Below are 137,419 nucleotides of genomic sequence, written 5' to 3'. Positions count from 1 at the left end.
TATTACCAGACATTTTTCATAAGGGAACTCTGGACTCAAGACCTGGTTAGCTCTGTTTTGGTTGTATGAAAATCTTCTCTTTGTGGTGGTATACTTTTATATGGGATTTCGACCCGCTGTGTAGGGTGTTATTAAAGAAATTTTCGATATGTTTATATCAATATCATTCGAATTAATTGTATTGTATATGTGTTAAGCCTAATAATATTTATGACTTTATGAGTAAGAATAAGTCAATTTTCAATTGTCTGAAATTATGTATCGTGTATGAATTTATATGTAATATGTGTCATAAACATATTATAGAATATATTATAGTAAGTATGTCTTTTGTGTAAGCACCAAATTGTCCGTTATATTTAACTGCAATAATTTATAAAAATCCATTCGGGTGCAAATCTTGAAAATAATTTAAATGTTGTTTATACTTTATCGTTTTATACAACATAATAACTACTATAGAGCATTATTTTTTGTTGTTACAACTATGAAATAATGCATTTGAACCGGAATTTTCAACTATTTTTGATATGCCTAGAACTGTCTTTGGTAAATTATGATCAGGGTTGAGATTTTATAGCACTTAAAATTGCATAAATATGCGCTATAATATTACCTTATATATTGCTAAAAATATGCAACAAAAACAACAAAATTTCCAAAAAAAATGGAAATTTATTAATTTATAATGTTTTAATCACTTACAAATTATTCATATCAATAATTTAGTCACTCTGATTAGAATCCTAAAGGGCTGTAAAAAAAATAAGACGAATGTGGATTGTATAAAATAAATTAACTATACAACGCATTTAACGCTCGTTCGTTGATAATCGGCGATTAATAATTGCAGTAGGTAATAATCGACAAAAAAACCCAACAAAATCAGCAGATAACAAAGATTAGAACCAAATACCTAATACGAAATTATCGTAATAATTTGATTGACGAAAATTTAAAAACACGTTTACTAAAATATAATTTCATAAAATATGACCGATTTTGATTCAAAAACATGTAAAAATGCAAAAAATTCTCAAAAAGTCCAAAAAAAGCACTAAAAACCAGAAAATATGCAAAAAAAAAGCAAAATAAAATTTTTAATTTGAGCTCTCTGTACCACGAAACACATTTTTAGCTTACTCTGCTATTTTCTAAGCATCTCATAAGAAATATGCAAATGCTATAAAATATCAACCCTGATTATGATTATATTAAAATATATTATAGGTACTATAGATACAGAAATCTGCTACATATCGGGGTAGACTGCAGTCTACATATTATATAGTTGGTGCTGATCCAAACCTCATTTTTTTCTACGTGCATTATACATTAGTATTTAGTACTAATATATACTATTCTTAAGTAGTTTGACAAATCGTCATCACATAATAACTAATAATTGAAACGTTTATCGATTTTCATTTTCTTGTAAATAACTTCATCTGTATCGACTGTATCCAAGCGTACAACAATCTTATATTAAATTGTTGTCTTGAAGTCGTATAATATATATAAATATATTAACAGTTGTTATCTTAAACCTTGAATTTATTTTGTCGATTATTACAATATTAAAATATTATAACATTACAATACTCTTATTATTTTACTAGTGTTATAAAAAATAATAAACGATGTTGTCAAACAATAATAATTCATAAAAAAATTTTTATTTATTAGCTTTTGTACAATAAATATAACATGCACGTAACACTTTATTACTTTAAGTACCTACCTACCTATTACATAATATAATAATACTGTAATACAGTTATTTACATTAAATTATCAAACATCAGTTTCAGGTTAATTCGAAATTGATGTCACCATTTACATATTTATTGGTACTATACATAATTAAGTATATTATTATCATTTGATAGTTTAAAAATAAAACTAAAAAAAAAAAAATTTTAATTAAATTAATTAACAAAAAATTGTCTGATGAAACACTAAAGGTCCTTAGTAAGACGTATCTTGGATACAATTTCATTGATATTCAAAAATGAAAGGTTACCTATGCGGCTAAATAAGATATATTTTAAGAACTGCGTTTAGATATTTCCTAACAATAGATAAGTAAATTATTGATAGTTGTGCAGCCTAAGAAGTCATAGTAAGTTATGTACGGTAAAGGAAGAAGGAAGTATAGGCTGATAGGCATATTTCAATAATGTGATTTGTATATTTATATTTTGTGCCTTGCCATATTCAAGTTTCTAGCCTACTGCAGAGATACGACATTTTTAATACATTCTTGCTAATAATACAACCTGTATAATATTATTATGTACCTACAGGACGATTGTTGCTTTTATTTTAAATACTCTGTTGATCTTTACTCTAAACATGCGCGTTAAATACACACATAAAAGCATAATTTAATTTGCAGTTTGCATTAATAACTGGAGATTTTTGTGTTTTAAATATAAAACTTACTGTTTACATCTATCGTTGTTGGCACTGTATTTTTGCATTGCATAACAATTAGTGGTATAGAACGACACAACGATACTATTTAGCATTTAGGTCAAATTTAATTATTAAAACTGAAAACTTGCGCGTACGTAGTCGAGTTTGTTTTGCCTTGTATCATAATTTAGGTCAATTGTTCTTAATAAAATATACGATTATGTTTGTTTTAATCGCACGCCAGTATAACAGGTACTTCTAAAATACAGTATGAACTTTACAATTTTCGTAAAAAAAATAATTATATTTCACACTCAACAGCCTCGTGGAAAAATAAACAACATAATTTACTTATGTACAAATTACATAGATTATTATTGATTAAAAATGTATTTTCTAAAGGTTTATACCTTTGGTATTCGCATTATTATATCAAATAGTATTTCCACCTAACCAAAACCATTTGTTGATTTTAGTTAATAAATAAAACACATTTTCGTTAGAACTTAACAATTAAATGGTATTGTAAAGACACAATAGATAATTTCATATTTTGTGTCCAGATCAGATTCTATATAGGATCGCGCACTGTTGTAACAAGATGAATTATCTCATCAGAGCAGTGCCGTTAAGATTTGGCGCACAGGACAAAATTAAAAATTCGAATTTTATTTATCATATATAATATATATTATAAAAAAAAAATTTGACGCCTTTTTATACTATGCGCCCATGGTGTATGCCCCCCAAGGCCCTCCAAGCACGGCTCTGTATCGCATCATTCCATATAATCGCATCTTGCATTTTTTTCACGTCCATGTATGAGTAGCGATGATTATAGTTAATTTTTTAGATTATTGCAGTACCTATACTATACTATACTATACATATATATATATATATATACTATTATTACTATTTATATATAGAGTAGTATGGGATTAAATACAGTTAGTTATTACAATACTTTATTGTTCTCTAAAGCAAAAGATATATATATATATATTATACTTAGATACTTAACATTATACGGTTATTAACTCGACCAAGCCGACTAGAAATAACCACACCGAGCAGAGTGATGAGTGCAGTACTTCGGGGTTTCAAGACCGCGGTCGCGCGTGTTGCGCGTATAATATGCCTATACCTACCTAATAACTGTGTAGGTACCTACATAATATACTACGTACGTATTGCGTCGTGAGAGTGGTATTACGAAACGTAATCACACGAGAAGCTCACTAGCGCACGTCAGACGAGTTGTGGTGTATCATGACTACACAACACTTCACTGGCTAAAAGCTGTAACTGTATATTGGCGTACGTACATATAATAATAATAATAATACCATACCGATATTCCATAGTTCCATAATAATAATAAAACTAAGATATATTGATACATATATACACAGCCACACGGGTACCATTGGCTGCAATGTATTATTATACTTGGGCCGTGCATGCGCGTGTACTGCGATACACAGTCCTCGTGTTTTCGCAAAGTGTGGCGTTCGTTTACAAAAAAGTCTTTTCAGAGTTTTCTTCCATTAACTCCGTATGCACACACGTGTAATAATATTATTGTGATATATAAAATATATAGGTGGGTACATCTATTGCACATCATCGGATGTATATATAAATATATTATAGAAAATAGTCACATAATACTATACATTATAATACAATGTTATTAAGAATGAATATAGAATGATACAACAAATTTAAATGCTTATATATTTTTATTTTTTACTCTTTTAGATTTAGAATACAATATGTTATGATACATTAAATAAATGAATAATATTTAAAATGTATTCAACGGTATCTTTTTATAAATGTTCTCTGTGGCTTCCCTTAATTTTTTTTTTTTTTTAATAGCTTTCAATATCTAAATGTATACAGTCCAGCAAGAGTCCAGTAAATTCGAAAATCCTTAATATATTAATAACGGGTATAGAAGAGGAATTCAAAACAAATTGAGAGTCCATTGAGATAATATTGTTTATAAGCAATAAAATATTAATAAACGGGAATTTTGAGAGCGATGGGCAGTTATAGCAAAAATGTGAGTGAAATCACAGATAGCTTCTTCAACATGGTGAGTACAAAGAGGAGAGTAATTTAAGGAAAGGTAACTAAAAGGCGTGAGAAGGAAGTAAATAATGTATTCTAATCTGAGTCTTGAAAAACGAACGATATGAGATACAGTATACAGTATCTACAGCACTACTACCAAGCATACTTATAGATAAACAATTGGTAAGTAATATTTTTTTTATTACAAACAACTAAAAGTTTAAAGATATTTATTATTTATCGATTTAGTTTTAGATTCTGAGCGGAGCGATGAATGAATTGATTTTACCATAATATGTTTAATTTTTCTCGTGTAATTCACCTACATTATAATATGTTGATAAAATGCTTCGATTTTTTAAAATAAGGATTGTTTTGAATATCAATTTGAATTTATTTCAGTAGTTTTACTTTAAAAAGGTCAAATTTAAAATTCCAATACTTATTTTTATGATTAGGAAAAATAATAACAAATTAGAAAAAACCGGAATTTTACGCAAATTCAAATTTTGACAAAATAGATTTTGCTCTTTTGATATTATAACTCTAAAATTAATACTGTAAGAATTTGAATTTTTTACCAAATGTTTATGTTATTGTTTTCTATTTACAATAAAATTTTCAAAACATTTATAGCCATAAGAAATTTTTTTTAGTGTAAAAATGATTGAAAATTTAATACAAAGTTCCCATATGTTGTTTATTTCCAAATTAAAAATATCGTAAATCTAAATTCACAATATTTTTTTGTAAACGTTTTAAGTTAGAATTTTGACAAATTTCATAAAAATTGTGAAAATTAGTAAATTATTTTGCAATTAGAAATTCATAAAAACTTTTTTTTTATAGGTACCTACAAATTATTTAAAAAATTAATATAAGGTTTTTTATTAGTTTTTTTCAACTTGTATATGAAAAAAATTATACTGGAAAGCCAAATCAATTTTTTATAAGCATATCAACTTTAAATGTTTACGACATTCAATATTCATCTGTAAAACAATAATTATTGTTTAAAAAAAAAATTACAAAAGATACTTGAAATTTCCACCAAATGTTTGTATTATCATTTTTATTCTACGATCAAATTTTAGACATTTTTAACTTTCTTTAAGTTATTTATATGAGGTATGAGAAATGTTCAAATTTTATTTCTTTATCAATATCGATAAAAACTAATCGCTGTGTCAAAAGTCTTGAAAATTTAATACAAAATCCTAAAAATGTTCTATAAAAAAATTATATTATCCTATTATAAAACTTAAAAAAAAAAATAATAAATTACTTTAATAACTAAATTAAAAAACATATTAAGTAATATACTAAGTGATATAGGCTGACAGATCGTCTCTGCTCAGAATCTTTTTCTTATACAATAATTATATTATCATTAAATTCAAATTGCAACGTTCTTGCTTTAATGACATTGTTTAGAAATATCCCTATTACTTTTGAGGAGGTAATAAACGAGTTAGTTAAAAAAAAAAGAAAATCTAATTTAATAATTTAATAATAGAATATAAAAATGTTAAAATAAGATGTATTATATATTATATCATATATTATATTCACTATTCAGGTTATAGGTAGTTGATAATTTTTAAACTTGATGAAAAAAAAACTTAACAATGTGTAGGTATTTTATGTAATTGCAAGACGTAGACATAAACAACCGTTAGGTAATTTGAATTTGGAGAAACGCATAGGAGTGAAATGCCTGGAGGAAGAAGAAATGCCCAAATTTAGTATCCTTTTTTTTATATATATAATAAGTGATAGATTAGGTTATTTTTTGGAACTAATCTAGTCTCCCCTTCTTTTCGTATAGAAGTGTATGTATACGTCACTATGTAGGTAACTAGTAACTACCTAGCTTATATATTCTACGTTGATGTAAATTTAACATTGTATTTATATTTTTTATTGGGTCGTCGTCGTGAAAAACCGTCATTCGAAATCGGGTCAAATGTGTTTACTTGATGGTACTTTTATTATTATTATTGTTGTTGTAGTTCCCGATTTACAGCTACAGTACCGTATAAACAAGTCGATGAAAATGAACGGTATATAACTGTTTTTGTGTTTTATAAGTAGATCGTGGCGTTATTTTTATTATTAGGTATTATTTTTTTTTTTTAATTGACCATAATATGCAGTTCAAAATCACGACCGCGACGCTACGTGAACATTCTCAGCAGTAGAGGGATGCGAGGGGAAGTACTAAAAAATAACGTTTTTTATCGGATATTTTATTTTACTTCGTTGGTTCAATCACTATCGTTGGACGAATTCGTATTACCGATAAACCGGAACACTTTGTTTCATTGTACTGGTGCTTTTCGCTGCCTTACTCATCGTTCTCATCATAGACCCCACAACAATATATTATAGTATTTTATTTGGTCGTAAACGCCATAATGTTATTAGATAAAAATATAATTATATAGATATCTATAATGTTCAGCTCTAGTTTTACTATGTGAGTACGCAACTTAGACTTATTAAAAATTTAAATAAACAAAATAATGGTGATAGCCACTGTTGTAAAATACACAATTTCTTTAAATTATTTACGTATTAAATTTTTTTTTGCGTTAAGAAAATTGAATTTTTATTACACGTATACACGAAAGTCTAGGTGTAATTGATGAAATTTAATTTTTAATCATATACATAGCAGAAAATCGATCAGTCGGAAACTAAACGTGTACCGAACATAATATTAAGTCCGTACACTTAATTTTATTTTATTTAATATAGTTAATACAGATTTAGACTGTATACCTATTTTTATTTATTAAACATTAAATATATAAACGTGTGATCCTAGATATATTTTTCTTAACATGTATACTTAGAACGTATGCGGTAGTGAAACCACTTAAATAATAAAATACGCATTACCTTGAAACCAAAACGAACTACCGTTATGGTGATTATACGGAGCGTTCGGTAAAAAGGGAACTCAAGAGAAAAAAAAATGAAAATAGTTTCGTTTGTATTTTTACTGTTTAGATATACATGTTATTACACGTTCGTTGTACATAGTACGGTATCGCATAAATTATACACGAAATTCCGTCATTGGTGTTTATGTTTATTTATTGATTTTATAATGATTTTTTAAAAGTATTTTATTAAAAGGCGTAGTACGTAGAAAAATATGCGTTGCCATATTATAATAATATAATGTTACCGACAGTGTACTAAAATATTTTGATAATTTAAAATTCAAATTTTTGATCATCAACGTAATAAGAGAGAATTTAGGCGTATATATAAATGTGTAATATTAATGTATTATTAAAATATAGACATATTACAAAAAGTATATTATTTTATATACATTATATTTGAATACCAATATTATTTAATCAGTTAATTGTTGCATAACAGGTATTACAATACAATATGAACGTTATATTATAAGTAGGTACACACTGTTAGTTAAATATTTTTAACCTAGCTTATATTTTTTTATTATGAACTGTCTAAATTCCTATTTCTTCGGTTTTATTGGGCCATGTCATATTGAATACATTTTTTAAATCTTTTTAATTATACTAATTACTGTAATTTGTTTAATCGAGAGTTGATTCAAATATTATACTAAATATTATATATTATATGTTATTATATGTTGTTTGAATTTAATCAAAAAAAAAATAATATTTAGTTTATAGTGTTTATTATATTAATAATATTAATAAACTCAGGTTTCGAAGTAAAAATCAATATTTTACGATAGATACGAGATAATTTGTGTGTATATTATTTTTAATAATTTAATAAAATAGTTTGTTTTGTACGCATTATAAAGAAACAACTTGAAACTAAATTATTCATGTATTATGTATATTTTAAAAGCTTCGCAGAATTTTTTTTGACAGCATAAGGACTCCACAAACAAAAATTGTTGAGAACCGTTGATATTATAATAATTATATTATAAATACATTAGTTTAAAATTTAAAATTTAGTAATACAAAAATAAGTAGATACATCTAGAAATATATTATAATATTTAATAATTTTAAAATAATAACAACGCCATTAAACTTTCATAGATTAGTTAAATTTAAAGAATTTATAATAGAATCAATATAAATGGATGTATATAAACTAAAACGTAATAATATGATAGATATACTACGCAAAAAGAAAATTTGAACTCTTTCCAACTGCATAGGTGTGAACTTGCACTCTTTTATATAAAACTGATCTAACCTCTAGAATTAACCTAATCAATGATCAAAAAGGAGTTTTTGAGTTTTTAGACACTGTATAATATTAAAGTAAAATCTGAACAATTTTTTCACATCAAATATAATATTCATATAGCTTTATAGATTACATTTAAATAGTATGTAATTATGTAAAGGAAAAATCTTTAGTTGAAATTATACCTAGAGCCCTAGATCCCAAAAAAATTTAACTGATCATAGATATTGAATTTTAATTGAATAGATAACTAAAAATTAAAGGAGTGTGAGTGTGTGTTTCTGTAATTAAATTCAATCTTTAGATTAATTAATTTATATGCATTATTTTTAATCGACTTCAAACCATGAATACTGTCAATTTTGAAAATCTTTATGAACACTACAGCAAGTTATTTAAATTTCCATAGGTATTTAGTACTATTTATCAACAAAAAATAAACTATATAGTATTTAAATAATCTATATAAAATATAAAAGATAAAAATAAATACATTTATTTTTATTTCGTCATAATTATACGAAAAGCGTAGACATTCTGATTAATATAATATTTCATTATTTTGTGTGCTTTACATATAGTGGAATTAGCGGAGCAAGTATTTTAAACATACAACAATTTTAATTTAATTTCTATTATAATCAAACCTGTTTGTACATCGCCCTAATCATGTGATTCTTAAATATTAACATTTATCATATTAAATTGAGGATCAATAATAAACGTATAATTTTATATTGTATAAAATATTTTATTTAATATACAATTGTCCTAAATTTGTTTTCATTTTACTGAATAATTCAAATAATTTTACAAATATAATGTATCAACGATCAAAATAAATATATTTTGTATACTCACAACTTGTTTATTATATTTTTATATATAGGTATGTAATATTATAATTTTTCAATTAATACTTATTTGTATACTCGTATGCCCACCGTGTAAGACATTGTTTATATAAAATAAAATAGATACTTTAATATGATGATTTTAACGTCAGTGATTTATTTATCTACAATGTGACTATATAATAATGATTTATTAATAGTTAACTTATTGTGTATCATTTGTATTATGTTTTCATTATTTATATAATCATATATTTACATATTTAAATAAATGATTAAAGGAACAAACTATATATAGTATATAAACGTGGCGTTACTTTTGAATACATTTTATGTAACGCAATTATATATTATATATATATTGTGTATAATAAAATAAATAAATAATCCTAAAATATATATATATATTAACAACACATATAAATACATAATTCATTTTATATGAAACACAAACCATAAAGCATTAATAAAATAAAGGTCCCAAAGTTTCTAGATTTTGAATAAAAATTCTATTTTTATTTGACATGAAATTACTATATTTTTTTTGTATCTAATTTAAATATGCGTATACTTATTTTATTTTAGTGTTTGAGCATTATTACTGTATTAGTCATAGCCCATTAGGTATATTGTTTAGGTTGCGGTGGTGATTGAGTTGACATCTTTGAGTGCTAAACTATTATGTTATATATTCATCATGTGTTCCACGAAGGTTAGAGTGGTTAGATAATAATGAAAATATATGGCCTAAGATTGACCCTCATAGAAGTCCTTGTATTATAAGACCTCACATAACAATCGAATAACTGTTTTCGGGTATCCTTCACTCTTCGGTATATAATGCTTTCACATTTTTGAAGATTTACTTGTGAGAAAAAGAAACTGTATATGTTGGTTTAAATACATATTACGCACTATATTTTCTTTTAATACATTCTTTTAAATATTTAATAACATTTAAACCAAACATCAGAATAATTTCTGTATATATTTTCTATAGGTTTAATACATTATTTTGTTGAACAATTTATTAGCGCAAGACGCGTATTTATTGCGTTTATACTGCCATACTGTTATACAATATAACCATATACCTACTTATTTTATAAGTTTATTCTTAAATAATTTGAATAAAAATAAATTTTAAAATAATTTAAGAGGTACCAATAATAGTATACATTATATAACATTATATAATTACAAGTTAGATTGATAAATAAAATAAAAATTTTATTCATTCGCATTCCTATGCGAGCTTTATTTTTGAGATAAATGTATACTACTGTAGTTCGAAAAAGAACAATGCTTTTTGTTTGAACTGACTTAAAAATTAAAAAGAAGGTAAATATATTTTTTTAATTTATAGTAATAAGTTAAATTTATATATGATGAATTCTCGTTGCCATTCGAACCACAATTCGGATCATAATATTATAAGCATGCATTGTACACATAAGTATTATACTTATTATATGCATAAACAAAATATTCGCCATGAAAATCGTTATTCATTGATTTGTATACAAGTGTGATACTTTTCAGACTTAAAAAAATAAATCACTAGCTATCATACACGTTACACCTACATTATTACGATGCATGCTGTATTTGGATATAATGTTACGTATTACGTATAATATGTTATCTCATAATTTGTAATAATAATATACAGACATTATAGTGACACCGATAGTACAAAAAAAACTCACCGAGTTTGTCTCGTAAATTCACATGTCACATGAGATGAATTTTAAATGGAGTTAATTCCATAAAAGATATTTATACTTTTAACATTTTTCTCAATCGACGATATTATTACATCTGCGGATCTGTGAAAACAACGGTTCCTGCACGTAACTCGAATATTTTTAACGTCATAACGTAAACGATATCATAACGCACGTTAGCTACTATGTGTATCGCGTATGTGTTATTTGTTAAGCTCGTTGTTATATCACTTAGATTATTTTACCATTTATTTTAGTATTTTCTGCTAAATAAATTACAGTAGAAAGAAGATGAGGGATTCTCATTTGAATAATGAGAGTCGGTGTCTCCAAATAGCACTTCTTATACGGCAGAAAAAATTACAAGAATTTGAATAAAGTTTTTTTTTTTTTAAGAAAGTACCTGTCTATATTTAAAAGTTACTAAAACCAGATTTACAATACTTGCAATATTGAAAGAAAAAGGAGGAAGCATGCTTTTTGAATAACTCTGTACTCTGTATATACTATATATATCTACGGAGTATGAAACAAATCACTGCTCATGGTGGCAGCCATATTGCAATAACCCCAGCATATTAAATAATTTAATAATACGACATAAATACAATCTAGGGTATATATTATTAAAATTGCGCTCAAAACCATTCATAGCCCCCGTGACATAATGTAATAATTAATACACGATTGATGCGTGGCGGGAGTCCGTGCTTAAAATTTATAATAATTCGCAGTGCACACTAACGTCGGGCGTAATGCGAAATGTACGATTAATTTAAAATACAATTTTGATTTTACGGTTTGTTCCAGTAAACACGTTGCAGCTGTTGTCGAATAGGTGCTCTAATTTATTCGGTAAATACTAAGTAAAATGCCCCTGCCGGGAATGGCGATCAAAGGGTATATGTGCTTCAATCGTGTTTAGACATGAATGGGTACCAACCCCTTTCCTGTATATATACCCATCATCACGTCGAAGTATTCGGACATTTCGAATTACGGTTTGTTACCGCGACCAAACATATATTTTTGCGGGGTTGTGGTACAACAACGACGACTTGAACGTCGAACGAAATACTATCATAATAATATTCGAACGAAAGTCTTCTTCGTCGTCAGCGCTATGTTAATAATACTATTTTAATAATATATTATATTATAGACTCGTAGGCGGCGCGGCCATCTCTGCAGCGCCGCTGCAGTTTACCGTTCTTGTCCACCGCTGCCGCCGACTATAATGTATCAACTATATAATATAATAATACTCTCCTCTTCACTAACGGGCCGCGGGCTAGAATCTAACGGGAACTGTCGTCGTCGTCGTCGTCGTCGTCGTGATCGTGGCCGCCCGCCGCCCGCCACCCACCGACGCAGCCGCCGCAGCCGCTGCCACATAATAACGGTAATCCGGTCCGACCCACTCTCATAACGGGGCTTCTCGGCGGCCGCGGCGTACGGTAAATCTGGAACTGCCGCTCAATCCTTCCCGCCGCCGTCACCGGTTGCACTTGACCCGCTAAATAATATTATTATCTTCATTATTATTATTATTATAAGTATTGTGAGTGCGTGCGCGCGTTATCCCCCAAATGCGCAGCACATCATGGCGTTGCTGCCTAGAGGCGGCGTATACGCCTCTCACTCGGCGGCGGAGGGCGCGTTCACTCTCCCACGACGCGCTCGCCTTCTCCCGAAAATAAAAATAAAAACGGTGTACTACGCACTACTATAATAAGACCGATATGAAGGTGTGCGAGTTCGCGCGCGCGCACGCGCAGTGAACCGCGGCCTGCGCCGTTATAGCTGTATTTTCGTGTAAACACTTTTTTTTCGTATGGTACAACTATTATGGTATATATTGAAATGTGTACGGCGCGTAGGCACAGCATCTGCGTAAGTATATTCATCCCGTCGAATCGGATGGTTTTTGTTTACAGCCGATTTCGACGTACGGTTTTTTCCGCGTGTCGCGCGCGGAACGAGATTTTTTCGCCAAAAAGTGGTCCACTCCGCCGCGAAATCGGCACAGGTGTTCCGCGTCGATGTATATAGAATATATATAAAGCCGCGCTCGGAGGCTATACGCGCATCGCTATTGTTGTCATTATAATATGCGTCCTACTATGCGAAGTTGTACGCGTACCTACTATTACGATATATTGTTGTTGTTGTTGTTGTTGTTGTAGTTGTTGTCGTGAGGAGGCGTTTTATCTCGCGCCGACTACCGTTACACGACCGTGTGAATAACGAAAACGCGACGGTCCGCGACAGGCGATACGCTGACGCTGTTTGAACGGTTTTCACGTGTATGACACATGCATAGAACCACCGCTCGTGTACCGATGAACTTTCGGCAGTTAATTAAATCTGAGTTAGATTATCTATAGCATTATCGCAATTAATATAACTATAAATTCCAAAACTTGCAGACTGCAGTCATCGAGCCGTTGGCAAAAATATTTTATAAATAAAACACAATTTTTGAACTTGAATTTTAAAACTTGAAAAGATCCTATAATGAGTTACAAGTTAAATAGTATTTTATTACACGATGCAAGATACTTGTAAATTATGTATATATTAGAATAAGAGTAGATGTATGATGGTACTTAAAATACTGCCTATAGCTCTGATTTCATACATAGTATAATATTGGAACAAACGTACTACAGGTGGTGTTTCGTTTTTTATCGATTTAAACGGGCTTTTTCTACTTTTTCTGGGTCATATCTACTGCGGGTAATTTTAAAAACATTTTACGATTTATTATATTTTTGGCTTTTCTGGTAAACAACTTATACTTAGTCACTAATATTTTTTTTCTTACAGACCTTGAAAGCCTTTAAACACTTTGACCAGATCTCTCTCACTTTCCCGATCATTTACATTTTCAATTTTCGTAGTTCCCAAGCTTTCCAAATATTTTTTTTCACTCTATACCAAGCTATATCACTGACGAAACCTGTTTGAAAATCAATCCCCCTGGGTTGCTTGGGTTTATCAATTAATGTCTTGTGTGTATTAGTTTATTCTTTGCACACCTTATGTGGCCACCCCTCTCTAGTTTTAGTTTTTAGATATTTTTGTATATTTAGTCTAATAAAACTTCTTTCAACGTCTTAACTTTTCATAATTTTCTGACCTGGAGATAAGTGTGTATGTTCATTTATATTTCTTAAGATTTTTCCCTTAAAACCTCAACTATTGAGAGTTTACGTGCTTCGTCTTTTGTTGTTGACCATTTTTCACAGGCATACATAACAATAATAACAATATGGCGTATATTATAGACATTAGGGAATTTATAGGCTATATAATATAAAGCTTCGTTTTAGTTTCTTTTTATATTAATTTTGATGACAGTATATGCTATATATAGTATATATACAATATACTTCTCAATACGTGATATCCTTTATTTTCCGAAACAAGTCACAGCCTCAATTCATTATGTATATTATTTCTTTTGTTTACCAATACATTATTATCAAATTATATACCTTAAGTACGAGGGTTTTATATAATAAAGAATTGGTAACTATGATTAGTATTTATATTTATATACTGTGTAAGTGTGGCGCAAGCTACGAACGTCAATTGGTATACGTAAACTAGTTGAACTTAAATGACTTAGTTTATATTCGAAAATCAATACGGTTTAATGATAAAAACAATAATATTTAATGTGGGTGCAGTAATATACGTCAATGGACGAACGAAAAACCTATTCAATTCAATCAGTTAATTTGATCACAAAACGTATTTTGTAATGGAAAAGCACAATCGGTGGTATAAGAAAAAATGGTTATTCTGAAGATATTGAAAAATAAATATCGAACATTTAATATTAAATATTATATTAACATTAGATGTTAAGCTGCGTGTATATGGTTATTGCTTATTAGTTATGACTTATAACCTTATAACTAGTAGTACTTAGCTTTTGAAAAACATGGCAGTACCAAAAGTTTTTTTTTAGTGGAAAAATTACTTTTGTAACTTTGCCTAAATCTTTAAAAATGGAAAATACCTATATGTCAAATAAAATATTATAAAACTATAAAAGGTTACAGCATTTAATAAGTGCCTAATAAAATATTAAATATGTATAAAAATATAATTATCAAAATTAAGAAACATGCACTTTTCTTTGAAATTCACGAGATATGCAAAAATATGCATTTTAAATTGTTGTTATTAATCTCGTCATTATTTGGAATGAACTTCTAGCTTGGTTTGCTGTAAATCAAGTGCATATAGAAAATATGCAAATTCCTACGATATCCCCGAGCACTGCTTGTTATAAATTATATGCTATATGCATGTTATGATATGACGGTGATTTTTACCGAAAACTGTTGGCGAAATATTATGTAAAAGTTCAGTGGCTTATATATGATAATAGTTTAATGGTATAATAAATAATAATGCTATTATGTTGTACAACAATATGCGATATAGCGCGTGCGTTCGTTCTTATTAGTCCACCTACGTCGTCGTTCGAATGATTCCTTAAAACTGACACCCACTTCATAAGACATTTACTAGGAATAGTTTGAATTGAAAATATTATATTTCTAAATGCATTATTATTAACAACGATTCTAGAAAATAAAAAAATAGTTCATTATTTACAAAAAAAAAATAAATAATACTTTTCGCGTCATCATACATGATATTATATATATATATTATGTTGTTTGGACATTTAATCATGTCTGTTTGTGATGGTTACCTGGGTCACCGTGGTATTGTAATATTGTTGATTCCGTAAAAATAAAAATATATTTGAAGTATTATTATCGAAAAGTTTGTTAGGTATATGTATTATTATTTTCCGTGTAGTATAATATATTTTATATCTACCATTTTGACATATAATCAAATAAATTAATATTTCTAATATCGTTTTTGATTTATTGTATACGATATATATGTTGCGTCACGCAATGACCTTATGCTGTTGCCAAATTCGGAGACTCGATTGTTTCTTTGAGACCAAACCTACACGATTATGCCATATTATTTTGTTATTTAACGAGAAGCGGATTAATAAAACATATTGTATCATATTATACATATTACAGCTATATTTATTACTACATCGGACTGCATTTTTGCAAGGGAAATGAAAATGTATTCATTGCACCTACGCCTATGGAAAGAATTGGGAGAGTAAAACGTACAGGTTTTTTATGTTTCCGATATATAATATTTACAACAATTCCGTTATGTAAAGAGATTTTATTCATTGGATGGGTGGTGTCAGGAAATAGAGGTTTAAGTATTGCGATGTATACAATATTTATTTACTAATAAACAAGTAACAGACATTGATAATTCCAATTTAAGGCACATAACGGGAAATAAGATCAAGGGAGGATATCAAATCTCATAAACCACCTGCTCTTCATCCATCATATAAAGCTTACACCACTAGTTACGGCACAGATTGAATATAAGTACGTTTATGTTTACAATTATACAGAGTGATTATTTCGTTCGACACTCAACGTTAATAGTTTTTGAAAACTTGAAAGGAGTGAAGGAGCAACAAATAAAATTTACCCAGTGAAATTTGTGTTTCTGCAACAGATATTCTACACGCTGGCGACCAGGAATCTTATACCTTTCTGGTAAAACGGAAAATAACATGAAAAAATTTAAAATAGAATTTTTAGAATTAAGTGTATCTATTATCTATCTTCTAAACAGAAAATGTATAAAAAGTAGCAAATATTTTCCAAAAACATGAATGTTTATTGTAAAAAGAATCACTCTATATACCAGACTAGCTGCAGCAACCTAGCGCGTGTTGTATTTATACGTATACTAACTATAATGTTTATAACCATTTTATTCATGGAATGTTAACATATTGAATTTTATTAGGCTAAATATTATATAAAAATTATAACATGATTAATTTTTATTGGTTTTATTTCATTTACGTAACGTATAGTAATTAGGATAAGTTTGTAGCACGTTCGCAGTGTGTGCTTTTCCTTGATTATGATTGTTCTATACTTAAATAATTGGCTTTCTAGTGATATTATGATTTCTTGGATTGAAATTATTTATGGTCTCCAATTATTAATGCGTATCGTACGTTTAGATTAATCTAGAATTATATTATGCCATTATTATATAAAATGTATAATACAATTGATTGCGAACTTCGTGTAATACAAATGTTTTGAAATATACGCAAATTTTAAAATGGGAAATTGATTAAATTTAAAGTTAAAAATAAAAATATTATTTCTTGGTTAAATTATAATTGTTACGATTCAAATTATTAATTAAACACATATAATACTTAATTTAATATTAATATATTATTTATATATTATGCTGCATTGATATATAATATATAAGGAATTCCTAATAGCTTTTCAAATTTGACATATTCATCATATACTCATAGAAATATTTTTAGACCTTCTAAAAGGAATTTAGTGACGCGATTTATTTCTTAAATAAAAATTTAACTTTCCACTGCCCGATATTGTATCAACAGATTGGTCTCTATAACAAGTCAATCCCATTTCACTTCATTTATATTCATTGTAAATTGAATACAGATTGAGTAATAAAGAAGAAAATATATAATAAGAAGATAGGTATCTACTATATTTTAATTTATTACTACCTCATAATAAATTATACATAGTAAAATACTGTATAAATATGAACAGATAATATCGACAGAATAGTCAATAGCCTTATTAGATAATAAGCCTAAACATTCACATAAATTCTATTCCGGCAACATTCGGAAAGAGTCCTAACGACGGGCATTTTTTAATCACTATTCACTATCCTTTCATATATCAAGCTCAGATAATATGAATTTAGTACTTACATAAGATAATCACTGCAATCTGTAATATTTTACATAAAAAAATAACCTTTAATACTATTTAAAAATGTACAATTATGAATAATGATATTACAAATATAAAAGTAGTTACTGTAATATAATATTATAATATTGTGTATTTTTAAGCTACTATAACAAGGATAAATGGTAAATTGAAAATTATTCAAGATTTATTATGATTTATAATTGGTGTATGTTTTCCAAATCAAATGTTAACGGTTATAATCTAGTATACTATATAACATCATAACTCATATAACTCTTTTATATAATTATACGCTTAATAATTATTATAATCGTGTAAATTAAAAACAAAAAGTTCACAGAATAATCAACAGCTAACCCTAGTCTTTGACTATCTCGTGTGCACACTTATGGTTATAATAAGACGCATGTACTGTAGTTTCTAGATTGTATTATACATTAGTACGCACACATTGTTATGACTTATTTATGATTTAATTTTGTTTGGCTATACAACTATTTCATATTAATAATATTATTAACATAATGAAATACAGATATTATTTACTTTGCAGAGTGCAGTGCACATATATTTTATATCTTTATTAATGAGATATAAAATTTACATTTTTAGATGAGATCTAATGGCTTTTAAATAAAACTAACATTATAAAAATATGTTGAATGACTTAAATTTAAACTTCAGGAATAAAATTAAAAAAACAAATTATATTCTTTTGTAATCAAAATATATGCCACAATTTGAGGTATTAATCTATTCTTAATTGCAGACTAACATCTATAAAATGTATAGTTAACAATACGTTGTTGTGTTATTTAGTAATTATAAAAATAATCAATTTTAGTTTATTTACCGCATAATTATAATACAGTTATAAAAAAATAATAGATTTTAGGTATTAGGTATACTATTTAATTGATATTTGTATAAGATGACGTAAGACGCACACGTATAACCTTATAATTTTATTTTAATCATACGCGATACATGCACGACTACATAATTTATTATTTGATAGTTTATTATATTATAACAGATTATATAACACGGCTTTATGAATGTTTATTTTGTTTGTATATATTTATTTAAAACTGAACGTTTTGATTATATTTATTTTTATTATACATTTTTCGATTGAAAGGTTATTATATTATTATTATTATTACTATAGTATAGATATTTGTAATATTAATAATGGTACTTGTGTTAGGTCAAAAAACGCTGAAAAATAATAAATCTCTATAGTTGATATTTCGATATTGGCCGGCAGCGTTTATATTTTATTAGAGTCGTTCAACGTTCTATACATATATTGGTGTTTTTTTATCTTTCATTTTTCATTCTTTCCAATATTTTGTTTTAGATATTTTCATGTTTTTATATTATACATATATTAATTTAACAATTTGATAATATTGTTCATTCAGTTTTGTTTTTTGTGATAATGGTTTCTACTAGTTTAGATTTTTTTACTTTGTGGGTAATTGAATTGTTCGCTTCTTTGTATATATTCTTAGATTCTGTAATCTGTATACACGATATGTATAGACATATTATAGTAGAATAAATACTTCAATCTTTAACTTTGAAGGTGGTTTCTATTTTATCTAGTGGGTACTTTTTAAAAATAAAATAAATGAGAAAAAAAACTCTAAGGAAAAACGGGTGTTTGATTTTGTTTTTTTGCTGTAACTCAAAAACGAATGACCATAGATATACCTACCTGGCATTGTCAAAAAATGTTTATATTAGTATTTCCAAATATTTTAATGATTTTTGAGTGAGTGACATATTTTTTTTTTCTTCAACAGTTCTTAATTAAATGTTATTGTTTGATCAAAGATCTTAAAAATTTAATTGATTGTTCCTCGTAAGTTATTAGTCGTCCTTGTGAGTATTTAAAAATACTTAAAATACCTACACAGGCACAATTTTTTTCCTGTAAGCATTTAAAATTCAATTTTCGAAAAAATTTGTTAAAATCAAGACATTTTGTAAATTATTTCGTAATTAAAAACGTATTAAATGTTTAATTTTTATATCTAAATACCTAAGGTTTGGAAATTCATCATAAAGCCATAAGTAATCCTTATTTTAATCAAAAAAACTAAAAATACTTATATTTTTTTTTTATAAACATTTGAAGTTCAAATTCGGATGAAATTAAATATTCAAACGAAGTATAACAATTTTAGTTATTTTGTTGTAATTTAAAAATATTACTAGTGAGTAGTGGGACATGAAACTATTAACATATATTATTATTATATTTTACACATATACACGTAAATACCATGCATTGTTTTGCCAAAAATTAATTCAACATTTTAACCTATCATATTATTAATAGTAAAATAAATTACTTTAATATAAATATAAATATGTATATCATAAAATATAATTAGTAAAATAAGCTGACAGACCGTACTCGATCAAAATCGTTTATTATATACAATGATTTATCATCGAATTCAAACTGAACACATTTATTATAGCGTCTTGCTCACTTACAACTGACGAGGTACACTTGACACACGTACTGAACAGTAAAGCAATTACCTAATTTCCTTCTTTTTATTAATGAAAAGCATAAATAAAATTTATTTTGTATTAAATTTATATTTAATCAGAGCTTTATAACTTCACAATCGAGATACTAAATTAAACTATTTTCTCGCTAATTTAGAATGAGTTGATGTGAATGAGTAATTCGTAAGTAACTTGTATAAATATTATGCATACCTATTACACATTTATTACTTATTACTGTATAATACAGTCTGTATTAGATATGTTGTTAAAACAAATTATTTTAATTAACTTTATTACTTTGGGTACTTAAACTACTATTTCAATAAAATTATCTGCAGTTGATGAAATTGTATGAAAAGCAACGAGTGTTGTTTATTGTTTTAAAATGTTGTAATACTATATTTATATAGGTACTGTAATAACAATTATTAAAAATTATTTTCTATGTTTTAATAATAATTAAAAAAATAAATGAAATATACATACTATATAACAATAAAACTATATTCCTATATTTCTTCTGTTTCTTCCGTGCACATTGCACTTTGTTGTACAATGTTTATCTTTATAGTAACTTTTATTATAACTTTTTTTTTATTTAAAACTTAACAACGCAACATTGAAATTTAAAAAAAAAATGATTTTAATAAGGAAGAATATTCAAGGATTTAGGCAATAATTTATAATAAATTATAAATATGTATAATATTGAAACATCAATAATAATGATGTAAGTAAACAGAATTATCATATGACAAAAAAAAAGAAACAGTTGTTTAAAAATAGCTTTATTTTATTTAAATAAATCATAGATATACTGTATAAAACTATATTATCTTCAGATAACTCAAAAAATGAATTGCAAATGGGTACACTGTTCATCAATGATTAAGAAAATTACAATTATCTATATGTTTAAAAAATAAAAAATAATTATAAGTACGCAAATCTTCAGAATAACAACAGAATATTTTGTTTCGTCAATATATTATGTATAAGTGAATCAAGTTCATAAATTATATGATAGATTATACCATATATATATACAATATGTTTATACTTACTACTTAGGTATAAATTAAAATACAGTCATCTTTCAATAATTCGAAGTTCAAGGATAAAAAAAAGTTTTATCGGCACTAGGAATGATAATAGAACATTTTTCATTTTACTATTTCAATATATACATATAATTTTAATCATCGCATATTGACCTTATTTATAGCATTATAACGTATAACTATTTTATTATTGCTATTATTATATAATAAGTAATAGTACCTACTAGTATGTTATCAAATTATAAACCATTTTATGAATATTTCACAATGATGTTTTGGATCATGGCCAGATTTCCAATGAAAGGATAAGGGTCAGATAAATAATTTCCTTAAACTTGAATTATATTATATTTTTATTAAAAATTAATCATATTATTTTACATGAGGTTTATTAATACATATAACTTATAAAATGTATTATAACGGAACTAAGATATAATTATACAATTATAATACCTAATATATATATACCTAATACATATATTGATATATTGTATACATTTATAGATCTTAATGTATTTTAATTTTTAATTCTAATAGTGATAAAGTAATTTGCGTGTTTAAAATAAAATAATAAATTATACAAACGAGTTTAATCAATGGAATAAATCGTGAATTTTATTTTGCATATAATAGTTTAGGTTAAAATTAAATCGGTTTATTTTTATAGGTTTTGAGTGTTTTGACCATTAACTTTTTTTTAAATGTATTATGTTCGTACTTTATATTTTAGTCTACGATCACGTTTCCGTGTAGGAGTACTTCAAAAGTTTTATATAGCTATTGTATTGATTATAATTTAAAACACAAAATAAATTCTTTTTTTAGATTAGGTATAATGTTTTTATACTTGTCTCATACCAAAATATCTTTGTGTAAATAGTAAAGTTATAAATTCATAGTGACATTAGTTTTAAAAAATATTGTTTTTATATGATATAAAATAATCATAATCATTTCAATTTTAAAACATCAAAATTTAAAATATGATATTGATTGCGGGTGAGATAAAACAATACAATAAGAAGATATTTATTATTTATACAACTTGAGAATGTCTTAGTGACTTGCTTGGTTGTTACTTTGTTAGTATTTAGTAGTTAAGACAGTAGTTTTATATTATGCAGTAATTTTTATTCATCGTTGTTCAATAAACCTAAAAATACTTTTATCATAATTCATTACATAATTAGAACTAAAAAGTAAGAACATTGCCTGTACCATTCTATCGTATACCGAGTACAAAAAAATCATCACGGTTGTTGTATTTTTTTTTAAATAAATTAAATCTATTATAACCAAAAAATCTGTTCTTGATTTTTTTAAGAAAACGTTATACCTGCATGAGTTGTCTCTGTCTTACTATAATGTAGATCATAGGAAATTTACGTTCAGCAGAACACATTTTGTGATGTTAGTTTTAATATTAGAATAAATTTACCTATTATAAAATTTAAAGGTAAGAATATTATCTAGAAAATGTCATATGCTTTTATTGATATTATCATTTTAAAGTGAGTTATGGATATTTTAAAGTTGTAATATTTTACATGGCTATAACTCACTTTAAATTGATAATATCAATAAAAGCATATGACATTTTCTAGATAATATTCTTACCTTTAAATTTTATAATAGGTAAATTTATTCTAATATTAAAACTAACATCACAAAATGTGTTCTGCTGAACGTAAATTTACTATGATCTACATTAGTAAGACAGAAACAATTCACGCGGGTATAACGTCATCTTAAATGTTCATTGTATACATATTTATACAAATAAATTGTAATTATTTATTGTTATTTATTATTCCGCTAACAAGTAATATTTTGCGAACAACTTCAACAACTATGAATATATTTTAAATTAAACTGCTATATAATTATTTATGAAGAATGACGAAATAATATAAAGTAATATAATATGCTGAGTAAACAATACGATTTATAAAAGTTAAAATGATTATGTGATGAAATCTAATATTATAATATTGACATTTATAACGTAAAAACTTATAATAGTTCTATCTATTTAAGATCATAAATTATAATCATAACAAATATTATACATGTTTTCAATTATCCACGATGTATTTACTATTTATATTATTATTATTATTATTTATAATCCAATCTCTAACAAATAACTATATTGAATAATATATTACATGTTATTTATTATTCAGTCAAATAACTTTACTAATACAGAGTTTTTAGAAAATTCAACACTTTTTTATATTTTATAAATATATAAAAGCGCGGCCGACGAACTGTTATAAAGTGGAGCAAAGTACGACGTTCCTACATATTTTGTAGCTACACATACTATAATAATAATTTATACATTGTTTGATAGTGTAATAATAGTATTTTAATAAAATATAAATATTAAAGATTTCTAAAAAATAAATTTTAATTTAAAACACAGCAAATACTGTAGGTATAAAAGATGCACTTAGGTGTTATAAGGTATTAATTTCGAATGTTTAATGGTGAAGCCTCCAAAACATAGTCGATGCAAACTCTCAATTAATTATTATAAAATACAATCCAACCGTTTTGTAATACTATTATTATTTATGATTTAATTTTGAATAAATAAAATAGGAATTTGATTGGGTAGGTATTTATGTTGGTATATTGTAGTAATACTGAAGACGAATGACTTGACAACAAATAAATATTATATCTGATACGATTTATGATCCTTTTAGTTAATAGTGTTACATCCTGCTGTTTTTTGCGGTATTTTTATTTTTTGTTAAATTGATTTTTGAAAAAAGTGAACAAATTTATAGGTACCTTTTTGTTGTGTAATAATCATAGTTAATAACAATAATAACAATTTATTATTTAAGGGGCTCAACCTATAATAGAGAATATATCTTTTTTGTTAACCTAAATACACACACACACACATGGCTTGCAGCACTACAGTTAATATAATAACATCAATAATATTGATATTATATATATTTTTATAAATATTTATATAGAAATTATTGAATATATTTAATTTATTTATTTTAATTTTTCACTCTCTCTACGGTAAATTATATTTTTATTAGGTTAATAAATATACATGAAATAAAACATAATATTTTAAATTCTAATATATAGTTTAAAATTGCATTTTCCAGATTGAACTTAAAAAATTGTACATATCTAGAATTAACAATTATAAAATATTTTGTAATAAAATATAAACTTTTATAAATAATTAATTTATAATAGTTTATACATTATTAATATTTAAATATTATATAATATTATATTATAATTTTATATACTATTATAAGCAAGCTATATTGCGTCGTTTTTCTTGATGCATTATGAACCTATAAATTATATTATTTTTGTTTCAAACCTTTATGAGTGAAGCAAATATTACATATAATATTTTTGATTTATAAACTTATCGAATTATGTTGAGTTACATTATCATTATTTTATGATTCTAGTTCCATAGATAGTATTATAATAGATTTTGACTGTTATAGGATAAATAAAATAGAGATACGTATCTATCTTGACAGTAGATATACGTCATAAGCAAGTATTATTGTTTCCCTTTTAAGTTGTATTTTATATGACGGAACTAGGAAGTTAAGATTTAATGAATCTAAAAAATTGTAGTTCATTTGCTAAAATAATGTTTTATAAACGACGGAGTATCAAGTTTGGTAATTTATTTAGCACAGTCAGAATAAATACGATTAACCCAAAACTAAAAATGGTAACTTTCCTGTTTAGGAATTACTTTGATAATAAATAAAATGTATTCGTATGACAAGTACTAGTTATATTATATCTGAAAATATACAGCTTTCAATTAGTTTGGATAAATGTAAATTCATTTTTTTTCAAACTAAGGAAAGTTAAAATTGTCTAATAAACATGTTTAGGTCATTGACCAACACACTAATGCAAAATACAGATCATACAACATAAGCAGACTTCAAATAGTATGCAATATACGCTAAATATAAATATCTTATTGATTTTGACCAAAACCAGTTTATTAAGTAACGTCGAGCTATGTCGTACAACCGGTTGTGGACAATTTTTAAATTGATATGATCGCTAAAACAAATTTTTATATTATTATAGGATTTTCTTGGGATAAATAAAAAAAAATATTTCGTACAATAAGGTAAAAATATTTTATAATTTTTCTTTTGTTCGTCGAAACAACTAAAAATATTTTATAATTTAAAATAAATGATTTATCTGCATCCATAATATCTGCGTAATGGACTCTATTCACACTCACTAGTCTGCAGCATAATATTAGGAATACAATATACACATTTAAAATGTTGTCACTGAATCGTTTAAAATCGGTTATGCGCGTACCTATGGTATACAATAGATTATTAAAAAAAAAATGATACAAATCACTAAATCTTCCGGTATGTTCACATTGCACACACTATAAATGTTGTAATAATACTATATCGCATTGGATACTTTAAGAGGAAGTAAAATCACAATCAGACGGCGACCTCCATAAATATTAGATTCATATTGTTACCATGTCTGCGTGGTGCGAACAATACGTTTCACGTGTACCAATGCCTATCTACATAATATAATATATACCTACGTAGTGTACCATCTATATACGTATAGGTACTATATTGTACGCACCGTGTTCAAGAGATATATCGTGCTAGAGGCAAGAAGCCGCCTCATCCTGTGTACCCATCACACCGTTGCGGCGTGTTTAAGGAAATGCACGCGTACACTATACGAGTTGGAGATTCCAACGAAACGATATATTTTAATCCGTTTTCGCCCCCACGTTGCACAATAAATTTAGACTCGAGTTTAAATTCCTATACAATACAGGTACGTCCCAATATTATTATAATATAATATATAATATATAATAGGTAATAAAATACGTGTGTGTCGTGTGTGTGTGTATTAGGTGAGTGTTGATGTGTATACCTGTTGTACCTACCGTTCCACGACACAATCATGACCTATCTTAAAAGGGTATACGTGCATATAATAGTACAGTATTATTTTATATTTATGTACCTATATACCACCGAACCGATCGATGAGCAGGAAGGAGCAAGCACCCTCGACGGACGATCGATCCCGTTACTGCGCGAGTCTCAAGATCCCGCTCATCCAGCACATGTGCACGACGATTGCACGGACCACCTGCACCTGACTATATACACATTTTAAGTATGATATTGTACATATAATACCCGTTACGCGCAGCAGCCAACCCGGTATAGGCCTACCTGCGTGCAGTCATTGTGTTGGCTTCAACTCGGGTTATTTTTTCTTCTTCTTTCACCGTTCCTATTATGGAAATGCGAGCCCACCGCGCGCCGCTCCTCTACTCGTAATATTTTTGTTGTTTACTAACCGCGCGCAGATGTTATGGATATGATGCGTGTGTATTTGTGTGGTGTTTAGGTACGATAGTATTACGTTGTACCGTTATTTGGGTTGAAAATAATATATTATATTGTATATATATATATATAATATAGAGTGTATGTGTAAGTATAATGTAATCACTTCATTTCGTTTCAATAAAAATCAGAAGACATCCGGCCACCGTATATAATATATATATATATTATTTATATTTAAACGCCGTGGTTTACAGTTATTCATTTTTCTATCAAATATCTCGTTCGGAAAATCTGTACAGTTTAATAAGCATAATAGAGACATGTTAACTGTGATGATGTGGATAACTAGGAAGATGTAGGCAGGTAGGTCGTTTTCCGTTTTTCCGACTACCAATCCTTATATACATAATTATTAACTTATCCTTTTAATATATTATAGTATTTTATCATACCATTTTTACGTATTACACCTATAATATACTTTTCTTGATGTATAAGATTCTAATAATTAATTATTTTAATTTTATTGAAATTATTTATTTTATTATATACCAAAACATAATAAACATAACGGTTACGCTTATTAATGATGCGTATTGCATATTATATGTTAATAAAGGTGTTGGCACTATAATAGTAGTTTTCTTTTTATAATTTTAGAGTTATTATTAGTTTATAGATTTATATAAATAATTACAATTATTTTTTAAACCAGGAAGTATATTAACAAATGTAATAAATATAATTAATAAATTAGAATATTAACCTATTAAATGTAATTTAATAAGAACTAAAGAACATGTAAAACTTATACAAATTAAAATGTGACATAAATATGAGTACTATAGGATATTAAAAATTATAATTTGAAAGAGTAATCTTTTACTATATAATTTCAAAAATTTACTAATACATTTAAAATCAAGTTTTAATACTTTCACATGATACTTAAACAATATTATAAATGTTGAAAATGAATAAAATAAATATGCTTTTATGATTTATGGATAATAAATTAATAGGTAACTAATAAGTAATAATACTAATAACTTACTAACAACTAATTAACTACGGACATTTATCTACTATTATAATATATAGGTACTTATTTTATATTTAACATTTCTATTGAACACAGATACTTATATTTGTACAAATGATTTAGGTTGATATAAGTGAGATTAAATTTAAATAATTTATAGAATTTTAGTTTTTGTATCTTGTAAAAATAATAAGATTTTGTCATTTTTGTTTAGTATTATAATAATATTGTACTTATGTACTTACATATTTACTGTAATATAAATGAAACATATATATATATATATATATATATATATATAATATATATGTAATTCCGGCAATGACAGTAATAACTAGTTGATGTCGGTATTGCCGGTGCAAACCAGTCATTGTGGATAATTGGTGTATATTTCCGTAATTGTCTGATATGTTTTGTCAGTGTCATTTATCGATATTTTATTAGTTGGTTATCAATTGGTAATCTCGATTTATCATATTACCTCTTCTCTCACAAAATAATTGTACACACTTTTCAGTCGTGTGGCAGTATCGTTGTGAAGAGTGTGACCTTTATAATTTTCGATAATGGAGTTAGTCGATATGCGCGAAGAATTTAATAAACCAATTGATTTATTATTACTTAAAAACGTGTTAATAAATCATTTTTATGTGCCGAGCAGCTAAAAAATTATGTAACTGAGAGTGGCATAGTAGTTTTTCATATGAAAATAAATAAAATACATAATATATTTTATGATAATAATACATGATTTTGTTAAAATTAACAAATTATACTAAATAATAAAAAAAAAAATAATAATAACAATAATAAAATAATAATATTATCGACATTGTCTATTAATTATAGGTGTCTTATATATTTTCTAGCCATTATTAGCATTGCCTTATTTACTGTTAATATTGAATATACATTACTAATAAAATGGCTAATTCCGGACATAGACGGTAATATTATACACGGGTAGGTATATATAACATAAATGTTTCGTTCCATTCGCCGACAAAAAAAACAGTTGTACCTATATATGGATTGATAAAATTCCCATTTTGCCAAAAAACCCAAGTTTTCATTCATCAGAGCTTGGTTGGGTAGGCACTACAAAGAATATTAACAAAATTGATATATTTGGAATAGAAGGATTTTTAAGAATACTGTGTAGAAGTGAAATTTTTTTTATGGATGGCACATTAAATCAGCACCTCAGTCATTTACTCAAATGTATACATTGCACAGCCTTGTCGTAGGAATAATGATGCCATTAATAATTATTATTATAAAAATAATTTATCATGAATTTTTAATTCATGATTATTAGTTATATTAATTCTAATTTTAAAGCTTATTGTGCATTGCTACCGAAAAAAATACAACAACTTATTCAAGAATGTTTAAAATAATAAAAGTTGCTGTTGTAAAAATTATTTAATATTTAGCCCAAATCCATTTCAAATTGACTTTGAAATTAATATGTTTGTTTCTATTAGAAAAACTTTTGGCTATGAAACATCTATAAAAGGGGTATTCAATGTTCATTTTTACCTAAAATATATTTTTTAATTTAGATTTGGAAATGGACAAAAAAAACCATGGAATATCTAGACGTAATTATATCTACCATTTCCATTTCGATTAAAACTAACTATGTTTGACAAATGTTTATATAATTTTACTAAATTTTTAAAATTACGATAATAATTTTTAACCTGTTAATACAAATAAAATTAATATTTTTTTTTAACAAAAATGAACACAATGATATTTTATTATGATTTGGCAAAATGATTTATTTCGGCGAGATGGGCCTAATAAATCAATATAAATAGGTGTTATAATAAATAAAATAATACGATAGCTCTCCATCATAGTATAATGTTTCTGAGATTTATAACTATTTTAATCTTTAATGTTATGCTTTTAATGCAATAAGTTATGAACAATAAAAATAAAGAATCGCCTTTCTTTAGCACCTCCTTAAGTAAAACGCTTCTCTCAAAATTAAAAAGCCCACAAGGCACAAAGGGGTAGTATCACTTACTTTGGGAATAACTGTTTTAGATAATTTCATGATCACAGTTTTTCATCCACAGTTAGATTATAATATATCATTTAGAAAAAAAAGATCAAAAACCATTGTATGACCATAGCTAGTCCATAGGTACTATAATTTTTCAGTTTTTTACCATGTTTGTTCATTGAATTATATAGGTATATCTTTTAAGTATATTAGTATAACACAGTTTTTTCTTGAATCACACTGTATATGTTTAAACAATGCTTCGAGTTAATTGATAATATTCCAGGCACGTTATAGTTGAAGTAGAAGCGACTGCAAGCAAAAGCGACAATAATTGATTTAGTCTTCGAAATGATATTGCACAGGAATCTAACACACTGACATACATTTAAAAAATATTTGTATAATGCATCCAAGCTCATTATTATTTTCTGTGCATTTGGCTGTCATTTCCTCTTTGCATAAGGCATATAGCCGTATGCCCTTATAATTAAAAACGTCACTATAATCATTGAAAATTACCAGATAAATCTAATAATTTAGTATAATATTATGATTAACTTAAAAAAAACTGTGTAATTGGATCAGATTAGTCTTCGCAAAGGTATATTTACACCTATTTATCCTAATTTTTATATTTGATCAATTCATTATTTAAAAACTAAATGTATTCTTGTAGAAACATTCAATAAGTATTTTTTTTTTAAAACTTGCAAAACGCATTTTATAATATTGATGAATGATAAATATTTTAAAATATTAGGTTACTAAAATACTTCTTGTAAAAAATCGAAATGAATTTTAAATAATACAGTATGACTATAAAAATCCTCTGGTATAAAGTACTTTAAAAATGAACTGATTTTTAGACTGACGAGTTTTCTTTTTAGTTTTACTGTGTCAACCAATAAAAATATTTTTCTTAATTATTAAACAATGAGTAATTCTTGAAAAATGTATGTTGCATTTTAATACACATTTTTCAAAAATTACCCATTTTTTATTTATTTGTCATAAACTATTATTAACGACAGTTATAAATTAAGCAGTATAATATATTTAATAGAAATTAAAAGTGATAATAAGAATGGAATTTGTGTATTTTTTTAAATCCTCAAGTTATTATATTATATATAATAATATATTTTAACTATTGTAAAAATAAATAATTATGATGCATATATTATAATTAATATATTATTAAGTAATTTTAGATGATGTATATAATATGTATTGTGAGTTAATGTAATATAAAAAATAATATTATTTAAAAGATGTTGTTATAGGTACCTCTATTGAAATATATAATTTATAAATGACAGTTTTGAGAATACATTGAACTCTGTGATTATTATCTTTTTTCTTAGGTTTAACAATTGTTATAACAACAATAGGGAATTTTAAATAACCGTCTTGAATATTTTGGCATGCAATAAATCTTATATAAATATATCACACATTTCTTGAACGAGGATATTATTATGTGTATTATACGTATACTGACTTTAATTTATATCAAAAATGTAGGTAGAAGTTTTATAAAAAAATCTTTTAACCCTCACTAGAAACATTTTAAAATTTAACTATTTATATATTTTTAACTTTTTATAGTTAAGATAAATATAAATCCTAGTTATAGATATTTTCTATGAATTAATTATTGATAATCATAATAATTATATTATTAGAATTTTAAATTTAAACTTAATCAATAGTCATATTGATTTTTGTTTAATTAACTATACTACAATAATAATTTAAATAATATTATAAGTTATAATAATACAAATAAATTAACCTTCTAGGTTATACTTAAATTTACGTTTTTATCGTGCATCATTAAATCTTAATATATAAGTTTAAAAAAATTATGCTATAAATATTTTGTGTTTCTTTTAGTTAAAAAATGTTGGACGACCATTGCAAAATATCTCGAAACAATTTACGCATATAAGGATATAACAATAAAAAACAAAAGTACGAGTAGATACATTGAGCAACGGTATGTACGTATATTTTATTTTTACGAGTGTATCGGGTCCCCGTACGCACGTGTTGGATATATATTTAATGTTAAAATTTCATTTTCGACGGCGCGCGTTTAAAAGAAAACCGAACTTTTTACAGTTGCTGCAGTGCGCGCATGACTCTTCCTTTCCGTCCTCCGCGCCTGCCGCTATACACCGAATATAATAAAATGAAAATAATTATAACAAATAACGTCTGCATTAACGTGTATTCGTTGGTACATCAATACGCAAACCATAACGAATGATGATGATTATCACTACGACGAAAAAAAAAAACCGTATACTATAAAAGATTCCCGTACAGAACGTTCGAGAACGAGAGCTGAGGCGGCGGCGTACACGACCAGATAGAGTGGAATGCCGGAATCCGTTATTTCGTCCGTGTCAACGACCGTGGTTCAACTTTATGTTCCTAACCACGGCCACAGCCGCGACCGCCGCCGCAGTCTTCATTACACGTACATACGCGTATCATATATGTGATGATTTTTTTTGTACTGAACTCACTGTCGCCGTATACCGCAATAGTTTTGCTGAGGTTACAATATTATTATAATTGCGTATATGTAATATAATAATAATATAAACGCATTATTGTTTAAAACCACTTAGTAGTTAAAATAGGTAGTGCGAGTAATAATTGTACGTCTCGCGAGACATTTTCTACGAAAACGAAAAATTACGATTTATGTGAATTTAAGTATAATGTCTTTATATATATATATACGTATATTATACATTTTAGTACAGACTTGCAGCAGCAGTTGTATTCAATGACTCACGCATCGGTGCTTTTATTTGCAAAAAATATACCGTAGTTATAAATTTGCAAAATGTATATAGATGAATAATATAGGTATTCTATATGTGGCGTTTATAGATCCTAAAAATAAACAAACCTCTGGTAAAATAGTCCGCGAAAACAAAAGTTTATGAGAGTACCACGTGCATTTATATTACACAACTATTGATAAAATATTTAACATTTTGACTGGTTTGAGTAAAGCATAGTGTACTTAATTTTATTGTTGTTTAGTGGTTAACCATATCCCCTTGGATCTAAACCATTAAATACGAATAAAAAAACGAAATAGTCGTATATAATACTTCTATAATTAGAATTTTGAAGCAAATATGTAGAATGAATGTAGATTTATTGTTATATAATATTATGCTATAATTTATACATTTTTTTCGGTGGTTTTTTTCATTGGGGTTTTTACCGTGAGTATTTTTTGCAGGATTCGTGCCATATATCAGTTTCACACAATCACACTCAATAACATTAAACAAAATCAGTAATGATCAGTATTTACGTGCCGAGATACGGTTTTTTTTTTAATTTTCTGACGGTCATTCAACCACCACAATATCGGTGCTAAACTTAAGGAATTATTTTCCTTAATGGGGGCCCAGTCGTGAGTCAGACCACCAATACGGCGATTAATAATTGTATTACGTTTAATATTTTGTATCAACGAACCCGAAATATAGACACCAAGTCTCCAACGCCTCGTCATATTATAATACTATAAACAAGTACGATGACGTTATGGGTTCGGAGAACGGAATGGCTGAACTCGCTATATCTGCGGCGATGACGAATTTCGTCTCAAACGTCGAATCATCGACCGCGCGTGACAGTGCAAACTTCCGATGCTTCAATGTATCACGCGTAAACGAACGCATCCGCGTACATAATAACATATACCTAATCGAGTTTATTTACTACCAGCAATATTGCAGACGCTTCGACACCTGCAGCAGCGGTATTATATATAGCCGTATATAGGTACGCGGACACCCCTTGGGTGGTACTAACTCGTTTTCGCTTTATAATCTCGCTGAAATTAGATATAGGTACGCGCGATAAAAATGAATACGCGATTACAATATTTCTGATAAATGCAGTGTAAATCTGCACACCTGTCGATCGACACCTATATTATATTGTTATATCGACCCGGTGCAAACACGGTTCTCACGACTGTCCGCGGCCGATATATATATATCTATATATATATACTATTCATACCTTATCTTCAGCCTTCACTCCTTCAGAGTTCAGGTAGCTACATATTATTATATTTGCGTATGTCAGCAGGAGACTATTTATAATATTATTTATATGATATATTTTTACGGCTTTATTACTTTATATAATAAATTTATATATATAATGTATGTACGCAGGAAAGACTTTTTCGATTTTATTTCACAGTTTCAATGCCATACTATATATTTTCGGTCTCGTTTTTATATTTTGGCGATTTTCTGCGGGAAAACACAACGAGTTATTTGCGGACCATCCCCACAACGCATACTCGCGGATGATTTATTTACGTGTACATCTCTTATACCTATAAAGTACCTATAGGTATATTAATACTGTACGCGCGTTTCCCGTGACGTCAGAGTTGACTCTTTGATCCACTTTCTGATCCGCCGCCGGTGATGTGAGTTGCGCATGCGCGTCACGGCTAGGTCAACGGCCGCCAATGACCAAGTTCATCCTCTCACTAATCGCGCGACGTGTGTGTGTGTTACGGTACATACTGTTTTCTTTTAACTTTTACCTGGACATTGCAAAACCGTCGCTCGCCTGAATACTATATACACATACGTCGGACACACATATATGTTTACGTCTGTCTGGATTGAATAGTCGTACCTATCATATCATTATATTACAATATCAAACTGCACGATAGCGTCGATAGCGATGATAATAATATCGTTTCGACTTTTTCAAACACTGTGCGGCCTCGAACCTGTGTCTCGTCTAATACATACATAATATCGTATACATGTACAGAACACAAATTTACGACTAATTGACTTTGTTCAAAGATTTTCATCGGAAGTCCTGTATATAGTATAATATGTAGCTGACCACCGTTAAAGTCACCGAAATCGAAACACGCACGTCATCCGATTTCGATGGTATTCAATACAGGCATAAAATATACTTAGGCGACGGAATACAGTTATAGTTCATTATTATTTATCTCAATTAATAATATGTAGGCCGAGGGGAAAATTACATAAACAGTGTAACAGTGTAAAAGAATAACAGTTTTCATGACCCATTTATAAATCAATTCGATTTATCATGGTGGGGTGGGGGAATCGTGGTTGAGAAAAAGACGCGTTTCCTGAAATTGAAGACCCGTTGTATAATAGACTAGAGAAAAAAAACCCGATCATACGTTTTGCTGCGTGGTCACTGGAACGGTCAATGGCTCGTCGACCGCGAATATAGTTTACTGGAGCGATGGCCGAGCAAACCGGTAACAGGTTGTTGAACTCTCGCTGAGAATAAGTCTATATTGCAATTAAAAGAAGACGCTATATAGAAAACCGCTGATAATATATAATAAGAGTAAATATAGGATAGTATTGTATGATTTGTCGACGATGCATGTTTTCGACTCGACTTGACAAAAATCTGGAAAACTGAACGCAAAGGACGACTTCGGTATAGTTATTTTTGACAATTTTGCATTAGAAGCCATTGACCTTGTAATGGGTTTTTCGAACCGTATAATTCATGCGTATAGTATATACAGCATACGTGTATATACTATAATATATCGTTGGACATATAATAAAAATAAAATTTTTTGGTGTGAGATTTTGAGAATAAAAAAAAACTTGATTCCCCTTTGGGCAAATATTTTTTATTGGTTTGTTCCACTCGAGAGGAAGAGTATAATTTCATCTTTAAACCAGTTTGTATCTCGTTTTGGCGGACGACGAAAAACTAATGTATGGTGGTGAATAGATCGCACACTTTTAATTATCAGTTTATCACTATATATAAGTATTTTAAAGTACACATATAAATGAATTTACGTACATTGTCCACTGACTGCATGTCCAAAACGTATTCAAGTAAATACCATTAAGTTTGTATGTCCGTATATTATATGGCGACTATGCACCTTTAGTTATGTGACGTTTCATTGGGGGTACTGTGTACCTACCTACTAATGTAGATAATATAATAGATTATATGTGTTTACACCAACTGACAACTGTTGCTACAGATTGGACGTGGAATAAAAATTTGCGTTTTATCCCACGGTTTCACACGATCGAACTCTCTCACCCGCTACCCATAACATCACAACCACCTACCCCCGAGTACAAAGATCCCGTCAAAGAAATTTAGCGGTACCGTCACCACATTGTGGTCGATGAGGGTTGCGATGCGCTTGTACTGCAGTTCCAGAAACCGGTGCAGTACCGTTAAATACAACGAAAAAAAAACACAATGTGTATATAAATATAATAATATGAAAAAGAAAAAAAACAAAGAATATCGAAAGAGGAAGGCTCTGGATGGAAACACACACACACAAATACACGACACATGCACACACATTTACGTTACAGTGTACATATAATACATTGTAACCCCACCACCGCAAACCACGGCGGCACCGACTACCTGTGGCGTTTACTTTCAGAGTTCATCGACCGTTCGTGCGCCGCGACGCCGTATGTGCGCCCGCGAGAACCGGTCGCGTTCGGTTGGAAGGAGATACCGTTTCTTCCACCAGAGGTCGGTCCGTTTTGAAGGTTAAGTTTAAGGAAGTGCTTTGATCCGCAGTGTCAGCGCAGACAGGTGACCGTGCGAGTCTTGTCGCCGATCGGTTACGTTTTTTGCTCCGCACTTATCACATTATTATTACGATTATAATATAATATAATACGCAAATTTACTAACTAACATACTATTGAATATTGTCATAATATATTTTATTATAATTTCATTAATAGTATTTTTTACATTTTTAAATTGTATTTATGTATATACACATTATACATATATAAATAATATTTTATGGTGTACGAAAATTTTATTAATTTTACCAAGTTGTGAACTATTTGGTTGTGTGTTTATTTCTCGTTGGATACCTATATATATTTCGAGATGATTTTATAACCGACGTACAACGCATTTATAGGATATAATAATCAAAACAACCAATAATTTCGAGTAAGTACAATTTTTTATTTTCATAATAATATTAATACTTTCAATATTCAATCGTATAAAAAAATATGTACATTTCACATAAATACACGCATGTGTAATCTTATTACAATATAATGTAACATATTAAATATACATTATTTTTGTGAACTACGATAAGTTCATAAATACTATTTATTCAATGGCAATTTAATTAGTATCTTACTATTTTAAAAAAATATGACTAATATCTCATATCTCTAATTATAATTGGGCAATTGGCAAACAATATACTGTGTGAACTAAATACATAAGTATAATATCTATATTCTACATCGATAATGATTATTGTTAATAATTATGATTTACATTTAACTGTTTTGGGATTGATTTCATTAAAAGCATAATTTTCTAATAGGCGTATGAAAAATATATAGTACATTTTTTGTTTCTGAGAAAAACCTATCGTTTATAAAACATTCTATAATGATTAATATTATATAACTGAGTTGTCTCCGGCGTGGGAATTATAGTTGGAGACATTAATTATCATTAACGTAATTTATTTTCATAACCGGACGTAAAGGGATTTACAAGGCCGATGATGGGTGTGTAGACGTGCAGTAGTTGTAGAACTTAATGTATTGCGTTGCAATCGAAGTGACTACCGTAAAATATATTTTAAGGGCTGGTGGGGAATAGAGGACAACTTGTAACCGTCACTGCGTCAATATTCGCAATGTCAGAAAACCAGTATTCACTGCAACCGCTGTGTATATAATATTATGATATTATTTTCCTTATATATTTAATAACGCAACAATATTATAATACGCGTGTATACTAATTAATGGTTAGAGTTTGTGATCGTCATCGGCTCATCTATGACAATATACTATTATGAAGTGCGTAACTGGATAATGTATAAGGTCGCAAAAGATCACTGCCGCTGTTTATCCCGCCATCGCGGTATACTATGTACTCGGCCATAAACGGCCCGCTTCAATCAACAGGTCTTGTCCCGAACAATTCCATTCACTGTATACTATAATACGAGTTTCACACGTACATAACAATATAGTATATATACGTATTATTATTATAAATGTATTTTACGCGCCCGTGATTTTTGCCGTATCCAAGATGTACCGTCCGCGTGATGATAATGACGGGGGCCCGCGAAAGCCATTGACCGGTGCAATGTCCTCGGGGCGGGCGATCGGGGGTGGATGGGTATTTGCGGGCGGGCGGGCGGGGACCGCTACCCCTCCGGGCGACTCGCAAATCGACCTTGCCGGGCCGTGAGCCCGCCCGCCCGCCCGTCCGCCCCTCCGCGCGCATATTAGCACCGGCGGCGCGCGTTCGGTCGCCCGGGCAGGTCGGTGAACTCGGTGCGACGTACAACCAGACCGTCACCGCGCCGCCTTCCCCGCCCGATGTAACCGTGGCCTTTCGCCCGTGAAAAAAAAATCGCATGTAATACGCGCGTACGTGCGAACGGAGGACGGCAAAAACATAAAATACGAAGAAAAATAATATACATCCATTTCGCGGCCGCTAATGTTATACCGCGGTATACACAATACCGCGTACGTCTCGGCGTTTCTGCTGATTTCAACCCGTCGGGCCGCCATTTGCAGAGCAAAACACGCGGTGCCGTCGCTCTCGTACTGTTGTACAAAGTGCCCGCGACACCAGATATCGTGATTTAAGTCGGGTCCCCAGCTAGGTGGTCTGTCAGCGTTTCGTGCGACTTTTTAACGTACTCGGACCGGGCTCGACTTTTGGACACGACGTATCCGTGAATTACCTGACTTTACCATTTTAAAGTCGTAGGTTTTTGGAACCGACCAATAGTATATTTACACCACTGTCGTTGACACCAGCGCGATGACGACATACGCAAACACACAAACAAACACACATATACATATAGGTGCGACGTACGTGCCGGCGGCGTGACCTCGTCGTTTTTCATATTATCATCGTCCCACGTATATAATATAATGTTATATTGTAATATAATATATACGTATATATATATATATATCATCTGGTCCGCGCGAGTTTGTTTACATCGTCGGACGTGCGTGTTGCCTCAAGATGGAACACGTTGTTGATGGCTCGCGTGCATATTATAATATATTATAATTTTCTAATCCAACAACGTATACGCGAGCCATCCGATGAACGAGATGACGGTATTCTAATACCGGTCAGATGAACGCATCTCGGCTATGCTCGCGATACATATTTTCTTTAAAATTATTTAAAGGTTTTGGTGAACTAGTCTCAGCCATTACTATTGTACATACCGACCTTTACGTATTGCGTAAATACCATACGATTATAGTATTAATATGACTTTTAAGCGACAACCATAACATTCGGTTTTATCGAAGTTTCTGGTGTTCGTTACGCGTTAATGGGAGACGGATAAATCATCCAGTCGTTGTCAAGGTAATAATATACAACCAATGATGATTGTATTGAATAATATATTAACGACGATACAGCAGCTATAGCTAACCGAAAAGAGATTTCTGAAATACCAACGCGTGATAAATTCGCGGGATAAACGATAATTGTTTTGCGTATACTCGTAAGGATATAGTTTTTACCACGATCGATGTAAGCGCATATAATATGACGCATATAGATCATAACCACAATACGCGTCATTTGTTGAGTTACGAAATAATCGTTCATTTGACTGTAAATCCTGGAAAACCCTGCGAAGTTTTTCCAATGACGACGTTTTAATTTTATCGAATTGAATATACTCATAATAGCTTTATGTTATTACGGTGTTTTCAAAAATAAATTTAAGCTGAACGACGCCGACGACGATGAGGTGGAGAGGCACCGGCCGTAAATATTGTATAATATTTAGGCGCGCCACGTTCGTGGGTATACACATCATTGTTGTTCTCCGCGTAATATATATTATATCTATTTTCACGAGTTAAACGCCTCCGTCGCGGGTGCGTTGCACTCGGAACGTGTAAACGTAAAGCATTTATATTTACTATACGCGTATATATATATATAATAATAATGTGATGTTATTTACACGTCGGGGCGGCGTCGGTGGTGGAGGAATCGTCGCCGTGTGCGCGTATTGGGCGTGTTTGGAATCGCGAGGATTCGGCGGGGTCGTTGATCGCGGGCCCGCGCGGAATGCTGAAAATGAGAGGAGAACGAAAAAAGATTGGACACGCGTTTGATGCTGCGCGCCGTATAGTGTCGCCGTTTATACCCGCGTTCGCGAGTGACGAGATGACGTCGTCGTCCGCCGGCTGAATGTGCGCCAAGTTCATTGGCCTGTTCGCGGCGGCGCGGAGGCCGTCGATGACTCTTGCGTCGCTCCATTATACGCGCGAGTTCGCGCGCGCGTGTTTGTGTGTCTGTGTGCATGTTATATACGAATAATATATAAATTATACGCGCGCGTGTGTGCGTGTGCGATTATCTGCGGTTTTGGGCGCGGGCAAGGTTGTTGTGTGGAACGACGAACAATATAAAATATTATATTATAATTTGCTCGACGCGTTCCCGGAATCGCGAACTACGTTATTATTGTAAAAGAACGTTCCAGCCCCCCCTCCCCCCAAACCCACTCGAACACTGCCCCTCGGACTACGACCTCCGCGATACTCTACTGCACCCAGAGATCGAGATTAATCATTATAACTACATATAATGCGTAACGCCTCCCCCCTCACCGACACCACCTTATTTCGAGGCCGAAATCCTCGCGGATGAACGTCCGAAATCGAAAGACTCGTCGGTGATGGTCGCGCGGCTTCTCGCGTTTTTGTTAAAAATCTATGTATTAGCAATGAACGCACACAATAAGACGTTCTCTGCCACCACCACCGCGCCGGTCAACGACCTTTAGAGGACGTGCGGTTTCATGCGATTTTCGATGGCTTATTTTTTTTTCGTTTTGTCCTGTTTGCTCCTCCTCCCGCACGCCGATTCGAGATTTGCGCGTAACCGCATCACAAGCGCTCATTTACACATATTATTATTATAGCATAATACGCAATAGTTCGGGATGTCAAACAATTTTTTAAATTTCAAAAATCTTTGTTTTTTTTTGGAAATCGTATCCACTGTGATCACTGCAGCTAATGTTAGTGCATCATAGACATGAGTTATTGTTCCATATATGACGACACAATTTACCTCGATCATTTAATAATATATAATATAATATCATCGTGTCATAAATAAGTAATGTCATCACTTATCGATTTTTAGTAACAGGCGTCAGTTATTATGTATATAATACAATAATTAATAGTAAATCATTGCCGCCACAAGTCCGCATCAAGTACCGGACAAATAATATTCATTTGAAATCTCTAGCGTGTGCAGCTCTACAGCGGCATATTTCGACGTGACCTGTCCTAAACATAATATATAAACATACAAGTGCTTCCCGGTGCCGATGAACGGTTAGGTTATCGTCGGTGCACTACCGCCCAAGTTATGTGTGTGTGTACAATGTTATTTCTTAGGTATTTCTTGATCCTGGGAATAATCGGTCCATACATCCTTTGTGTGATTGTGTCTTTGTGGAATGATCTAACGAAAAGCCGCCAACATTTTTTGGAATTACGCAATGTATAGTGTTGACGTCGGTCCGAAAAGAGCAGAAATGATTTGACCACACTATATATACGTAACTTTCTATTACGCCTCGCTACATCTTCGTCTTGTCGAAACAATATTTTTGTTGTTGTTCTAGCAGGTAGTCGTTTTCGGTTTTCATTTTAAACATATAGCACCGTAATATTATTTTATGAATATACCATTGTCGTCATATTATGTAGGTACAGGCGTATGCCAGAAGAAGACTATACGTATAATACGTTGTTTATATCATCTTTTATTGCGGAAAAAAAATATACATTTTTTTACCAATCAATGTGTGTAATATTAATTATTACGATACATTACATTATAATTATTACAATCTGCCTACAGCAATACGTATGGGTGGATAGATAACAGCCGCATTGGAGGAAGTGTAAACAAATTTTTATGAATTCATAGGTATTTCGTTACGATTAGATAACACACCGGTTTCAGCTGCAAGGTCGTGCATAACTTTTTTATTCGCATATCGGAAAAAAAAATATGAAGTACACGCACAATGTGCATTAGTATTGGTATGCATATAATGTGCCAATATTGCATATTATCTTGTCGCATTATTTTATAATAATTTCATTGTGGGAATCGAATATCAATAACAAACGTGACCTTCTACATTATATATGCGCGTTTCTTCCTCCTTTATACTAATTAATATTACGGCATGTATATTGTATACCTATATGAAAAAAATAATTAAACCTTTTCCAATATATACCGATAACGATGACGGTTGTCGTTCGATACGCACTGTCGTTGTCGTCTTTCCACTTTTATGGGCCGGTTTGCACCCCGTGGTGTAACCCACTGGCCTTCGAACAAGTCATATTATATCCTTGTCCTTGGAAGTACCGTTTCCGAGAGAAGATCACGGCGAGGGTGGTTTTAACGGTATTGAAGGTCACCAAACATAATACATTTATTATCATTATTATCGAGTATAATATAATAACGCGTATCTGTGACATTTTGTTGAGGTCGTTGCGTGCGCGAGTTACATATTATACATATTATTCTTACACAATTATTGTCGTGATTTTATGGTCAGTCGTCGTCGTTGGGTATCGAATAACACACAAAAAGACGCCGTCAATAACGGTCATATTATAATAACATCCCTGCAGGAGGTTTACGCACATATGCGTGCATGGTCTTGTACTTTTGTATTTATATTACTATATTATATATATTACACATGTGTGACGGTGTTAACTGTGGGAAAAGAAAATTTGTTATCGAGTCTATTGTGTATATATATATATACGTATTATCATTTCTTCTGCAACAGCAGCGCGGTGTAGGCACGACGGACTATGGGTTTTGGGAAGTGAAAAAACTATGCGCTCAAAGCTTCAGTTCGTCGAAAAGAAGAGTGTCTGTCGCGTCCGGTTTGTTCCACTTACAAGGAGGTCATTAGTCCAGGCGTCGAATTCCCGTCGCGCGCGCGAGCGCATCGCTTTTTCTTTCGTTCGCCGTACGCCTGTCTCGCCTCAATTTTTTTTTTTTTTTGGCAATTTTACAAATTATCCCTCTCCCCTGTCCTAGGCATCTGCAAAGTTTTTCACGTTTCATCCGAGAGTACCGGCTACGGCGGCGGTGGAGTGTTTATTGCAAATTCAGAAAACTGATCCACCGCTGTCGCGGTTACTGTACCTATCTACATGTATATAATATATATATATATATATATAATAAACGTCGTTTATATGTACCTATATATAATATACATTGTTATGTACGGCTGCCGCGCACGAGAGTTCAACGACCGGTCACCGCCATGGCTCTGGTGTGTGTAGTTGCCCGTAAAAGTCGTCCGCGTCGGGAAGGGAAGAACGCTGCACGACGGCGGGGAGTGCAGAACGATAAGAAATTGTTACTTATACTATTTTTTTTCCACCTGAGTTTTTTTTTGCAATTATTAATGCCCACTCGAATTAATTAAAGCGCATACATCGTTAAATATATGTACCTATACGCTTGGTGTAGATATTTGTTTTGTTTTTAATTTGAAACTACAAATCGGTCGGCCGTGGTCCCGTGGATGTTCCTATATATATATATACATATTATAAATATACCAGATATCTATTATACTGCTGCAGGCAGCAATCCTTCAATTACAAATGTCACAGCGTATAGGTATATAGTGCGCGTAGAGTATAAATAATTAACCAATGCCGTGTTAGATAATGACACTTTTTTCACGTTTAATTTATTATCTGATGCTCATATCTATATTATATATCTGTCGTAAAAAAAACGTGTTCAGGAAATTTACTCATTTTAAATTTTTGTCATAAAATTCGCAACTGTATTGAAAATTATACATTACGGGCGGTCACATTACATATCATAATATCAAATCTCATCTTAATTTATTTTTCATAATAATAATTTTTTTTTTCCATAATTAGTGCTTGTTTAAAAATCATCGAATAGTGTATCGCCTACAATCTGAATGATAAACATGTAACAAAATGTCATCTATAGGTATAACTATAATAGCATGTATGTTATACTGCAGTTGAGTCTCAACGCATGTTAAAAAGTGTGACGGATGGTGTTAACAATAACCAAACAAAAAAAAAAACTAAAAATGACACTTGTATTGTAACTGCTGAACCCTTATGTGATATATTGTTGTACGACTAAATACGACTATAATAATTACTTTTTCGATCTATGTCCATCAATCGCGCTTACACCATGACCCTGTCAGTCGATTCGACATCCAGTATTTAATAACAAATGATAACATTTTAAAATATTAAGTGGTTGCGTTGTCTGCGACACTTGATTCGGAGATTGCGCGCAAATAAATTGTAATTATTATCCGTTTAGGTATAGTGTATTATTATTATTATTATGATGATGTACGAACTTCCGTGGTAAGGTCAATGAGCCAATAAATAAATTATGGAAGAGAATCGACAAAAGAAACGAAAAATAAAGTGCGTTAAAATTGAGGTTAGGTTACCGTTACCGGCGAGTAAGCGAACGAGCGCGCGCGCGCGAGTGTGCGCAAGTTGGTCATTGACCCGAGGCGAGCCGGCGGCGGCGGCCGTCGGGTTTTTTCGTCATTTTGCGTCGCGAAAATCGTTTTCTGTCTGGACGGCGTAAAACCGTAATAATATATATACTGCAGCGTATACATCTTTACAGCTATACAGCTAATGATTGTGCGAGAAAGGGGTAACGAAAAAATAAAAATATACAGCCCGGAAATCATAACAAACCCTCGAAAAGTCGCATCACTCGGCTGATTGACGGTTGCGGGGGCGGAAGTAAGTTATGTCGCGGCGGCGCCGGCGCACAAACCAAAGCGAAGTAGCAGTGAAGTAGATACCTCTATATACGTCTTCTAGACAGACGCGCGATGTTTAATAATAATAATAACGCGCCGTTACGTCAAAATGAGCGGGAGCGAATTGAAGAGAAAGGAAGCAAGCGAAACCCCTGCGGCCGTCTGACCGACTATTTCGCGGTCGGGGAAGGAGTGTTGCTTGCTACTGCTGCTGGCCCAATGCCGCTTCTGCAGTTCTGCTGCGTCGCCACCGCCGTGCACATTATATTTATTATATTATTATATTATATATACTTCCGATTTTCTTTCACGTATAGGTATACCGTGGCCTCCGACGGGACACGCCCACTGACCGAACGTCCTCAATATTACGCGCTGTGGTTCGGCACCACCACTGCCGCCGCCGCCATCACGGTGACCTGATGAACTTTTGTCCGCTATATTCCGGGCCGGGAGGGTTCCCACTATACACTATTATAATACCGCCACCGCTACCGTTATGCTTTCCTGGTCGATTTCCGTTTTTCTCCCGTTATAATATACGCGTCCGCGTATTATTTTCCATTCGTTTGTTATTGTTGTTGTTTTCCTCGAGATTTCCCCGCAAAACTCCCGCCCGTCATGCCATTTAAACCCTCTTCACCGGCCTGCCATAAACCAACCTCCAACCACCCTACAATTACGACCCGTCTCATCGGCGGATTCGCGCGAGCGGCGTTTAGCTCCGTTGCGGCTCGCAACACCCGCGCAGCGGGCGCCACCGACGCAGCTGCTATGCACGTATCGAGGAACTCGACGGAAACGTTTATTCGTTTATTATTAATTTCGCGATATATTTACACGCGGCGATAGCGATTGACCCAGATTTCGTGTGCAATGTGCGCGCGCGCACCATCAACAAGCGCATTACGTGATGACCTTGATGCACATTCAGATACATCGCATACACCGCGCGACACTATTGAAAACCCACGCACATTGCGATTACACGGCTTTTCGTTGTGTTAATAATAATAATAACAATAATAAAGTACTCCCACTCTGAGTGCATACATTATTGTTATGATGTATAAACGTATCGTTTACGCGCATATTGCACTTAATATTGCATCTATTGCAACGACAAAACAATATAAAATTGATTGTGATAAATTTGTACCATTGACAGCCATGTTGGATATGTCGAGTTAAATTTTATTTAAATAATAATTTTGTTGATACTATACAATACAATGTATACAATATCACGGAAGACGGTATTGATTTATTTTTACTTCTGCAGTATAATATACTGCTGACGGACGCGCGCACGTCATCCATGCACATTGCATTACTACGTTTTTATCCGCAATGTTAGACAACCTAAATAGAACCGCAACGTTGTAATGCGTTTCGAAACCGTATTCTATTCTAATACGTATGCACCTACCTACTGTCTATAATCATCATTGTCTTTGTTTTACAATGATATACCGTATACTCGTACTGTATATACACTGTTGGTCGACATTTTTTTTTTAAAACGCAGACGGCACATTAATAATAATCGAAAATTCATTTTGATTCCGTACAAAATATATATATAGGACACGGGTTAGGTACGACTTGAAGCGTGATTGTCGGAACTATATTGGAAAAAACGTCGTGTATATAATATATATATATATGCACTGCTCTTGCATAATGTAAGTAGAACGCCAAATTGCCGTCGACCGTTGACCGAGTTTTTCCGCATGTGTGTACGTATACGTGAGCGTGTGTGAGTGTCGTCGCCGTCGGTGTATATAATATGCGCTGGTGAAAAAGCGAGAGTGTCCCGCCGACGCCGCCGCCGCTATAGTGCTGCTGCTCCGCGACGGTGCGCGCTTGCGTTGTCGACTTGATGCACCAAGGCGCATGCGGAAATGCACTCGACGCCCGTCCGCGTTTCGTTCGGTGGAGAGGGAGTGATGTGCAGCGGGTGTACGCAGTGAGCGAACGAGCGAACGCGCGCGCGCCAGGGACCAGACGTCGGCGTCGACGACGACGGGATAATAGCCTGGTAGGGTGGTGTATGGCAGTGGGGGAGCATAGCGCATCCTCGTCGTGCAGGCTAAAATTCGGTGCACACAGACCGTTGTGTTGCCTTAGGTCAGTACAACGCCTGATAGCTTAGAACATACTTTTTGTTTATCAAGCTCCACACTTTTCATTTTCATTTTCAACTATAAACAGTCCAGGCTCGCCAGCCGTCTGGGTAAGCATGTTTTAAGCATATTATTATTATTATTATACAAGTTTAATTAATGTTTTCAAAATGTTATTCTTCTATTATGTGTAATACGACGACTCGCACATGCATTATATTGATATAGAATATATTTGTATCCAAAAACTAGAGTTGAAATATTTCTCAGCGTTTCGGGATACTATTATGATTTAATTACCAATATTAATTGCAATTTTACATTATACGATATATTAATTGTCATGTACTGTATAAGGTGTAGAATAGTCTTTCGAAATTATAAATTGCACGTTTTCGTTTAGCGTAGTAGGTATCAGACTATCACAGTATCATTATAAAACGTATTCTCGCGAAATGTTTCCTTGTCGTTTTTACAATTTACACATTTATCTATGACACTAATATGCCATCATTATTATTATGACGTTAGGACACACACGGAGATCGCATTTTGATTGTTGTAAAGTGCATGTGCAACGGGCAAAACGCGAGTCCCAAGGCTGTGGCCGTGAACATCAATAATCTAGTAATTGTGTATGCCCCGCGAGACCTTTTTATGTATTTACCACAAAACATGGCTCTCGATATTTTTTTCCGGTTGATCGTTGATAGTTAAATTTCATAATTCAAATTGAGTAATAGTGGTAAGATGCACCGGCACAAAAAACTATTATTAAAAAAAATTTAACTATTCAGTTATTATTCATTGTATTAATCGAAAATCAAAACTATTAAATATATGCCTATTAATTATTTGTGTCTAGTATAATAATGAAAATTGTATACTAACTAATGATAATATCATTAAATCAAGAGCATATGTTATAATACAATGATCTAAAAATATGTTTATATATTGTTCTAAAGAAAAATTATGTTGTTGGCGATGGCGAAACAGATATATTATATTATGTAATAGAATATACTTAATTTTAATTATTGAGATATGCTGAATATTTATATTATTACAAGTGTGACTTAAAGTATTGAAAAAAAAATTATATCACCCTGTTTCAGATATAAATAAAGGAATCGCGAGACTATTTACACTCACTTTTTTTATGATATCATAACACAATTTTATTTTATTTTACAGTGTTAATCAATGTTAGGGATTATAGGTTAACTATTAAAAAAAAACCTTGTTGTATAAATACAAACAATGTCATTCATAAATCATAATAATCACAACGTATTAAGTTCCCGTAAAAAAATCATTAGAATCTTTCAAGATAACCTAATTTTTCTGTAAATATAATCATATTTTCTTCATAACATTTTAACTTCTAAAAATTCGTTTCTTGTCATATAAAAATATTTGAATGTATTTTTAACACATGTTAAATTTAGTTATTCCAGCATCAATAACATACGTAAAGGGATTTTAGATCTGTATACAAACACAAATGTTTAAAAAGGAATTTCGATAAAAATTAAATTAATTTCATTCTGATCACTCTTTTTTCAGGTGTGATAAATGCATATAATATAAGGTTTAAAATCTGTATTCTATATTATATATCAAACTTTGTCCACCCTCTATGTCACTATTTAAAAAAAAAAAACATGATGAAAGTGTTAACAATTTCTAGTTTCAACCGATGCTTTATGAATACTTAAAACATCGAATATGTATTTATTCTATTCTTTTCCCTGACATTATTATTATAAAAATTATACATTATTTTTCGAATAAAATTAATTTACAATACGTGCACATCATTAGTTTGTGTTTTGTACACTCAAGTGTCAGATAGCTGCATGCGTTATATATACATATATATATATATATATTTGTGCAAATACTAGGATACACCAGGCCAGCTGTTTCAATACAAATTTACAATTTTTTTTTGTTCAGCATTAAATATCTGTGCAATGCATACGTTGCAGAAGGGAGGGGGGTTAAAACACAAAGAGCGCTTATGTGTTTATATACAGTGACCTGGCGGTATACCCGAAACCTGCTGCAGTGTAAAAAATAATATAAAATACGCATTGCCTAAACTACCTATACTCATTTATACTCGTATTATAAATAGGCCACTTATATTGTAAAAAAATCTAAATTGAATGTTCATTAGTCCCACACTGACACGAGATCTTAAAATGATTAACTGATCAATAAGTTTCGAAACGAATATACATTGCCACACTGCCACAGTATTCCAATGGCCAAGTCTCCAATAGAATGCGCGAATGTAATATTATACCTGATAATGCGAGTTAACAAGTGTATTTTTTTAAATATTTTATTAAAAATTCTTATTACGACCTTGACTCTGATAACAGGATGAAGGACATTTAGCTATTAAAGTTGTGCAAATCTTTCGTATATTCGTGTTCGTACGACAACAACAATAAAATTGAGTTATTGAAAACTGAAAGAACCAATAAAACCAGATTACTTTATATCTATATTATATACTGACGTGGTGCACGGAGTGGAGTGATGTATAATGTAGAAGAGGCTTGTATGCATTTGTTCGATAATCGCCAATACGTCCTTGACCAAAATGCACAATGCACTTTTTATCAGTTAGGTGCATTTGATAAACATAATAATACATATATTCGCGTAAGGCCGAAACAAATTATTATGATGCAATTAAATTTTAACTATATATAGGTTTTATGGTATTTGACAGCAATAACAGTAATTACTTATATATGAACATTTTGAATGCACATTAATTATTGACTTACTTTTGTTTTGATAAACGAATAATAAATGTTCGATTCTAATACGTTACATCAATCAAATTTTCGCTATTATTAGACCAGTATAATAATTTTAACAAAAATTTAATATGTAATGTAATTGAATTTAATTATATGAGTATAATATAAACATATTAAAATGCATTAGATAAAAAGATTCATTGACAAAATTGCAGTATGTACACTATAGTGTACTTCAATATATAGTTAAATGAAATGTGTTCAATTTAAATTAAAATGTTATTGAGAGAAATCAAATATTAATTAAGCTATTGATACACTTATTTACTGTACCTACAAATAATTTATACTTCGTTATTATATGCGCGTGTTAATTGAGTTGATGTAACGAAATAACATCATCTTGACTATTTTCATACATTATAATAAAGCTTTAACATATCTGGCATATCCCTAATTTTGGATGTATGTGCTTCTGCATCAGGTTTACAATTTATAAAAAATATATACGAGCTTCAATTTCTTTTTTTTTTTTCAAAAAACTGTGTCATTTGATCGTGAGATAAGTCATTATAATTTTTTTTTATACAATTAAAATTACATAAGTATTGAAATATCGTAAGATTTTAATAATACATTTTTATTATATCAAAATATATATTTTAACCATTTTTAAAGAATCATGCGCTAAAAGATTGTACGTATACGACAAAAATTCTTAGACAAAGCTATTGTAAATGGATAAATGTTGAGTGACTATATATAGTTTACGTTCGTTAGAAAAAACCAACGTATTATCATTTGAGTTATTTTTTTTTGTCTAACTACAAGTCTTGTTAATTTATTTTAAGAATAATTAGACAAAGGCATATGTAACTAATATAATATATCTACAAGTTTAGGTATAATACAATGTTTTGAAAGCAAATAATGTTTTAATTGAATTTAGCGGTATTTATTAAAATTTATTTCAATATTATTATACATTGTAGAAACCATCACAATAAAATTAGTGATTTCAAATTCTAATTTATATTGTAGTTTCATTTAATCAATATTTCGCATTTTTTATAAAGATTTAATTTATTTTCTTATAATTTTTTAAATGCATTAAATATAATACTTACTATGCACTCAATGCACAAGCATCGACAATAATTTTCATAGTAAGAAAAATTAATATTTATTTTGTTGAATAATTATTGTCAAATAAAAGTACAACAAGGGTTTTTGTGCTGACGATCTTACATTTTAACAAAATAATATTGAAATTTGGCATTTCTATAAATAATTACCTAGTATATTGTGCAATAAAATTTAAAATTGTTTTTAAATTTGATTAAAAAACAAAAGATTGTAATATAATATTTATAGTGTCATTTAATAATGAAGTTTGATTTAAAGACATACCTAATTAATTTTTGTTATTATTTATAATAATAAAAATAAAACAAATAATAATTTAATTAAAAATATTAAATATGGTTATTTGTTGTTTTTATTTTTGTTACTGTACCTACCTATACCGGTAAATATTTTTCTTTATTGCCTACAAAATATTATATGCGATATTATTATTTCCAAGAACGCATTAATTACGAGATAACGTTGATTATAATTTAAAAAACAAATGTTCAAAACGATCTATGGAATAAATTCTACTATTTTACCACGAGGATATGTCATCGAAAAAATAGCATAACCTAATAAGCGGTAAATTAACATAGCTAGTTGTCTTTTTCTTATTGGTGTTATTAATTGATTAATTATATACCTTCCTCGTTGACTGTTCAAACCACCGACTAGTCGTTTTACTGTTCTATCGAGCACAGATAACAATAATATTGGTTATTTTTTACTCAATATTATAATGCGTTTACTGCAGTATTATATACAACATAATCTGTTTTAATTATTGCCATTAATAAATGTGTATTATGTATATGCTATTATATTTTGTGGTCATTAGTATTAGCATTTGTTCGGGAGGTACAAACACTTATTATAATTCATGCATTACTAAGTGTCAATGTTTGATTTGAATGATCGAAAACAGTATGTGTGAAGATTTTTAGAATTTTATATGTGTGTATAAATAATTTGAATGGAGAAAAGCGACAAACTGAACTTCGGTCGCCGGCCGTCTTAAAATAAGCCCAGACATGTGTTATACGAATACTCATGTATATTGAACGAATTTGATAGCTATTTTATTTGAATACTAAACAATTCTATGTATTGTAAATTTTAATTTATATTTATTTTCTGTTTACAGGTTATACAATTGTAGAAGATTTATGGAGGACTAATAAATCATCGAGTATTACAATGAGACAGGTAAATTTAAATTCTGTTTAATAGTATAATTGTATACAATTTATTTAGCATGCAATTTATTTCACATATTAAATTATTAAGCATAAATATACTAACAATAACTCATTGAGTAACCGATGAAAATATAACATACAAATATAATTTAATAATAAGATATTAATTAAAGATCGGTGGAAATTTACAAATTTTTTGGTTTTATTCTTTTTATTTATCGAATGTATGAACATATTTTTAGTAAAACTATAAAAAAAATTTAATGAATTGCATTCTTTTTTGATTTTATACCAGTTTAGCATAAAAAATAAACTGTATTCATAATATACTTAAATAATATTGTTTACTTAAATTACATTCTCAAATTACTAATATGAATTAAATTGTATACGATTTATAATTTCTGTTGAAAGTTTAAACCGAGTTCAAACACCAGACGAAAATTTTTTTCACCCTATCATTCTCCAGACATTGCGCCGTATATTTTCCGGTACAGTGATATTGATTCTGTCTGGTCTGTTGGCGGTCACCACGGACCTTTGACAATTATTTGGTTATTCAGTTTTATCGAGTCGTTAATTTTTTTTTTTACTATTATATTTGTCTGCATAAACATTGGCACGGTAATTTCTTTGGTTAGCTACCCCTCCTTTACTGCGAAGCCGCCGCCAATCGATTTCTTTCGCAGCCGTCTAGAACGGCGTTATCGAACTTTCCGGTCCGCCATTTTGTCGAGACGGATTTACACTAGACAGCCGCCGTAATCGGATACTGCTCCGGGGCAAAAGTTCAACAACCTTTTTTTGAGATGTTTTAAACATTTTTTTTTATCTCCAGTAATTTACTTCATTGCTTGAGGACTATAATAGTATAATTATCCATATATGTTCGTTAAAACTCGAAAGAAAAAAATATAAAATTTTTTTACTTTCAATTTAATTTTAATTAATTTCGAAAAACCAAAATATTATGTGTATTTACTAGTTTTAAAATTATTTAAAGTAATACAATATTCAAAAATTCACTTTTTATTCCTGTACTCATATTATATGCGTTATTACAATTTATTTGATATCATCTAATCAATGAAATTTTAATTTAAAATGACAATCGTATAAAAATTATTTTGGACTGAGTTGGGTAGATATATTATTGTATTTCCATCACTGTACATTGGTATTTGGCAAACACCATATGATTCGGTTTCATTATTGCCATTTTCTTGTGTCTAGTAATTCATTATATTGACCTTCCAGTAGTTCTAATAATATAACCTTTAAGGTCACAACTCGCGAGCTATATTTATTTTTATTTCGATATAAAAATAAAACTGTAATCAAAGTGGCGTACGATTTTTTCCATTTCTTTTTCTTTGTCTAAAATTACATGTTTAATAAGTAAATGAGATCAGAAATGACTCTTTATGATAAACATAGTAAATTTCTGCTGACTACATAAACTGCATCTTTATTTTGGCTAACGCGTCATAATGAAATACTGGCACTGAGAGTATTTTATATATATATATATGAATGCATCGGTACGATCGATAATGCAGTTTGTAGGGCTTTCAGTTGGCACTAGTGACCCATATTCTAACTCCTCCTTGCCCCTACCCTCGACCTCGATGAGCATCGCGACGTATGCGTTTAAACCACTGTAGTTATCTTTTTGGCCATGTGATACGAACGAAATGCGCACATCCAGCTAAAAATATATCCGCCTCGGAAGGTGAAATCAATAGACCAACATGACCCTGAACAATCATAAACATTTGATTCTGTTTGTGAATGTATTAATTTTAAACCATGATATTTTTGTCCGTTCAGGAAACGCCTCCGATGGAATCCGATTTGCCTTTTGATTTCAACTCAATCAAAGAAGAAGAATTCGACAAATTTGTTGACTATATTGTATTGGATCAACCAGCAGATCCAAATAACCCAAATCGAGCAGAGAGTTCATTACCCAGGAATCTCAAATTGAAAAAAATTGGAAAAAAAGTGAGCTTTTAAAATTAAAAAAAAATTAAACATTTAGTTATCGTTTATTAACTGATTTTTTTTCGTAGATTACTGGCGTAAAAAGTGCCATATACATTCCATTAGGCACAAGGTTTGGTCCATTAGTAGGTGAAGTGTGCGTCAAAGAACACGCGCCAAACGGAAAACGGAAATACTTCTGGAGGGTAAGTTTTGTTAAAAATCAATATAGCTCTTTTATAATGCTTTTAAACTAATAAACTATTGGGTTTAATGATGCTCTCTTATCTACAAATCTGTCCATACTTTTTATTAGGTCCAACTCATGCTAGCCCAAGATAATTTCTGGCGGAAAATGCGCCAACAGGTAAATTTGCTTTTGGCTACTTAGATAATACTTTTCTTTTAGTAACTATCACTTAATATAAATATTAAGGAAAATATATTTCTTCCGTTTTTTCGTTTACTTAATATTCTGAATTATTACAGATTTATAAAGAGAACAAACCGTTCTATTACATAAACACGTACGATGAAACGAAATCCAATTGGATGCGATACGTGAGTGCCCCATATTCACCACAATCTCAGAATTTGATTGCTTGTCAATGCGGAGTAAGTAAAAATTATGAATTTAAAACAAATGTTTGATAAATTCATATTATAAATTTATTATGTGAACTTAAAAGTCAAAAATATTATTTATTTATTTAATATTTTATTTTTATAGACTGATATATTTTTTTACACAATTCGACCGATTTTTCCAAATGAAGAACTTCTTGTTTGGTATTGTCGTGAATTTGCTGAGAGGTTAAATTACCCATCAAGCGTTGAACAAATGATACAACGAATGCAAGGAAGTAAGTGAAACTAACATTTAATGATTAATGAATATTAGATATATTTTAATATTAACATATGATTAGGTATTTGATTTTAATTTTGTTATACACGCAGATGTATAAGTTTTGCCTATCTAATACGCCGCATTATTACAATGATATAATATTATGTTGTTTATTGTAAAAAATAATGGTTATATATTTTGATAACTAACAAATATATACTAAATCTACGGATATTTGCGTTGAAGTAAAATCCGTTGAAAATATTTAAAATTTTGTTGAATAAATTAATATAAATTTATATAATTTAATAAAGTTTGAAATTTGATTCTCTAGTTAAAAATAAAAATGTAAAAGGCACAATAATAAATTAATTTGAAATAAGTGTTTTCCGTTTTGTTTTTTCAATTTTAATTTAGCTACATAATATATTAATTATTAATTTAATTTTACAGAAATACAAACTTCTACGTCTCCTACATTACCTATGCTAGCTGACGGCGCAGATACAGTGTCATCATCATCAACTCCTTCAACACCTCCACCATTGCCAACAGATAGTAGTGATGTTACACTCAAGACCGGTAATCGGGTTCACTGGCAGGACGATGATATACGCAACGAGTTTGATAAAGCAATGACCAACAATGCGACGTCAATGCGTCGTGTAGTAATTAGTCCAGTCAAAGAATACATAGACAATGGAAATGCTGACGTTTTGCGGTTAGATGGGTTACGACTGAGACCTGTAGATGACGAAGGAAAAGCTCAAGGGTACGCTCAGTCTCATTCAGTACGGTCTGACGAAGGATATCACAGCCATACATACCACGACGATGCACCCACACCACCCGAACATTTATCTGATTCTGACGATAGTTCCAACTGCATTTTGGATTACAGGTACATTATTTTTAAATAATTTTTATTTGATTCAAATTATTTGTATAACAACTCATTTTACGTTTAAACTTTTAGTAGAATATTGTTTTAATTAAAAAAAAAAAAAATGATTTATTTTTAGTAAAAAATCGAAATTGCCAAAACCTGACGAGGAAGCAGTAGAAGTGGAAACTAACGAGTTTCTCAAAGTGAAAATTAAATTACGCAAAGCATCCCAGTACAGAAAGGATTCAGATCAACCGCAAAAAGATCAAACACCACCTCTAGTCGTGGTAGCATCCGAGCCAGTGATTGTCGTCCGTTCTCAGTCACCAAAAAGATACGCTGAACCATCATCGTCCAGTGCGCCGTGCAGTGATACGGTCGAATCGCTACCCAAAAAACTTAAGCTCGATGCACCCGTTGTGCCGCCTCCGCCATCGGTCATCTATCAGTATCCCAGGGATCAAAAGTCACTGTTGGAGAACCTTTTGCTGCAAAACAAAGATTCGAGCCCCCCGGCAGCATCCGCCCCGATCGCACCGTCGATTACGCCTCCACCGCAAATGCCGGTTGCCGACCAAACTTACATACAACGCGGCTACGTCAACGCGTCGGTCAGTCCAGATTCATCTACAAAAGTACTGTCGCCCTTACACCAGATGCACCGTAGTCCACCACCACCGGCAATTCTCGTCTACCCTACGCCTCCTGGTCAACAAATGCAATACATGCCGTACCACCACCAAACGCATTTATTCCCACCGCAGAACGGTGGTGGCTACCAGTGCCACTATCCTGTCAATCACACGGTGGAATCCAGTGCCAGCAGTCCTCCGGCGGGCTCCATGTCGCCAGACGATGTGTCACCGTGCGGAAGTCCCGGCAGCACCAGTAACTCGCGTGGGTACAGGTCTCTGCCCTATCCGATTAGCAAGAAAAACGGAAAAATGCATTACGAGTGCAACGTATGCCGCAAGACGTTCGGCCAGTTGTCCAACTTGAAAGTACATTTGAGAACGCATTCCGGCGAGAGGCCGTTTAAATGCAAGACGTGTGGCAAGAGTTTTACACAGTTGGCCCATCTGCAGAAACACAACTACGTACATACCGGTAAGCAAATTAACCGCGAGCGTTATGTATACTTATTACTTATACATATTACAATTTAATGATAATAATTTTTATATGAGCTATAGCTAATTTTATTTTTATTTAATCATTACAGGAGAACGTCCGCATGAATGTGATGTGTGTCAAAAACGGTTTAGCTCCACTTCTAACCTTAAAACGCATTCGAGGCTACATACCGGTGACAAACCGTTTGTTTGCGAGATATGTTCGTCGACGTTCACTCAATTGGTGCATTTAAAATTGCACAAGCGCATCCATACCAACGAGCGACCGTTCACCTGTCACTGTTGCCAAAAATCGTACATTAGCGCCAGCGGATTGAGGTCAGTACTCATTTATAATGCCAATTATTTCTGTGGCGGTGTTTTAACGTGGAAATAGTTACTAACGGTGTATTTATTTTTGTACTGACTTTAGAACCCACTGGAAGACCACTTCCTGTAGGCCGCCATACACGAGCGGCAAGGACGATGCCACTGAACAGCAAATTTCCAGTCCTGATTACCAGGCGTTTCATCAAAATAATTATTCGAACGGTATAATGGAACACGCTGACGACACAAATCAAAATATCTACGGCGGACCACACGTTGGTGACAAACATGATGATGACGATGATATGTACGCTCATCTGCGTCCACATCATCAACCAGCAATGACGCCTGTCCAACCGGAAGAGATTCAACGACCATCGGTTATCGAACAGAGGCACTTTATCGAGTGCACATAAAGAGACATGATTGCATTCTAAGGCTATGGATATTAACTGTGTAACATAATTGCAATGGCCGTAACAAGTGAATTCGACTACCATTACCATTAGTGGCCCCTCCCCCTCCTACAAACGTAAAAGGCTAATTATTAAAGACGTATATTTTTTCTGATGAAAATCGATAAGCTCAAAGAAGCCAAATATTTATTAATATGAAAATTTGTCAAAATAAAAGAAGAATTTTTTTCTTAGAGCAGAAAAACAAAACTGCATTTGAATTTTTTTTTTTTTTATTTTAGCGGTCAATTTATAGACTTAGCGAAATGTACTGATTGTTAATTTTGTATAGATGTTTAGTTTTGTACTTCTAAAACAGATATAATTAAAATGTTCCTAATTTTGTTTCGAGTTTTTTCTATTTATGTAGACTGTAAAATGTAAAAATATAAATACATATATATATATATATATATACATAAATTATATATTATATAATAATTAATTAAATTAATATTATTTAGCTATATTATTGTATGGTATGAATGATGTTTTGTTGATCTCAGTTATGTTTTGTAGATAACGATTGTGTTGAATATTGGGAAGGAATTTTGGTTGTAATATTTTTTTTTGTGATTTGATAGTGAGGGCACTAGTTTTTTAAGGTTATATTTTTTTCGTTTTAGTTATGCAAAAATAAAAAATAAATCACAGTTAAAAATAATATTATCATTATGCCTACATTATAAAAACGTAATTTTGTAATATTATTATGTGAACTGTTATTTTACCTTTTAATATTATAAATACAATATAATATAATATAAATTATTATGTTGAATAAAATACTTAATGTGTTTTATTTTGATGTGTTTTGTTTATTATTTGATGCTTAATAGAAGTTCCTGAAATTCTGATACAGTCAAACATAAGTTTTATTGTTCATATTACATTTAAATGCAATAATTAATAATTGTATTTGAACACAATATTCAAAGTAGATATAATATCGCTAAAAGTTACAATATTTTATATATAAAAAAATATATGTTTGCGGTTACATTTAATTTATTACAATTAATAAAATTATGCACAATAATATATAATTATACATATTAAATTTACAATTTTTAAAATAAGTATTTTGGATTAAACCAAATATTAAATACAATTAATATGGCCGACTATATCCACTTAAAATTTATAAATTGAACGTTCTCAAAAACTATGTACTGAACAGTAATACCACCAATTTAAAAATATTTTACTCAATTTGATACCAAACTTTATTATGTAATGGGTAATAATAATAATAATATAATATTAAACATGCATTTGCGTTACCTATAAATCTTATAAATTAAACACTAATTATTATACTAATTAATTAAAATAAATGAAATTTAAAAATTAAAATATTTTATTAAAAAATATTAATTAGATATTTGATTAATATGAATGTAGATAATAATTTTAAAAGTACCGATTAATATAATTGTATACATAATTATTATAATATGAACGTAATAATTTCGATTTTCAATTCTTTTATATATATATATATTATATACAGACATTTAGTATAAGGTAGACGTTATGTAATGCATTATAACGATAAACAATACTTTCATTTCAAGTTTCAACAGCTAATTTTGTCGATCGAATTGAAATTAAATTCAAAAATGCATTATTTTACTTCTACTATAATATAATACTATATAGTTTATTTATTTTTAATATTATATTTCTTATGTAATACATAATATTCATTTATAGTAAAGAAATTTATTTTATATAATTATTATCAATGATCGTAGTACAAAGTTAACGTAAGCTGATAAAAATCAATAAAGTTAAATATCTAATAATTAAATGTTTTACAGAATTTCCAATAGATTATGTAATTATAGCTCTAATAAAATATGTAGCAATGGTATTTTATTACATAAAATGTGAACTTGTACTTATATTTTTCATATAACTGAATGATGTTAAAAATTATTAGCCATCAACTATCTTCACCCAAAATAGTATCATTATATTAATATATATTACTATTATGGCTCATATTGTTTAGTGAAGTAGTTAATGCAATACGTATAATCAAAATAAAACCTTTTAAAATTATGGTATGAATAAAATATGTATGTAACAATGTAACATAGGTTAATTATATGAGGTATTGAGGCTTATAATATCGAACATTTAAATTAATATTTTAGACGATTAAAAATGTCCGATTGTGTCACAAGAACGGGTTAGTTATTAATTATAATATAATAAACAAAATAAAAATATTATCTGAAACCCAGTCATTAAAAATAAAAAAATAATAATGTAGCAGTTTTAATTTAAACAACAACACATAACACAATTGTTTTCTTTCTTTTTAAGCACGAGGTATTTGTACATGCCTATTTGAGGGTGGATAGGGTCTTGACACAATAACGGTCGATTATTTTGTAACGTAATTGTGAAAATTACGTAGCGACCTATCCTCGGGGGCGTTTTGTTCCTTCTCATATTTTCAGGTCCACCCGAACATCATTGTTGAAACGGCGGACCACTTTCTAATCCGTGTTCGGTTCAACTTCGCGGGGACGCCCGACTGCAGACGGCGGAAAGTGGGAATGCAAAGTCGTGAACGCACTATCGACGGGCCGCGCACGCCGCCGCGAGTCGCGACCACGTACCTATATAAATCGAAGGATCCGTCAACGGTGGACCATTCACTTATTGCCATCGCAGCTCCTCGCGGTGTGACGATATTATTGTTATTTGTGCGAACTCGTCCACCAATATAATTGTTTTATTGGTTTTCTTCGATTTTTCATTCGTATTCATCCCGTTTGCACATTTTCTGAGTGCATTCAAAATGATGATCGCACAGGTAAGTCATATTTATTTTACTCTGTAATATCAGGTGTATGTGTTGACTATTGCAAAATTTTTGCATTTGCCGTTTGCTATCTAATAACCCAACGACAATCTATTGCACTCGATTGCATTTTGTCTGCAGGTATCATCGATGCGATCTTTTGCGATTTCTACATTTTCTCTTTTGTCTCCTTTGAGCTTGTCCTCCAATTCGCCGTTGTGCAATGAATACTTTAATTAATTGATTTATTGTATCATTCATTTTGCAGTGTCTTCTGGTAGCCGGAATCGTGGCAGTAACGGTATCTATGCCAGTCACTCAGGAAGAGTACGCCAGGTACATAGCTCAGCAACAGACTGAAAAGGGCCAACCGATCCGCAGACCTGTACTACTGCAGGTGGTCCCGGCCGGCGGCGCAGCTTACCAACAACCGGCAGCAGCGTCACCTCGACCAGCTTACCAACAGCCAGCTTCTTACCAGCCACAGCCCGCTGCTTACCAGCCCCAACCAGTGGCATACCAACCCCAACCCGCTGCGTACCAACCACAGCCCGCCGCGTACTCGTCACCCCAGACCTACCAGCAACAAGAAGAGTACCAACAACCCGAACAACCATACCAGCCATCTGCCCGACCACAAGCACCACGCCCAAAAGCCCCATCCAAGCCTAAATATCAGAACAGGCCAGAAAAACCAGAGGACGAGGAAAACGACAATAACGTAAGTGGCTTTATTTTCCGATATAATAATATTTATTAATACATAAATGTATGTATTACATTAGTAGTAATATGATAGTATAATATAAAAATAATAACTAAAAGCGACATCTCATTAATATAATAAAGTAAACGATATGAATATGGGAATGTAAAAATATTTTTACACATAATTTATATATATTCAATATATTTATATAATAATACATACCATCACTTTAATATAATTTTAAACTACAATCGTCAATCACACAATATAATATTATTGAGTATATTAAATTTAATATACTCAATCAAATAATCTTACAAAAAAGAACATTTTTCAACTATTTTTATTTTCAATCAGTTAAATTAGTTATAGTTCGAACAATTGTTTTTATTAGATGTCTTAGAAATTCTAATATAACTGTCTAAACACTCATATAAACGTATTAAAAATAAATATAAATTATTTATTATTTATTTTTATTTGTTTAATTTTATAAATAATATTTAAAAACTGAAATTATTATTTGTTTAGTAAATATATTGTTATGTTAATTGCATGACATTGTAACGACGGTATCTTTCAGTGATAAAAATTTGAAAATTTTTTTTTCATATTCCTGTGTAGTGTGTATCATATATGCTTCTAATAGGTTGTAGGCAATAAGGATATTAAAATAATGATTATTGTTTTACTATACCATACAATTATTATTTTTATATAATAAATAAAATATTAATGTAGCCGGACAAAAATATATAATAAAAAAATAATATATAATACTACTCGTATATACACTTTCGCGTAGTATTGTAAACATAATAATTGTAGAATATACTCGTATATGAATAATTTAAACTTTTTTACCAGTCATATAAGTCTAAGAAAGTTATGTCGATGTGATTTTTTTAAATTGAATCACCATAATCATATTGATTATTCAATCGACTATTCTATGGTCACTTATATAACTTTCTTTCGTTATTATGCAGGATAAAATATATTATAATATTATATTATATCGCACAGGAAAGCAAAATACTGTTTATAATACATTTCTCGAATGTGTAACTCGCGGGGGCGACTGGGTCGAAAAACTTGATCCAGTTACGATGCAACATAAATAAAAAACAAATAAATAAATAACGTATCGCTATTAGAAAGTAGTTATAGGATATCATAATATTGCAGCGGACTTATTATATAGATTACTAAAAGTGTTACGAAATATTTTCTAGGGTTTATAATAACTCCGATGTGTATTATTGTCGATATAGCTATAGGTGCATGTGAAAATATATACAAAGATATATTGGAATAATAAAATTTAAATTATTACCGGACATGTGCACGGGAGTACAGTTGTCACGACTTAACCCGACCGTATCGGTTGCGTAACATCAAAGCTAAGCAGTGGCTCTGGATCTAGACGATCATTAAATCCGTACCATGCGTGCAGAAAATGAGAAGACGTTCACTTTTGTTTCACAACAGACAAATTGTAACAACCAATGTGTAGGCAATGAAGAAACTTTAGAAACGCTTACGTGTATAATTGTGACCCAACAGATAATGTTACTACTATTATCGGCATGAGCTGATAGTAATTTAAAATTTTCCTTAGTCCGTTAATTCAAAGACTTTAAATAATGGTTAGTAATAAACCAATAACTGCTGCGTTCATATTATTATATTAAGTTAAACAAAATAGAAATAGCAATTACTATTAATATAATCATTAGATAAATAAAAATAATTAATCAGTATTCATGGCATATTATTTTAATCGTAAAACATTTTTGAAATATTAAAACTTATATACTTTTAATTTTTAAATGAAATTTAAAAACATGTTATAAAGATTATGGGCTTTTAGATAATAGGATTTTTACTTACACGATGAACTAGTAAAATATATTTAAGCAAAAGAAAATTAGATTATACAATGAAATGATTACCAATCACTTATTAGACTTCAGTATGTACAAAAATTATCTTTAGTTTTATTTTAAGGACATCATAGACCAAGTTCAAAATTCATCTATGTACGTCGTCATTCGCCACATTGATATTATTGGACTAAATTATTTAATCTATAATTATAATATTATGTTTATCGATTTATTGTATTATTTCTTATTATAGTACTTATTTTATTAATGATACTAATATTTTTATACGTATAACATTTATATATACATAAACACAATTAGTATAAGCTAAAAATAATAATATGTTTCAATTTCACTTTTTAAAATTATTATGAATAATTATGCATTATTTATTTTATCTTTTTATAATAGCCTAATGCTCAATACCAGTTTTCGTTCGACATCAGTGACGACGAGTCAACAAACTACCACAACCGCAAAGAGCAGAGAGATGGTGAAAAGATTTCTGGAAGTTACAGCGTCGTAGATTCAGATGGATTTATCCGTACAGTCACATATACTGCCGATCCTGAAGAGGTATGTTTGATAGAAAAAAAACGTATTTATTACCTATATGTCCTACATATATTTCAGTTTATTGAAAATTCAACATAATTATATTCAAATGAGCTTAATTTAAATAATGATTATCTATAAGAAATTAGCGTTCGGTTTTTAATGAATACCGTCTTTCAAAACGTAATTGCAGTGATATAATACGAGCCCATAGTCCATTTATTAAATATTCATGTTTTATTAATGATTTAAAAATGCTTACTTTAATTTTGTTGTTAAAATTGTCAATGTTAAGCGCTTATCCCTTTTATCGTATCGATTTCATTCGTATTTATTAAATATTCAGCAGCATTTTGCTTAACACAACAAATAATTAATTAAATGACGTAAATATATCATAATACGTAGAACTAATTTTGATTTGTCGATAAAAAGAAAGTAACAACAATTGTTTTTATAAATTTAAAGTTATTTTAAGAAATAGGACTTTCTGTAAACGCTCATTTATATACATATTAATTGAGTTTTTAAGTTTAAAATGTAATATATCGTATATCAGCTAGTCATTAAAATGTTTTAATTAAAACACAAAATGTTTCGTAAAAAAAATTAAATAAACAGTATCGATTACAATCATTATACATCATATACCTATTATACAATAATGCAATTGTGTAATGAGCACCATCAATTGTCAAGGAAACATACGCACTATACAACACGTACCTGTACCTATATATTATATATGATATCAATCACGCCGGTAGTATAATTTATTCAATTAATAAATATAGGGATTCAAAGCTGAAGTGAGCCGAGAACCGACCAACATCCAAGTTAAGATTCCCACTCCAGCACCACAAACAGCGTCGCCAGCACCTCAATACAGATTGCCCGAGAGGAAGCCACAGCAGCCGCAATACATATCAGTCCAGGTGTGTAATATAAAAATAATTTCAAACACACGCGATTAGGGAACGAATTCAGTGGCGTAACTCGATCATTCGTGAACGGGTGCGATTAAAATAGTTCAATACATTTTTTTTTTTTGTACAGACACCCTTTACGCCACACATCAAACGACTTCTTGAATTATTATTTTTTTTTTCAACAATAATATTCGATTTTTATTTTATACAATTATCTAATGTTTCACAGCTTTATAAATACGTGTAATTATAAATGAACAATAACATAAGGTGATAAGATCCTCGTAGGAGTGATTCACACCCTCTCGTCAAACGCGCCACTGCGTACAATAACAATATTCAATTAATAAAAAAAAAAAAAAAAATATATAACAAACCTCAGAATAAAAACGATGCCTATAACTATAGAATATTATAATGATAAATGATCGTATGAACGATAATAACAATACTGTAGGTAATACGTATGTCATATATATATATATAACAATCAACGGTTATCAGCCGAGACACGAACCGGTGTCCAATAATAATAATAATAATAATTAATAATATAAACGTTGACGATTTTTTTTTTTTTTTTGATTTCCCGCACAGGCTAGCGAACCCGAGTCCGCGGCGCAACCGGCCGACCCGATCTCCGGTTACTACCGCAGTCCGCCGCAACAGGTCAAGCAGGCGCCGGCCGCGCACCGTTTCGCCGCGCCCAGGCCACAGGCCGGCCACAAGGCCAGCGCGCTGGGCTACGCAACGGCGCCGACCAACTCTCCGCCAATCATCTACCAGGCGTACGACCAGTAAAACTAGTGCACGATAATAACAACACGTATTATCGTGCGTGGCAGTGGACGGACGGTGGCGCGGTCGTCGTAGTCGTCGTCGTCGTCGTCGTCGTCGTCCCTGCCACTGCAACTCAGACCCGGAACACACGCGCCTCCGCGTCCCAACCGCAGTCGGCCATCAATCCGTCCTGGTCTGCACTCATGTCCAGGCCGTACACGTAGTCGGAATGGTTTTGGTGGCTCTGCCGCGGTTCCGACGACACACCGTAATCCCATATCCTATAAATATATACGTCATTATAATAATAATAATTGATATAATATTATATAGATAATACGCGCACCACATTATATTTTTTATAATGATATTATTATTATTATTATTATTATTAGTGTTATAGTATTAATTAATTGTATAATAATAATATTGTACTGTATCGTGGCTGCGTTCACATTTCATTATTTTTGTTTCATAAATTTACAATATATTAGATAATATTATTATAATTATTATTATTGTCTTAAAAAAATAAAATATATTTTTGTGTACTTTGTCGTGCAATCATATGACGCCGAAACCAACGTGGACCAGTGGTGAGGCGAACACTGCACTCGCTTAACGGCGTCCTGGCAACCCTGTAATCGGTGAAAACAAAAAAAAAACAAACATTTTCAAAATTCTGTTGTTTATAAGTGACAAATTCGCGATATTTTCGCGACTTATATCATCATGTGTGTGCGTGCGTGTGTATGTGTACCGACCTCGAGCTGAAATATCGGCGTTAACAATTTCCGTATGTCCCATATTCTAATCAATCCTTCGGCTCCGCCGGTGGCCAATACGAAAGGATAAAACTGGTTCCACGAACAGCTCAATATCTCTGCTTGATGTGCATTTATCTTGACGCTCGGCCGCAGCGGTGATGAACAGTCCCAGATGTCCAACATCCCGTCGCCTTTAAAATATATTCGCAATTTTACCAAATTAACAGATTTCATAATCTTATACATATGATTTTCCGCCAAAGTGACATACGTCGATTAACGCTATGACTATTTTCCGTCCAAATTTTTATTTTGATTTCAGCCAAAAAAAGTTAATTTATTATTTTAGATATTTTTTTTAAAACTCTTGAATCTAAATTAACCAAATTGTAATGATTACGATGTACTTGCTTCACCTCATCTCACTTCATTAATCTCTACACATCATACAAAACATATTATATATATTTTTTTTTTAGCGTCGAAATACATTAATAAATTAGAAAATTAGAAGTAGAAAAATTCAACATATTGTTAATTAAAAATTTCACTCTACGAAAGTATGACTTTTTTCATAATGCCTCCACCGCGTAATGGAATGTTGAGAAGTATACGCTTGGATAAATTCAAAATGTTTATAATTTACTAATGAGAAATATCCACGGTAACTCGTTATATCGTTATTACTTCAATATTTTCAGACATTATACAAAAAAATACTATTAACACAGTTAAGTAATTAATTAAAAAATCAATAAGTAACTTTTCGCTAACGTTGACCGATTAAATAGCATTCGTCAGCGTTCATGGTAACACCGTTCTTACACCGTTTATGACCACGGCATATTAATCATAACTTTTTTTTATTCTTTTTTTAAAGTTTATAAAGTTTTCCTGACTAATAATCATAATAATAATTTTTTTTCTTTGGTGGGAGGATTGAAAATACTTAGTATTTGGCGAAAAACGGACATGGAGTTAACGGACGAGGGTCATTTTGTAGGTGGAAAATGAAAACATTCATTTGTATGCATATATATAGGCACATCGAAGTAGCATATTATTTTATTCTACCTGAAACCGACGCAAAACACGAAGACAAGAATGGAGACCATTTGGCTTCGTAAACCAGTCTGTCGTGTCCCTTGTACGTCGTGAGTGAACAATACTTGTTAGGATCCCACTGTAAAAAAAACGTATAAATGTATAATTAAAATATTAAAAAGATAAGAAACAACGCCATCGTTGTACCGGAAACGATTAGGTATGTTATGCATTTTATTTTATTCACGTACAAGTTTTACTGAACAGTCCCATGACGCGGACAACAAAAAATCGTCTATGGAGTTTTGACACCAGTCTACACCGCACACTTCTTTCTTATGTTCATTAAACGTTCTTACAGGTTTCTGTCGGATAACCGATACGATATTAGCATTGCGTTATGTAACACTTAAAATTATTATCGTTGATTATATTATGTTCATGATAAATTATATGTTACTTGTGGATATTTATAATTCCACATCTGCACGGTTCCATCTCCGCTGCCCGTCACCAGTAAACTGTAGACTGATCTGCTCCACACCACATCGAATAATCCATCGTCCCAATGCATTTCATACTTTTTGCTTATCATACATCTGTCATCATCATACTTCACCAAAAACAATGTTCCGCCGCCTTTAAACCCGTAATATTGTGACGTGGCTATGGCTAGGAGGTTTGATCGATTCGGTGAAAATTTTACCGAATACCCATGTCGGTTTTCAGTTTTAAAAGTAGTCATCGGAAACTTAAATCTGAAAAAATTATAATATTTTCTTAAATATGAACAATCAGTATTAATTAAATACTATAAATTAAACTAGATACGATTTTTGTTGTTTTATTTGAATTTAACTAAATTACACTATACATTATTCAATATAGTTTCAATTAATTTGTATAATGTACTTAAATATTAAATTTAATTTAAAGATTATAAGAATCACATGATTGCGTTCAAATTAACTAAAAGCTTATGATAAGATGAATAGGTAATTAATACTCTAAAATAGCTCTACCAGCACTGCAGCAGTAAATAATCAAATATTTGTAATAATTGTAATATTAATATAATATAATATAATTAATAGGCAATAGTCTATCTCTATAATCATTAGTGAATAAAAACAACAGTAAAATAAAATATCTATCCCATAGCGTAGCCATAGTTATGTATGAAATATAACATTGAATTGAATAGTAAAATCGGTTAAAAACCCAACTAGCTTAAACTTCTTTATAATTAATGAAATTATGCTAAAAACAATAAATAAAAAAAAACATTATTTTGTTATTCGTTTTTTCTATGTATACCTTTGTATATTTATAATCAATTTCAAAATTCAATTTAAGCCTATCGAAAATAAGTTAATGACATTTTATATTTCATTTACAATTTTAATATGTGGGCTTTTAGTAAGCTTTAAAGTAAGACAAAGGTGCGGTTTGTACATTTTATATTATATTATTTATACTGCTGTTTGTGATGGAATTATTAACACATAAGTCATGCATCGTAGATTACATAGTTTAAATAATTGAATTACTATTTAAAGTTATTTCGTAGGTAATGTCTAACTGTAAACATACATTTTATATTTACTATTTATACTTCATACACAAAAGTTACAAGCGAAGTATAAATATACAAATTATTTAAAACACAAGCCATGTACTTGTATTGTGAGAGAAGCCACCAATTGGCGACACTTGGAGGTACTTTGGCACGCCAGGCAATTATTTTTGCAAAGGTCACAACACGTAGATACCATTCCCTTTTAAATATCTGATGGGGCTTTCCCGGTAGAATTAATGTAAATAAGTAGGTAATATAATGATGGATATTCATTATAAATTATAATTTGTAGTTATCGAGTTAAATATATATGAACATCGAACACGCAATAATTATGGTTAAAAATAAATTGAATTAGCAATATATTATTATAACAAACATTTAAATACATACAGTTTTAATTATGGCAAAATTTATACTTAGATCAAAGAAAATCGGTCTTATAATAATATATTTTTTTATAAAATTCTTTTTTGTAAGTACATTTTTTTGGTGGTGTGCTCAAAAAAATTCATGTGATCCTATCAATTAAACATATTTTAAGAGGGGCCATTTATATTTTCAATTAATACTTTTTTTGAAATTGAAATTGAGATAAAAAAAACATTGAACAAGTCTATTGCGGATCATATATAGGTACTGGTTTAAAGGTTTAATATTCATCAGAGGTACTTTCAATGTATTCTTTTTCAATCAAATTTAGATTATTTTCAAGCTATAGAGTGCTGTTAATAATCTCTTTGAATTTGTAATAATTTAATAATGAAATAATTGCTAATTGATTTATAACGCATAATAATAACTAAAACACAAAAAGGCTTGTACCGAGATGAGCTAAGAAAAATACAATTAAAATAATGATTTCTTGTTTTCTCGGTAGTCTGTACCGTATTGGAGCTGTTATCACTTATAATCTTAGGCCTAAGTTTAGTTTGTTAAATACGTTGGTATACGTTTTGGTACCTTGGTACCTAATGCATTTATAAAAACTGATCTATGGCTTCGTAAACTTAAGTATGATTTTATTTAGAATAATTTATTATTATTGATTATCAAATTAATTATTACAAAATCAATATGTATAGTATATTACTTAAATGTTTTCTTAAAAATATGTATTAAAAGTAATGAAAAATATTTAAATAATTTTATACTTATTTTATCGGCTTGTTTCAATAAAACAAAACAAATACTCAATTACTGGAATTTATCTTATCATTCTTATCCTTAGTTCAAAAAACTTATGTAGGCTATAAATTATAATAAATACTTAATATACCAATATTTTGAAAATTATGATCTACAAAAATCAGGTCAACAGTTTTATGTAAAGTAGTTTAAAAGGGCTTCTTGAATAGGATAAGAAATCGATGGTTTTTAGAAAAACTTTACGTGTTTGGAATTTTAACGAAGACATTTTTTGCAGTGACAAAATATCAAAGAACTTCCGGGTCTTCATTTAATCCAATTACCTTATGACGATATAAATGTAAAAAAGAAACCCTACGAGGGAGCTTGAGTAACATCGATCAACTGTTTAGTCCAACATTAGACGGGTCACATTCAACCGTGCCCTCGACTCAAGTGTTTTGTATTTTTATTTCATCATAAATTATGATACCTTTATTATTTCTTTATTTTATAGCAACGCTAAAAGTTTTTAAAAAAACTACGCCAAATGGTAATACAATGTCAACAAAATGTAATAAATTAATTTTTATTCGAACACTTAATTATTATTTTTAGGAAAAGTCACAATATACGTCAGTAAACGAGATTTCATTGATCACTTAGACAGTGTTGATCCAATTGATGGTGTTATCGTAGTCGAAAATGACTATTTACAAGGACGAAAAGTTTTTGGAATGGTAATGAATATTACGATTTCATAAGTATTATTGTAATCTACATAATACTTTTTTAGGTTTCCACGACTTATAGATACGGTCGAGATGAAGATGAAGTAATGGGTGTAAAATTTAGTAAAGAAATGGTTTTGGCGTGTAATCAAGTTGTTCCGCCGATAAAAGAACTCACAGAATTAACTCCTATTCAAAAAAAATTGGTGAAAAAATTTGGTAGCTCTAATGCATTTCCATTCTTGTTCAACTTCCCCCCAAATTCCCCATCTTCGGTGACCTTACAGCCAGGTGATGATGATAGTGGAAAACCACTTGGAGTTGAATATAGTATCCGAACTTATGTATCAGACAGAGAAGACGACAGAGGAAATCAAAGATCATCTATCGTGCTAGCTATTAAAAAGGTATGTATTTTTCAAAAGTAATCAATTTAACATATAAATGTGTAAATACTCAGTTACAATACGCTCCATCAACAAGAGGTCAAAGACTACCAAGTTCATTAATAAGCAAAGGATTCACGTTTTCTCACGGAAAAATTAGTTTGGAAGTCACATTGGACAGGGAAATATATTATCATGGAGAAAAAGTAATTGCCACGCTTGTTATAAGTAACAGCTCGAGGAAGTCCGTCAAAAATATTAAGGTAAGACAAATATATCTCAATATGATTACGGTAAATAGTTATTAATTTATTATCAGTTATCATAAAAGTAATTAATCATAATTTATTATAATAATTTTTTTTAATTTTACAAAAAAATAATAATATTAAATACGCGTATTATTATTATACCTAGGTATATGTTGTTCAACATACCGAAATTACAATGGTCAACGCGCAGTTTTCTAAGTTTGTCGCTAGTTTGGAAACCCGAGAAGGCTGTCCCATAACACCGGGAGCTGCTTTTACTAAACAATTCTATTTAGTCCCACTGGCGTCCAGCAATAAAGACAGAAGAGGCATTGCATTAGACGGGCATCTTAAGGTACAAACTATTTTCAACACGTTGGCGTACATTGAATTAAATGCATACAATATACACTACAGGAGGACGATGTTAATTTGGCATCGTCTACATTGATATCGGAAGGTAAAGGTCCTAGTGACCAAACTGGTATTGTCATTTCATATTCAGTCAGAGTAAAGTTGAACTGTGGTACTCTGGGAGGCGAACTTGTAACCGACGTACCATTCAAACTGATGCACCCAAATCCAAGTAAATAACTTGTTAAACATTTTTTTTTTTTTGTATGAATTTATTAAACAAAAAAAAATAATTTTAAACTTCAGCATCCGAAGACTGGACTGCGCCTAAGCAACCACAAAAAGGAGTATTGAAAAAGACCAAGAGCTCAGACAGAATGAAATATCAAAAGAGCTTTGGTGATGACGACGAGGACAATATTGTGTTTGAAGATTTTGCAAGACTTAGGTTGGCTGACGAATAAATAAAAACCATTTGAAAATTGTAAAATGTCTAAAAATTGTTTTGAATTGTGTTTTCTTCGCTTAACTCGCATTGGTAGGAAAACCGCGATATGTTTTAACTCAAAATTATTATTATTATTATTGCAAGATTATAATAAATCAGTTCATTGCCGTCTTCTATACAATTTATGATACGTACTCGATATTTAAACTACATTCCGATACGTCTTATTATAACCTGAAATACAGGATTCGATTCCCAGCCGAATATCCCTCATAACAATGACGCCCAACAATTTTAGGGAGAATATGTCATCGGCAATAACCATTACGACGATCCTGAACCGGAATATTCAGTACTGGTTCGTGGTTCGATTTCCGTTTTTCACACCTTTGACCCCTCATAACTAATATTCACATACATTTCCTGTTTGACCGATACCCCACACAAAGGATTCAATATCGCATGCATGTAAGTTTGGTATTATAGATGTTTTTAATTCAGACTATAGAATAGGTACTCAATATTATTTCCGATTTAAAAAAAATACTCGTCAAACATGTTTATGTAACTTATACACTACGAATTAATAACTGCTATTGACGGGTAACATAATAAAATCAAAGTAAATATCGCTACCACATATAATAAAAAATCGTACTTATTTGCCAAAAAATAATATATTAGTTTGTATTAGTATAATGTTATTTAAACAAGTGACGTATTTTTTAAATCTCATAGTCTATATTTAATTTATATTAATATTTATAATGTACATACAAATATATAAAACAACATTAATATATACTTATTACTTATGCAAAATATTAAAATAAATAAAATATTAGTAAAAAAATATATTAATCTAGGTAGAGCTATAACTATAAGTATATTAAAATATACAAGATATCCACTAACAAAGATTAATCACAAATCATTAATAAAATATTATGTTTTATACTAATTATTTAAATACATACATCAACTAAACAAACTTTTAAATATTATTTATATACCTAAATATCTTGAATAGATTTAATTATTTTAATCAATATTTTAAATAATTTAAATTACTAATACAGTATAAAATACACATAATCATGCATCTTAAAAAAAATAAAATTTTAACAAAGAAATGTAAGTGCATTTTAATACCTAATAATACTAGTATTAATTAATAATTATTATAATTAATACATTTAAAATACAGACCCGATCAATCTTTAAACATTTAATTATTTATATAAAAATGTATAACTTTTTTTTTTATTAAATAAACTATAAAAATATGACTAAAATTAGTTTGAAAAATAATATTAAAATCATGTATGGAGATGATACTTTTAAAATTTAATATTGTTATAATTAAAAATATAATTTATAAATTTATACCTAGGTATCTAAGTTAATTAATACATTTATATTCTTATTGTTCATAGATTTAATTAGGAGGTATTTAATATTTATCTATAACCAATGAAAAATCTATACTACTGTATAAAAAATATTTATTTTAAAACAATGTAGTCATAGGCCCATAACTAATGCTAATAATAATAATTATTAATATTATTATTATTTACTATGGTAGTTATGATATTTCCTACAAGGCGTAATTTTAATAAATCCTTCGCGTATTGTTTAGGTACAGATTACACATAAGTCCTTTAAAATATTTGAACAACTTTAATATTAATATATCAATGTGTTAAAACTTAAAAGTGGGTTGTTTGTTGTTAATAATCATATGTATAACCATCTTGTAAATATAAAAAAAATAAATGATACAATAACATTTTAAATACTGATTAATCCTAAGATTTGCCAATAATAATAATTCCTATTATAATGCCTAAATTTAAGTACATTTTATATATCCTATAGTTATTTACCTACCAAGATAAATATTTGACATTCGGATAGTTATTATCAATTCGTCTAAAGAATAAAGACCTACCGCGGTAGAACTAAAAGTATTAAAATAATTTACTAATAGGTTATACCTACCATAATATTATATATTTTATATATGTATTTCAGTATACAAATTATAAGTTAATCCATTTAAGTGTCTACACTCAAATATATATATATATATATATTAAATATTTTATTTACATAGTTTAATGTCATTATAAAATACTTAAATGTATTTATAATTAAGATAAACGAAATAGAAAAGAAGTACCGTTTCAAAATATCGGTTGACTATTCCACTTATCAAAATATCGAAAACGTACAACTACTAATTATCTAAAAATACTCATTTGGAATTTTATTTTTTTATTTATTAAAGTACTCTAAAAAAATGTTCGCTTTAAAATATAAAATTAAAAATATATGCCGTTATTCAAAAAAAGTATAAGTTTAATAAATAATAACGTTAAACATTATTTAAAATATAATTTTTCTCTAAAAATGTACTTTCTGGTATATTATAATATTTTACATATATTATATGCTATATATTTAAAAAAATAAAAATCTTATTAAAACATTCCTAATGAGTGATAGGTAATTAAATTAAATTAAATATTTTTTTGTTATAACATTGTTAAAATAAATTTAAGACTAATTATTTCCTTGGTAAAAACCACAATAATTCTTACTTACTTCAAAAAAGAACTCCAAGTGTACTCCTAGGCCTGTTGTTGAAAACTGTTGATTTCTTTAAAGGTGTGGTCTCAAAAGTACTGTAAAATACATCCCTACCTAAAAAGGGTTAGCGTAGTGTTGACCCAATGACCAAAGGATGCCGGCTTTTCAGTTAGGGTTGGGCTCCCTCCAATATATCTGCGCCCCGTAATTTTAAATTTATGCTTGTGGGCATTTTTATAATTATGATTTACTGTTGCGCAAACCCATCAATCACCGAAAAAAAACGGTCGGTGATTTTAGTGTTTATACAGCCGGACATATCTTTCTTTCACTATTATATTTTTTTTTAACCATCGTGTGATAAGACCATTTTTATTGAGAATAATTCTCACAGAACACATAACACATATTATATAGGTAGACATATAGTATGTGAAGTGGTAATAATTTCTTTAAAATTATACATCTAAAATGATCAAATACCTCTAAGCCATTGTAAATACTTTTATTCTAAATTGATAAATCTTAAAGTAAACAAATATAGCCTATATGATAATATATTAAGATTAGATAATTAATTTACAGAGCGATATTAATAACTTATAACTTAACTTACTTACTTATATTAATAACTTAATAGTCTTATGGTCTGAAAATAATTGCCTCGCATTAAATATTGAAAAATTCAAATTCATGCGTTACACCTTAACAAAAAAACCAGATTAATTTTAATTACTCTATTATTCAGGAATAACACTCGAACCTGTATATACTCGTACAATTAAAATAAAATTATATATTTTAAAAATCTTGATAGGCTAATGTTCAACTCCAAATTGATTTTTTCAAATCACACCGAAAGATTAAAAATAAAGCGATACGTAATCTTGGATTTATCAAAAGGACATATCGACCGTTTAATGACCCAACAGCACTGAAAGCACTTTACTGTTCGATTGTCCACTCTAATCTCGAGTACTATCCTCTAATTTGGATCGATAATACAGAAAAACAGAACAAATCTATCGAGTCAGTTCAAAACAATTTTTTACGGTTTATTGCTTTCAAATTTAATATTCCTAGACCGATCCATATAGGTCACATCAAAATGTTCTTAATTTTTCTAAGTTACCCTCAACCCTTAATGATAGGCGTTCACTTTTACTATCCAAATTCTTATGCAACTTAATATTGGGTTCTAATGATTACTCCGAACTCCTTGCCCTAATCAAATTCAAAATAAATTCATTTAATACCCGAGATCCAAAACCATTTTACCAAACTCATTCCAGTAGAAACTATATCCTGAACAGCCCTGCCAACTTTTTAATGAACACGGCTAATAAATTTGTTTTCAACTATAATTAGCAGTCCTTAAGCTCTATTTAAATTGTTAAATCAAGATCAAAATTTTTTTTTAGTACCTACTAAATATGTTATAAATTATTTTGTTATTGCACTACCCATTACCATATTGTAATAGGCCATATTGTTCGTATATTTAAAAAAAATAAAAAATAAAAATATATACATAACTTAAAAAAAAATATTTTCAGTATAATATATTAATTCATTTGATAATAACTAATTATTAATATAGTTATCTTTAGTTCAAAATGTCCTACTTAAGATATTACAATATATACAAATATGGTTTTTACTTTTATTTTTCAAATCACTTTTCAATAATTTCCAACATGTCTGTAAAATAAAGGGACATGAATAATTTATTGACCGTCTATTAATATTGTTTTTTTCTAGTTAAAGTAAGTTAATATTAAAAAAAATGACAATATAATATATAGATTGTAACTAACTAACTTTATTATTTGTGTGGAACACAATCATATTTACTTCTTATATAAAGAGGACTATAAAAATAAGAATAACAAAAGATAGGAGACTTAGAAGAGGCTCAAAGGCATAATAAAGAATGATAATGAACAAGAAAGTTATTATCGGGTAAAATATTTCACAGAAAAGTAATATACAAGAATATAATTCACAGAAATTATAAATACAGGCAATAATAAATATGACAATACAGCGTACATGCAATAATTCTACCAAATCTTTCCTCGATTGGCTTGATTTACATAAATTTAGCACTTCATAAAATTTTCAAGTCTTCTCCGACCCACCACAACCATCTCCCCCCAAAAAACAACAACTTAACTAATATTTTTTTTTTTAAATTTACTAGTATTTCGTACAAATAATATCAAAAATATTCGTTAGGTAATACTTGAAAATTATTTAAAAATTGGATTCTATTTTTTGGTTAAATATATTGTAATGTCTTATGCGTTATGAGTTTTAACCAACCACCAACCCGGCTCATCTCAGAAATAAAAATATTTTATAACCTATAGGCTATATTCGGTGTAAATCAATACGATTAACACATTTTTTATGTTTCGCCGTTCTAAAAATGACATATTTGATTATTATTAACAGTTATTTATTATAATATGTTTAATACTTGTATGTATTGTTGTTTTAATATCACATTGGCACATTGCCCGTGGCCACATGGGTTGAATTTTTGATAAAGGCAACTAAAATATTAAATTTATTGATAGGGTGATATGTGGTTACTAAATTTTGTTTTCCTGCTTAAAAGTTACCTCTTATTAAAAAAAAATTATAATCTTTCCATCTATGTGACATCTACGTTGTTGTTAATTGCCGCGTCTGATTTCAGTTTTTCGCATTGTTTATGACACCGACACCCTATCAATAATCTGCCTACTTCGCTCTTGGCGACTAAATGTTTTATTTTTGTCAATCTCATACGTTAAATACATGTATTTTATTGTAATAACACCAGCTGAAATACTACCTATATATATAAACCTTATACTGCGTTATATCTATTACTACTTTTTATATAAATACGTAACACAGTTGCGCGTGTTCGCGGTTTTAGAAAATAAGGTGTAAACAAAAATCACGACGATAATATTATAGTATGTTGACGGTGTACATACAATATTATTATATTATTATTATTATTATTATTATCCGATAGCCACATATCGTCGTCGTGCTGCAGTGTGCAGTGTCTGATAACACTCGATTAGGTACCGCACGTCCTGCAAGTCGGAATCGGACACCCCATGGACGGACACACACACACACACGCCAACCCTTTTCTATTCTAATTATGCAAAGTCGAAATAAAGCGCAAAAAGGGGAGCCGCCGCAAGTATAATGGTGTTACGGTTCCGGTGCCGGCCGTTGTTTGGTGATTTATTACAGTGGCCGTAAACATTGAGGCTTCACGCGTTTCTCTGCATACACGGAAACCGGTTTCCGGTGTTTTACGCGACTATCGGCCGGTGCCGTCCGCGGAAGGAAACGCTGCTCACCGTGTTTTGTCGTTGAACCAGTACCGTGTGCAGTGTGCACGCAACAATGTAATAGTACCCTCCTCGCGGACTCGCGTGTGACCAACGGTCGCGCAAAACAAGGGCCGTAAGTGCATTGTAATCTACGAGGGAATTACCTAAGCTAGCGTAAACATTGAAAGGATTTACAAAACGTTTTTTTTTCTCCTTTCTTCTCCTGTTGCATTCCTATACTCTCTGTCTGTTCTGCGTATAGATATACGACGGTCTTACTGCGACCGCGGCGGGAATAATAATAATAATAATAATAATAATAATAATGATAATAATAGTCGCGTTCGAAAATATAGCGACCGGCCGGATCAAGGACTTTATTCGGGGATTAAAATGAAACGAAAAGAAATATTACGGGTACGTGATGTTTTACGGCCGCGCTGGATATGCTTCGAAAAATCAACACGTGTTCGCATCACAATGGTATACCGGGTAGTGGTGGCGTCGAGAGCATGATCGTCACCGCGGAATCCGTTCCATTAGATTTTCCAAAACGAAAACAATTTCACCGTATAGTGTTGTTGATTTTAAATTTCTAGCGATATATTATTGTAATGCGATGCAGGTAAACATCGTGACGATGCTGGAATTGTTTTCCGTAGAGATGTGGTTGTAACGTATACCTAAATGAATTGTCGCTCTATTGGTGTTCAAAGTAAAACAAATTTGATTACTAATTTTGTCGTAATTATAATACCGTACATACGTAAAGAGATAATTTATCAAGCATATTACTCGTATAGTACAGACTTCATACGTAATGATCTAATCAATTCTAATGCATGACAAAATATGTTTGTTTAAGTTTAATAACAGCAACAGTAAATATTAAATAATATAATATTTTATATATTGTTGAATAAAATCTATGTATATTGTATTTATTTATATATAATACAGTTAACAATATATAGTATTATATAGTTTCAGTAATTATTTTAATTTAAAAAATATTTGTAACTACTAACTACTAAGTATATAATTTAATTTATCATTTTAGTCATTAGCTTATATATAGTTCATTACACTTAAAAAAACACTATATATTTATACTTCTATTTTGTATTAAATAAAATTTCAGAATATTGGGAAAGTAACGATAATAATCGTTTATAATAATTACAAAATATTCTCGATTTCTTGACGTATCAATATTGTCTTATTATTATCGAAAACCAAAAAGATTGCTCTTTATAATGAGGAGAATTCCTCAAAGTGAAACTTATATTTTCTTAAATGAAATATAAAGTAAATAGTTTCTAGTAATAAGTCATATGTAAGTTATAAGCAAGAATAACAGTTGATTTCCATCATTAATAATTATTATTGTGGAATTAAAAATGATTTTATTTTGTCAATTATAGTATATGTTATACATTATGCGATATAATAATTGATATTAGTAAAAATAATTTGATTGGTATCAATTATTAATACAGTTTTTATTTGAAAATTATTCGTACATATATATATATTTTTGTTATAGCATTATTAGAGTAAGTTGACATATTATAATAATGCATACTGCATAGTGTTGATATTTTATGGCCTAATTAAAGACCGGAGCCTTAATTAATGATCGTGTTACCGGCAATGGTCAACATGAAGGGGATTATTATATCACCCTACTTCGTTCCCATCAAAACCAGTTCTGGACACTGAGTATCTTTCTCCCTCGTCGAGTATTTAATTAAGAGTGCTAAACTGGTTAATTGTCTTTTGTTCGCTATGTATAGGCATATACCGATGTTTGTTTAGCGGCTAAGGGAATAAGGGATAGATATCTATCCAACCCCAACTATGTTTATGTTAATTAGCTTATAGCCTTTACTGTATATGTATGAAACTTGATCTCATTGCAACAATATAAGATGAATAGGTACAATAATAGGTATACTTCTTTTCCTTATTATAAATTGTAAGATATTACAGTGTTCAAGTGTGACTGTGAAACAAAATAATCAATGTTATAAAAAATAAAATTTCACTGCTGTTGGACTTATAATAATATAATTTATTGCTCTGAAATATTTCAAAACACTTAAAAATCAATTCAAAGAATAATTGTGGAGTAAAAAATGTATTTTACATACAAAATGTGACCCCATCTTATATATTAAATTCGCCGTCAAATATTCCATAATATTAGCTAGTTATGTGGATAATATTGATTTTTTTTAATAAGTACATCATAACCAAAGTTAAAAATTCAAGTCTTAAATACTATCAAAAATATATTAGGGTAGTTAGAGTAAATTTATATTTTAATAAAAGAAAAAATATAAATAGTAAAAATTGTTGCACTTTTGTATTTTTTAATTTATTTAAATTTTAAATTGTATAAATCATTGTATAAAGTTATGAATATTTTCAATTTTTTATTATAAAACATTAATAAAAACAATATATAATTAAAATGTATTTCCGTGAATAAAGATTCACGGTAGAAAAATTAAATTAAATTATTTAAGATAATTTTACATTATAGAAACAAAAATATTATTTTTGTTTAAATCATGTTGTAGGATGCTATTTAATAATATATAAATTTGTGTCTATTTGGGTGTTATTTTAATTATATGTTTAATTAACATATTTTATTAATATTTAATCGTTTTATTTTTAAGTAATACACATATAGGTATAAGGTAAATAAAGATTTATTATAGAACACAATTTACTTGTTATTTTTATTGTTATTGAAATAACCAATACAAATAATTATATATTAGAATGACGATATTGTCTTAACTCTAAATAAATAAACTTTCTTCGGATTATGTACGGTGTACCTACATGTCCAGCGCCCTGAATACCTACAATTTACTTTTATATTTATCACTCAAAATATTTGTACACTGTACAGTTATTGTACCTACAGCTATAGTGTACAGTCTACACTGTGCAACATATGTTTACAAATTCGAATTTTTTTATTTTTTTTATTAAACCATTAAGTTCTGTTGCGTTTTTAAGAGACTTACAGCGTAATACATATTACATACCTTCGTCATATTTATTATCCCATTGTAACACATTTTTATAGTATATACATGTAGATAAAATGTAACTGTACAATTATTTTCGGCGTTTCAGTGTACGTTCTCATTGTAGATGTGACAAACGACAATTTGACATTGCACTCGTATATTATAACGCAATCGTGTATAATAACTAATCGTTTAAAATGTTCACCCGTTCATAATTTATTATATTCACACAATATTACCTCGCTGATACACACACACACACACATATATAAATATTTATATGTATTTACCGCATTGATCTGGTCTGGATCAATCGAATCAGACAACAATTATAATGGCATCATTGACATGACTCAACGAAAATCTGGTACATTTATAGGACGTATAATTTCGTATGTCATAATTTAAAATGCTGGTGTCGTTCACATAATATTTTAGTAGGTGTATATACTGCAATATGTGCAGTTGTCTATTCCATAGGGCAAATTGAGCGGCGTCTCGGATTTTACCTAATAATAACCTAATAATAACTAAACATAATTCACGTGGACTGCATTGCACTATACTGCAGTACAATGTGTATATGTTTATTGTTTATTACGTGTTGCAACTTGTAAGTAGATATCTTACCACAATGTACATATAGCACTTTATAATATTATTGTATATACTATATATTTATACAATTATACTACAGCTACACTGCTACTGTTCTACGCGCAGACCGCACGACCACAATGACTGCAGTTTTCGCAAACCGCTATAACGGCAATAATCGCGGCTGCTGCACGCGGAAAAAGGCGCGGGCTCACACTCGGTGGGTCCCCATCGGAAAACTGCCGTGTTACATGAAACAATGCGTTTCGGTTTTACGACGACGGCGGTGGCAATATTATATATTGTGCACAGCGCTTACAGTATAATAATAGTAATAATAATAATATAATAGTATATAGTGTGCGGGCCGCTATAGACACGCGGAAATCCGACACGACGCTGATAATCGGAACGGATTTCGCTACGATCGATTTCGGCGATTTCTCGTACCTACCTCTTCAGTGCAGTACGCGAAAACTCGAATACCAATACCAATACGATATTTATATACATATACATATATATATATATATATATATATATATATATATATATATATATATATATATAACTATACGCAATAATAACCATATCAGACTCGCCGAACGCAAGTGGATAACACAGCGAATAAGACCGTCGTGAAAACATGACGTCCCCTGTCGGGCCGATTTGCAGTCCACGCTATTTTTGTCTGTTATTGGTGTCGGTGAGTGTTTAATAATAATCGTAAAATATATTAGTATTTTTTTATAGAGATATATTTTTAAGTATTATAATTATCTATGTAGAGTCAATGGCGGTGACTATGCCAGCGGGATATCGAGACTTTTCCTGGTGTGAGCCACGGCTATAGTAGTGGGCAGCAGGCTATTCTTATAAATAATAATTAGACATTCCTACTTACGGCTGTAGAGAAAAATATATTAAATAACATTAATATCGATAAAAAATTAAACTGATTTGTTAAATAAAAAATTATATTCAATTTTTTTTTTTTGTAATTTAACATTATATCAGATTCTGTTTTTATTAAATACGAAAAACGAGTTTTTTGTTTGTTAATTATACTTATTTTGAAAACAATATATTATTGTTAAGACTTCAAAATAAATATGCATTTAAAATTCACTAAATATGTCCTCCACGAAACAAATTTAAGGGCCGGTCAAAACATTTTCCTAGGCTGAATTTTTTTTCATAGTCCACTATACTGTGATTAATTTATATGGTTTTATTGCAGACGTGCTATTATTATGGCTTAACTACGGCCATTACAGTGGTCGATCACGTGTCCAAGGATCGATATGCAGCCGGAGGTAAACGCTGCAGCGACCAACGACAATTTAATATACAAATCAATATTAGTATAATAACTGTGCATAACACGGCCAAATATTATTGTTAACAGGCAGCGATGGGGACACCGTTGACGACACGCACTTGCGAGAGAAAGCGGAAGATGAGGATGCGGAAAACAAGCATTTCATGTAAGCAACCGAACCGATTCATATAAATATATACATACCTGCGTATATATACCTTATTTATTTCGAATTAACGTGTCGGAAGTCCCGTGATACGAAATGGTGTACTGCAGATGTGGTTATTACTATAAAATAAAAGTGAAACGGTAGCTGAGGAAATACAAACCCCCTTTAGCTTACATAAGACAACTATACGTAACGATCTACAAACGCCAAAATAATAATAAATACATTATTTTCATGTGAGCATCGCGGATATGTATTTCCATGGCTTCACTAATCTTCTTAAGTAAATTTTTTTGTGTTATAGAAAACAAATATAAATGATTTAAAAAATTTATAATTGGTTTCAATTATTTGAAGTAGAATATTTTTCTAAAAATGTTTATTAATATAGAATAATTTATTCTATTAGTAGATGCCTATTTAGTAATAGCATTTAAAATTTGGTGGACGTGGAACAGTGCTCCACAAGTTTATTAGAATACCCTCGCTATTTTTTTTAACCATTATACCATTCAATTTTGAATTATAATTAATTAATAAAAAAGAGTATTCAATATTACACATAAATTTGTTTAGAAAAGTATCTCGAAAAAATAATGTATTTTATTGTAAAAAAAAAAATTGTATCAATAAGCATTATAATAACATTATTATACTTTAAAGTATCAATACAATTTTTTTTTCCAAAAACACAAAAATGAATATAAAAATCAGTAAAATCTTTGACTACACGTATTAATAGATACCATGCGACTATGGTGAACTATATGGAAATATCAATTTTAATAAGCTGTTTAATCGAGTACCTATATATTTTTTGTTATAGGGACGTTTATTCGTTGCAAAGCGGACCCCAACAATTAGAATTTGGACACGTGTTCGAGGATCCAAATGTCTGGGAACAGAGGTACGAGAAAAAGGATTTCGACGCTCAACGGTACCAGGGAAAAGTGAGTTTGGTGTTCTTAAAAAAAGTGATAATATATTTATACTATTCGTAGAATGTTCAATATATGTTGTGATTTAACAGGTGAAATGGGGTGACAAAGACGGCAGTTACGGTGAACAGTACTGGGATTTAAATCACGGTGGCGCTGATGAATTATCCAACGAAAATGTGAGATTATGAGATAATTACTTGTTTCTTTAACTATTATTATAAATATTGTTGAAAACAATTTAATACCAATAGACGTATAATCTATTATTTTGTTTAGGAAAAAAACGATCAATACGAAGAACCTGCCCCAATCGAATACGGACAGGTAAAATCGATACTTATTATTACTAACAATTTAATAATATAAATTTACATGCATTTACTTTGACGTAACACAATAACATACTATCGGGCTTATCTATTTATTTAATTTTTCAGTAAAAAAATTAAAGGCTTCGCTATATTTTTCTTACTTTACTAAAATCTTTTCATAAGAGGTCGCTAAATAGTGACCAGTAGTCGGACTCGCATGTAGGCAAAATAATAATACGCACTTTTTAATTTATTATTTTTGTTGGTTAATTAAATTAACTTTTTATTTTCATTTTTTATTTTGCCTTTACTGTTTTGTTTTTGGATAAACATTAAACATATTATATTATATTATATTAAACGGTACATTTTGAAGGCACCAGAGGATTTCTAGAATTCTTAAAATAGCAACCAAAAATATAAATTGACTATTACTGTACCTATATAAATACAACATAATAAAATACATTTTTAAATTTAGGAGAGCCGTCAGAGACCCGTAATTTATAAGCCAATGACGATTAAACTTCTTAAGAATAAATCCAAGAAACCCGTTAAAAGTGTACGGAACTATCCAAAACGATTAGTAGAACCATCAGCTGCACCGACAACTATAGGAAGCTCTACTAAAAAAACAGCTCCTGTTTTAGTTTTTGACATGAAGACTGGAGTGGTTATGGACGAAGCCACGGGAAATAAATTCATTTTGAAACCAATTAAAAATTAATAATTTATCTACAATATTGTTTTATTTTATAAATTTTACAATAAAAACCAGAGATAACTACATGGGTTATTAAACTTTGTTTTTATATACACAACTAACTAAACATTTTTTTTTTTTAAATACCTATTCTTTATAAATTTGTTTTATTAAACTCTAAAACTTATGTTATTTTAATTAATTAATTTTATAAAATATTTATGCTTCAGAACACATAAAAAAATAAAACGTAACAAGTTTAAGGAAAACAAATATATAAGATAAGTAAAACAAGTAGGAATAATTGTCTGGCCTACCTAAGTAAAATGTAATTAATAAACCAAAAATAATTTGTTTAAGTTTTCTCTTTTTTAATAATCACTTAAATTTTGAATAATGCAATAACTTTTTCAAATAACTTTGTATCATTAATAATTTACATAACATAAAAATGGTGAAAGGTATTTTTTAATTATGAGAAAACCTAATCATCATATAATTGGTATTGATTTCTAAGTCAAGAACTAAGACAATTAGAACTAAATTATACATTTTCTAAAGAATCAATAATGTTTCTTAGGTTTGCTTAAGATTTAAGAATTATATCATATAATATAGGTTAAGCGAATAATTATTATTTTTTCATACAATTTAGAGTAGATATCGCTGTGTTGAAATACGTGATTCGGTGTATATACTGTTTATTCTATTATATTATAATCGTTTCTTCACATTTTATCGATATTAAAATTGAGTGAATACCTGAATACCTCCCATAGTCAGTTCGATTATTGGCTATTATACAAAATGTGAAAATTTACAAGAATGAAAAATAGGTAAATAGATTTTGTTAATTATATTCATAATTTTAAACGAAAAATTACTTTTTATGTCAACTTGTATTTTTATAACGCTTTATTACGAATATATAATTGGTCGTTTGAAAATTTTGACAGCCAGTAGAAAAATAACTCGTTGAGTTATAATATGTTTTATACTTTGTATAGGTAAGTAAATTATGATAATAACAATGATGGAAGTGTTCAGTGCGACATATTATATTAAAAAATATAATGTAATATTTAAAACCTGCAGAAGACTTAGTCCATTACATAAACTTCTGTCAAAAACTGAGTATTGATTGGTATTTTGTAACGACTGTTATGTTATTATTATTATACCGGTCGTCTATAGTTATGTTATAAGCGACATTGTTCATTCGTTCATAATTTAGTTGCACATAATAAGAGCAATACAGATAATGATGGGCCCTGGTCATTTATTTTGTATAACTCTATTTGATATGGTTGGCACTTAGAAAAAAAATATAGGAACCTAATTAATGTTGTAACGGGTAGTCCATGTTCACCGTTTAGTTTGACTCTCTTTTCCCACGATGAAAAAAAAGTTACTTTCACTGAAAATTTTGAATTTGTTTTGTATTAATGTGATTATAATTTGGATCCGATAATTCGTATCCAAGGAGAGTACGTTATATTATTATATTATACTATTATATGGTTCAAAAATCAATCACGCTATACGTCATGAAGTAAATACTTACGTACCTATACATAATTTAAAATAAAAATATATAGTTATAACTAATATATAAGTAATAAGTATACATATAATATAAACATTATAGTCATACGCTTATACATTCAAATTAATGAACATATAAATGGAAAATAATATGCATATAAGAGGATAAATACAATTTTTTTTAAATATTTATGTGCCTGCTACGATTTCAACGTGAAATTATAATTTTAACAATTGTTATGTGTAGTGGTTTAATAGTTAGAAAATAAATTAGAACGAAAATATTTAATTTGCGTTATGAACGTGAACAATACATTGATACTTATATATATAGTATTAAAATGCATAAAAGGTAACAAATATAATTTCGTAAGAAACGAAGGCTTGTATTTTTATATACACAATAATAATATTAGTGTTATACACTATTCATAATTTTAATAATTAGACCAGAAAAATAACAATAACCATTTGACACTAGTAAATATTATTTCATCAATATTTATGTAAGTATAGTACTATAAGCGTTTACAACCAAAGAAACTATAACGTGACAGATAGTTTATCAAAATAATTGGAAACGTTACCTATATACGTAATATCTATTTATATATATATATAATTAGTAGCATAATTATTTAAATATATAATATAATATATATATATAATACATTTATTATTTAATCAATGGTAGTAGGTACCTTTCATATTATCGATGCGTAACTACGTGTCTTATTGTAACTTAATATCTTTTTATTCTAATATGCTTTTAAGTAAAACATGGCAAAAAAATTTAGTCATGTATATGGGCACAATATATTTAAATCAATTAAGTCTTTTTTAGGTAATATAACTAAAAGTTATTTAATTTAAAACATTCATAAATAATTAAGAGTTATTTGAGAATATATTATATTTATGTAACTTAAATCTGAGCTGAAAATACATCATATATTAATATTATTAATTAATAACTTAATAATAAAAGCAATAGGCAGATAGATAAGTACTCACAAATATTTAAAATTGTATACTTACTATATTTATAAATGTTTAATTATAAGCTATTGCGTTCATAAAATGATTCCAGGTGGAGCTAAATTTACCGAAAAATATTCAACGTTTATTAAATATATGCAAAACTTTTCTGTTATTTTTAGAGAAGTTTGAATGACATTTTTAAAAAATCTGCATAGGATACATTCAGTAATGCAGATATCTGGTGTGAAATTATCATCTCAACTTGGTCATCCAGAATCCTAGTTTCAGAATAATGGTGTATTATCATTATAGGCATTTTAATTAAATTATCAGTCTTCACGTACAATACAATTATTATTAATGGAAATAAGTTTAATATAGTGCTTATTTACAGAACAAAACACGACTATTATTTAAAATAAAATAATTATTACGTAATTTAACATTTTAAACATATTTTTTTAATATGATAATGATTATAAAGTATTTTAGTAACTCTATCTTAAAATGTCAAATTTTAATACCTAAAAGCTATAATTTTGAAATTAAATTAAAATAAATTTAAAAAGTCGTTATTACATATTAATTAATATTTTGCTGGATCCTAAGATCGATAATTAATAACACATGTCACAGACAGTTTATTAATTGAAGTTATTTCGCTATAGGTTTAGGTAATATACTTTCGTTATTTAATAAAATATTGAATTGTCATTATTATCATTTATCGTCTATCTATGACGTAATTATGTATTTGAAACTAACCTAGATGTAATAGGTTTATTTTAAAATCAAATTAAATGAACTTTATCGATTAACTTTGTGTTAACAACATACACGTAATCATCATAACTAAATAAATCGTATAGATCAGAGTCTTTGTGCTAACAATCTAACAATAAGTACGATTTGACATTTGAATTGATTGTTTTCATAAGAGGTGGGAACATTATAATTGTAAAATAATATCATTTCTTTCATGATAAAATACAATAACAAATAAATATATTTCTTATGAAACGTAACGTGGAGGGGAACAGGAGAAACCAGCCTAGACGGTTCTAATGTCAACCACAGTAAAAAGTCAATCTGTACGTTGTAGACACACGTCGAAGCAACTGAATAATAGTGATCTACTCCAACAACAATAATTTATACCTCCTACATCATTTTAATAATAACATATATTAATATTGTTTATACAGTTATTATATTTTCTTTTAACTTAGTTTTTAAATAGTTTTAATCACTTTTAATAATGCAGTTTTTCTATTATTGTTTGGTAAGTAAATAAAGTATTTTTCCAAAATTGAATGAAAATATAATATATTGTACAAATATTGACAATACTATTGTATATATTTGAAGTTTGAGTATGCCATGTAAAATGTTTATTGTTAGAATGCAAATATGTGTATTTATAATATACATACAAAAAAGTTTATGATATTCGTGTTCTTAATACAATAAAAATAAATAAACTATATAAAAATACATTGTTTATATTATATTATATTTTCTATAGACTAACATCAATTGTGTAGTTCTAGTAAGTCGATTGTTTAAATTTTTTAGCGCTTAGTATTTCTAATAAGCATATTATGTATTCTATACCCATGTATTAAATATTACTTTAATGCAGTTTATATACGTTATGCAGCTAATATTACACTCACACTATTTAAAAAGTATTAGATAATTTTGATTTCTAGACAGTTTGAATTTGATATTTTATAATTTGTATACTATTGTAATGCTAACAGATAATATTTTTAACGTACCTACTATAAAAATTAACTACTTTTTTATTATTTTAGTAGATTTAATAAAAACCATTATTCTTGACAGTTCTTTAAAATAACCTACTTTAACATATTTTTGGTATAAAAAAAATAAAAATGATTGCTCGATTGATTAAACTATGACAGAAAATACATTTATTTTCTATGGGTATTAAGATTCTTTGAGAAATCTCTTTTTGTTATTTTTGTAAAGCCTAATTTATTTTATTTTAAATCTGTTATTTAAATAAAACGTAAAAATTAGTTAATGGCCATGTCGTAAATAACTGATGGTTGTTAAAAACTTATATCAATGTAATTTGTCAATTTAAATTCTATGTAGATGAAAATATTGTTATTTAAATCTCAGAAAAGAGTAAAAAATATGTACTTTTGTTTAATATATATTATTGCGGTGTGTAAGAAATATCATCAAACTTAATATCAATCCCTGTTCTTAACATTTTTTTTTCGTTAATTACTTTAAATTTTATCCTCTGCTTTTTATAAGTATTGCAAATTCGTGTAGAATCAACTAAATTACACGTGTAGTTTTATATTTCTATATTTTACTGATGTTTAAAATTAACATAAAACAATAAAATCAAACCTAATGTTTAGATTTACCAAGGCATGTGAAATGTAAAGTTCACAAATTTGGCGATAATTTTTAACTTACTCGTCTAAAACTATTGTCCTTCCCCATTCTATACACATACATATTATTATTATATGTTATATATTTATTCACATCAGCTATAATATATATATATATATAAATATGATGTTTTTTGTCACATTGATGGCACTTTCCCTTGCGTATCAGCCCAATATTAGTGACGGTTTTCAGATGAAAAGAATACGGCGGGGACATGTAGGGAAAAAACGCACCAGGTAATCAACGGACAATAAAGAAAAGTAACATGTTATATGTTTTCTTGGCCTCCTTTTCTTTTTGATCCGCTTGAGCATGTGGATATTGTTACGTAATCAAAAACAAAACGAAAACATATATAATATCATAAAATCACAAAAAATACATTAACAATAACGCGACCATGTTGATCTCATAAGGTACCCGCCGTTGTTCAGATGTCACGTTTAATGAAAATCAAATGCATGTATATTTTTACAGGTGTTCCTCTCGACCGTATCCGTCGCGGTATTATTCGAAGTCAAAAAGATATACGTCATCGAACGCGATTTCAAGACAGGTATAGCTAAACACATTATTATTTTTATAACTATTTTTTTACTATATCCACATAACCATTATTGCTATATGTCATAATACATTATATATTATAATTTAATATTGCATCCGTTGCAGGGTATAAAAAATAATATATTTTATTTTATTGCAATATATGTAATATCAATATTGGCGTTATACTAAAATATATACCCACGTGTCACTGCTAACATAAACGTTGGATTTTTTAATTGTATTATTATAACGACCATAACTTGCGTTAATATGTTATTCGTTGAAAAGTATACGCATTTACGTTACATTCTAAATGTTTGGTAAAAAAAACAACGAAGTGACGTACCTATATATACTCTAACTGCACTCTGCGCCGATTAACTTTAAATAAAATCATAAAATGTTTCAAAAAATCTCATATCAATTTTACGTTAACGCAGCAATCACGTCGTAAACCAGAAGCCCCAGAAGGTATAAAACTCGAACGAATATACAATGACCAGCTGCATATAGCTGTGCGAGGACACGTAATAAAATCTGGCGGTTCACATTTATGGGGTAGTCAAAAAATTTCGTGTAATAAAATGTCTCGTTATTGTTGCGTACGAGATTTGATTTTATATAACGGCCGTCGCTGTTTTCGCAACGTAAAATAGCGTATTCATGTATAATATTATGTATGTAGTACCTATATTAACATGTTGGTACAAGTACAAATTCGCGAGGTTTATATTGTCCACCATCACTGCCACTATGGTATATTGGCATAGCGCACGTTATTCCATAAGTCATTTATATTGCAAGCCATGTTATGATAATCGTTTTTTGATGGTAATAAGGGTATATATTTTATAGGTGCCTGTAAAATATAATATCTGGATAGGCATGTTCGATTATTTTGCAATGTTTCCTAGTTGCGCCGGTCAAAGTAAAAAATTGTGTTTTGAAAGACATACCTAGCTATGGGTATATCGCGAATATGACGACCGAGGTATAGCAAAGTAAATGTCTGAAACGACATTTTATTATTCCTTCCCACATAAGTACCCACGTAAGTGTGATAAAGTTTTAATTTTGGTAGCGAAAATAGTACACAAATGAATAAAACAAACGTGCGTTCAAATAAATTTACATTAGAAATAAAAATAACATTAATAAATATTAACAAAATTCTACAGGGGCAAACCTATAGCAGCGGGTCTGCACTCCTTTTTCACATTATTTATCCTAATTTATATTTAATGTTATGTTAATAAATTAGGTACCGATATTCGTTGTTTATTTTCACACATGTGTATATACTAAAAATCATCCTATTTAAGTCCGATATAGTGAAACGATATAAATATTATGAAAACAGATTTGTACTCAACGCGAGGAGTTTACGCGTGTTATCGACCATTTAAAATATTTTCAATCAGACAAAGCTTCGCGCTGGATTAAAAATATGTCTGTTATTATATGATAATATTAACTATCCGGTGGCCTTAACGTTTTCTATACGTTCACTAGAAAGAAATACACATATTATACACTCATATAATACTACACTTGACGCATCACGTTAACAGGTCTGCTGAGAGCTCGCCGGCAAAACGTACCGGTACAGTCGCACACCGTGGCCCGGATCGGAGGCCTGCAAGACCATCACCATCACCAGCAAAGTATGTTCACGGTGGCCGTGTCACCGCCGCCACTGCAATCGATGCAGGCCGGTGGCCAGATGCAGCAACCCGCGGACCTGGCGTCCACGGTAGATCTGACGGCCGACAGCCGGGCGCCTATCGATTATCTGACTCCACCGCCGAACGCCGACTTTCAGCTGCTGCAGAGCTTTCAGCCACCAGCCGGCGGTGAATCGACACCACTGAACCGGCCAGAGTCGCACGTCCAAAACGTACAGGCGCCGCAGCCGCCACCGCTCGTACCGCTAACCGCACCGTCGGCGCCCGTGCCGGTGCACACGTCGCCGTTCACGCCCAGCGTAGGCATCGGCGGCGGCGGCGGTGGGGGCGGTTTTCCCTCGACACAGGCTCAACCGCCGCCGCCGCCGACGCCACTCGGTTCGATCGCGGTGCAGACGTCGTCTCCCAGCAATCAGGTGCACAGCCTGACGTTCGCCAACCCGCCACTGGAACAGTTCACTCCGTACACGCCGACGCTGCAAGCGAACGACCCCGCGGCCAACCACCAGCAACAGCAACAAAACGGCGGTCGCTGGGAATTGGGTTTCGACGCGAGCGATATACTCACGCCCCCGTTCGCCGGCGTCCCGGAACAGCCATCCGGCGCCAGTAGCCAAACGTTCTTCCAGCAAGATTTTGGCCCGGAGGCCGCGGGCTCGGTGCGCAACAACAAACAGTACCCACCGAATCCAAGTGGCGGATCTCTGTTCTTCGGCGGAGGAGGGTTTGACGGCTCCGCCGCAGCGACCAACACCAAGTTCACGCCGCTAGACGCCGTCATACGGCCGTCGGCGTCCAACAAAAACGTGTATTGGGGCACGCCGAAGACCGCTCAACAACAGCCGCTCCGGCCGCCGCCTTCGTTTGCCGAACCAAACGCGTTCCGGTTTAACAGCAACAACAACAACCATTTGCACCAACTACAGCACCATAACAGTCATAACCACCATTACCAATACGTGGACCCGTTCCAAATGCCGTTCACTGGCCAGTTTGACGGGCCGCTGTCGCAGGGCACGGTCGCCGACCACGTGGTGCACAGTTCGTTCAGGATCAAGCGGCAGGTCGGCGACGCGGGACCGGAACCGGCCGACAGTTCAGACGCGACCGACCGCAGCGACGGCGACCGTTTCGGCGACCGAAAACCCGTTTACAGTTTCGTTAAGACGGACAGAAGCGGAAATTTCAAATGGAGCGTCAGGCACGGGTACTAATACCCATGATGATTGACTACCGCCACACCCGCTCAATCGTTACGATGGTATTATGCACGGGATGATCAATTTATCATGACGTAAGGCGCGCTCATTGTTACAGAGAAACTAACGTTTTTGAAAATGTTTTAAACGACAACGAAAATATTTGTTTTATGAAATTTTAAATTACTACACAAAAACAAATTACGTTTTTTTTAATGTTATCAATTTTTTTCTTTTTAACGACAGTGTGTACATTTTGATATTCCTAAACACAATATTACTTGAAGCATTTTTCTATAAAAATTAAATTTCGGACGAGTATTTAGTTAAAAGTATATTTTTAATGTTTAGATGAACGGAGTAATGGACCTTCATTTTGTGAGGGACCTACAACGGTAAAATCACTCTACTCATCAATATTTTAAATAGACATTTATCTGATAAATTTCTCTCCGAAATTTTGATTTTTTTATAATATTAAAGAACTCCAAAAAATATTCTGTTTTAGAATAAAGTATTAAAAATATATTAAATGTTTAGTATTTTAGTTATAAAAAAATATAACGCTAAAATATAATAAAAATCTATTTGTATAGAGAAACGTTGTTTTTAACGACTTAGAATTATGTAAAAAAATATTTACGTTAATAGTTTTTGAAATAATAATTAATATATGTGCTACGTTAAATGGATCATCCAGTATATTAATATTACAATGGTATTATATATTTTATATTATAATGTCATATATTATACACAACGTTCCATGTAATTAATTTGTATTAAATTAAATTTGTAAAATCTGTATGAAAACAAAAGAGATTTTCATATTGAAATAATAAAAAAAAATTCTTACACTTGTGATTCGCATCGCATATACTTCTGATCTCCGTAGTCTATCTAATAATTATAACAATAATAGAGTAAGCGAGTACTTCCGTGCTTATTTATACTAAAGATATCGCGTATAGGAACATAATATAACGATGATTATTTTTTGTCAACTAGGTCTGTTGTAGATACGCTTGAAATGATGAGATTGAGGCTGTTGTCTAATAAGAACTTAAATTAACAAAAAATTACAAATTTAAATCTTGTATGCTAGCCCGGGTATTTTCAGATAATAAAATTATTTCTTATGAGATAAGATAGTTAAATACAAAATAATGTGACAAACAATTTTTTGTTGTTATTGGGAATTTCTGAATGCCGAGTGGGTAATTTTCAGATGTTTTTCAAAAGTAAAAGAAAATTATGTTTAATGGGAATTTTATAATTTCTTCATATTATTTCATTTATTTGCTTTTATTCCCCTTAAATTTTGAAATTAAAATTATTATTTTGAATCGAATATTTTTACGCGTTATTATTGCCGTGTAAATTTTTTAGGAAGCACCAAGGACGCTAGAACGATTTTTTTGCCGTGGGGCAAAAACTTTTCAAGTTTTTTTCTAGAGGGCATAGAAGCAAAAATAGGGGTGTTTATTTTTTTGGTGCTTCATTTCCACCCCCTCCCCAATTTTTACAGCACCTGTGCCGAGGAAATGCGTACATAGGTTTAATTACATTTTTTTCTTATAAATATTTATTAAACAAATCAAAATCATATAGGTATAAAAATTGTAGGCAAAACAAAATTTATTTTTCCGGAATGAAAAATAATAAATAATTATTAAAGTTCATATTATGTATTTTTCTGCCAATTAATATGATATTCAGTGTTTTAAATTACTGACAGATATAATGCATTACTTGCTGAACAAAATTATAGAATACTGTTTAGGTATTGTGGACTAAATGTAAATATAAATAGGCCATGAAGTCGTGGGGGCTCTGCCGCTACAGTATTTATTTTGTAGGGGAAATTTCTCCCATTTCCCCCATTGTTCCTGGGAAGTACTATCTTACATATAAAAATCTCATGTCACAGCTAGTGTTTGTCCGGGATGAACTCTGAAACTACTGAACCGATTTTGATGAAATTGTTTACACCGTTATAGGATAGTTTTTATCTCGATTAAGACCCTCAATATTTTTGCAATACGCGGGCAACGCCGTGTCGGGACAGCTAGTATTTTATATTTAGAATAGGTTTTGAGAACGACCCATATTATACCAGCTATATTTCATTGTTTAACACAGTAAATTATAGTTTATTGAAATTGGAAAAAAAATAGAGTTAAGCACCGACCAGAACCATTTGTTATAAGTTATTATACATTCTATAAAGAGCTTTTCATTGGTGTATGAGGTGTTTACGATAGGTATGTATCTAAGTGATTTATTGACTCTTGTGTATGTGTGTATACTTCGTGAAAGTAGGTACGGTGGATCACGAGAAGGTGTCGGTAGTCTTTACTCGCATGATATTATATAGACTTAAAAAAAATGTGTGATAATTTCAAAAGTAATTGTAGACCGAGATTAATAGGTAGGTGTATGAATATAAGATATTATATATGCCTATTTAAATTACCCGCGTAAATGAAAATAAATGACATTAACTTAATATCGCGAGTTTTTTTAAGATGATTCTGCCGATTTAAAACCATTGGATTTGTCGGTAAGGAGTGCTTTGACGTCGCGTCATGTCAAATCAAAAAAACCATACAAATTGTTTTGCGAGGTTTGCGCAAAGGGTTTTGATCGGCCGTCGCTTTTAAAAAGGCACGTAAGAACCCATACAGGTGAGATGACAATATAATATGTATGATTTTGTTTTTTACAGAAAAAAACTATTAGATTCACTAATTATAAACATAGTATCAAACTTATAAACAAGATCTCATTTAATTTTTATTCTTGTATTTTACGGGGGATTATTAAATGTTGTTAAACATTATAAGCTATAAACATTTTTAATACATTCTGAGACACAACTCTTTAAATATACTTATTGGTTATTGTACTTACACAAAAAATAATTATTATGTATAATGATAACGTTACTTGTTTTTTTATTTTGTTAAAAATTAAAAATGTATGTACCTACCAACTTATCTGAGAAAGATTTTCTGTAAGTTTATAAAACTAAAATTATACGTTTTTAATACGAACCATTGTCGGATTTACCCACTATTATTTTTTACATATTACGATTATATATTATTCACACTAACAATCTACAAGGTAATAAACTGTTTGATTTAATGTAAATTATAATATATAATTATTATTAATTACAATATTAACACCTACGCGGCTACACCCGCCTATTTTAATTGTTTTTAATTTAACGGCCACTTCTGCCAATTGGCTGATTTCTTGGTCTGTAAAATGAAATCCAAATAATATATCAAAGTGATTCAAATAAATTATCGACCCTCAGATACCTAAGTACATATAATATTGATAATTTACTGTACTTACAAATAATAACTTGAAAACATTTCCGGGTATCTGTGAAAAACAATTTAGAAAAAACGACGATTGTAACAACTGACAATATTAGCAACAGTGGCGGATCTCTTGTGCACCGTGCACGGGGGCACGTGCCCCCTTCCACCCTGACAATGAACTACTACATTTTAAATATTCATGTTTTTATTATATATTTTTTTCTTATAATAATTTAAAATGTAATTTATAATTGATTTACTGAATATATAAATAATATAACCCCCTTAAAAAAATGTCTAAATGTACCGCTGATTAGCTACCTCCTAATAATACCTATAAAGCTATAAAAATATTACTAACCTGGGAATAATTCATAATTATTACCTATTCAATTAAATTGTCGATAAATTTAAATGACTTATCGTCGCACGTCTGTTCACAGGAGAACGTCCTCACGCTTGCGCCCAGTGCGACAAAGCGTTTTCCACGTCCAGCGCATTGAACACACATAAACGCATCCATAGCGGCGAGCGACCACACGCATGTCCAATTTGCGGCAAAACGTTTACAGCCAGTTCGAACCTGTACTACCATAGAATGACACATTCCAAAGTAAACGGATGTTCACTTAGGTCAAAATATTTCGAAAAATTTAGAACTTTGAGTAGATATTGTCGTATAACATATAACACAAGTCTGGAGTGTTCGGATTGTGATGTAACTCCGGACATAATATGTTTTTTATAATAGTTTTGATCATAACACATTAAAAAAACTTCTTTCTTTTTTTGAGGTCTTTATATGAGTTAAAATACACTGTATTGAGGTTAATAAATTGAAAATAAAATATGTTAGGTATTTAATGTTTTCTTAAAAAATTCTATATAGGACCCTACAATCTACATGTTTACCTATATTTCTAAATTCACTTTATCACCATAAGAGTAACACTTCTGAATGTATTTCCCTGGTGATTATATTGTATTGATGTATACGGTATACCTATAATCTATATATCTATAGACACCTTACGAAATGTTGATTTACTATACTCCGCTAAGATAATTCATAAACTACTCTTCCGGATTTCGATTTTTACGTATTGAAATACTCCAAAAAATATTCTACTCCTGAATATGAAATTAAAAATGTATATCGTCGTTCTCAAAAGTAAAAAAACTTAAAAAATGTTGTTTTATTTCAACTAGAAATTATGTAAAAAAAATATTTTCAAAAACGTTAATAAGTTTTGAAATAATGAGTGTTGTTTGATAAAAAAAACAACCTAATATTTACATACATTGTTAAAAGTTGCACGTTTCAATTTTTTTTTCGTAGTGATGTATAACTATATAAGTATAGTAAATAGGTACTAAAAGAAGTATTTTTACCTAAAATTTTACACCGGAAAAATTTAAGTTAAACCATAATTTAATATATAATAATGGTTAATGCATAAAAGTCGTCTTAACTTATGAATTATGACATATCATGATGTGACGGAAGACGGTACATTAATTTGTAATAATACCTGCGATGACGTTTACAATGCGCATTATAAGACCTGTACATTGTTGCAATTCTAGGTTTTCAGTAATCCGACAAAACATACACTTTTCATTTACAACAGAAAGACAAAATTAAACATATAAACGAGACGAAATATTAGTTTAATACAACATATATGTAAGTACTCGTATAATATATTAAACACAAAACAGATGCATACCGATACCTATACTAGTAATACAATTTATCGGATGTTGTGTCAACACTCGCTTATACCTTTATACTAGACACCAGTAAGACGAATGCTGTCGAAAACAGGAACAAAACAGAAACCGTTTGAACTTTTAGTGTTTACCTCTTTTGAAGGGAATCAAAATATCTCCAGAAACACGAAAATTATTACCTACACCAGTTCGGATAATGTCCCAAAAATGTTTGCATTTTGTCTCCTATTTTTCGGAAAATATAGAATATTGCTGTTTTGTTGACTTTGTGTAAACCTTGAATAACTGTAGTATAGGTATATGTCACTAAACAAAAATTTCTCAACAAAACAATATCCTAATATATTTAAATATAAATAAATTGTGTTTTAAATAATATAGATAAATCATACATACTTTGTAGTTTGTACTAAAAATTTGAATAGGTAGTAGGTACATTTTACCTATTCATAAATCTCATTGGGTTTGGGTTTTGGATAGATAAAATAACACGTTATTAATAGCACCGAAACAACGGCAATAAAATTTGAGTTGACCAACTAAATTTCGGAATAAACCAATCAAAATTCTTTCGTAGTTCAGTATTGTGTAGATATTTATGTACCTACTCGTATGTATAAAGAATATTCTAAATATTGTTAATTATACAAATACAATACCTATACAGTTGAATTTGGTTAACTTTAAATCGTAAATACCTCTAAGTTTTGGTCTAATCATTAAAGTTTCATATTTATATAAGGGAAAATCGCAACATAAAAAAAGTGTTTACCTTAAATATATCGTGGATAATTCAAAATTCCAATATTATTAAAATCTGTGATATATGTACTATTCCCTTATTTTAGTGCATTTGCTATTGAAAATGATAAGGACATTAATTTACTTTTGAAAGTTCTAAATAAAATTGAATGGTTCATCACACGTTATACTTACCACGATCAATAACAAAAAATAATACTTTTTTTTAATAATAAAATATAATGGTTAAATAAGGAAGTAATAATAAGTATAAAATATAAATAAATAATGATTTAAAAATAATAAACAATTAATTAATTTAAAAAGATATTGTAATAATAATAAAATATTAAAAATCGAGGGTTTATATTGTTTATATATTATATTCATTATTCTGTGGTTTGACCATAGGGTTAAAAATGACAACTGCTATCAAAATAATGTAATAATCCTGGCATAATTTGCTGTTATTGGAAATTAACCTTAAAATTAAAATTAATTACAATTTTGGTTCTTGTATACCTTAAGAATAATAATTTTGTCGTTTTTTAACAATTACCATTTTCTCAGCTAAAGCTAAAGTATTATTCTGGTGAGACTATTATAACATTAAATTATAATAGACACCTATGTTTTAAATTTTTTTTATTTTGATTATATAAAATTTTAGAAATATTTTGACCAGTCATTGAATCCACAAATACATAATAATCAATTATACTTAAAAATATAATACACCAAAGTGACAATATGGTTTCAGGTAAAACCACATAAATGTAATGCATGCGACAAGTCCTACCCAACTCCGGGGAACTTGCGTGCCCACATGTCATCACATTCTGGTGAATGGACGTACAACTGCAAAACTTGTGGCCGAGGTTTTGGAAAAAAAATCAACGTGGAAAGGCATGCCAAGACATGCCACAGATAAACCAAAACGTAACGGCAATAATCAACTTTTTAGATATTATTATATTATTTAGTAAATATAACAAAATATTATGTCTTAATTTAGTCTTCTGTGGGTACATCAAGTCTTATTTTTTTACTGGTGTTATCCTCTTCTTCTGTAGATATAAAGTCTCGTTTATTATTGTTTGAAATTTTGCACAATGAAGCTTGTGTGTGAGACGAAGTGTCCTGTTTGGTTATTTGTCTTACAACCATGGTAGCATAATTGGAAGGGCGCAGAGAGAATTCGATTGACAATGATTTGAAAGAACCATCTATAATAAAAGAATAACATTTATTTATTAGTTATACTATACAATTTCAATATTTATATTATTTTATTAATCACCTGGTACAGAAATAAATGGTTGTTTATTTTCTATTACTTCAATATCAGACAATAACAAATCATCATTTAAATCATTATGATTAATGGTAGTCCAGACTATATCTTCGGCTTTAGATACAATAGACCTATAAGTGCCTTTCAGTGAAAACAGTCTACAAAGTAAACATATTAATTAAATAGTTGTAATGTCACAACTTCATAAGGAATAAAAAACTTACTTGTTTTTCTTTGAAAGTTTTTCAGAAGTTAAGTCATCTTTTGCTAAAAGATCAATATACCATTTTCCTATTTCATTTGTTGGATAACTTACATCACAACCTGGTAATGGATACACAACATCAAAAATAGTATACTTGGATAAATTTTCTTCTGATATTGTTTCAACTTCTGGAAATTTTACATTATTTACATCAGTTTCTTCTTCTTCGTCTTCTTCTTTGATTTCTTCTCCATCAATAACTTCATCAAGTATTTCTTTTGATTCATTGTCTTTGAACACCAAGTCACCTACAATTGGCTTCAAACCAAACTTTTGAATACGTTGTGATACAATCTTGTTCCACATTAAACTTTGGTAAGAATGAAGATATAATAACACCAGGTTTCTTGGAATCTACCACATTCATAATAATGAAATTAAAAAATATTGATAAACAAAGTAATTATTAGTTTTCTTACAATTTGAAAAGCATTAACATAAGCTTTAGGACCATTAAAAGCTAATGATCGTATTATTTTTGCTTCAACTGAATAATTTTTTTTTGATAATTCTTTTAAAGCCAATTTTGGGTCTCTAGTTTTCCACCATACTGATCTAGCACGATCAGTGTCATTCTCAAAGGCACTCTCCAGAGGTCTAGGTTTTAAAATATGCTCAATAGCCTTAACAAGAAAATAAAATACATTAAATATACATAATATTTATGATATAGTAAGCAATGCTAATGATATACATGATATTTATACCTCTTCACAGTTACCACAAGCCAAGGACTTTCCAACAACATAGGTGGGAGATACAACTGAGCTACCAAATCTTTGTAAACCATAATAATTAATGAACCCGTGCAATTTTAACATTTCAACAGCATTAGATACTTCTTCATCATTTCCTTTAATATTTCTAAAATAATAAACAATCATATAAACAACTATCTGTAATAAAAAAAAATAAAAAAACTGTATGTAATTTAAAGCCATAAATACAATTATTTATGCATCATAAACAAAGTATATAAGTATAAAAAAATAATAAATTTTAAATTGTTTGACAGTTATTTAGAAACATTTATCATTTTTCTTTTTTTATAAATAAAATTAATTTTAAAATAAAAGTATAAAAATTACCTTAAAACAATGCGAAACCTATTTCCTTTTAAGGAACCTAATTTAAGAGTAGAATCTTTGTATACATAGTTACCAGTCCATATATTTCTGGCATTAACTTTTGCTACACTATTAGCATTTAATTTTCGAACTGATAACATTTGAGTTGTATTTCCACGTTTATCTTTTGTGCCCGCATGTTTAATTGTATTAACTTTCACTCTACAACAAATACAAATGTTGATAAATGTTTATTTATATATTAGAACATAAAAATTATATTTTGATAAAATGATAACACAATAATAACATTTCAATTTTTTTAAATAAATAATGTACAATTTTAACCTAATTAAAATAATTAAATTATTTAATTAATTTTAAATTGAAATATTTAACAATATTACCTAATAACATCTGAGCTTTAGTAGTAGTAGATACAATTTAAAAGACATTAAATCTGCATTTTGAAGAATTGATTTGTGTTAGTTTCAATATTATAGTAAATTGGTTTATCAAATTAAAAGGAAAAAATATTATCTAGAGCATCTTGTATATTTATTTTTTAATTTTAAAATTAGTTATTAATTAAGCATTAATATTTATGACTATTTAAAATACTTATATTTACTCTAAAATTCAAATATCAATAAGTCTAAAAATTACCCTAGATAATATTCTTACCTAATTTGTATCACTATAATATTGAAAATAATAATACAAAATAGATTCTGCTGAATACATATTTGGTTTAATTTTAAGATTTCAAGATAGAGACAACTTGATATGTGAATGTATTGTTTTCTTAATTCAAATTTGTAATTTTCAGCCTTTATGAGTTCTTAAATGTTTATAGTAACAGCTCACGAGAAAAATATAAGGCAGTGCACACTAAGCAGATGTAAGTGCTATAAAGCAAATTTGCGTTTAGAGAACCAACTGTTTATTGCTAGCTTTAGAATGAGAGTAAATTGACCTATTATACAACTGTGAGCGAGATAATGAAAATAAATAGTGTGCTGAAATCCTCTTAATAAGCACTATAAATATAAAATAAAGAATAGTAAGTTTTTGTAAAAAAAAAAAATAATATTGAAATTTGTAATTTAAAAATCATTGTGAAGCAAAAATAATGATTAATGGGACACAATTGTTTCCATCCAACAGATGCATAACAAATTCTTGAACCGAAACAAAATATTTATGAATGACTTCAGTAACATGGATAAAATATCTAAACATCTATGCATCAACATTTCATACGTTAAATTTGCACCATTTTACATTCCTAATTCAGTCAGTTCTTATCAAGTTCATGAAGATTGAAATAATGAAAGTTGAACAAGTCTCAAATGCTGTAATATAACAATAACTGTACACATCACTTTGTAAAAGTTAACAATTTTACTTTTATACTTGCCTATAAAATTTTATATAAACTATAGAAATAATAGAATAGTATGATTAATATCATAAAACAGTATGGTTTTTGTATAAACATCAGGCACCTATTCATAAACTTTCACTGGATTTAATTATACAATTTATACATAATAATGTTAAATCAAATAATGCATAATATTTATACAAAATAAATCTTAAAAATTCAAATATTACCTCAGTTGTTTTGAAAGAATACTCACAACATTTGTTGTGTCCATGTTACATTTATGTAATGCAAAATGGAGATATTCAGGTCTAGATTTAGGCCATGTTTGTCTATCTGAAAAAAAATGTATATAATATTAAGTGACACGTAATAACACTAAAGTATTAAAATTAATCTAAGTAATCCAACTTTTTCAACTTTTCATTTTTTTCAAAGTACAATAAAATAATCATATCATCTTATATTATAACTAACCATTTTTAACAAGTGTAGATAATCTTATGACTATAAACTGTTTGTTCTGATCATCTTTTTTAGTGTTAGTGCTAACTTTACTACCATACTTGAATTTTAAAAAATTATGAATTGATTTGCGTTGTTCTTTAGTTAATCCATCTACCTAAATAACGATTAATAAATCAATATAAAAATATAATATTCATCATTATGATTATTATAAGCATTACATTGATTTCAATGCTTTTGGTACTCTGTAATTCTACCAATTCATCAATATCCTTTGAATATTTCTCACATAAACCAGTTTCATCAACAGCATCTAAAACACAGTCAATAAGTTAAGATTTTGAAAGTAAATATACATTAATGTTTTTATGAATTACCTTCCAAATTAGGATCTTCGGCTTCCTTTTCTGGAACAGTGCGACTTGTAAGTCGCACAACTGTTCCATCTAACGCAATTTCATTCACTTGAAAATCAGACAACCTAAAAGGTGTATTGTTATATGATTAACACTGAATAAAAAAAAAAAATTGGGCTTTAATTCACCTGTGTTTTAATATACCAGAAATCCCAGGAATAGATGTTGTAAATTCTGTAATTCCTACATCCTTTTCTTGAAGTCCTTCATACAATATTGTCTTTACAGGACCTTAGAAAGCATATAAACATTTAAAATTATTTTTTAAAAGTATTTAATTTATTGAGTTGTAAATTTATACGAGAAATTTTCTGGAATGAATCATCCTTAGCTTCATTAATTACTATGTTACTTTTGTTAAATTCTTCATCTACAGTAGTACTCATTTTAAAATTAAAATTAAAACTTTGTCAAATAGAAAAATCAACTGTTAAACAAAAACAAAATTAAGTAATTAAAAATATTTCAAAAAATCGTAACACTGTTTGGCAACAATAAAAAAGTTTGAAAAATGAAAACTAAAATATATTACGATAATCACAAAAATTTAATAATAACAATATTATCTGTCAAAAGGAGGGGTGGAGTAAAATTTAAAAATCGATTTTTTAGGTTAAATTAGATTTTTAAAAATAAGTAATAACGTTGTCTTGAGAGCACGATTTAAGATCTCGTGTAGTCGACAGTCTGTTATTTTCGCATGGATATAGGATAATATAATTAAATTGGGTGAACGGTCACATAGATCCCTCGACAGTTAGATCCCAGTGACTAACTGACGCGAGATTAAAATGACGCATGAGGATCTAATTGACGGAGGATTAAAATAATCCTAAGGATTTTACAAATTAATTAATTTAGTACCTAATTAGTATTATTAATTTTTAATTATCAATGTATTTAAATGCTTTTAAGTTATTATATCGTATTAACACTAGTATAACAGTTGTTATTTTTGTTTAATAGACAATTAAAAAATAATTTTTATTATAATCTAATGTTTTAATAATATACACATAAATTATTTCATAAATAAAGCTTACATAATGTTAGGTTTCGTTTGTACATCTAATAAAAATTAAAATGTAGTAACTGAAGTTACTGAACATTTCACTTCTCAGTTAAAATAGCCATAACTCATGTCTGGTCACATGTTTTTTTATATTAATATCAGAATAGTATATAACTATAGCTAGTATTATATTATAATTATTGCTTAAAAGTTTTAATTTTATTCATATTCTCACTCCCAGTCTCAGAGGTTAGTCGTAAGTCCAGTGACGCCGATCTATATTTCATGTTATGGGAAAAAATGCTGGTGTTAGACCCACCTACTAAAAAAATGTTTAGTTAGTTACGTTCGAATGGTACTATATTTATTTCTAACTATACACATACAAGATACTGCAAAACAAATTATTTTTGATTATCACCCATCCATTCATAAATATTTCTGGGGAATTTTCCCCAGTTCATACCCGTGTTCGGCGCTACTGTTAGTACATATACCAAATTTTAATATTGACAAAACTGAATATTTTAACGAAAAATAACGATTATAGGTATAGTTATCTATTTTGTTTTAAGTTATTACAAAAATATTATTTAAAGACATCAATTCGTGTATTATTATTTAACACTCACAGAGAAGTATTCAAAATATTATGTAGATTAGTTTTAAACTGTTTATGCCATAAACTCATTAACACCTGCAGTGGTGGCTCGACCTGATAGAAAATGTGTCGGCACTCGGCTTCGTTTCAACCCGGAGGAAGATTGGCAGCATCAATAAGAGCTCATCTTTATATCAACTGTCGAAAGGATTTGTTTGTATTATATTATAATTTTTAGAATCGAAGTAAGTACAGTATACTATATATAAATATATAATATTTATTCGTGAAGAAGAATTTGTTGTCACAAAGCTGATGGGAAATGTGTTGGCTGTAACTCAACCCGGAGGAAGATTTGCAGCATTAATAAGAAGCTCATCTTAATATCAAGTGTGGTCAGGATGTGTTTGTTTTATAGTATAATTTTTTGAACAGTAGTACAGTATATTATGAATATTTACTTAAGTTGTATTTAACTTTTATGGTTTTTTTCATATAATATACTGTACTACGGTTTTATGTGTTCTTTTATTTCAACTTTTTATAAATTTTTTTTCTTATCAAATAGCTAACGTCTTTGTGTATGTTTAAATTGGCCACCGAACAGAAAGTTAAATGGCATTGTACTATAATCTTGTTTAAATTTTTTAACTGACCAATTATAAATATAAAATTTAAAATTAATTTAAATTCAAAAATAAAAAAACACCAAAACAGATTTCTTAAACATTAAAATTGTTTTTTCTGTAACTTTAAATTACATTTAATCTGCACATTAGTTGAAGTTTTATAGGAACCGAACATTTGGCTGGATCATAGACTATTCACCGACAAACAATGTGTCATTGAGCTGATGGAAAATGTGCCGACTGTGTGTATATATAATAAATATACCTAAGTATAAGTATAAGGACTTAGTACATAGACTTATTAAATTATTTTTAGTATGTAATGTAGTTTTAATGAAGTAGTATATAATATATAAGTATTTTATTACTTTTTATTTAATATTTAATATTTTTTTTTTTATATATATATATTTTTTATTTTATATTATATTATAATAATTTTTATTTAGTTGTCCCCTTACGCGTTAGCGCTCATCTCTCATCCACTCATCCAACACATTGACTATCGCCGGCCGGCAACACACATATTATACACATTACCCGTGTTTGTAGCTTGTACAATAGCGAAAATCGTATTTTTATTCCTAGGTTTCCTTATTGAAATAAATTATATAGTATTATTGATATCTACATAGTTTAAGTTGTTGTATATTTTTTTTTTATTATTTGAATGCATTCATATAATCAGTGGCATATTTAGGAATTTTAGAATAAGGGTAACACATATTTTGCTGCCTCCCCATCCAGTAAAAAAAAAACTAAAAAACTTCTACGCCGCGCAATGGTGAAACTGTTAATACCATAGAACACCATGTTATATAAATATTATAGTATTCTATTCCTCTATGGCACACATTTGTTGTGACGGTACCCAAAGTCCCTACCTAAATACGCCCCTGCATATGATGCGTTCTCGCTTACAATGAGGATTAGGCCTACTGGGGACACCACAATAAAAAAACGCGCCTCGTGTAATACCTCATAAAATTATTAAACAATACGGACAATGTTATTGTACGTCGTTTAATAATAAAGGTGGTGTGGAAAATTACTTAACACTGTTATTCTTATCTTATAGTTACCTTGCATACATTTTTTTATTAAATACAAATTAAATAATTATTTATATCAAGAAACGAGAAATATTAACCTTTTATAAAGTATTACAATAAAATAGTTTTGAAAAAAAAAAATATTCTTTGACTTGTTATAAAAAGACTCCAAGTAGTTATTATATTAGTTCTTATTTTACAAAGACACTAACAAAAGCTAGTCAAGTTTAATATTGCCAGAAATATTGTATGTATCTAATATCTATTACTTTATTACTTAAAATATTGAATTTACATAGATTTTTATTTACTAATTATTGTGTATTTTATTAATGATTTTATTTTTATTTCATGTAAATTTGAAACTTAATATTTTACTAATTTACTGACACATTGATTACGTAGGTATTTGAGTCTTATAATAAAATACAAATGTTTGCATGTGAATATGTGATTGTACCCATTTGGATTTTGAAGTTATTTAACCTTATGTGACACCACGGTGTCTAGACACCCCCCAAACCAAAATAAATTCAAATAATTCAATATTTAATGTCGATAAATTTTGAAAGGAATTCGGCAAATAATAATATGTGATTCGTTATAAACTAATTTAATATTATATAGTCATAAACTAATTTTAAATTAGTTCATAACGAATCACATATTATTGTTTGCCAAATTCCCTTCAAAATTTATCGACATTAAATATTGAATTTTTTTTCTGTATAAATAAGTCAAACTAATTAGGAAGGAAAATAAATTTAGTTTTAAATAATGTACTTATTATCCAGGACTGGCCCAGTGGTTTACTGTCCTAGAGGACAGTGGGCCGCTGTCTTTAGAAGGGTTTTGGATCGTTGCCTTGTAAATACAATTTTATCGGTACATAAGTAACTACTTTAATATAGTAATCCGACATAATAGAATTATGTGAGACATAGTTACATAGGTGTAATTTGGCATAATGTAATAATTGTATTAGTAGTTTAGCAGTATATAGAATATTATATTAGTATTATGTATAGGTATAATTATGAGTTTTAGACTTTAGATTCGATATCGTCTCGATTCTCGTTTATCTTTATTCTTTAATCATAAACCATTTCCTAGTAAATATGAACATTTAGTTTTGCTAAAAATAGATTAACGTTGTCAAATTTATATGCTGTATATGAATTTGTTTTAAGTTTATCAGTTAGTCAAGTTAACTGTGAACGTGCATTTAGCACTCTGAAAATAATAAAAATAGTTTACGTTCCTCATTGAACCAAGAACGATTAGAGACCTTTATGATGATGTCAGCAGAAAAACTTGTTTTGAGGAGGTTGAATTCCAAGATGTCTTGGAAATTATAAAATATTCTTAATCGCTTTTATTAAAACTTTTATCGTGAAATTTTATACTTATTGGGTTTAATTAATTATTTGTATACTATATATGAATTTAATTAAGTTATTTATTAATTATGTTGTATTTGACTAAATACGCCTATGGTCAGAGAGAGTAGGGCCGCTATTATATTTGAGACAATGGGCCGCACCCTAACCAGTCCGGCCCTGTTATTATCCTATTATATTTTTAATTATTTATAAAACTTATTCTTATAGCATCATTGGGTATCAAATTTAACAAACAAAATACATAGTAACAATTATGTTTACAGTAGGTATTTTATACCCGTATGATTTAAATTACATAAAATTACTACTTTTAATTAAATAAATAAAAATGTTTCATTACAATATTTGTTGAGTATATTATGAGCTTTGTGGTAGTAGATGTAAAACAAAAATATTGCAACCAATTAACAAATAAATATATATCTATATATCTGGACCCCCCCCCAAAAAAAAAAAAAAAACATACAAAATACGCCACCGAGCATAAGACCACCGTCCATCCATGATAATACAGTAGAACGTCGATTATCCGCACCACAAAATTGTACAAATTTATTTTTAGTTTAATTTAATTTAGTTATCGTTAGCTATGTTCGTTTTGTCGTGTTTATATTATATGAAATAAGAGATTATTTTTTTTCTTCTATGGGTCTATCTAATGTATCATATTATAGGTACATTTTACACACAGTAAATTAGTTTTTAACTTTATTTTTAATGCTTATTTGATTATTCGCACCAGCTCGATCCCAATTAATGCGAATAATCGATGTTCTACTGTATATAGTTTTGGAAAATATGGAGGCTATGCTAATTTAAAAAGTATGTTGATTAGGTAGTATAAATTCATCAATATTTTATACTTCGCAAAAACTGTTTTATTGTATTTACTAGATTAAATATTACTTACATATTTATCTCTATTTTGAAGTTTTTTAAAACCATTTTTCACGATTATTATCTATGTGGATGTAGTTTGATAAATATTTTCAAAAAAATAATTTGCTTAATTATTTGCAATAAAAGGTTATTTTTCATTTGAAAAAATAAGTTTATACCGTTATATGACATAGCTTAAACAATGTACAACTTTTGTGTATTTGAATTTAAAAATATGACCTTTAGGCAAAGTTAACTCTAAAATTTGAAAGTCCAACATAAATTTAACATTAAAGGAATAAATGGCCATACAATGTTTGTAAATAAGTATAGTCACCCTGTATACTATAGGTTTTAATATACTTACCTATTATAATAAATAGGTATTTGAGCAAGTTCTTTTAAAAATTATATATAAATTCTACATTAACAAAATCGATAGTTCATATATCGTGTATATTAGAATATAATGAAACGTTACTACTTATTTAAAACATCGAATCTAATATCATAATTAATGGAATTAGAGATTTTACTAACACCATGTAACTTATACTTCATAAAATTTCATAATTTAGAGGTTCTAAATGTCCAAAGGAATCTAGTTGACGTATATGGATCTACTTGTCGCGGGATCTAGGTGGTACGTAACCATAAAATTGTTCTCACTGTGCAGCTCGTACATGTGAGTATTTAAGTTGGGGTGATAATATTTATCATTTGTGTAATATGATAAATGATAATATCGTTGGACATAATTTACAAGTTAACAACTATGAACCAAGTTCGGTACATACTACATTGATACTCAAACTTGATAGATACTCTCTAGTCCCGACCAATCGGTATTCGTCAATCAATTATCACCATAAGTTCCAGACTCGCCACTCATTATAATTGACAAAAATTATCAGTGAACATTGGTGGACTGTCAACATTACATAACGTTATTCTTTAATTTTTAATTTCTTCTAAATTGTTTTTAATGTTAATTAAATATATTAGCTGTGAATGGTAATGTCTTTTCCAGCCCAAAACGCAAGAGGTATTTACATAACTATTTTTATATATTTTAAAATTGTATAACGATAATTCATGAAATATTCTAATGTTTTTTAAGGTATTCAAAATCGAAAGATACTCGAAGACTTGGAACTGAAAAAACAGATATTATTAAAAACCGGTGCTGTTCCAACTCCTCCAACAGTTTCTCATCCTACAACTCCGGTATGACAATTTAGCATCAGCTGATCTAGTTCAACGATCATATACCATATACTATATATAAATGTTACTTATACTATGTACATTCTTAATAGATGTTTCAATACTTGAGTATTTGTTTAAAAATAATTTTATTAACATTTTTGAACAAAGGTTCTATAGTTATATTGTATATAATATAATAATATATAAATATCCATGCTAATTAAATTTTCAGTTATATTTATTTTAAAACCTATGAAACGATTCATTATACTTAGTCTTCATTCATTATTTATCTATCAATATTTTATTATAATATATTGTATAGTATAATTATTTTATTAATATCAGTATTTGATATTCTTAATATTGATTGCTCATAGTACTTTTTGATATTAGTTCCTAAAATAATAAAAATATTTTGTTTTTATAGCTAAAATGTTTATCTAATTTTAATATTAACGCAATGTTTTTAGGGAACATCTGATAGTCACTTTCAACGTGCCCAAGCTTTGCAATCTGCAGGATTCTTCATCACCACAGATTCAGCATTTGGTAATTCTATACTTCCTGTCCTACCTCGTATTGAAAAATAATACTCAATCATGGCGGCGGGAACAATGAAGTTAAAGCATTTACAGCATGCACTTGAAGATATTGAAACATTTGAAAACCCAAAAATTGAACTAGAACAATACACTACATCATCTCATATTGCTGCTTGTGTTCTGCATACAGCTCAATTCGTGTATGGTGACATTACTGGTAAATGTGTTGCTGATCTAGGATGTGGTTCAGGAGTATTGAGTATTGGTGCCGCTTTGTTAGGTGCTCAATATTGTACAGGTTATATTTATTCTGCAGTCTACATTATAGTGTTAGGATGTTTAAAAATAATCATTTTTGTATGTTTTATTTGTTTTGTAGGTTTTGATATAGATCCATCTGCTCTTTCGTTGAGTGTAGAAAATGCTGCTGATCGTGATGTTTTAGGCCAATGTGATTTTATTTTATGTGATGTAAAAAAAATTGATAAAAATATGCAACTTAAAGCATTTGATACTGTTATAATGAATCCACCTTTTGGAACAAGAGAAAAGGGAGCCGATCTAGTATTCTTAAAAATGGCTTTAAGTCTTGCTACTAAAGCAGTATATTCACTCCATAAAACAAGCACGAGAAAACGCGTTATAGCCATGGCAAAACAATTGGGTGTTCATTCTAAGGTTATTGCAGAGTTAAGATTTGATCTACCAGCGTCTTATAAATTTCATAAACAAAATTCTGTTGACGTGGAAGTCGATTTAATACGTTTTGTATTACCATAACTAGATGATCATTTTTAATCTAGTTTTGTGTAATACACATTTATATAAAATAAAGTGTCTAGCTCAACAGCTAACATAACAACATTTAAATTGATGAATGTATAATTAACATAAATATAATGTTACATTGTATAATAAACATAATACAATATAGAAATAAACCTTAAATATTTTATGTTTATTGTTTTAATATTTTATTGCTTTTTTAAACTTAAATAAAATAATAATTCTAGATGTTTGCAACTGTCAAAATATTCGGATAATTTTTCCAAGCCAAGTTATTGTTAGCGATTCGTATTTTTGCATGTTAACTTATGAGTGTTGTATTGGCTTAATCTTGAGTAAGTAATTTATTACCTTAGGTCTCTTTTTATAATATGGAAATTTATTTTTTTATTAAATAGTTACTGGTTTATGCAATATTATATTTATTTGTATATTACAACATTAATTATAAATACTAGTATTTATAATCAATAATTACAGTAATTAATAGGATTAGGACTTGCATATCCATTTGGATGTAGGAAAATAATGCAGTGATGTATAAATATATATAAAAATTATTTAAATTAAAAACACATTACTTAGATAATTCAAGAATAATAATAACAATAACAATATTGTTTAATGATGGTAAAAACACATTTTAGCACATCTAATAATCAAAAAATAGAAATAAATTGAATATTTATATTATAACTTAATAGTGCTATAACAAATAAATTTATACAAATATTATCATAATATAATATAATGGTTAATACAAAGTAATAATTAATGATAGGTAGTAGCTACAGGCTATGTACTTTTCACTGCGTGTATGGCATAAGATACATCTGTTGAATTAGTCCAACTCCATCGGTTTGTAAAAGGATTATAAGATAGTCCATTAATTGAAATAGTATCACATTTACCTGGATGAATAAAGTTAGAACAAAAAATAAATTAATATAAATGTTAAAATGTTTTAACTAAAATTTGATAATCTTATAATATGTTTGCCTTTGTAAGAAAACTACAATTATTATAGACAATAACAAATAATATAATAATTTATACTTACAATTTATTTCTAAAATTGACTGCAATTCATGAGGACATATAAATTTTTCCCATTCATGTGTACCTTTTGGTATAAAATCAAATGTTTCTCCTATAACTTTAACACTTAACCATGAGCAAATCGTTCTATTTGGGGTTGTTATAAACAAAGATCCTCCAGGCTGTAAAAAAAAAAAAATAAATAATTGTTTTAGTTCTTATTAATATTTATAAAATAGTCATCACAGCTTGATGCAACTATTTGTTGTGCCATAGTTGGTTTAAAACAAAATTAACTATTAAGTCAAGAGTTACTGATTGATGAATTATTATTATTAAAATAAATCTTAATATTAAAAAAATTACATTTTGAGTGTTTGGTATAAAAATGCAATAAAATACAATTATAAAATGTTATAATTGTAAACAAACTATTTTACATAAGATAGTGCTTGATACTAAATATAGTTAATTCAACATTTCAAACAAAACATGTAGTTAGGAATCTTTACAAACATAAATATGACTCATAACTAGCTTTTCAATCCAATGATTTCAATACAAATGAAACTATACTTGAAATAAAACAAAACAATATTTTGCCATAGACAGTTAAATTGATGTCATTTATGAAAAATCAAAAAACGAAGAAAACATATTTCATATCCAAGTATGTACATTAAAATAATAGAGTTACCTTTAAACAATCAATACAGTTTGTTAAAAAGCCATATTTATTAGATACATGCTCCAAAACTTCTGAAGTTACAATTGCATCATATGATTCTGTGTTTGATAATACATGCTCTTCAACCGATTCATTGAAATATCTACAAAGAAAAAGAAAAATATTAAAAATATTATAAATGAAATATTTTTCTGTTTAATTACTTGATATTTTTATTTCTAAGAATCACAGAATGATCATTGGCGACTGTTATTAGTTCTTTACTGGGATCTATTCCGGTTACATTACCGCCAAGACGTGCTAATGCCTAAATATAGATACAAGCTTTTAAAATAATTTATAAGTATTAACGTATACTTCAATTTAAATTTTTAACTATACCTCAGTTAAAACTCCACCACCACAACCAACATCAAGTATTTTTATATTTTCTAAGCTTTGACGAGTTCCAATGTTTTTTGTTTCAATTTTTTTCATATTTGTTAATCCATTTATTATAAACGAAACTCTAATTCAACATTAATTTTAATAATCTTAAATACAATAATTAATTATATACTCTTGAAAGTGTTAATTATAAATCACCTCAATGGATTAAAAGAGTGTAATGTATTCAGTGGTCCATTGCTGTCCCACCAATAGTCTTTCATATTGGAATGATGTTCTACTTCGTGAGCATTTACTGTCTCTTTAACATAATTTTGTGTTAAGGATCTGAAATTTCAACTCTTTTTAAAATAAGCAAAAGTATAATACTAAATTGTCATAATTGTAAAAACATATTACATCATTTACTTAAAAAAAAATTAGTATTAGTTATTTTTTTACCTGAAAATAATGAAAGAGTTTGCAATGTTTGTTTTTTTTGCTATCAAATTCATTTTGGAGTTAAGCATAATTATAAAACTTTTAAATATTAAACTTAAAGTGAATATAGAAATAATAATACGTTGAAACTAATATTTGTACAATGTCAACAACAATCTATACAAGATGCCAGGTAGCAAGTTAACTGTAGCAAGTAGCAACTTAATTAATTTTTTTTTAATCTAAAAACGAGTAAGCTTTTGTCATAAATATTTAACAGCTCTAAAATCTGCATTAGATGAACTTGAACGTTGAACGTTATTCTGTGGTTGAACAGTTTACTCTTCAATGTTCATATAAAATGTGATAACTAATAAGTTATTGATAACAATCACAAATAAGTCCTTAGTTCATCATTATACAGAGTGATTCTCATAATAAAATTTATTTTAACTCTGAGTATTAAACCAAAATCTTGAAGGTTTCCCTTTATCCTGCTCCAACTCTATTTCATACTACCTGGGTTCTTGCGCGCGTAATTTAGAGAGTGGCAGGATGTATTTTAGCATCCCTAATTGTTTTTCTTACATTTTATTGATCTCCTAATTTTATAACATTTACAAATGTTCCGAAAGGTGACAGCTGATGGATTTAAGTTAAAATATATTATAAAAATCATAGGTAATGTATTTAATATAATACCTATGTATAGAAATATTGTACCTACATTTTGGTACGTGTAACAAAACCTATTTCCAACCTTCCAATTAAAAATAATTAAAAATATTTAATATAAAAAACTTCAACCTCATACATATCAAAAATGTATTTACTATGATAAAGAAAAATTGGCATGCTTACATTTTGGAATCCTATTAAAAAAACATAAATAGCATAGGTAAAAAATGATAGTACACAATAAAATATTGTTTCTTGTTTATAGAATACAATAATAATAGTATAATACATAAATAATTATTCGATTTATAGAAAATATTATGCAATTTTATGTATTCAAATATATTCAAAATTGAAAAGTCCAACTTGTAATTTTATAAAACTACAAAAAAGCATTACTGCATGGAGTATGGATAGAATTTTTATTAGTACACAATATTCTAAGATCAGGAAGAGCTATGAAATTAGTATTTCATCCCAAGCATTTAAGTGTCAAAAAAATCAATTATTGGTACCTAAAGGGCCTTATTAATTAGGTAATAACTAATGCCCTTTCATTTGTATAGTTCTATTAACAATTAAGTAATCAGTACGTTTGGCAGAGCATATACCTAAATTCCTTTTATTAAATTTTTATATTATAATTTTAAATCATTTAATTCAATTAATAGTATCATATTTTAATAAATAATAATCACCTATTCTATATTATAATAAAGAAATAATTTCTGTGAATTTATGAACTAAAAATTATAAAACAATAAGTACCTACTTAACCTAAAATATACAAAATGCAATAATTTATTAAGAAATTATAATTCAACTATATTAATATAGAAAGCATTATCCATATAGCATATTACAATATCTTTAGATGTTAACAACTAAGAATTAATAAGTAAACCTTAGAAATATTTACTATGATAATCTGAAGTAGTTATATTATATACAAATGTCATATATTAAATTATTTAAAAAATATAAATTAAATAATCTCCAAGGAAAATATAATACAAAGTATAATTTAATAATACAATTGTTGAATTATTAATATCACATGATTACAAATTATATTATGTCTAATACATTTTTAGGTAGAAGATTAGGATCCGTAGCATCTTCCATTTCTTGATCATTAATTTCTATCTTTATTTTAACGTCAGTTTCTTCTTCATTCTCTTCATCGTCCACACTTAAACTAGCCATTTCTTCCAAAAGTTGGGGATCAATTTTTAAAATCTATCGAACAATATAGATATTAATAAATGTTTTAATATGTTTAAAAAACAGCTAGCAAATTACATACCCCATCAGGATTTAATGTCTCATACTGATGTTTTAATGATTGTAGTTCAAAATCACTGGAGCTACAAGCCGCTTTTAATTCATTCAACAATACAATTTCATTTCGTAGATCATTGTAATTTTGACATATTTCTTCAGTTGGAATGGGATTTAATTCTAAAAAAAAAAAGTAATTATTTTAACAAAATAAATTATTTTAAATACAATATAATACATACTAATTTTCAGCGATTCCAGAGCCTGTTCAACATTTTTCACTTTTTTTTGACTAACATTAGCTGGTATTTTCATTCTTTGAGAACGAGTGGATACACCACTATTTTTAATGTCCGGAAATTTAATAGTAGTAGCTTCAAAGTTCTAAAAATGAACATTTTAATAAACTTATAAGATTAAAAATAAATTAAAAATTACATTTGGATCAACTCTGGTTGGCCTGACTGGAACAGTAGGGCGTTTACGGTGATGAGTTGTTTTTTTGTCAATTTTCAAACTTTTACGATTATCGTTTTGCTTATCAACAGCACTAATTAATTTTTGTAGATCTTGTGTTTTACGGTCTCTATCACGTTTTCGTGCTTCAATCTTTCGCATTTCTTGTATTAACATTTGTTCCTCATCAATCTAAACGTTGTCAATTAAAAATAATAAATATCAACAAAAATGTGCAATGTTTATGTATGTTTATATTGTTTATAAATACCTGTTTAGGAGTTCTACTGTAAAGTCTTTCAAGTTGTTGTTTTCTACGAGTTTCATGTTCAGCATCAAACATTTTTGATTCATTGACACTACCTCCTCTAATCTAAATAAATAAAACAAATTATCAGTAAACATGATTCAAATATTGATTTTTGTTAACAACCTTTGTCAGTGTATTACACACTGAATAATATCTATCTTTCAGATCCTCGGTAGATCGCTTAACAGAGTTCTCATATTCTCCATAATTCCATCTAGCCTGAATGATTATGAAACGTAAATCAAACCATTCACACATGTCAAAAAGACGATCAGTTTCTTCTTGAGTCCATGTTTCTGATACTAAATGTTCTTTGTATTCAATATCTGTATACTTAGGTATTTCTATTTTCTATTTAACAACAATAATACATTTATACATTGTGTAAATAAACAATATTCACAAATAATACCTTATTAAACTTAGCAAATGGATATTCTTTTCCTTCATCTGCAACTCTCCGCCAATGATAAAAAGGAACACCGTCTGCCCGAGCTGGGTTGATAAAAGGAGCCCATACCCAAGGGCGAACACGTCGCATACCCAATCTAGCCTTTTGGAGCTTATAAGTGGGACCTACACAACCAAATGAAAACTATTAACAACCTGTAATAAAATCAAACAAATCAAATAAATCAATTACCGGTTTCGGTTTCAATAACAGGCGGCACATCTTTTTTATCATTGTACAATAAGGCAAACACTTCACGGGCCATTCCTTCTGGTCTACGAGTCTGTCGATTACCCGATGGTAGTGAGATTTTCTTCTTCGTCTGTGTACCAAGTATGTCTTCTTTGGATACCTGAGGAGCAGATCCTCTTTCTATGTCCAAAATATCACGAATGTCTTCAGTCATCTTGAACGATTTAAGTTGGCGAAACGTACGTTCACTCTAATAGTTACTATAAATTAAAACTTATATTATTATAATATTCAATAATTTAAATACAGTCTATTTAGTGTTGAGTTTACAATTTTTCAAGTTACAATGTTTATAAAATATAATCTCAAATCCGCGATCGGCGATCCACGATGTAAACATAATACATTATCTAAGCTGTAATCACTGATGTTTATAATCAATGATTATAGTTATCACTTATCAGATAGCACCTAAAACCTGACCACAGAATTTACTCTATGATCTAAAGCTGTGAGTAGCATATTAACTAGCATAATACTATTATTTATTACATTATTAATGTTATTATATGTCTAAATGTCTAATGTGTATGGTGTGAATAATAATAAAATACAAATAAATTAATAAGTTTATTGACTTATATCACAGTGCTGTATTTAAAAATACACTTAATTAATTATTATTTTTTATTATTCCGAAAATCTAACCACATCAATATTAGAATAATACCATAATAGTAAAATTTGATTTATTGTTATTTGATATTACAAAATCATTTTACTACATTATTTTATAGTTGAAAAATTACTACAATAGTACGGCTATCATATAATAATAAATTATATAATTATCATAAACTGAAATATTGTACGCATATTTTGAATTTTGATCATGACTGAAATGCACGACCCAGACTTACAAACGAAATCAAGACGTGGTGTGTATTTACATCTATTGTAATCGAATTTCATTAATTACATTATTTTATATTTGTTTTTGTTTCAAAATAAGCCACTGGAATTTTGTCAGAAAATCTTCATTTTGTTGCAAATGAACCATCCTTGGCGTTTTATCGACTTCAAGAACATGTACGGAAATCTGTACCGCCTATGATAGAAAAAAGGGTACAAGTTCAAAAACTTCATAAGGATTTACAAGGGCACTATTATGATGTAGAATATGCATTAGGGTAACATTACATTTTTTTCACTTCTAGACTGATTAATTATTACATTTTTATGACTCATGTATTGATATTATAAATCAGAGCTATTAATTCTATTAAGAACTGTGAAGAACCATTGAATAATATTCAAGAACAACTTAAAAATGCTTTATTCCTTAGTCAACAGATCAAGTATGAGCATACTAGGCGGTGAGTTACATTTTAATTCTATCAATTTATATTTTAGATTGCCAAGTAGGTAGGTACTTTAAATTTCTATTATAGAAACTTGCAAGTACAATATTCAATGCATGAATGTATCAAGATTATTGTATGATTTGATTTTGTTTGATACGTTTTTGGCATATATATATATTTTTTTATTATGTAAATATTATATTATGTAGATTGAAAACTTCTCAAATAGACAATGATGCACCATCCAAGCCTATTAAAAACGTACCAGTATGATTGTTTATATAGTGTGCTTACTGTAGATTTATCTGGTAAGACATATCTAGTTAGATGTCAATATTCAACTTTGAGCTTATTGTTGATGTTTTCTTACCATTACATATTTTGTTTTATAATTTTATTTATTTATTTTAACATTTTAGTGGAAAATCTAAAAAAGATTCTATGTATAAACGCCTATCTGCACACTTGACTACTACTTTAGACCTACCCGAATTACCAGAAGCTATCAGAGATACAGCCAATAAAGTGGAATCTATGGTGAACAGTGCACGACATTCTAATATATATTAATATCAATTAAGAAGAGTATAAGACTGTTGTATAATATTATTATTAAAATTATAATTATAATTATTATTCATTTGAAATCTGAAACAACTGAAAACACTGTACAAGTGCTAATTGTACAATACCAAAAAAAATGTAGTGTTTAATTAATTAATTTAATTTATTTAACATAGATTTTTATAGCTTCTACTGATTTTAGTATCATTAGTAATAATTATTTATTTATCATTTTTATATTAACCATATAATAACAATTTTATTTGTATTTTTACTTCTTAGTTTTAAATAGTCTTTAAACTATAAAGAGATATTACTATTAGTGAATAAACTTAGTATATATTATTTGGTTTATAAACATAAATTGAAACGTTGTTTATTTAAAAAATAAAAGGTTGATAAACAAAAAAAAATATTAATTAATATGTAATTTTCTTTATTTTAATTTGATTTCTAATTTTTAATATTCAGAGACAGGCAAAATGAGTACATATTATTAAAATCAAAGCCTTGTTTAATGATATTATCATAATCAAAATTATCCAAAAATAGTACAAAAAAAAAAGTTTTAATTTGGTATCAATATAAATCATAGATCATAAACAATTTTAATTTCAGTAAATGCAATTGATATTCCAGTGAATTTCAATAATTCAACAATTTATTGTATTATGAGGTTATATAAAATAAATATTAAATTTTGTCAAATAAAAAAATCAGTAAGAAATAATTGAAACTTACTTTTATTACAATAATTTATGTTAATTTTTTAACTTAGGGAATGACAATAAAAAATAAATATAGATATAAAAATCAAATATTCAGTACATTATGAACATTGAAAATGATATAAAACAGTTTTGTATTTTGGCATTTAGTGTTTCTTCTTTTTGTTCTGAACAATAGGTTGTTTGAGCAATGAACTGGAATTGTATGTCTTTTGAGAAACATTATAAATATTGTAAAGAGCAAATAATGAAAACAGCAAACTGTAAAAAGTAAATACATTAATATTAATCAATATTTTATTATTATTATTATTATACAAGTCTGGATGCTAAATAATAGAAAAATGAAAAATACTCCTTTGGTAACTCAAGTAAATTCTTGAGAGTGGAAGGGGGCAATAATTTAACCTACCAAATTTTAAAACAAAGAAATAAATTTGTTTTCTGAATAAAATGTTATTGTATTATGAAAAAAATAGGTACTATACAAATATTTTTGTAAAAATCAATTTATTGGGTATGTCATTTTAAATAATTTATTTACTTTTATTACTTTTTATTTAAAATTATAGTGTTTAATTTGTTTTCTTTCTTTACCCAAAAAACAATTTAGGTTCATCACACCTCAGTGGTAACTTCTAAATTAAGAAGACATTATACCTGTATGTGTTGATTTAGTCTTACTAACACCCAAAATAGCAAATTTTACATGAATAATTAATTAATAATTAATTTTTCTCTATTATTTATAGTAGTAGAGTATGATTACTGATTGACCTATTATCAAATTTAAAAGTATAAGTATTTTTCAGAGCCCTTTATAGGTTATTATTAATATTTAAAAATTTCAAATGATCATAACTTGCTTTAAAATTTAAATTGAAAAAAAACCTACATAAGGTCCTGAATAATATTCTTATCTATAAATTTGATAATAGATTCACTCGTAATATTAAAAATAATTGAGTAAAATTAATTCTTCTAAATTTGATATGTTATACGCTAATAAAATAAAGTCGATACTTTTGGGTACAATAAAATGTTTTAATATGACAAATATCATAAGAATAAATACATTTTAAAATAGAAAATACTTTGAGACTTAAGTTAGTAAATAATAACTTAAACTTTCCATTTAATTTTGTATTATTTTACTGTAAACTTTAATTAATTAACTAACCCAATTTTGTAAAATAAAATAAAATGTATAAAAATATTATTAACATAATATGTAAATAATTTATAAATTACCCGGTTGTAGCGCATACTCTGTGGATAGAGACACATGTGAAAAAAGTGAACATTAATGATAATAAAACTGAAAAAAAAAAAACAATGATAATTTTAATTAGCAATAAAATTTTTTATATGAAATAGTATTTATAAAAATATTTAACATAAACAATTTTTTTGGTATTGTCTAATATTTAAAGGAGCCATCTAAGACTATATAACTGTTTAGGTTATAACCTACGGCAGTAACAGAATACCATATTTTTTTAAGGTTTAACACAAATTAATAATTGACGATGAAACATAATTTTAAAAATAAACATGAGCACGAGTGATTTGAATGAATTATGATATGAAAATGAAACAATATCAACATTAAGGGCTTAAAATAAACCGCAGTAGTAGTTATGTATATATTTATTTATAGTTAGTCACAAATGAACATTAAAACTCTTAATTGAATTTAACTTAAATCTGAATTTGACCCACTTTTGGCATAACATATCAATAAATACGGTAATCCTTTTTTGGAGTAAAATATTAATATGTAGAATTAGGTGACAAATGTATTATAGCCTATTGGTGACAAAACCCTTAATTTGGCAATGAAGCAACCTAAAGTATAGAAATAAATCTATAGCCACAGCAAGCCAAATTAGACTTTTTAGAGGCAATTGTCTCAAGACTAAAATGGGTGGTTGGATAGGTGGATACTAGCTATTGGATTTAGTGCAATAAATGTTTTGTAAAATAAAATAAAATATGAATGCGGCTACATGGATAGTGGTCAAATAGTAGTTTGTCTCAGGATAGAAAATTGTTCAGCACGCTACTGATCTATGGTATTGGTTAGAAATCATATCAATAATTATACATTGTTTCATTTATAAAGCATACCTAATCTAAATTAAATTGTAACATTCATTAGGTAATTTATTGTTTAACTTAGTTGTTTTACTTACTTTCAGGAAATAAACTAGCTTGATATCCTTCTCCCAAAAGTAAAGTCATTAGATTACTTACAGCCTGGTTTTCATTTAATTAAGGAAACATAATACAAACTTGTTAATTGTTATTTCTATTTAAATTATATAAATTGGACCAAATAATTAAGTTGTTATTATTCTTTTATTTATGAACAATCTTTAAAATTCTTTGTGGATATATTGTTATGATTTATTTATCTTATACGAGATAGACTTATTAACTTGTTTATCCATTAATTTCCAATTGTATACATACATAATGATACATTTTATTATTTTAAAAATTTGTCATTTAAAAGGTAATTGGTTTCTCTAGTTCACCTACTTTAAATCAATTATTAATAAGCTTTTTTATTTAATTTAAATTGATATATTTATTGTTAGGAACATATATATTATTAATAATAACTCTAAAATGGAACAAACATGTTAAATAAGTAATAGATGGTGTACTAGGAAAACGTAATTTGAAAAAGTACATGAAAGTTTTGCCAAACTTGTTAGTCTATAAAACTTCTTGTTAAACAATAATGAAAATATCATACTTGGATAAACAAATAAGAACATAAAAAAGGATACAGTCAAGGACAGTGTAAACAACACTGAGCCAAGAAAACCGGTACTTATGACCAACACCGAACTAGACGTCAACCATTTGCTATTGAGCTGCATGACTGAGAATAGTGACAATGCTAACAGTGTTGATATAAGAAACGACATGCCCGTGGAAACGGCTGAAAATAAAAGGCAAGATTTAAGGCTATAATGATTTTTATACTTCATTGATATTTCATATCAGATGCCATAGTGCTATAGGGTGATCTTTCCATACAATCGATCATCGATAGAAAATCAGATTTACCCATATTTGGTACTTGAGTTGTGCTTTATAATTCCAAGTTTAAAATACGCAGTGAGACAAAGATCCTTTGAATAACAACTGAAGACTGAACAGCACTCAATGGTCGGTGTCTTAGTAAAAAGTAACGAAAATTGACGTAATTTTTTTTTTAAATTTCTATTTCATCTTTTTATCAAAATAACGGAGCGTCGTGTGTAGCGTTTTGATTTGTCGATTAAAAATTTGCCATACGAAAAATTATCATACGAAAATAATGCTTTCGTCGGCAAACGACGCTGATAATTGGTGATCGTCGAGACTCTGAAGTCGGGAGGCCAGTACACGAGTACGCCACTACGCCGGACACTGAAACACTATTATAGACTAATCAGATGTTTAGAATCTATATTATTATTATTATTGTACTCTGATATTTGATATTATAGATTCGAATTCGCGATAACGCCTAAAAAAAACAATAAACCTTGGTGTTTATGATAATATTATTTGCATTTGCGCGATCACGGTAATGTTGGTTACACTGCGAAATTCCTCTATATTTTTGTAATATATATATATATATTATGCATCTGAAAATAATAATGTGTTGACACAATATTACTATAATTACGTTATCAAGAGACAAATTCCATCGATATACGATAGATATTTCGCGTAATTATTATTCTATCAATCGTTTCTTGGCTCTTCTAGTTATTCTTTTTTTCCTTGCCTTTTATAATTATAATTGTGGCGTAGATTATATTATACGTTTCTATTGACATTTTGTAGTTTATGTGTTAAGTATACTCAAAAATTCTTGTCGAATCGCATTTGTTTCAAATACTAATTAATACTACGATAAGGTAACTTAAGACTATATATTTATGGTAACAGTCATTTAGGTTTAAAAACTCAAAAATGTACATTAACCAACCATGATGATTGAAAATATGAATAACGACACAATAACAGTAACCAGTTCTGTTTGCAAAGCAATCCTTCAGTACTGTGCCAACTCGCATCCGTTTGAAGAGCGTACACTAACCCTTGATCAACCAGTTAAGATTGGCCGTCTGTTGGCTAAAGCCAAAGTCAGTCCACACAATGGGATTTTTGATTGTAAAGTCTTGTCTAGAAACCACGCCCTGCTATGGCATGAAAATGGAAAATTCTTTCTACAAGACACGAAAAGTAGTAATGGTACGTTTGTAAACAACCACAGACTCAGTAAAAGTGGTGAAGAGTCTAAACCACAAGAAGTGTTTAGTGGAGATGTAGTCCAATTTGGTGTTGATGTTATTGAAAATTCGAAAAACATATCTCATGGCTGTATTACAGCTGTCTTAAAATTATATCATGCTGACGGTACAGAGGCTAAATCTAATCCTGTTGTGAATTTCATTAGTGATGTATCTACTCAAGATTTATACACCATAGATGCTTACATACGAGATGCAATGCACAGGGAAGCAAATTTAGAAAACAAATTATTTAACTTGGAAAGGCTGTTATCCAACATAATTGGAGAAACAGATAATAGTTGGAAAGCCCTTGTTGCTGAGGATCGTTTATTATCTAAAATTGAATTTTTAGAAAATCAACTGCAGTACTACAAAAAAGATTTTGGGGAAGATGAAATGAAACAAGAAATATGTGATTTAAAAAAATATAAATATTCATACCAAGGAATGGCTAAAGATTGTTTAAAAAAAGAAATGGAAGAAAAATTGAAATTGATGCAAAAATGTCAAGAATTAGAAAGTCTATTGAAACATTCCATAACTGAACAAAGTACCTTGATGAAGCATCTGAATGATGCACAAGATGAAATTAAAGAAGTTTGTTCTAAGTTAAATACAGAAGTCGCTAACCATGAAAATAGTGTAAAAGAATTTGATGCATCAAAAGAATTACATGTAACCGAATTAAAAACATTACAAGAAACCAAAAATGAAATAGAAATAAACTTTCATAATAAATGTCAAGAAATTGAAAGATTACGAGCAGAAATAGCTAAAATGAATTATGAGATCAATACACGTAATGTGCTTCTCTTAACCTTACAAAATGAACACGAGCTTACTGAAGATATTTCTCTTAATAAGTACTTTAATGATATAATGTCTCACATTGTACATATATTGCAAGACCGCCAGACATGCCTAAATCAAATGAACTCCCTACAAAGTCAAATGCAAAAACATATAAAACAAAAAGCTGACTTAGAAAATCAAGTATGTCAATTACAGACAGAACTTGATCTTAATCAAGAATTGTTAGTGAACTGTGTAAAGATTAAAAATGTTAATGATACAGACAATACAGATCCTGATCAATTAAAAATGATTATATTGAATGATGATAGCTTAAAAAATATTGAAGTTTTATCTAAAGATATTGAGATTCAAACAGATTTTTATAAACAGAAATCTGATGTTATTGAATTTAAACTATCTGAAGCAAAAGATGTACTGCTAGACTGTATAACTAACTTAGATGATCAAGAATCTACTATAAAACATCTTAAGAAAGAAATTTCTTGTAAAGATATTGTACTAATGTTGATGTCTGAATATTTATGTCAGGTATCAAGTATTGACTCTAATAATATACAAAATGTGCCAGATATACTGCAAAAAAATCTTTGCTCTTTTAGTAACTTCAAAAGTCTTGACCATAGTTTAGATGGTTTAAAAATATCTCAAACTGGGTGTTTAAATAATTCATCCCAAATACTTGAAAATGATAATGTAAACCAAGTCTTGATTCAGGAGACCAGCTCTGATACAGTGAACACTAAAGAAGATTCAGTATTTGACCAAAATGAATTAGAACAAATTCGTAGTGAATATGATTTATGTTTAACTGAAAAAAACAATCTGAAATATGAATTAGAGCAAATTACATTGAGATGCAGAGAGTTAGAACAAACTCCAAATTTCCACTTATTTTTCGCGTTACCATCAATAGTATTATTTTTAGTCTTAGTAATTAGATTTCATTCATATTTGTCCTATTTAACAGGAACAGCTGAATGAGTGCAATTAAAAATATTATTTATAACTTTATTGTTATTAGTAAGTTATACAACTGATAAGTGTTTTTTTTTTTAGATCAGGTATTATTGTGTATGAAAAAATTGAATTATATAAACTACCAGTCATAAACAAAATTTTATATTAAATTATAAATATCTCAGTAAATAAAAATAAATTAATTTAAGTTAAAATTAATTACAAAATTTTCTTAAACAGTAAAGCTGGATCACATCTTTTTAAATAATTAAATTTATCCTCCAGCTTTGTGTTTTATTTGCCATTTGTAGTTATGTATTATTTTATAATTAAAAACCGATATTACTTTATATGTGATTCCATCCATAATAATATATTTTTGAAATTATTCATGCTTTTTTTTACTTTAACTTAAAATAAAATGTATACACAATATATTTATACATTTATGCTTATTTGTTTTTTCATAAGATGATTAATATTTTCAAAAATATTATTATACATATTTTCAATGCTATAAAAGTATTACAATTTATTTATTTATTTTTTACATTTTACATTTTGTTATAATTTTCTTAGCTTTCATTGTATTTGTTATTCTCTTATCCAAAATTGATATATAAATCCTATTATTATGATACAAAATTATATTTATTACTTTTAAATAATTTATTTAATAATTGTATGATTTAAGATCTGTAATAGTTTATATCTAAGAGTTTTAATATTATTTAATTAATATAAACATGAAATACTGTATTGCATAAAATTATTTTTAAATTAAATGTTACTTTACTACATTATTTAAGACCTTGTGATTTTCATTAGTAACAGAACATTTTTAATTATTCGGGATTGTTTTATAAATGTATGCGCAATGTAAAATGTATTTTAAACAATGTAGTGTGTGTCAATTCTATTCTCAAAAATATTAGTTTCTTTTGAATTTTGATGACAGGAGTGATTTTTAATATTATTTTAGTACTTTATTATATTTATTGTTCTAAATAAATTTATATTGTCACATTGTTTTTTTTTTTTTTTTTTTTAATTTTGAAGTTTTGTATTTTGATGGAAATTATGTACTCGTTGACTGAACCTTCAAAATACGATTAATACTGTAAAAATCTATATAATTAGTTAATGTTGTATGTTATTGAATTATTATAAACATAAATCATTGTAGTCATTAATTATTATTGTTGTAATTTTTAAACAAAAAATAGTAAGATTATTAAATTATTATCTATATTGTTCTTTTTATTTTAACTGTTTGTTTCTTTTACTAACTTTATATGTCTACAATCATTTTTGAGACGGAATGTTCTTTCATTAGAAGGTAATCATTAGCAATGATTAAATCAATTGTCAGGATATCAAACCAAGGATAAAATAACATACAACATTTTATGTGAAAAATCTTTGTATAAAATTTGGTGGAGGTGTTCTTTATTATTTATATGCAATTTCATCAGGTGTGGTTTGATTCCCTGATGATTGTATATAAGTACATGTCTTGTTTCTCAAACAAAAAAATTATATATATTAAAGCACCAATCAACATTTTTATTTTTCAGTCTTTAATGATGGAATCGTTGGATCAGTTATCTAGTAATAATTTAGAAGTCATGGATGTAGAAAGAGTTTCTATTAATAGTAGTGTAATGAACATTGACAGAAACAAAATTGAAGCTATTCCTAAAACAAATCAAGTACTTACAAACACACATAGAAATTAAATTATAAATAATATGCAAATGTATATATATTTTTATAGCCTATAGAGTTGCAAGATCTAACAGGTTTAACTGTGTATGATGTGAATCATTTTGAACAAGAAGTCTTACAACAAGTTACCAATGAAGTATTGGATAATAAAACTATTTATAACACTGTTGAGGTTCCTACATTAGGAGTTTTAGGAATTGAAGAAACTGAAAATGAACGTAAAATTAGGACTGGAGAAATGACACCATTTGGTTCAACAGATGTTTCACAAAAAAATTCAAAAAGGTATAATATTGTCGTTAAACAGATCATTGATATTCATTTAATATTTTAAATGTTTTTAAAAATTATTTTGGGCCTGGCAACTTTCAGCTCTTCAGAAATGCTTGAAAAATATTTGCTGTCTCAATCTAAACTTTCAACAATGATACATAAATCTAAAATTAAAACATCCAGTACAAAAAAAGAATTTAAAATAAATATGGAACCAATTGAAAAGTCAAAAGAATCGGGAAGTGAATATTTCCCATCAACAGATTCTGGTAAATAAAAATTAGGTTATCGTAAAATGCATTAATATTCCTATAAGGTTATATCTACATAATATTTAATGTTTTTAATTTAAGAAAATGAATCATATACCCCGGTTAAAATAAAAAGTAAAAAACGATCATATAATCATCAAAAATGTAATCAATATTCAGATGATGATTATACTAATGGTACTGATGATGAATATTTCGAACCTAGACGTTCAAGTAATTAATTAAAATAATTTATATGTTTGGTTTTAATTTTGTATTAAAAACCAAACACCTATTACATATGTACACAATTTTTTCAAGGTCAATACAAATCATCTGATGATGGAATAGAAGAAAACTATGAGTATCGATTAAGAGAATATGAAAAAAATAATCCTGAAATAGCTATTGATAATGATGATGCATTTCACTCTATTGATGGGGATTATTTTAAAGTTCCAAAAGAAATTTGGGAAAGATTATACAAGTAAACAATTTATATAAAGCAACTTAATACATAGCTCTATAATTTGTGTATACAATATTGTTGTTGTTATTAGGTATCAAAAGATTGGCATAAAATGGCTATGGGAATTACATCAACAAGGCTCTGGTGGTATCTTAGGAGATGAAATGGGATTAGGCAAAACTATACAAATGATTGTTTTTTTTGGTGGACTGTATTGGAGTCGTTTAAAAGATAAAATAACTGGTATACGTGGTTTAGGTCCTAGTTTAATTGTTTGTCCAGCAACCTTAATGCATCAGTGGGTTGATGAATTCCATAAATGGTGTCCACCTATACGTGTTGTGGTTTTACATGAAACTGGAGCTTATAAAGGTAGTTAATTTTCAATTAAATTATAGTAAACAAAAAAATATGTATGGATTCTTATTATATATTTAGAAGTTTAAACCTATTTAATAAATTAAATGATAAGTATTGAAATGTAAGCACTTTAATTTGAAATATTAAGTTACTTGTTAGTTGTTCGTAATCACTAATCATCATCTATTTTTAATTTTTATACTTATTAATTTTGGTTTAGGCAAACCAGGGGACTTAATTAAACAAATGTGGTCTAGTAAAGGAGTTTTAATTACTACATATAATGGTTTGCTTCAACATATTATTCATTTGTTAAAAAATGATTGGCATTATGTAATTTTAGATGAAGGACATAAAATTAGAAATCCTGATTCTAAAGTAAGTAAATTCATTATTAGTATTATTAATTTAACATTTTAAAATTATTTGTATTTTATTTATATAATATTGTATGTAAGGAAATAATGTTTATTGTTAAATGTTAATGTTTATTTGCTCATAAATACTATAAAATTTGAATATATATTTACTTAAAATAAAATTCAACCTTATAGATAACAGTAGCTGCAAAACAATTGAAATCTAGTCATAGAATCATTATATCTGGTTCACCCATTCAAAACCATTTAAAAGAATTATGGTCGCTGTTTGATTTTATTTTTCCTAGTAAACTTGGGACTTTACCAGCATTTATTAAAAGCTTTGCTGTGCCAATTACCCACGGAGGTTATGCAAACGCTACTGAATTACAAGTATAATTTTTAATGAATTCACTTAATAATTATATATTATTTTAGTTAATCAATTAAATTATTACATACAATTTAGATAACTACAGCTTATAAATGTGCAACAATACTTAAAGACACAATATCTCCATATCTTTTAAGACGTATGAAAGCTGATATCCAGTCACATATATCTTTACCTGATAAAAGTGAGCAAGTATTGTTTTGTCGTTTAACAGAAGAACAAAAAAAAATGTATCGAGGATATCTTGAAAATTCGGATATAATATCTGAAATAACAAATGGAAATTGTAAAGTCTTTGTTGGCATATCTCGATTAAGGACAATCTGCAACCATCCTGATATTTTCCAGACAAATCTTGTAAAATATATATATTTATTATATTGAGTATACTTACACATAGTTTTGAATTTTTTTATTTATAGGAAACTGGTGCTTTTGGCTATTGGAAAAAATCTGGTAAAATGATTGTAGTTGAAGCTTTACTAAAAATGTGGAAAAAACAAGGTCATCGGGTTCTGCTCTTTACTCAAAGTGTAAAAGTAAGATATTATATGTCCATAACAAAATTATTACTGTATATTAATTAAATTATATTATTTGTTTGTTTTAAGATGCTTAACATTTTTCAAAAATTTATTATTGAGCAAAATTACACATACTTAAAACTAGAAGGCTCGACATCCATTGGTTCTCGTCAACCTATTATTAACAAATTCAATAAAGTAATAGTTTTTTATAATAGTTTTTTGTTTAGAAATGGTAAATTAAATTTTTTTTTATAGGACCCGTCAATATTTGTTATGATTTTGACTACAAAAGTTGGTGGATTAGGTGTTAATCTGATTGGTGCCAATAGAGTGATTATATTTGATCCAGATTGGAATCCAGCTACAGATTTACAAGCTAGAGAACGAGCTTGGAGAATTGGACAAACAAATTCAGTCACTATTTATAGATTACTCACTGCTGGAACTATAGAAGAAAAGGTATTTTATTTTTAAGTTAACAATAATCTTATTTAAATGACAAACTATATTATTTTATATTTTAGATGTATCATCGTCAAATTTTCAAACAGTTTATAAGTAATAAAGTATTAGTGGACCCAAAACAACGGCGTTTTTTCAAGTCAAATTATTTATATGAACTTTTCACACTTCAAGATGTGGACGATAATGGTGTAGTAGAAACATCAGATTTATTTGCTGGGACAGGTTCTGAAGTAATTTAATTTTGAATTATTATTTCTTGAATATATTTTATGGTCATGTTTATTTTTCTAGATCAATTTAAAAAAAATGATGATAGCTCGGCGTGAAAGAAAGAAATCTAAAAAAACATCTTCAACTCATTCATTTTCTGATGATAAAATTGAAGCTATGAAACAAAAAGCACGAGAACTTAGTAAAATGATTGGTCAAAATTCAAAAACAGATATAAATCAACAAATAACACCATCAGAAATGTGTACTAATAGTGAACATTGTTCTAATGTTGATATTATTTATCCATGTCAAGATGACACTGAAATTTCTAAAAATAATGATAAACCTTTTACTATTGTGAGTAATGAGAGTTTAAATATTCCATCTTGCAGCAAAAGTGAAATGATTAAAGCTTCAAATCATGCGTTTAAAAGAAAAAATAGTAAATATTTAAATACTAAGCAAAAAAAACCTAAAATACCATATTTGGTCAAGTGTGATATTTATCAGGAAGAACACGTAGATGATCTCACTTCCAAAAAACAAGACGATTATGTTCTTGAAAAATTATTCAACAAATCGGGTAGGTTTAATTAAATTAATTATATTGTATAACAATTCACTTATGTGTTAGTTATAAAAAGAATAATGGAATATAATTTTTTTTATACAAAGGTGTAAAAGCAGCGATGAGACATGATAAGATAATGGAATCTTCAAAATCTGATTATGTTATAATTGAAAATGAAGCCCAAAAATTAGCTAAAAAGGCAATTGAAGATCTTGAAGCATCCCGTGCTCAGTGTTGGGAGACAGGATCTGGTAGGTTAAACTGGACTGGCAATCAAGGAACAGTTAGATCTAAGTTATTTCACAATGTGGAAAATAGGTAAGTAAACTAGTGTTAATATTTTTCTCACTGATTTTCATTGTTCTATGTTCAGTGGTAGGCACAGGGGGGGATTATGTGGGATATATCTCCAGTAGACTTTTTTTTTGGACAATTTTTGTGTTTTGAATAATTTATTTAAATGTATTATTACTTAAAAATGTATAACATTTATCCCCTCCCCTATTGAAAATTCCTGGGCATGCCACTGTCTATGTATAATTATTATTTACCTAGCTATGTCATCTAATTAATAATTATTTTGCTTTTTTTTATTATTTAAAATTAGTAATGAATCAAGTGGTCCATCAATACTATCCCTAATGAAAAAACGTAATGGAATTGTGGAAGCCACACAACGCGAAATGCAGATGTTAAACAGTATTAGACAATATTTGTTAGAAAACAATCAAAGTGTAAACACTGATCAAATAGTAAACCAATTCAGGAATAAATACTCAGCTGATGATACCCCACTCTTCAAGTCATTGTTGAGTGAAGTTTGTACATTCAACAGGTGCCCTGATAAAACTGGTGTTTGGACGTTGAAACCAAAATATTGTTAAACCATTGAAATTAAGTACAAACAATATTTATTTTACAAATTATATGTACCAAACAAACAAATTTTAACTGTTCCTTTGTTTTTTATTTATTTGAATGACCCATCCTCGCACGATTACACCTTTACAATTTGTTTATGGATAATTATCCAATGTGTCATTATTTACTAAAATGAATGCTATAACATTGTTCAAAAATATATTCGACTGTGTAATATGTATAGTAATATTGTACCTCGCGATATTTTTAACATTGTCAATTGGTGTTTAATATAGGTACTTTATTAGTATGCATTCATAATTTTAAGTTACTATATATTGTTATTTTATATGATACATTCTATTGACATTTAATTAAAAATGTAATGTAAGTTATTATTATAAATTTCAAATTTGTGTGAAATAAATTAAGTTTCATTGTTACACACATACACATATATTAAATAAATACTATATTATGTAAAAGGCTTGACAGAATGACAGGTCAGGCACGAATTATACAGGATACAGTTGTACACTCATATTATGACTAATTATTGTACCTAAAAACAATCGCTCTCTATACATACAATTTCATTTAAATTTAACTTGAATTATTTAAGTCACTGCTTAAATAAATAATACGATGATAAAAAATTCAGAATCTTAAATAATTGACTTTTATATCTATCATAAAATAAAGAACGTTCTGTAGAATTTTTGGTTTTGACTCTTCTATCATACCTATATACCTATATGAAGTTATTGCGTTTTGTGTTGAAAAATGTCTTTTCACTTGAATCTACAAAGGACTGAAAGGTTATTTAATTCACAATTAATTTCTCTTTTATAGATCTATTGCTATAAAAATAATTGGGTGCTAGTGTAGCGTGTGATCTACCAGTTCGTTTCTGGTAAACGCGATTTGTGAACCGCTTAGCATTAGTGCATTACCCAAAAGACCACGAGGAGGTGGGCTTACACGTATTTCAAAAATATTTACAATTTACCCGTGTATAGCTAAAAAAATTCAAATTTAAATCACATTCACATAGGCATAAGTTTCGTTTTAGCTAACTTAGTCGTCGTTATTTATGTATGTAGCACGCATATCTTCTAAAAAAGCAATGAACAAATCTGATTCACTTTTCTGCCACATCTTCCAACAATACTAATCTAAATGTGACCATAGGTGCAACTAGAGCTCTAATTCTGGGTAGGCTAAATTGATATGAGTGACCCGTGAGGGCTTTGCCCCTACACCACTAATATTGATTATTAACACTAAGATAAAAAACTGGGTGGGCTAAGCCCACTAAAGCCCCTCCCCCTAGATGCGCTTATGATTATGTGACTGAAGCATATAGATAAGTACACCTCTATTTTTCTTTAATATAGATATTTTTGCATCCAACCATGATCTTTCAACACCCTATGTGTGCGCACCTGTTAGGGGTCAACATTTGTTGATGATTAACAGTTTCATGAATAAACCCTTCTGTTGTTAAACGTCGGTATGAAGATCACTCATCAATCATCTGAGTAAATGACGGGACCACCTTTAAATTAGGTACCAACAAAGAACTGGATAGTAATGGGTAGAGCACATGTAAGCGGTAGATCGCAGTATCGCACGCTACACTAGCACCAATAATTGTCTTACAACAAATATATTGTTAAGTACATCTACGTACCTATAGCTGAATGATGTCAAATATCTCTGTACCAATATTAACGATTATTCTACTGTCTTCTTAGTTAACTTTCGGGAATTAAAGTGATTCACAATGACAAAGGGTAGAATATGATCTCTATAATTTTTTAACGTTCTATAGTAAGTTTAAGTAGGTAGGTATAGTCACCTAATTTTTAATACCTACTTAAAAATGCTAATTTTAATGTCTTGTCGCAACCTAGCTATGGACTATGGTGGGGAAATGGGGAAAGGTGTTATATTTGTTAGTAGGTATCTACCAACAATACCTTCCTCTATAAATTATAATCTCTACATTTATAAAATAGATACCTAATCATATTTATATCTAAATATTTTATTTTTAACGGAGACAATTAATTAGATTCAACTACGAGGTTTAGCGTATACTAACTACTTGACACTATAGCGTGTATTTCTTGAAGAGATGTTAAAATGTTAAAAAAGATTATTTTTGAGTATCAGCGGCCTACGGCCAAAGGCTGCTAGGGGAATTGAGTCGTACCCACCATGCATTTACTTCTGTCCTACTATTTACTAAAATTGAAATTTGAAAAGGATAATTAACAATTGAATTGGTATAATTATAAATTATATTTCTTTGTTGAAAGTAAGTGTATTAGCAAGCTGCGCTTTTATAACACATAGGTACCTGCTATTACCAGGCACGAAATGCGGATCCAGAACATATTTACAAAGGAAGGAAGATGCATGACCCTATTATGTGTATAGGTATCGTATTTTATAGGCTGCCGAAAACAGGCATCCTAAAATTTACTAGTGTGGCAGAGTCTATCCAGGAGAGGGGTCGTGCCCCCTAGTTGACCGTATCTAATATTTTTAGTTTTAAAGATTCATATTTATAAAATAGTACAGTGAATGGACTTCAAACCGCTATTGAGAGTTTATCTTATTGTACAGATATTGTGCCTAATCTTAAATTGTTTTTACAAATCTTCGCAAATCTTCCTGTTACAACAGCTACGCCAAAGGCTAGAACGTACTTTTTCTACCTTAAGAGGCCGCTGCACTAGCATTTGTTTTCTCTGTCTATCTACTACATAATATAAGAACAAAGATACTCCGTATTGACCGTATTACGCATATTTCCACGATTACGACTCTCTGGTTCAGTTCAGGGCAAAAGTATCTATTATTTTATAAAGAAAAGTATTTCCAATGCGTTGACCGGATAGATTTTTAATATTAACAATTTTGAATAAATTATTAATGGTTAAAAGATAATCGAAATTATTTTAAATTAAAACATGCTTATATTTATAAACAATGTAAATATAAAAAATCTATCCGGTCAACGCATTGGAAATACTTTTCTTTATAAAATAATAGATACTTTTGCCTTGAACTGAACCAGAGAGTCGTAATCGTGGAAATACGGATGAGTATCTTTGTTCCTATATTATTATGTGGTTATGTGGTAGATAGACAGAGAAAACAAATTATGCTGGTGTGGCGGCCCCTTAAAATGACTGAAAACATACTTAAGGTCAACAATGACTGAAAATAATAGACTAAATGGATTAGCTTTAGAAGCATAAATAAAAAAGAGGTCATTTCAGAAACTAAAACCATTGAGGATTTTGCAAATAAAGCACCAAGAAAATTGCAACTCGCAAATTGGTCAAAATAATTTTATACAATTGTTTGGTATTTATACACTTAAAATTTTGTTTGGATTTAAACACGCGTTTTTATTATTCAATTACTATTTTTTATTATATGCATATTATATATATTAAGTTAATCTTAATGACTGACTGAAAATATAAATAAATTATTTGCATTAAAAACATTAAATATTTGGTTTATTTTCTTTTTTGTAGTAGTTAGGGTATATTGTAAAATTTTAGACAGCGTGTGCCCCTCTCCCCTAAAACAATTCTGGATACGCCACTGTATATTATGTATATGTATA

General features: G+C 29.0%; 16 protein-coding genes across 20 annotated transcripts; 11 read left to right on the top strand and 5 right to left on the bottom strand.

The window, feature by feature from the left end:
• The first annotated feature begins 36,871 nt into the window (after window positions 1-36,871).
• On the top strand, window positions 36,872-58,715 carry LOC113560681 (PR domain zinc finger protein 1). 3 transcript variants are annotated; one of them, XM_026966708.1, is made up of 11 exons: window positions 36,872-37,242; window positions 52,372-52,433; window positions 54,257-54,430; window positions 54,499-54,615; window positions 54,726-54,776; window positions 54,899-55,024; window positions 55,140-55,272; window positions 55,713-56,160; window positions 56,282-57,252; window positions 57,368-57,596; window positions 57,691-58,715. In XM_026966708.1, exons 2-11 carry the CDS (start codon window positions 52,425-52,427, stop codon window positions 58,001-58,003), a joined length of 2,571 nt encoding a protein of 856 aa, XP_026822509.1. In that variant the 5' UTR covers window positions 36,872-37,242; window positions 52,372-52,424; the 3' UTR covers window positions 58,004-58,715. The 3 variants fall into 3 exon arrangements, with proteins under 3 accessions (XP_026822509.1, XP_026822511.1, XP_026822510.1); XM_026966709.1 differs by lacking the exon at window positions 36,872-37,242 and adding an exon at window positions 47,279-47,423 and having other exon boundaries at window positions 57,691-58,003; XM_026966710.1 differs by lacking the exon at window positions 54,726-54,776 and having other exon boundaries at window positions 36,873-37,242.
• Window positions 58,716-60,695: 1,980 nt separating this feature from the next.
• Window positions 60,696-66,103, top strand: LOC113560685 (cuticle protein 19.8). Its single transcript, XM_026966714.1, has 5 exons — window positions 60,696-60,872; window positions 61,129-61,581; window positions 63,870-64,034; window positions 64,808-64,948; window positions 65,540-66,103. Exons 1-5 carry the CDS (start codon window positions 60,858-60,860, stop codon window positions 65,741-65,743), a joined length of 978 nt encoding a protein of 325 aa, XP_026822515.1. The 5' UTR covers window positions 60,696-60,857; the 3' UTR covers window positions 65,744-66,103.
• On the bottom strand, window positions 65,856-75,158 carry LOC113560671 (peroxisomal targeting signal 2 receptor). The gene is made up of 7 exons (XM_026966693.1): window positions 75,021-75,158; window positions 67,994-68,291; window positions 67,785-67,898; window positions 67,564-67,672; window positions 66,487-66,680; window positions 66,275-66,360; window positions 65,856-66,003 (listed from the first exon to the last, which is right to left on the bottom strand). Exons 2-7 carry the CDS (start codon window positions 68,276-68,278, stop codon window positions 65,856-65,858), a joined length of 936 nt encoding a protein of 311 aa, XP_026822494.1. The 5' UTR covers window positions 68,279-68,291; window positions 75,021-75,158.
• On the top strand, window positions 70,645-72,591 carry LOC113560684 (arrestin homolog). The gene is made up of 7 exons (XM_026966713.1): window positions 70,645-70,793; window positions 70,859-70,980; window positions 71,037-71,378; window positions 71,432-71,620; window positions 71,775-71,963; window positions 72,026-72,194; window positions 72,269-72,591. The coding sequence occupies exons 1-7, from the start codon at window positions 70,727-70,729 to the stop codon at window positions 72,424-72,426; spliced, it is 1,236 nt and encodes a 411-aa protein (XP_026822514.1). The 5' UTR covers window positions 70,645-70,726; the 3' UTR covers window positions 72,427-72,591.
• A 7,435-nt stretch (window positions 75,159-82,593) lies between the features above and the next one.
• LOC113560687 lies at window positions 82,594-85,517 on the top strand. The gene is made up of 7 exons (XM_026966715.1): window positions 82,594-82,702; window positions 83,237-83,312; window positions 83,405-83,483; window positions 84,313-84,436; window positions 84,517-84,603; window positions 84,704-84,751; window positions 85,220-85,517. The coding sequence occupies exons 1-7, from the start codon at window positions 82,643-82,645 to the stop codon at window positions 85,463-85,465; spliced, it is 720 nt and encodes a 239-aa protein (XP_026822516.1). The 5' UTR covers window positions 82,594-82,642; the 3' UTR covers window positions 85,466-85,517.
• Window positions 85,518-89,073: 3,556 nt separating this feature from the next.
• Window positions 89,074-94,384, top strand: LOC113560683. Its single transcript, XM_026966712.1, has 3 exons — window positions 89,074-89,249; window positions 90,884-90,962; window positions 92,527-94,384. Exons 1-3 carry the CDS (start codon window positions 89,226-89,228, stop codon window positions 93,852-93,854), a joined length of 1,431 nt encoding a protein of 476 aa, XP_026822513.1. The 5' UTR covers window positions 89,074-89,225; the 3' UTR covers window positions 93,855-94,384.
• A 1,843-nt stretch (window positions 94,385-96,227) lies between these two features.
• LOC113560688 (zinc finger protein 486-like) lies at window positions 96,228-100,603 on the top strand. Its single transcript, XM_026966716.1, has 4 exons — window positions 96,228-96,270; window positions 96,368-96,526; window positions 97,621-97,790; window positions 100,413-100,603. Exons 1-4 carry the CDS (start codon window positions 96,228-96,230, stop codon window positions 100,581-100,583), a joined length of 543 nt encoding a protein of 180 aa, XP_026822517.1. The 3' UTR covers window positions 100,584-100,603.
• Window positions 100,593-105,055, bottom strand: LOC113560682 (pseudouridylate synthase 7 homolog). Its single transcript, XM_026966711.1, has 12 exons — window positions 104,851-105,055; window positions 104,678-104,780; window positions 104,511-104,614; window positions 104,355-104,446; window positions 104,143-104,287; window positions 103,896-104,001; window positions 102,300-102,500; window positions 101,919-102,075; window positions 101,631-101,834; window positions 101,171-101,565; window positions 100,953-101,104; window positions 100,593-100,878 (listed from the first exon to the last, which is right to left on the bottom strand). The coding sequence occupies exons 1-12, from the start codon at window positions 104,933-104,935 to the stop codon at window positions 100,664-100,666; spliced, it is 1,959 nt and encodes a 652-aa protein (XP_026822512.1). The 5' UTR covers window positions 104,936-105,055; the 3' UTR covers window positions 100,593-100,663.
• Window positions 105,056-110,888: 5,833 nt separating this feature from the next.
• Window positions 110,889-111,955, top strand: LOC113560638 (SOSS complex subunit C homolog). The gene is made up of 3 exons (XM_026966641.1): window positions 110,889-111,170; window positions 111,246-111,352; window positions 111,808-111,955. The coding sequence occupies exons 1-3, from the start codon at window positions 111,137-111,139 to the stop codon at window positions 111,925-111,927; spliced, it is 261 nt and encodes an 86-aa protein (XP_026822442.1). The 5' UTR covers window positions 110,889-111,136; the 3' UTR covers window positions 111,928-111,955.
• LOC113560637 (methyltransferase-like protein 5) lies at window positions 111,862-112,834 on the top strand. Its single transcript, XM_026966640.1, has 2 exons — window positions 111,862-112,177; window positions 112,259-112,834. The coding sequence occupies exons 1-2, from the start codon at window positions 111,937-111,939 to the stop codon at window positions 112,657-112,659; spliced, it is 642 nt and encodes a 213-aa protein (XP_026822441.1). The 5' UTR covers window positions 111,862-111,936; the 3' UTR covers window positions 112,660-112,834.
• A 504-nt stretch (window positions 112,835-113,338) lies between these two features.
• Window positions 113,339-115,540, bottom strand: LOC113560636 (ubiquinone biosynthesis O-methyltransferase, mitochondrial). Its single transcript, XM_026966639.1, has 7 exons — window positions 115,220-115,540; window positions 114,977-115,105; window positions 114,773-114,899; window positions 114,595-114,698; window positions 114,401-114,533; window positions 113,726-113,885; window positions 113,339-113,576 (listed from the first exon to the last, which is right to left on the bottom strand). The coding sequence occupies exons 1-7, from the start codon at window positions 115,285-115,287 to the stop codon at window positions 113,461-113,463; spliced, it is 837 nt and encodes a 278-aa protein (XP_026822440.1). The 5' UTR covers window positions 115,288-115,540; the 3' UTR covers window positions 113,339-113,460.
• A 1,296-nt stretch (window positions 115,541-116,836) lies between these two features.
• On the bottom strand, window positions 116,837-118,945 carry LOC113560935 (DNA methyltransferase 1-associated protein 1). Its single transcript, XM_026967070.1, has 8 exons — window positions 118,567-118,945; window positions 118,336-118,499; window positions 118,047-118,274; window positions 117,885-117,986; window positions 117,596-117,805; window positions 117,400-117,541; window positions 117,183-117,337; window positions 116,837-117,115 (listed from the first exon to the last, which is right to left on the bottom strand). The coding sequence occupies exons 1-8, from the start codon at window positions 118,778-118,780 to the stop codon at window positions 116,945-116,947; spliced, it is 1,386 nt and encodes a 461-aa protein (XP_026822871.1). The 5' UTR covers window positions 118,781-118,945; the 3' UTR covers window positions 116,837-116,944.
• A 98-nt stretch (window positions 118,946-119,043) lies between these two features.
• On the top strand, window positions 119,044-120,648 carry LOC113560936 (BLOC-1-related complex subunit 8 homolog). Of its 2 annotated transcripts, none has more exons than XM_026967071.1 (5): window positions 119,044-119,077; window positions 119,364-119,504; window positions 119,579-119,756; window positions 119,835-119,942; window positions 120,350-120,648. In XM_026967071.1, exons 2-5 carry the CDS (start codon window positions 119,459-119,461, stop codon window positions 120,498-120,500), a joined length of 483 nt encoding a protein of 160 aa, XP_026822872.1. In that variant the 5' UTR covers window positions 119,044-119,077; window positions 119,364-119,458; the 3' UTR covers window positions 120,501-120,648. The 2 variants fall into 2 exon arrangements, with proteins under 2 accessions (XP_026822872.1, XP_026822873.1); XM_026967072.1 differs by lacking the exon at window positions 119,044-119,077 and adding an exon at window positions 120,140-120,238 and having other exon boundaries at window positions 119,339-119,504; window positions 120,350-120,491.
• Window positions 120,649-121,240: 592 nt separating this feature from the next.
• Window positions 121,241-124,684, bottom strand: LOC113548354 (protein KRTCAP2 homolog). Its single transcript, XM_026949196.1, has 5 exons — window positions 124,304-124,684; window positions 124,021-124,175; window positions 123,418-123,481; window positions 122,474-122,540; window positions 121,241-121,483 (listed from the first exon to the last, which is right to left on the bottom strand). Exons 1-5 carry the CDS (start codon window positions 124,305-124,307, stop codon window positions 121,369-121,371), a joined length of 405 nt encoding a protein of 134 aa, XP_026804997.1. The 5' UTR covers window positions 124,308-124,684; the 3' UTR covers window positions 121,241-121,368.
• A 258-nt stretch (window positions 124,685-124,942) lies between these two features.
• LOC113559146 (DNA excision repair protein ERCC-6-like) lies at window positions 124,943-133,860 on the top strand. 2 transcript variants are annotated; one of them, XM_026964773.1, is made up of 17 exons: window positions 124,943-125,148; window positions 128,877-129,011; window positions 129,077-129,312; window positions 129,400-129,569; window positions 129,654-129,785; window positions 129,873-130,038; window positions 130,112-130,392; window positions 130,601-130,758; window positions 130,935-131,132; window positions 131,209-131,490; window positions 131,556-131,672; window positions 131,745-131,855; window positions 131,916-132,119; window positions 132,185-132,355; window positions 132,417-132,921; window positions 133,014-133,227; window positions 133,517-133,860. In XM_026964773.1, the coding sequence occupies exons 2-17, from the start codon at window positions 128,883-128,885 to the stop codon at window positions 133,791-133,793; spliced, it is 3,351 nt and encodes a 1,116-aa protein (XP_026820574.1). In that variant the 5' UTR covers window positions 124,943-125,148; window positions 128,877-128,882; the 3' UTR covers window positions 133,794-133,860. The 2 variants fall into 2 exon arrangements, with proteins under 2 accessions (XP_026820574.1, XP_026820566.1); XM_026964765.1 differs by lacking the exon at window positions 124,943-125,148 and adding an exon at window positions 128,367-128,638.
• LOC113559159 (sarcolemmal membrane-associated protein) lies at window positions 125,142-127,439 on the top strand. The gene has a single exon (XM_026964783.1). The coding sequence runs from the start codon at window positions 125,221-125,223 to the stop codon at window positions 127,321-127,323; it is 2,103 nt and encodes a 700-aa protein (XP_026820584.1). The 5' UTR covers window positions 125,142-125,220; the 3' UTR covers window positions 127,324-127,439.
• Window positions 133,861-137,419: the final 3,559 nt, after the last annotated feature.

This window comes from Rhopalosiphum maidis, chromosome 1 (genome assembly GCF_003676215.2).
Source record: "Rhopalosiphum maidis isolate BTI-1 chromosome 1, ASM367621v3, whole genome shotgun sequence".
Classification (NCBI taxonomy): Eukaryota; Metazoa; Arthropoda; class Insecta; order Hemiptera; family Aphididae; genus Rhopalosiphum; species Rhopalosiphum maidis.
This window is presented reverse-complemented; position numbering and strand designations above follow the sequence as displayed.

Excerpts from the sequence above, each read along its gene's own strand:
- LOC113560688 (XM_026966716.1), top strand. The coding sequence starts at position 96,228 with ATGTGTGATAATTTCAAAAGTAATTGTAGACCGAGATTAATAG. Across the intron at positions 96,271-96,367 it reads TTGTAGACCGAGATTAATAG|ATGATTCTGCCGATTTAAAA; the intron begins GTAGGTGTATGA and ends AGTTTTTTTAAG. Across the intron at positions 96,527-97,620 it reads GCACGTAAGAACCCATACAG|GAGAACGTCCTCACGCTTGC; the intron begins GTGAGATGACAA and ends GTCTGTTCACAG.
- LOC113560936 (XM_026967071.1), top strand. The coding sequence starts at position 119,459 with ATGACTGAAATGCACGACCCAGACTTACAAACGAAATCAAGACGTG. Across the intron at positions 119,505-119,578 it reads ACAAACGAAATCAAGACGTG|CCACTGGAATTTTGTCAGAA; the intron begins GTGTGTATTTAC and ends TTTCAAAATAAG. Across the intron at positions 119,757-119,834 it reads GATGTAGAATATGCATTAGG|AGCTATTAATTCTATTAAGA; the intron begins GTAACATTACAT and ends ATTATAAATCAG.
- LOC113560687 (XM_026966715.1), top strand. The coding sequence starts at position 82,643 with ATGACGTCCCCTGTCGGGCCGATTTGCAGTCCACGCTATTTTTGTCTG. Across the intron at positions 83,484-84,312 it reads GCGGAAAACAAGCATTTCAT|GGACGTTTATTCGTTGCAAA; the intron begins GTAAGCAACCGA and ends TTTTTGTTATAG. Across the intron at positions 84,604-84,703 it reads ATGAATTATCCAACGAAAAT|GAAAAAAACGATCAATACGA; the intron begins GTGAGATTATGA and ends TATTTTGTTTAG.
- LOC113560638 (XM_026966641.1), top strand. The coding sequence starts at position 111,137 with ATGGTAATGTCTTTTCCAGCCCAAAACGCAAGAG. Across the intron at positions 111,171-111,245 it reads TCCAGCCCAAAACGCAAGAG|GTATTCAAAATCGAAAGATA; the intron begins GTATTTACATAA and ends ATGTTTTTTAAG. Across the intron at positions 111,353-111,807 it reads TTTCTCATCCTACAACTCCG|GGAACATCTGATAGTCACTT; the intron begins GTATGACAATTT and ends CAATGTTTTTAG.
- LOC113559159 (XM_026964783.1), top strand. The coding sequence starts at position 125,221 with ATGATGATTGAAAATATGAATAACGACACAATAACAGTAACCAGTTCT.
- LOC113560636 (XM_026966639.1), bottom strand. The coding sequence starts at position 115,287 with ATGCTTAACTCCAAAATGAATTTGATAGCAAAAAAAACAAACATTGCA. Across the intron at positions 114,699-114,772 it reads GTGGTGGAGTTTTAACTGAG|GCATTAGCACGTCTTGGCGG; the intron begins GTATAGTTAAAA and ends ATCTATATTTAG. Across the intron at positions 113,577-113,725 it reads GTCAATTTTAGAAATAAATT|GTAAATGTGATACTATTTCA; the intron begins GTAAGTATAAAT and ends TTATTCATCCAG.
- LOC113560671 (XM_026966693.1), bottom strand. The coding sequence starts at position 68,278 with ATGACTACTTTTAAAACTGAAAACCGACATGGGTATTCGGTAAAATTT. Across the intron at positions 67,899-67,993 it reads GGAATTATAAATATCCACAA|AAACCTGTAAGAACGTTTAA; the intron begins GTAACATATAAT and ends GTTATCCGACAG. Across the intron at positions 66,004-66,274 it reads TCATATGATTGCACGACAAA|GATATGGGATTACGGTGTGT; the intron begins GTACACAAAAAT and ends ATATATTTATAG.
- LOC113560685 (XM_026966714.1), top strand. Across the intron at positions 64,035-64,807 it reads ATACTGCCGATCCTGAAGAG|GGATTCAAAGCTGAAGTGAG; the intron begins GTATGTTTGATA and ends TAATAAATATAG. Across the intron at positions 64,949-65,539 it reads CGCAATACATATCAGTCCAG|GCTAGCGAACCCGAGTCCGC; the intron begins GTGTGTAATATA and ends TTTCCCGCACAG.
- LOC113560681 (XM_026966708.1), top strand. Across the intron at positions 54,431-54,498 it reads TGAAAAAAATTGGAAAAAAA|ATTACTGGCGTAAAAAGTGC; the intron begins GTGAGCTTTTAA and ends TTTTTTTCGTAG. Across the intron at positions 55,273-55,712 it reads GATACAACGAATGCAAGGAA|AAATACAAACTTCTACGTCT; the intron begins GTAAGTGAAACT and ends TTAATTTTACAG.
- LOC113560684 (XM_026966713.1), top strand. The coding sequence starts at position 70,727 with ATGATACCTTTATTATTTCTTTATTTTATAGCAACGCTAAAAGTTTTT. Across the intron at positions 70,981-71,036 it reads GACGAAAAGTTTTTGGAATG|GTTTCCACGACTTATAGATA; the intron begins GTAATGAATATT and ends ATACTTTTTTAG. Across the intron at positions 71,964-72,025 it reads CATTAGACGGGCATCTTAAG|GAGGACGATGTTAATTTGGC; the intron begins GTACAAACTATT and ends TATACACTACAG.
- LOC113559146 (XM_026964773.1), top strand. The coding sequence starts at position 128,883 with ATGATGGAATCGTTGGATCAGTTATCTAGTAATAATTTAGAAGTCATG. Across the intron at positions 130,039-130,111 it reads ATTTGGGAAAGATTATACAA|GTATCAAAAGATTGGCATAA; the intron begins GTAAACAATTTA and ends TGTTGTTATTAG. Across the intron at positions 131,133-131,208 it reads CAAACGCTACTGAATTACAA|ATAACTACAGCTTATAAATG; the intron begins GTATAATTTTTA and ends CATACAATTTAG.
- LOC113560637 (XM_026966640.1), top strand. The coding sequence starts at position 111,937 with ATGGCGGCGGGAACAATGAAGTTAAAGCATTTACAGCATGCACTTGAA. Across the intron at positions 112,178-112,258 it reads AGGTGCTCAATATTGTACAG|GTTTTGATATAGATCCATCT; the intron begins GTTATATTTATT and ends TTTGTTTTGTAG.
- LOC113548354 (XM_026949196.1), bottom strand. Across the intron at positions 123,482-124,020 it reads TGTTTACACTGTCCTTGACT|GCTGTAAGTAATCTAATGAC; the intron begins GTATCCTTTTTT and ends AATGAAAACCAG. Across the intron at positions 122,541-123,417 it reads AGCTAGTTTATTTCCTGAAA|TTTTATTATCATTAATGTTC; the intron begins GTAAGTAAAACA and ends TTTTTTTTTCAG.
- LOC113560935 (XM_026967070.1), bottom strand. The coding sequence starts at position 118,780 with ATGACTGAAGACATTCGTGATATTTTGGACATAGAAAGAGGATCTGCT. Across the intron at positions 118,275-118,335 it reads CATTTGCTAAGTTTAATAAG|AAAATAGAAATACCTAAGTA; the intron begins GTATTATTTGTG and ends GTTGTTAAATAG. Across the intron at positions 117,806-117,884 it reads ACAGTAGAACTCCTAAACAG|ATTGATGAGGAACAAATGTT; the intron begins GTATTTATAAAC and ends GACAACGTTTAG.
- LOC113560683 (XM_026966712.1), top strand. The coding sequence starts at position 89,226 with ATGCAGTTTTTCTATTATTGTTTG. Across the intron at positions 89,250-90,883 it reads AGTTTTTCTATTATTGTTTG|GTGTTCCTCTCGACCGTATC; the intron begins GTAAGTAAATAA and ends ATATTTTTACAG. Across the intron at positions 90,963-92,526 it reads CGAACGCGATTTCAAGACAG|GTCTGCTGAGAGCTCGCCGG; the intron begins GTATAGCTAAAC and ends TCACGTTAACAG.
- LOC113560682 (XM_026966711.1), bottom strand. The coding sequence starts at position 104,935 with ATGAGTACTACTGTAGATGAAGAATTTAACAAAAGTAACATAGTAATT. Across the intron at positions 104,447-104,510 it reads CGAAGATCCTAATTTGGAAG|ATGCTGTTGATGAAACTGGT; the intron begins GTAATTCATAAA and ends ACTGTGTTTTAG. Across the intron at positions 102,501-103,895 it reads ATTCTTTCAAAACAACTGAG|AGTGAAAGTTAATACAATTA; the intron begins GTAATATTTGAA and ends TATTTGTTGTAG.